At 42.9% G+C, this 110,812-nt stretch overlaps 9 protein-coding genes across 18 annotated transcripts; 7 read left to right on the top strand and 2 right to left on the bottom strand.

Annotated features, from left to right (window-relative positions):
- The first annotated feature begins 2,057 nt into the window (after window positions 1-2,057).
- LOC131701786 (uncharacterized) lies at window positions 2,058-12,897 on the top strand. The gene is made up of 8 exons (XM_059001709.1): window positions 2,058-2,081; window positions 3,295-3,421; window positions 3,970-4,098; window positions 11,590-11,703; window positions 11,812-12,018; window positions 12,357-12,521; window positions 12,677-12,756; window positions 12,850-12,897. Exons 1-8 carry the CDS (start codon window positions 2,058-2,060, stop codon window positions 12,895-12,897), a joined length of 894 nt encoding a protein of 297 aa, XP_058857692.1.
- Window positions 12,898-25,417: 12,520 nt separating this feature from the next.
- On the top strand, window positions 25,418-27,163 carry LOC131701776 (uncharacterized). Its single transcript, XM_059001666.1, has 2 exons — window positions 25,418-25,470; window positions 26,446-27,163. Exons 1-2 carry the CDS (start codon window positions 25,422-25,424, stop codon window positions 27,150-27,152), a joined length of 756 nt encoding a protein of 251 aa, XP_058857649.1. The 5' UTR covers window positions 25,418-25,421; the 3' UTR covers window positions 27,153-27,163.
- An 878-nt stretch (window positions 27,164-28,041) lies between these two features.
- LOC117430514 (caspase-1-like) lies at window positions 28,042-38,047 on the bottom strand. The gene is made up of 9 exons (XM_059001502.1): window positions 37,796-38,047; window positions 34,865-35,137; window positions 34,147-34,185; window positions 33,925-34,037; window positions 31,654-31,830; window positions 31,111-31,345; window positions 29,441-29,572; window positions 28,954-29,063; window positions 28,042-28,470 (listed from the first exon to the last, which is right to left on the bottom strand). The coding sequence occupies exons 1-9, from the start codon at window positions 37,800-37,802 to the stop codon at window positions 28,378-28,380; spliced, it is 1,179 nt and encodes a 392-aa protein (XP_058857485.1). The 5' UTR covers window positions 37,803-38,047; the 3' UTR covers window positions 28,042-28,377.
- Window positions 35,275-46,007, top strand: LOC131701741 (caspase-1-like). 2 transcript variants are annotated; one of them, XM_059001503.1, is made up of 3 exons: window positions 35,275-35,423; window positions 44,122-44,392; window positions 45,745-46,007. In XM_059001503.1, the coding sequence occupies exons 1-2, from the start codon at window positions 35,288-35,290 to the stop codon at window positions 44,382-44,384; spliced, it is 399 nt and encodes a 132-aa protein (XP_058857486.1). In that variant the 5' UTR covers window positions 35,275-35,287; the 3' UTR covers window positions 44,385-44,392; window positions 45,745-46,007. The 2 variants fall into 2 exon arrangements, with proteins under 2 accessions (XP_058857486.1, XP_058857487.1); XM_059001504.1 differs by lacking the exon at window positions 35,275-35,423 and adding an exon at window positions 42,564-42,890.
- Window positions 46,008-46,829: 822 nt separating this feature from the next.
- LOC117430288 (BTB/POZ domain-containing protein KCTD7) lies at window positions 46,830-56,342 on the top strand. Of its 2 annotated transcripts, XR_004548547.3 has the most exons (5): window positions 46,830-47,543; window positions 53,181-53,350; window positions 53,930-54,108; window positions 54,335-55,535; window positions 55,573-56,342. XR_004548547.3 is itself a non-coding variant. In XM_034050173.3 (4 exons), the coding sequence occupies exons 1-4, from the start codon at window positions 47,388-47,390 to the stop codon at window positions 54,709-54,711; spliced, it is 882 nt and encodes a 293-aa protein (XP_033906064.1). In that variant the 5' UTR covers window positions 46,830-47,387; the 3' UTR covers window positions 54,712-56,341. The 2 variants fall into 2 exon arrangements, 1 of the variants encoding a protein (XP_033906064.1); XM_034050173.3 differs by having other exon boundaries at window positions 54,335-56,341.
- Window positions 56,343-57,827: 1,485 nt separating this feature from the next.
- Window positions 57,828-75,125, top strand: LOC117430287 (rab5 GDP/GTP exchange factor-like). Of its 5 annotated transcripts, none has more exons than XM_034050169.3 (11): window positions 57,828-58,074; window positions 63,986-64,168; window positions 64,582-64,751; window positions 65,699-65,818; window positions 68,606-68,626; window positions 69,239-69,405; window positions 69,486-69,570; window positions 70,644-70,776; window positions 71,555-71,646; window positions 72,102-72,358; window positions 73,009-75,125. In XM_034050169.3, the coding sequence occupies exons 1-11, from the start codon at window positions 58,070-58,072 to the stop codon at window positions 73,372-73,374; spliced, it is 1,599 nt and encodes a 532-aa protein (XP_033906060.1). In that variant the 5' UTR covers window positions 57,828-58,069; the 3' UTR covers window positions 73,375-75,125. The 5 variants fall into 5 exon arrangements, with proteins under 5 accessions (XP_033906060.1, XP_033906061.1, XP_033906062.1 ...); XM_059001426.1 differs by lacking the exon at window positions 57,828-58,074 and adding an exon at window positions 58,696-58,860; XM_034050170.3 differs by lacking the exon at window positions 68,606-68,626 and having other exon boundaries at window positions 57,829-58,074.
- A 21-nt stretch (window positions 75,126-75,146) lies between these two features.
- Window positions 75,147-78,469, bottom strand: LOC117430280 (uncharacterized). Its single transcript, XM_034050156.3, has 2 exons — window positions 78,052-78,469; window positions 75,147-77,143 (listed from the first exon to the last, which is right to left on the bottom strand). Exon 2 carries the CDS (start codon window positions 77,067-77,069, stop codon window positions 75,744-75,746), a length of 1,326 nt encoding a protein of 441 aa, XP_033906047.2. The 5' UTR covers window positions 77,070-77,143; window positions 78,052-78,469; the 3' UTR covers window positions 75,147-75,743.
- A 103-nt stretch (window positions 78,470-78,572) lies between these two features.
- On the top strand, window positions 78,573-87,429 carry LOC117430278 (uncharacterized). 2 transcript variants are annotated; one of them, XM_059001425.1, is made up of 8 exons: window positions 78,573-78,693; window positions 79,555-79,590; window positions 80,717-81,010; window positions 82,018-82,284; window positions 83,287-83,322; window positions 83,510-83,803; window positions 83,942-84,208; window positions 85,745-87,429. In XM_059001425.1, the coding sequence occupies exons 1-8, from the start codon at window positions 78,666-78,668 to the stop codon at window positions 86,791-86,793; spliced, it is 2,271 nt and encodes a 756-aa protein (XP_058857408.1). In that variant the 5' UTR covers window positions 78,573-78,665; the 3' UTR covers window positions 86,794-87,429. The 2 variants fall into 2 exon arrangements, with proteins under 2 accessions (XP_058857408.1, XP_033906043.3); XM_034050152.3 differs by having other exon boundaries at window positions 83,287-83,403.
- A 2,308-nt stretch (window positions 87,430-89,737) lies between these two features.
- On the top strand, window positions 89,738-110,568 carry LOC117430275 (E3 ubiquitin-protein ligase TRIM37-like). Of its 3 annotated transcripts, none has more exons than XM_059001423.1 (27): window positions 89,738-90,049; window positions 91,403-91,497; window positions 92,234-92,335; window positions 93,406-93,446; window positions 94,919-95,035; window positions 95,553-95,640; window positions 96,659-96,781; window positions 97,257-97,380; window positions 97,897-97,964; window positions 98,380-98,445; window positions 99,023-99,147; window positions 101,062-101,112; window positions 101,395-101,476; window positions 101,822-101,898; window positions 102,615-102,794; window positions 103,057-103,171; window positions 103,645-103,839; window positions 103,941-104,077; window positions 105,267-105,349; window positions 105,483-105,674; window positions 106,057-106,341; window positions 106,522-106,686; window positions 107,118-107,304; window positions 107,568-107,677; window positions 108,102-108,248; window positions 108,392-108,446; window positions 108,882-110,568. In XM_059001423.1, exons 2-27 carry the CDS (start codon window positions 91,477-91,479, stop codon window positions 108,883-108,885), a joined length of 2,940 nt encoding a protein of 979 aa, XP_058857406.1. In that variant the 5' UTR covers window positions 89,738-90,049; window positions 91,403-91,476; the 3' UTR covers window positions 108,886-110,568. The 3 variants fall into 3 exon arrangements, with proteins under 3 accessions (XP_058857406.1, XP_058857405.1, XP_058857407.1); XM_059001422.1 differs by having other exon boundaries at window positions 106,516-106,686; XM_059001424.1 differs by lacking the exon at window positions 98,380-98,445 and having other exon boundaries at window positions 106,516-106,686.
- Window positions 110,569-110,812: the final 244 nt, after the last annotated feature.

The following is a 110,812-nucleotide window of genomic DNA, read 5'->3' as shown; positions in this document are numbered from 1 at the left end:
GATATGAGAAATTCTCATTTATCACAAACTACCCCATGCGCTATGTTTTATAATCCCTGGTGAGAATGTTTTATTCCCAGCAAGAGAAAACAGCCACTATGCGAGGTACGGTTGGAATTCCTTTAGGTACGGATGGAATTCCTTTAGGTACGGTTGGAATTCCTTTAGGTACGGTTGGAATTCCTTTAGGTACGGTTGGAATTCCTTTAGGTACGGTTGGAATTCCTTTAGGTTTGACAGCTCGCGCTGTTGCTAGTGTTAATGAGCGTGTGATACAGGAAATATCAACTGGATGAGCCCAATAAAATTGCTCGCCAGTTTGTGTATATATATATATATATATATATATATATATATATATATATATATATATATATATGGGCTGCAGTGCATTACTAGAAAATATTTCATGGGGTCTAGTCGAGGAGGAGTGAAGGGGCGCAGGCTAGGGGTGCTGGGGGTAACATAACAGCGACCAAATGCATGGCTTCCACCACATACAGATGGTTAGTTAGGTTAACTGGTTCATATTACATATGATGTAAGATGTCGTCCCGACCAAAAACTAACAAAAACAGAGGTTGTAATTTATTAGGAGTTCCATTAATCGCCACAGGGAGGCAGCATTGCTTAGGAATTACAAAGAGCATTTGTTGTTTCGTTATTTATTTCTGTGCCCGTTTTTAAAATGATGGTACGTGTTATTCGCCGCGGAGGGCTGACATGAATCTCCAGTCTGCTCGTCGGAGACCCGCGGTGCGGTGCGTGATTTTCCACAGGGTGTCACGCGGACGCCGTCGCCTACACTGAGCGCGCGTCAACGAGGGCATTGAGCAAATCAGAGAACAGCTTCAATGCACGCGGTCCAGCAGCGCGAAGCAGCGTCCGAAACGACGGAGGACGCAACATGTCGGTGAAAAAACACCCAGAGCTTTATGACAAACATCATCGCATTTGAAAATCAATATATGGGAGCCCATTTCGAGGGAACTGGATAAGACTGGTATGTATGATTTATTGCCATATGTGTCGAAATACCGTCAGAAAAGACACATAGTTTTTCTACATTCTTTAGAAAATAGGTGGAGGCGAGTTTGTAACGAAGTGTGCACGTGGTGGATTGAGGTAACGGTTATTAATTATTTAAATATAGAAGGGGATTGTAAAACAATGTTATAAGCTAAAACACTTGTCAGGCGAGAGAAGTATCCAGCGTGTTTAATTACCGACTGAAATTCAAGTAAATGGTGGCATTGGGATTATTAATGCCGTTTGAGCGATAACACCCCTACAGAAAGTGGATTTGTTGCACTTGACTAGAGTTCTGCCTTAATTTGCATATTGCTCGACATCATATTTTTAATTAACTCAATTTAGTTTTGTTAGCAGCATTATTACAAGATGAGCTAGAATAGGCGATTATGGGATTATAATAATGATGTACATAGCTGCGTCGTCATAAACTTTCCCGCTTAATTTAGCAAGGAATGACAGGTATGGAACCTTCAAGTTAAACTTGTGTCCATGGTTACCACATTTTTAAATTTATACCCGAATAATTCCTGAGTTCATTTTGGACATACAGATCAACTCAACTTGAAGACGACTTATTATTTTCAACAGAAAATATTTTTAAAAGTATGTTTTTATTTTAACAACTTAAAAAAAGAAATATATATATACACACATCAGGTAACTTTAAATTTTGTATTTGTTACTGGTAGGCCTAAAAACATTATTTTTACTTATTTATTATACTTGTTATATTTCTAAACTTCTTGTAGTTTTAAAGTACGTTAATTAAATAAAATATTAGAATTGAAGAACATTCATTGATCACGTTTTTGTTTATATTTTAAAAAAACAAACAAAAAAACGGTTGAATGGTATTTCAGATTCCAACAATCGCTAATTTAAATCTGCCTGTATTCGAGTATCAGTTAAATCAGAACAATGTTTTGTCCTTAGCCCCGCATCAAAGCTTACATTTTTCAGTTATAATTATTATTATTATTTTTTTTACTTTCAATTAAGTCGACTACGAAGAAGTTGTGTCAATGTATACGGGGAAAACCGACAAGGTAAGGCGTGTTGTTATTATTATTATTATTATTATTATTATTATTATTATTATTATTATTATTATTATTTACCATTACAGACGTAAAATTTTAGATGTAAGATTTTAGTAGTTAGGCTCCCTTATTTATATAAACCTTGTTTCCACTAACCTGCAGCACCGTGCTGCATTGTTCTGTCACTGTTATGAAAGCGTGCTATATTGTTCCCATGATGTTTGTAAAAACCCGTACCGTGCCCTGGCGTGTCAGCACCGTGCCGTGCAAGCATCCTTTCGTTCCTGATACTGACACGGCACGGTAGCTGCCCTGAGCCAGCGGGGTGCCAGCGAGAATGTGTAACGAAACGGAAAACATGTCGGTAAACAAACAAAGAACTCCGTGGGAGGATTTTAAAATTCAAATGTTGATAAAACACATGTTGAGAAAATAACATCCAAAGCAACTGAATACTGCCGCGAGGAACATGTGTCACTTTATCGCATTTCGAAACGCATTTTGACCATTCACAAGGCTTATATTGAAATGGAAGAGATAGAGGGAAAGTTACGGATTTGCAGCAGCTGAAAACCAGCGATTATGTTTGGATTTGCTTGTTTTAATAGCAGAAAAGTTTGCTATCATCACACAGTACTGCCTATGAGACTGATGCCTTCTATGTAAATAGTTCATTGATATTTTTATTCTGCTTTCGGTCATTTTTTTGTTCATGAAGTTCAATAGTTAAATCATACACTTTCTGTAATCAAGATCAATAATTAAATTACATTTAAACAAAACGCAATTGTCAAAGAGTGTTTATGCAAAACCAATTTGAATTTACAATATTACTTTATATAACTTAATATTGTTCTGAGTGATAATGTAAATCTTCTATAACAGGCTTTACCTTGTCTTATGATTTCTTCGACTGGTGTATGAGTATCATAAATATTATCCATATAACAGAAAATAGGTTCACTTTTTTATAATGGCGATTATAAATGACTTTTTGAATAGTTATGTTCCGTGACACTTTATTAGGGCAACGTTCATCTTCCTGTGGTCCATCCCCTGTACCTTATCTAAAGGCAAATAAAAACCATTTTAAAAAGTCATCATTGCTTATTATAATTCTAAAGCTTTTTTAAAATAACTTGAAACATACTTACGAGGGAACCCCAAGCAATGTGCTGTATTTGTAATGATGGGAGGGTTTTCTTTGTTGTTTCTCCAGAGACGACAGCGTGGGCTGGTGCCTTGCTACTGGGAGAAGCAGCCAGGAGGCTGTCTGAAGGTCCACTGTGCTTTCCACCACAGCAAGCCTCGCTCCATCAATGAGCTTCACCTGCCAGCCTCTCGGGGTCAGTCCCATTCATCTACCTGTCTGTCGATACGGCTTTATTTATTCAGTCTTTAACCAGGTGAAAAAAAAAACTGAGACCGAGGCCTCTTTTACAAGAGTGTCCTGGCAAGATGACCAGAAACAGACAGCAGTAATTTCACATCCCTAAAAACAACATCGCTCCAAAAGACTCATACATTCAATCTGAGATCAGAAATATTTACAGTTTGATATTTCTTGGAACTGACATTTAATCTTCGTCACTATTCTTCGTTTAGCTGATACATTTATTTATCTGATGCGTGATCATATCCTGGATACACTTGTCCAGACTATTCCATGCCATAAGGGCGCTGTAGCTAAATGCTGGTCGGCCAACCCAGGACCTTCTCCAAAGCACTTGATAAATAAGTGCAAGACTAGATCGTAAACTATACTTGGTTATATTTGCCGGTAGCAACAAAGCTAACCTACATTTACACTATACTTTTTTAAAATAAGCAGGGTAAAATATTTGAACAACCGGTCTAGGGTGTCATTTTGTGGGTTTTTTACCTTAATTTTCAGAGATCTTGTGTGATGCACTGAAGAGGAAGAGTGTGTTTGAAAGATTGGGGAAGAGAACATCGCCCCCCAGGGTAGATGCTGAGACTGCAGCAGTGGATGACTTTGTGTCATTTATGCGTGCTGCATCAGGTATGTATTGGCAATAATACGCTTAGGGCTTGAATCGATGTTTGTATTTTACATTTTTTTTCTTTTAAAACACCTGTTTTATATTCATAAAAAAAACTATGAATGACATACACTCCATATTGTGTTCCATTATATTAACTAATTAGGAATGTCTTACAAAATAAGCACATCACTCTCATTTTTTGTGAATCTGGAGAATATCTTGGATATAACTCTCATGGGTTAGTAGCCCAATTCTTAATAAATATGCACAGGTCTGATTTTAACCTTTGTTTGAAACAGATGTCTGATAAGGTTTAAATGAAGCAGTGTTCGCGCTAGGCCACGCCATTGCGCCAATGCCCCGCTGAAATAAAAAATGTCCCGCTGAAATTCTCTTAACGCGCCTGTGTGTCCCCCTTCCCAGACCAGACGCAATACCAATACGCAGTAAATTAATGCATTTTGTATTACCATGACATGTCTGATGACAGGCTGATCGTGTTTACACTTGCGTTTTCATAATTAAACTCCCGTGCCATTATTCTCCAGTCCAGTAGAATGCGCTCACATCCTCCCTGGTTACAGTCAGTTTCACAGTAAAGCCTGGACAACATCATCAGGCTTGTTAACGGCATGGCCCGGCGCAAATATAATCTTGTACCCCTGTTACACCCGACCATTACTTCTGGAAGAATAAGTAATCGGCTTCGGCAGTGACTGTTATAGTTGTGCTTAAAATACTGTGTGCAGAAGATTTGTGAAATGAAAATGCATCATTAACTAAAAAAAAAAAAAAAAAAAAAAAAAAGTAGCCCATCACAGAATAGTCCAATGTCATTTCTGAGTGATTGAGGCTAGCACGGAGGCTTTGTTGATTTTAATTAATTAATATTTAAAATAAAATGATGATGTTCCCAACAACTAGAAACCTGTTTGAGGGACTATTTTTTATCCAAAAGTAAATATAATATATATTTTTTCTGTTATAATAGTGTGACTTTTATAATTGTATCTATCACACACTCCAAGGCTTGTATGTTTTGTTCTATCATGTTATTGTACAGACATTTTTTTCTGTTTTATTATGACTCTATCTCCGATGGGGGTACGCGGTGGACTACATTTTTTGGAAAGGGGTATGCAGTTTAAAAAGATTGAAAACCCCTGTTCTAATGTGATTTGGTACAATGAATGTCCTCTACTCAGGGATACACCAGCATCACTGTGACACATTTCCCAATATTTTCCCCAAAAGTGACAGTGAGTATTGTAGAGACACCTTGGTTGTATCTACAGCTTTACAGTTTTATTTTTTGTTCTTCAGAAACAAAAGGTCCGTAAACTCTGTTGGCATATTTAAAACAAACAAAAATAAGAAATGGCGGTTGGTTCTGAATCAAACGTATTGACCCCCTGTGACAGAGATCGAATGAGTCTTAGTGTTAGATCTCCCTCTCGACCTGTGAGAGCACGGTATACGAGGAACAGAGTACCCTTAATGAAATGGCACGACAATTTATTCCGTAGGGTAGATGGAAGTCGGTCAGTTCGGAAGGGGGCGGAGCCATGGCACCCGAGCTCAGTGACCCAGACGGTAAGCGGCGTGGCATCCGAGGACTGGAGGAGCGGATGCGCTCGTTAACCTCGGGGTCATGGGCGAGGGTATAAATAGGGGGCATGGCTTGAGTGATCTGTTCCTTTGCATATGGTTAAAACATATAACCGAGAAGGAGCCCGAAACGTGAACGCGACCGTGAGTGTTTTGTGTCTGTGTCCTAACACTGTGTGTCTTGTGTGTTATTGTCTCACTAAGATTACTGAGCACGATCCGGAGCTGCAGCCGCAGGCCAGCGAAAACCCGGACTTCACCACTCACCTGTCTCACTTTCGGAACTGTCTCTGTGTTTGCACCTTTTAACACTTGTATCACGCACTGTCTTTGTGTACGTGTTTAGTGTGGGTGTCGGAACGGGACTTTGGGGTTGCGGGTCAAACCCGTAGGATTACAATTAGAAGTGATACACGCCGCTGTATCACTTCCAGCACTATTATTATTTACAGGTTTTGCCTTGAGGCTCTGGACATTTATTAAATTAAATAAACACCCTTGCACCTGTACCAACGTCTGTCCGTGTGATTATTCTGCACTGCACTCACCTGCACGTCATTACCACTTTGCCACACGTGGTGTCAGAAGTGGGATGGACTACGCCACACTGTCGGCGCTGCTGGAGCAGCTGGACAGCAGACGGGAGGGGGAGGAAAGACGGAGAGAGGAGAGGTACACCGCGCTGATCGAGAGGGTCGGGCTGGCAATACCTCCCACAGCATCAGCGGAGCGCGGCTTCATAGCGCCCAAAGCCAGGACGCATAAAATGACGGCGGATGATGATCCAGAGGCATACCTGGTGGCATTTGAGCGGCTGGCTACCACCGCGTCATGGCCCCGACAGTTCTGGGCAAGCCAGCTGGGACCCTGCCTGATTGGGGAAGCGCAGGCAGCATACCAGGCAATGGGGGATGACGACGCCGCTCAATATGACCTGGTAAAGCTGGCTATTCTCCGCCGTCTGAATATTACGCAGGAAACGCACCGAGTGAGGTTCAGGGAGTACAGGAGGTCCCCGAACGTACGCCCCAGGGTGGTCGCGCAGAAGCTCTGTGACCACATGATACACTGGCTCACCCCGGCGCTAAAAACAACTGCCCAGATGGGGGAGGCCATCGTTATTGAGCAGTTTTGTCATGTGGTCGGCGCCGAGACCCAAGGATGGATACGGCGCCACAACCCCGACACCCTGGAACAGGCAGTCAAGCTCGCTGAGGACTTCGAGGACTCCCTGGTATCCGCCCAGACCGGGCTACTCACCCCACCTCAACGGAGCGGCCGAGCCCCACCTCCTCTCTCTGCTCCATCAGCCCCACCACCAGGACCGGTTCAACGACCTCCAAGAGCACCAACCCCAATGGGCGACCTTGCCTCCTCTTCATGGAGACCAAGGTTGGCCCCCAGCGGGGGTAGAGGTGCTGCCCCTGCCCCGTTGCCATACCAGCAGCGGGACAGACCATTTAATACTGTGCCCTCCTTTCCCCCTACCTGTTTTAGGTGCCGCCAGCCGGGACATCAGGCTAGGTCATGCCCATCTGCGATGGAGTGTGACGTGGCCGTCTGTAATCTGGCATCTGAAGCGGGTAAGCGAGGGAAAAATGGTCGGGAGGGGCCTTGTATTGTTAAGGTGATTTTTGGAAATGTGAAGACCCATGCATTAGTGGACACAGGGTGTGGTCAGACCTTAATTAGAGCATCTCTCTTGGGCGGTATGGTGTGGCAGCCACAAGGTCAGGTGGCGATCTCCTGTATCCATGGAGACACGGCAACATACCCCACAGTAAAAGCATATTTATCGGTCGGTCCGATGAAACGTTCCCTGGTAGTTGGGGTAGCGGAAAGGTTACCACATCCCATTATTCTGGGTTGGGACTGGCCCAACTATAAAGATTTATTGAAATTAAGGGCAGTCCCGGCCATACACGCAAATGTGGCAGAAAAAGTAGAAGGGGAAATAATTGGTAATGTTTTTCCCTTTCAAGCGGAAATGTTCTCTTCCCTGTTCCGGCCGAAAAAAACAAACAAAGAGAGAAGGCTGCGGAAATGGGAGGGAGCGTTAATGAGACAAGGCTGGGGGCTGGTGGGAGCCTGTTATAACGGTGAAAAACGTCAGTCAAAGGGGGTCGGAACGCAGTGTGACCGAGAGGGCGAGGTTACTGGGCCATCAAGGGCAGATGTTACTCCCGCCCCGCTCAATATACCGGACATGTGGCACTCGAATGTGAACCTAGTGTGGGAGCAGGACAATGACCCATCACTGGTGCACATTCGGGGACAGGTCCGGTCCATTGAAGGTAAGGATGTTGAAGGCGCTGGGGCACTAGTATTTCCACACTTCATTATCAAGGGGCAATTACTATATAGGGTAAACCTGGCCGCGGGCACAGGACATCCTGTAACACAATTATTGGTTCCCCCGTCTTGTCGGCTGGAGGTCATGAGGCTGGCGCATGATATCCCTTTTGCGGGGCACCTCGGAGTTGACAAGACAAGGGAACGGATATTGGCTCGATTCTTTTGGCCAGGTGTTTATAAAGAAGTGTCGAAATATGTAGCCACATGCCCAGACTGCCAGAGAGTAGCGCCGGGTCGAGTGCGCCCCGCCCCTTTGGTCCCACTGCCGATTATTTCCACCCCCTTTGAACGCATCGCAGTGGACATAGTCGGCCCTTTGCTACCTTCTGACTCCGGGTATACGCATATATTAGTGGTGGTAGATTACGCAACGCGATACCCAGAGGCAGTTCCATTGAGGTCCACTAGTGCTGCTGCGATAGCCAAAGAACTAGTGCAGATTATGGCAAGAGTAGGGATCCCCAACGAGATATTGACTGATCATGGAACTAATTTCTTGTCAAACACGCTACAGCAGGTATATAAATTACTAAAAATACGTCCCATCAGAACGTCGGTTTACCATCCACAGACGGACGGTTTGGTGGAACGTTTTAATCAGACTCTAAAGGCGATGCTGAGACGATTTGTGAATCAGGAGCAAAAACATTGGGCATCGCTTCTCCCCTACCTCCTTTTTGCAGTGAGAGAGGTGCCGCAGAGTTCGACAGGGTTCTCCCCCTTCGAGCTCTTGTACGGCCGACAGCCTCGCGGCATCCTCGATCTGTTGAGAGAGGGGTGGGAGGAGCACAAAGGCTCGTCCAAAAATGTAGTGCAGCATGTGCTCCTACTGAGAGATCGCCTAGATTTGGTCGGTCGTTTGGCCCAAGACAATCTCAGATCGGCTCAGCATCGACAACAGCAGCATTACAATCAAAATGCATTAATCCGAACCTTTCGACCTGGAGACAAGGTAATGCTGCTACTTCCCTCAGCGGAATCCAAACTATGTGCTAAATGGCAAGGGCCATATGAGGTGATTCGGGCTATAGGAAAGGTGAATTACGAAATTAAACAGCCCGATCGCCGTAACAAAAAAGAAATTTATCACATAAATTTATTAAAGCCCTGGCAGGCAAGAGAGGTGTTATTTATAGCCCCAGGCAATATAGAGGATGATTTAGGGCCCGAGCTAGAACCCTCTAGCACAAAGAACATTTCGATGGGGGAACAGTTACTTCCTGATCAGCAACGTGAACTACGTAGGTTAATTGAGGAATTTAGCGATGTTTTTTCTAACACGCCCGGTAGAACTAACCTCGCTGAATATGACATTATCTCTCCCCCAGGTGTCACAGTGCGAGAGAGACCTTACCGGGTCCCGGAAAGTCGACGGAGTGGCGTTCGCAAAGAGGTATGGGACATGCTCGAACTTGGGGTGATTGAGCCTTCCAGGAGCGAGTGGTGCAGTCCAATTGTGATAGTGGCCAAAAAGGACGGCACCAACTGCTTCTGCGTTGATTTCCGCAAGGTAAACGCTATTGCCAAGTTTGATGCGTATCCCATGCCTCGGGTCGACGAACTCCTAGATAGACTGGGGACGGCGAGGTTCATCTCCACTCTGGATCTGACGAAAGGATATTGGCAGATCCCGTTAACTCGTAGGTCTAGAGAGAAAACCGCATTTTCAACACCAGAGGGGCTGTTTCATTTTACAACCATGCCGTTTGGGTTACATGGTGCGCCTGCTGCCTTCCAGAGACTGATGGACCAGGTTTTACACCCACATCGTGAATATGCGGCAGCGTATATTGATGATGTGGTCATTTACAGCTCCACCTGGCGAGAGCATTTGGCTAGGCTCACAGCCGTCCTTCAGTCTCTAAGGGCAGCCCGGCTGACAGCTAACTTGCGAAAATGTGCGTTTGCCAAAAGAGAAACACAATATTTGGGATTTGTAATGGGGAATGGCAGGGTGAAACCCGTTGTCTCCAAGGTCCAGGCCTTGGTAGACGCGGCAATCCCCAAAACCAAGGCTCAGGTGCGGTCGCTACTGGGGTTAGCCGGTTATTACCGCCGCTTTATCCCCGAGTATGCCACAGTGGTTAATCCCTTAGTTGACCTCACCAAAAAGAGCGCACCAAATTTAATTAAATGGTCAGAAGAATGTCAGGGGGCGTTTAATACTGTTAAGCAGAGACTTTGCCAGGCCCCTGCTCTCATCACTCCAGACTTCACTAAGAGATTCATCCTCCACACCGATGCTTCGGATGTCGGTTTGGGTGCAGTCCTGTCTCAAATGGTAGGCGGAGTAGAACACCCTGTTCTGTACATAAGTAAAAAAATGCTCCCTCGGGAGCGCAACTACTCCGTCGTCGAAAAAGAGTGTTTGGCCATGAAATGGGCTACTCACTCTTTAAGATACTACCTGCTGGGACACTCATTTGATCTTGTCACTGACCACGCCCCACTCAAGTGGTTAAGCACAATGAAGGACAGCAATGCCCGGATAACTCGGTGGTATCTGGCATTGCAGCCCTTCATGTACCATATGGTACACCGTGCAGGGAAAGACCACCAAAATGCGGATTATTTTTCCCGGGAGTGGGGAGTAATGGGAAAGGTAGGTTTAGCCGAGTGTTCCTTCGGCTCCACTCTGAGCGGTGGGATATGTGACAGAGATCGAATGAGTCTTAGTGTTAGATCTCCCTCTCGACCTGTGAGAGCACGGTATACGAGGAACAGAGTACCCTTAATGAAATGGCACGACAATTTATTCCGTAGGGTAGATGGAAGTCGGTCAGTTCGGAAGGGGGCGGAGCCATGGCACCCGAGCTCAGTGACCCAGACGGTAAGCGGCGTGGCATCCGAGGACTGGAGGAGCGGATGCGCTCGTTAACCTCGGGGTCATGGGCGAGGGTATAAATAGGGGGCATGGCTTGAGTGATCTGTTCCTTTGCATATGGTTAAAACATATAACCGAGAAGGAGCCCGAAACGTGAACGCGACCGTGAGTGTTTTGTGTCTGTGTCCTAACACTGTGTGTCTTGTGTGTTATTGTCTCACTAAGATTACTGAGCACGATCCGGAGCTGCAGCCGCAGGCCAGCGAAAACCCGGACTTCACCACTCACCTGTCTCACTTTCGGAACTGTCTCTGTGTTTGCACCTTTTAACACTTGTATCACGCACTGTCTTTGTGTACGTGTTTAGTGTGGGTGTCGGAACGGGACTTTGGGGTTGCGGGTCAAACCCGTAGGATTACAATTAGAAGTGATACACGCCGCTGTATCACTTCCAGCACTATTATTATTTACAGGTTTTGCCTTGAGGCTCTGGACATTTATTAAATTAAATAAACACCCTTGCACCTGTACCAACGTCTGTCCGTGTGATTATTCTGCACTGCACTCACCTGCACGTCATTACCACTTTGCCACACCCCCTCACTGAAGAAAATGCCCCCCTAAAATTTCGAGAGGGGGCCACATTGACCCTCTGTCTGTAAGTCCTGGAGCAAACACTGATGAAGTGACTGTAGCATTTACTGTGTGGTTTTGTGTACAGGAAACCTCTCTCATCTACCCAAGAGGAAAGGACCAGAGAATGGGAGAGCCACCAAGCCAAAGCAGCTTTCCAAAGCGGTGGAAGGTTTTCTGTCTTGGATCCGAACCCCGTCAGGTATTTATTGGAAACAGCATATAACAGAACATGCTGTTTTGTTGGATATAAATGCTTAAGTTACATAGTTTAGTTCTGTATTGAGTAATACTCTCCTCCCTCTGCTAGATGGAAGTATAGAACTTGCCCAACAGACTTGTGTTGAGTGGCTGTGGGAATGGGAGCGGAAAGGCAGTAAGACCGGGGCTGTCCTTCCAGCAGACAGGGCCAGAGACACAGAGGAAGCTGCGCACAGCTCTGGAGATGAGAAGACACAGGCAGACTGTAGAGAGACTGAGACCCTCTGCAGCCAGAACCCCTCACCTGAGAACGCAGGTGAGCAGCCTGCTGATAGCACTACTGAAGGATCTTCTGGGATATGTAGTTTCTGAGTGCGAGGCTCTGCTGGAAACCCTGTACTGCTGTGAGATCAGTGTCCTTGTAGGTCATCCCAGTGTGGCTCATTGCAAGAACTTTTTATTGTTTCATTTAACTTGAAACTTACAAAAAGCAAAATGACACTAAGTAGATATGATATTAAATGCATACATTTTGGTGGATTGGTCTGGTGCAGTAGAATAGCATTGTTTGAAAGGTCCTCTATTAAGAGACCTGCTTATTACTTTCACATTATACTCCTATAAATCATTTTCTTAATCTCCCAAAACTCTTAGTTGGTAGATCTAAAAGGGTTCTGAAGAGGAAGCTGCCCTTTGCAGAATATGGGGAGTCTACTGGTGAACCCCCATTGAAGGTGAGGGTGAGGAACGATTACACCATCGTTCCATCAGACAGCAGCGCCCGGAACCCACCTTGCACCAGTGAAGAGGAGCCTGAGGGTATGCAGCTTTGATTTAATTGAAAAGGGTCTTGAATGGGATCATTTTCCCTTTTAATCCTGTTGCATTACCCTGGCATATCTGACCACAGCATTACTAGCAATGGCAGCACTGTGCATTGTAAATGATGCATCATCCTATTCTCTTTTTAACAGCCCGTAAAGAACCAAGCAGTAGAAAGCGCAGAATGACAGAAGCCTTGGACAATGAACCACCAAAAAAGAGACGCATTCTGGTAACAGATTGAACTCATGCGTAGGAAATTTGTTTTAAATGTGAAAAATAAAATCGTTGGAATTCTCTTTGCTAAATGCAGTTCTCTCTTTAGGACTCGATGGCTTGCAGCTACTATGAGTGCTATTGCTGGAACTTGTGAAGAGGTAAATCCTCATTTCTTTTAACAAAGGTCTGGCCTGACTGTGTAAGGTATGGCTCTTTGGTATAGACAGCTGGTCAGGGAATTTCAGAGAAGACATGTTTTTGATGCTCCTATGAATTAATCCTAAGGAGCTGACTGTAACAATCTAAAAGCAGTGTTCGTTCTTTGTGTAACAGTCTTTCCAGATTCGACTATACTGCATTCCTTCTAATTGCAGAGGGAAGTTCCCAGTGATACAGGCTCTGTAGGTGGACAATGATGAAAAGGAAGTCTTCAGCATTGGGGACTCCAGGTCAACGAAACAATGATCCATTTAAAGGAATGCTAAGCATGGTTTTGAAATGCACTTACTACTTTTTAACACTGTCAGTATTATATCTGGTCTGCCTTTTTTCTTTTGGTTATTTGATTGTATTTTATATTTCAGCTTGGAACATTGTAGATACAAATTCAGTAGTTCAAATTAAACGCGCCCCTGTGGCCTTCAACATGTCTTCTCTCTAAGCACAGCAGGTCCACCAGATTTTAACTATTAACCTGCCCCCCAAAACAATCTAGTGGATCTTTCTAGAGCCCTGTGTTTATCGCAAATACGAAATAACACGAAATACAAATGTAACACAAAATAAAATGAAAAATCATTATAAAGTAAACAGAGTGACATTTGTAAAATTAGGAGGTTTATACAAAAATACTTTAAATACATGCAATCGTAGTTGTTCAAGGCTCAGCCGTTACTGTAGATGCGTTCTGAAGGGAAACGGAAGCTCTGTCTAGCACTTGCACAGATGTATAATTTGGACCACTTCGGAATTCAAATTGTGATGGTAGAGAAGAGACGTTTGTTTCTAAAATGCCTAAACCGCGCGTAACAATTAAACAACGCTGCAAAGAATTTGAGCATGACGGTGACAAAATAATAATATGCAGATTGGAATGGGAGTTGAAAGATAGCGTTGAGTGGATAAAAATATGTTGTGAACGTGCCAGTGCTGAGGGAAGTGAAAATACATGTTTTTTTGTTGTGGTACATGACACTTCGCTTCAGTGTGAAAGATGCAGTTATGAATAATTGCCGGCTCTGTAGATATTGCTACCTTGTTGCTTGGGCTCAGGTGCCAGAATGCCAGCTTATCCAAGACTGTGATTTCTTGTCTCATGTACCCTGTGGTTTCCGCTGACTGTGAACATATCTTATCCAAATTATTCACCGATTGTAAGAAACAGACGACAAACCGTGAAAAAAGAAAACGGCGAGTTCTGTTGGTTGCGTTTAATTAATTTGAATATTTGTGCTAGATTGAAGCGCCTTATGAATACATGTGTAAAATATCAGAATATTCTTTCAGTAACCTGCTTTTTGAGTTGATGCTGAATTCTACAACATTCTGAAATAAGCCATTTTTTTGTGTGTTGCTGTAATATCCTTCATGCTGATTTGATTTCCATTGTGCAGTAATAAAAGTATTTTTATTTTATCATTTTGTATTTTTATAGAGGGCATGGGCAGTATTTACTGTAAACTTAAAAATAGTACGTTCCCGTTACTGCCTCTAATGAGAAATGATGGGAACTAAATAATTTTTCTGTGCGGATAATATTTGTTTAAAATGTATGTAGTTAAAACATGATGTATACTTTGTTTTTGAGTTATTTTATCAATGTGTATATTAAAAAAACAAAATAAAACAATTTTTAGCGAGTAAAACGAAAAATTATAAAAAATAAAAAATAATTTCACAGGGCTTTTAGATATTTCCTATAACCACTGGGGGCAGTGTTGCAGGGGGACGGGTTCATGGTTACATTCTGATGGACAGTTGTACTTGGAGAGAAGAAATCTATGAGAGCCCTGGAAAGAGAACAGACCTCTTAACTTTATATGTGTCACCAGCTTTTACCAAGTTGCTTTTTAAAGTCAAACCAGAAGTAAGTACAGTCGGCGCCGCCTTTATCGGGATCCTGATAATGGGGATTGCTGCTTAAATGGGATACAGCCCTGGGAGACGGTTCACCCTAGTGCTATTTATGTCGTTTAATTGAGACGTCACTTTGTTTAATTGGGATACAGTATTTTCAAATGATGAACGGAGATCGCTTTTCAGAGTAGTACAGAGTAGTGAGTCTGTGATTATGCTGTGACTTGCGTAATTGTGTAAACCACTGTTTTTTCTTCTCGCCTGTCATCATGGCTGAGACGAGAAAACGAGTTGATTTGCCTCTGGCTCAGAAGTTTGAACTGTTGAAGGAGCTGCTGGAGTCTCCTGTGGTTTCTCAGGCTGCTGTGGCAAAGAAATTTGACTTGTCAACATTGCAGGTGTCTCGCCTCATGAAAGGTAAAGATGAAATCCTGAAGCAGTTTGAAAACAACGTCAATCCAAACCCGAAAATGACCGAGAGCGGGCAAGGACGAGGAGGTCGGCAACACACTCTTGTGGTTTAGACAGAAAGAAGTCAAGGAGTTCGAATGTCTGGCCCCGTGCTGACGCAGAAGGCTGAGATTTGGTGGCTGCTGAAGGAACAGACTTCATGCCCTCTGATGGTTGGCTTTCTCGATGGAAGGCTTGTCACAATATAGTGTTCAAGAAAGAGAAAGGTGAGCACCAAGATGCTTCCCTGGACTGGAAGCATACAAATCTGCCTCAAATTCTCAATTACATCTTCAACGAGTCTGGTTTGTATTTTCTGGGCTTTCTTGAAAAGGGTCATTGCCTTAAAGGAGAGGAGCTAGGTGGCGGCAAGAAAGCCAAGGAAAGAATTGCTGCACTGCTCTGTGCGACCATGTAAGGCTCTGCGAAAGTGACCTCTGTTAATCACTGACGAGCACAAACAACCGCGCTGCTTCCCGAAGGTTCTGAACCGACTTCCAACTCAAAGAAGGCATGGATGACTGGCCAGCTATTTCAGCAGTGGTTGCACAACTATATGCCTCTTGGTTGGCAACTGCTCGGCGCATCCCTCAGACATCTGTTTAAGAAGCATTGACCTCAAGTTTCTGTCACCCAACACCACCAGCGTATTGCAGCCGATGGGCATGGGGGTGATGAAAAACTGGAAGGCGCATTACAAGAGCCGGCTCAACCATCGCATCGGCACTGCTCTTGATGCAGCTCCTGAGAAGAAAGCCAAGGATGTTTCCAAGAGCATCACACTGCTAGATGCGCTCTACCTGGCAAACGAATCTTGGGATGCAGTCAGTTCACAGATGCTCCTGAACTGCTTTCACAAGGGTGGCTTCTGCATGGACGAGGCAGCAGATGTGTCTCATGGGGACGATTCACTTGCAGATGTTCCAGTTCCTGAAAACTGGACGTCTGAAGAATTTGTTGACATCGACAAAAACGTTGAAATTGCTGGCAAACTTGGCGATGCTGAACTTTTGGAGGCTGCAAATGACAGCAAGCATGTCAGTTGAAATGGCAGGGTGAGATTCTGATTCTGACAATGACAGTGCACCGTCACCTCTCACCTAAGCCCAGAAGTTGCAAACAGTTGACCACCTTAGACAAATCGTGCAGGAAAATGGAATGCAAACTGTGCTGCCCCCTCTGAGGATGGGGGAAGACAAAGTTCAGTCATTTACATACACTGCATTCATACTGTAATGTGTTCTGATTTCATTCTTTATCTAAAAAAACACTTCTCTCGTGCATGTTGTAAATGGTGAATTGAAGTGTGACTAAGGTCCTTATAAATGCCTCTTGTTTAATTGGGACAGCTGCTTATTCAGAACATTTTTACTTCTCCCGAGGTGTCCCGATTAAGCAGTGCCGACTGTACAATTAGGAACAAGAATTACTTTTAAAATCATCTTTTATGTAATTATTTTGTGCCTCTGGAAATTTCCAATTCCACAATTTCATTCACCATACAAATACAAAAGTGGACTTCATAATGCAAACAGTTTTGTTTCTTTCCACATATACTACAGTAGAGTTTGAATGAATCCATCACATGAGGTTTTCTTTGGCTTTAATAAATCTGAGTAGAAATACATTGGGTTTAAATCCATTGGTTAGCAATCCTTTCAGTTGAATATGTACAGTTTGCTGTGTTAACCATCCTTAGCTGCACGATGCATTTCAACAATAATGGTGATATAAGGAAATCTACGGGCACCAAAACGTATTCTGTCAGTTAGCAATGCTCCTGTTGGGTTTTAATGTTAGGTTAACTGGCTGGGATTGTATTGTTACACTGCTCCTTACTGTGGTATGCAAGTCTAAGATTCAGACCTTACTGCAGTTGTGAATAATGTTTGGTCTGTTTTTCCATATACAATAAACTGGAATGTATTATACATATATATATAGGGGGAAAATAAAACTCAAATCTTGGTTAACTGGACATTAATCTATTCTAAATAACCACTAGCTAGAAAAAGAGCAGGAAATACATATTGATACAGATTTGTAGGCGTGTTTCGTGCCTGTAGCTGATTTCTCAATCGGTTGTATTTCATATATATATACACACAGTGTAATGTAATTATAAGGTAGCCTCATCACTTGGTAAGCTGTAACAAGAGGTTTTAAAGTATTGTATGTTATTTTATATCTATTGAGGAAACAGTTTTTACTACTTTAATTTTTCAACATATCATTCTTTACTAATCAGTGTTTCCATGTCCTGTACTGAGCTGTGTAAAGTTAGTTGAAGAGACTATTTATTATTGTTACTGTAAACACTGAATGTAGATGATAAAAACAAGGATAGAACTCTTTAATTTGTAGTAGATATTTTTTATGGGTTATAACCTAGAACAGAAAATGATTAACAAAAACCACTGGCTCCCGAGTGGTGCATCCAATAAAGGTGTTTCATGTGGAGTGCAGGATGTGCCCTATAGCCTGGTTCGAGTCCAGGTTATGCCATTGCCGATCATGGCCGGGAGTTCCCAGGGGGCAGCTCACAATTGGCGGTGCGCTGCCCCGGTATGGAGGGTTCAGGTCGGCAGGGTAATCCTCGGTTCACTGCGCACCAGCGACTCCTGTGGCCGATAGAGTTGCCTGCGTGTCTGCTGTAGAAGCCATTCAGATCTGTATTGTCCTCCGGCACTATGGGTCTGGTGGCTTCGCTGTAGACCTGCAGCGCAAAAGAAAGACAGCTTGGCAGGACACGTTTCGGAGGACACGTGTGTCTGCCGCCGTTTCCAGAGTCAGTGCGGGAGTTGCAGTGATGAACCGGGATAAAAATAATTGGGCATTCCAAATTGTGGAGAAAACCAGGGGAAGAAAACCATTGGTGACAACTAAATTTTATTTTAAAAAAATATATATAAAAACCACTGAAATCCAGGAACTAGTTCCCACAGACTTCGATCCTTGTATAGGGCCGTGCTGGTGTCACTTCCTTCCTTTAAAAACACCTCATCATGGTCATGTGACTGTTCAGCCACACAGCAGTAGTCTATGATTTTTTCGCTGAAGTCTGATTATATGTATCGTATAATAACCATTAGCGGAAACATTTGTTTTATCTTCCGGCCATATCTCAAACATTTGAGATCCAGACCTATATATATGGGATTGTGTAAAGCGCCCAAATCAATAACTTTCTGGTTTCTGGGTGACAGTGACCAAACACAATACCTGTCTTCAAATGTTACACATGCAGATTCTATGATTTAAATCCCATTATATACATAAGCTCTATTATGTATATTGCATAATAAAAAACCCAATCTCTGTCCATTTCTCAAACATTTGAGATACACACTGTATTAGTAATGGCTATATAACCGCCGGTAATCTTGTCCATATGAATTGAAATGACTGCGATATTGCATCACGTGATGTGTGTTCGTTTCAGAAAACACACCAAGCACTTTGTGATGCTGCCTTTTAAATTTGTATGCAGCTGTATACTGTGACTCTCGCTAGTTGACGAAATAATGTAATAAAATGTATTTTAAGGATGAATATTCGTTACGTTTGGTATTTGCAGTAATCGATTCATTTCGGAGCTGATTTAAAAATCTTTCACCACACAGTGGTATGACGTGCTTAATTTTATTTAATAAGGCTGCCACATTATGTAACTTCTGGTTTCCAGGTGATAGAGACCAAACGCATATAAATACTGCTTCGTATCTGATAGACAGCTCTATTATAATTCTCTTTACAAAGTCCTAAATATAGTAATAGCTGTAACTACAGCTGTTCGTTTCATGATCCAGGATTAAAGATTTAGATCACATACCAGATGCTCTATTGCCTTTAGCAGATCTGTACTAAGTATTCTAATACTGTTGAGCAAACAAAGTTACACCAGGATTGATGTTCATGCAAAACTTTTGCATTCGGCCTGATAAGCAAGACGTCGAAAGACACGAAACTTAAATTGCAATGCGTATTCCGGATGCTGTTTGTAATTGACTGATTTGTTTTTTAAATCTCTCTTCCATTTTCTAACAATGGAGAGATCGCACCCAAGCAGAACTTCGTCTCCTTACTGATGGAGGAGTGATGGAAGTGATGCAAGCACACCGTATATAAGGAGGGTTACACCCAATAGCGCTATACGATCCAGCTGTACACTGAAGTCTAAAATCATATCTAACTTTTATAGTGTAGGATATTATAGATTACTTATTGATTTACACATTGGTAAGCTAATGTAATGTAATACAGGTTCAGTTTTCAATGTAAACTTTATTTATTTTTGTATTTATATTAGAATTTAAACAGTTTCTTCAATTTGTAAATGATAGTTAATAAAATAATTGAGCTCTCATTATTGTGATTCTTTGTCTCATTTGAAGTGGGAAGCAGTGCATTCTTAAGCACATGGGTTACTCGTATTTTAAAGTGAAATACATTGTTCCAGTTTACACAATGCCAGATTGAAGATATGCTCAGAACCAGTTCACAGTAATCAGTAGGGTTTTATCACAATGGTGACCCCCTCTAGCCATTATTATGTTCTTCTGATGTACTGGTTGAGTGTTTGACCTCAAGATAACAGGATATATTATCCCAAATGTATAATAAAATGTATGAGCATCTCCAATAGCATGGTAAGTTTAAGCTTCTGTAGAGATTTTCCCACCCTCATGTGAAATGATATTGGAAATCCATGGGTATACAACACCTCCTATGTGAACCAATTGGGTGTAATGGGTGAAATGGATGGACGCAATGCACAGAAAACATGTGCTCCATCACATAATGCCAGTGGGGCTGCAGGAGCTCCGGACACCTGAGCCCAGCGCAGGGATCAGGAGCTTCCTACTGCATACGGCTGCCCCAGAGCGCCAGCAGAATATCTGGAGGGTTACAGGTCTGCGGCTCAATGAAAGCTCTTCTGAGGGTGTATTGTAAACCATGGACCTCATGCAATTCACTGACTGTTCTGCCAGCATTTTACACGGGGAGTAAGCAAATCTATAGGAAAACGTACCATTGCCCTAACTGTATATTGCACTTTGTCTTGTATGATTTTTTTTTTTTCACTTTTTGTACCAATTTCTGAATAAAATAAATACTTGATCCATCTTGAAATGTTTTGTATTCTCTGAGTTATCAGCTAGTCCTAAGAAGTCCTAATTTACAACTAGCATGGCATTGCTTTCCTGTTTAAGAAATAGAAATGCAGCACTCTAGACTCGCTAATCTGAACCCTGGTAGTCCAGAGTAACCTATTAGACTATCATCTGACATATTAAATAAAAACACAGATCTCGTTTAATGCACTGTTACCACTGTTGTGGTAATCCAATGTATAAAACCTTTTTTAAAATATTTCAGGAAAGTAACATTAAAAAACGTATAGTATTTTTTTTTTTTTTTTTTACCACATTGCCAATGACATACCTAGTCTGTCCTAAAAACACTGAATTATCTCTGCCAGGGTTTGAGGCTCATAACCAGATTTGGTGCTCAGATGATCGTCTGAATGTGTGATGCATGTCGCCGCAAATTTCAAAGGTATTGTTGCAGAGCACTGCAAATGTCTGCTACAGTGTGATGTATATTATTTGTTTATTTAGCAGACGCCTTTATCCAAGGTGATTTACAGAGACTAGGGTGTGTGAACTATGCATCAGCTGCAGAGTCACTTACAATTACGTCTCACCCGAAAGTCGGAGCACAAGGAGGTTAAGTGATTTGCTCAGGGTCACACAATGAGTCAGTGGCTGAGGTGGGATTTGAACCGGGGACAGCCTGGTTATAAATCCTTTTCTTTAACCACGGGACCACACAGTCTCCTGTACAATAAGATCTGTACAATAATAAAAAGATGATTACAAGAAAAGGTGCTGTACCGTGGTTTTGTTTGTTTGATTGACGTTATTTAATCAGCGATGTCACCACAAAATCAAGACACCACACTTCTCCATAGCTGTCTCCCTGGAGTTCTGGTATTAAAACGCAGTAAGTCCCATAGTTCACCCCTAAGTCTCTGTAAGTCGCTTTGGATAAAAGCGTCTGCTAAACGACTAAATAATAATTTCAGTTACTTCTTGTATAAAGAGAATAGCATGCCCTACTGATCTTAATATTAAAAAATAATATTTGTTGTTTATGCTTCTGTTCTAATTTAGTTGTTTTTCCATGTCAAGCCCAGTAGGGTGTGCTATACTCTCCAAATCACTTCATATTGCTCCTGTCCCCTGCCTTTTTTCTTCCTGTATTTCTTCTTTTGTGTTTTTGTCAATTCTTTGATAATAGATTGAGATGGGTGAAGTATTTTTGCAGAGTTGATTTTTTCAGATAAAATGTTCTATAAAAATGACCTTTTAATGCTGAGATTAAGAGTAACTGTTTACCACCAGTGCTTCCAGTAGACCCTCACCTTGGTTGTAGCCTAACCTCTACTCACATTGTTAATAGAGGATTTGTATATGCAATACTGCAGAAGAACAACAGAGGGCACCAAATGACAGCCAGACATAGAAAACACCCTACAGATACTGCTGTGTGATAGATCCATTGAGATTCCACATGCCTTTGAATCCCCAACCTAAACTTTTGGGGCATAGTGCCCCAGTGGTAGCTAGGGGGTGCTGTTTCACTCTGACACCAAATGCCTCAGCCTCTAAAGACACTATGTAACACAATTTTTGTTCCTGGGTAGTAAGTGTTATTTCCTAATTGCTTATGCCTCAAAAGTATAGAAAATGGCTATTATTCCCCACAGACTTTGCTTTTGTGACCAGGACAGTGATATTTTGAAATTTACCTATTTCCAATGAGAAAACTGGCGAATTTGTGTCTTTTCGTTCACATAAAGTCAGAAAAAAACAACATATGAATCCAAATTAACATGTATTTATACTAAAGTAATACAAAAATGACTACAAAAGATTTAGAAGTGAGTAGTTTTTCGAGATTTACGATTATACTGTAAATCACTTTCACGAATCAGCCCCCAAATGTAGTCTCCCATTATGTTCTCGTTATACTGTCCATGGTAGCGGCGTTCAAAGTCCAGTATATCCTGGTGGAAGCGCTCGTCTTGCTCCTCCGAGTACGCTCCCATGTTCTCCTTGAATTTATCAAGATGAGCATCAAGGATATGGACTTTGAGGGACATCCTACAGCCCATTGTGCCGTAGTTCTTCACCAGAGTCTCAACCAGCTCCACATAGTTTTCGGCCTTGTGATTGCCCAGGAAGCCCCGAACCACTGCGACAAAGCTGTTCCAAGCCGCTTTCTCCTTACTAGTGAGCTTCTTGGGGAATTCATTGCACTCCAGGATCTTCTTTATCTGTGGTCCGACGAAGACACTGGCTTTGACCTTTGCCTCAGACAGCTTAGGGAAGAAGTCTTGAAGGTACTTGAAGGCTGCCGACTCCTTATCTAGAGCTCTGACAAATTGTTTCATAAGGCCCAATTTGATGTGCAGTGGTGGCATCAGCACCTTCCGGGGGTCCACCAGTGGCTCCCACTTGACATTGTTCCTCCCCACAGAGAACTCGGTCCGCTGTGGCCAGTTCCGCCTGTGGTAGTGCGCCTTGGTGTCCCTGCTGTCCCAATGGCAAAAATAGCAGGGAAACTTGGTAAAACCGCCTTGGAGACCCATCAGGAATGCCACCATTTTGAAGTCTCCTATGACCTTGATGCCATCTCAGAAAAATGCAGATATGTATCCACTTAGGCAGCTGGAACTAAACTGAACTGGTGGGCTTAAGGCCCCTGTATTTATACTACTATTTATATTACTGGAAAGTTCTAGAAAGTTACTCCAAGTTTACTCAGCACTGAATCTATCTGGAATGTTCTGGAAAATAGGTAAATTTCAAAATATCACTGTCCTGGTCACAAAAGCAAAGTTTGTGGGGAATAATAGCCATTTTCTATACTTTTGAGGCATAAGCAATTAGGAAATAACACTTACTACCCAGGAACAAAAAAAAAAAAAAAAATTGTTACACGATGAGATTAATTCTCAAACTGAATGCAGTAGGGATTCAAGGAAATGCATGCACATGGATTAGGGAGTGGTTAACATGTAGAAAACAGAAAGTACTGATTAGAGGAGAAACCTCAAAATGGAGCGAGGTAACCAGTGGTGTACCACAGGGATCAGTATTAGGTCCTCTGCTATTCCTAATCTACATTAATGATTTAGATTCTGGTATAGTAAAAAAACTTGTTAAATTTGCAGACTACACAAAAATAGGAGGAGGAGTGGCAAACACTGTTGCAGCAGCAAAGGTCATTCAAAATGATCTAGACAGCATTCAGAACTGGGCAGACACATGGCAAATGACATTTAATAGAGAAAAGTGTAAGGTACTGCATGCAGGCAATAAAAATGTGCATTATAAATATCATATGGGAGATACTGAAACTGAAGAAGGAATCTATTAAAAAGACTTAGGCGTTTATGTTGACTCAGAAATGTCTTCATCTAGACAATGTGGGGAAGCTATAAAAAAGGCCAACAAGATGTAAGGGTCCCTGTGTTTTCAGTTAAAGGAAACTCCTTGGTAGGCTTGGAAATGTGCCACGAGTACACAGAGTACAGGAAGGAGGGTCATAAATGATGTCATTACAAGGGGGTGTTTTGGAAACTACAAAACTAAATTGAATGTACTGTCTGGGGCTCAGTTCTGAATCACTGTAGCCTGGAGTAATACGACTGTCCATTCAAATCATTCTATTCTGAGCTATACAAATAAACATGTATTTAACATCAATAATATTGTTTATCAGTTAGATTTCCCCTACATGAGTTTTACAACTGCAGAATCCAAGCATCACTGAAGAAGGTACTAAAATTAATGTCATGACACACATGAAGACAATGGTAATCAAAAATACAGGCAACAGGAAAACCTTCCAGGGCAGTGGTGTACGTGGTTTATAAACGAGGGGTTTTTAAAATGTTTGCACATTCTTTGACACTTTTGCTAACTGAAATGTGATGGAATATAACCATAAAACAGGGGCAGTCATAATTCAGTCACAAAGAACCCCTTTTACCTTTAGATTCATGATATTACCTTCACTCGTTTGCCACAGTTGTTCAATAGAAATTGATATAAAAATGGCACGTTGCAATGACCAAAGATGCTACACATGTGGATTGGTAATGGAAAACGGCTTCCCTTCATAGGAGCGCTGACGTTATACAGTTATACACACTCTGGCCGTTGGGATTTAGATCAAAGTAATAATGGACTTCACTGAAATTCACAGATGTTAAAGACAGTGACGTCTTTACGGTGTTCTTATTTGAATATTTTTGGAATATACACTCCTAATGCTTCATCACGTTAGCTTTTGGAATCTTCAACAGCAGGTGAAACGTAGCTTAATGCGCATTATGACGTTTACATAACAAGTTGGCAATTTAAAAATAATCACATCGCGAGTTTGTAACTGTCATTCGAGACAACAACTGTCATTGTTTCCAGTAGAAGAACCAAACTCAAGAAACTCGCAGGGAAAAAAAAGTGAGTAACATGATTAAAATGTTAACACACTTCGGTTCTGTTAGCTGGCCCTCCAGTTTCAATTGTGAGCACTTTCCTCAGAATATGTATGCCACAAACCTACCGTATTTCTTGCTACAAACCTGCCAATGCAAACGAAGAGAGATGGACTGACAGGCTGTAAATGCAATCTCAGTGCAGCACACTTCTCTTAGAAAACCGTGGGCGCTTTTAATCACATGGTGTGCTTTTACATTCAGACACGATTCCTGGCATTTAACGACAGCCAGATAAAGTATTCAGAAACGAACAAACGAACGATTAGTTTATTTAGTTAAACTAAAAATGGTAAGAAAACGCTGGGGATTAGAATGTTGCATTATTTAAAAGAGGCCTACATTATATTGCACTATTCCAAATGTTGTTTAGATTCAATTATCCTACATAGAGTATTTTATAGATATTTTAAAGACACGATGAATGCAATATTATAGGTTCATATATTTCATATTATACGTGGGGTACTTGCCTTGGCTGTGCTGTTTTACACATAACTGAATGACATTTGACACTTGCAAATTGCTGTTTTGCGTTTGATTTTGAAATGCCATGTTTCTTTTTCATTAGATCTGCAGATATGAAGGGGCTCTCCATCCTGCTGGGATTCCAGATGCTGCTGTTCACAGGTATGACAATCACAAGTGAAATATATTGGAATGTGGGGTCTTAGGAGAGAGGCTCTTCCTGTTGGAAATTCAAGCAGACTTACACAAACTGCAATAACACAACATGAGTCAAAGGTTCCCAAGAGTAAATACCTGGACTTCTGCATCTACCCATTTCCACACATCCATAGACTCCATCTGCCACCATACACATAACACAACCTGTCAACACACAGGCTTTGTTCCTGTTTAATTGATTTTTTAAATAATCAATCACTGCTAATTGTCTCATTATTGCTAAGTCTGTGTTCCTTTTGTACATGTTGGCAGTTTTTAAAATTCTCATCTGAACAGATTTGGTCATTCATAAGTTGTTGGTTTTTGTTTTTTGCTTTAAAATGTACATTTTAAGTTTGCTTAATTACCAAGGCGCTACAATAAATGTTCTTACCTGTTAAAGCTTCGAATGATCTAGCGATGGATATCGTTCTTGTACTCCGACCGACAGAATTGATCTTTTTAATTTTTTTCAGATCTCTTTTATTCATTCAAATCCAACAACAGACTGACTGGGCGATAGCACTGTTCCAAACTGAGCTTTTATTCACTGTGTGAATCATTATACCATGTTAAGTTTCCTATCTATGTATCTATTTTATAATGCATATATTTTCAAACTCCGAACTGTTTTAAAATTTCTAAAAATTAAATTAAAACATTGTGATGAAGGGGCTACAAACAGAATACTGCATGTGAAGTTCTAAAAGCTTTTCCTCCTGAGTGTATGCTGTAGAATGCACTCCATGAAGTGCTGTTTACACTCATGAAGACAACCACCACTCATTCTGCCATAGAACAAGAGTACATTGATGTTCAGACCTGTTATAACTTCACTCAACTCTGATCGTCCCAGGATTCCTCATCCTTTGTGTTCTAAAAGTATATAGCTCATGCTTGAACATCATTTTATCATTCATTTCATATTTTCTTTTGTAGCGATGCTGGTTTCAGCTGTTGAGATGAAGGATCGTATAGAGAGAGGTGTTGAGGACTATTATGAGAGGATGAGAAGAAGCAGTGAAATGGAGATGATGGGAGACGTTAACGAGGAGAGGAGAGCTTTAGATGATGATGATGATGATGATTATAAAGGGATGGAGGCCAGCGAGCGCAGAAAAGATGAAAAGATAAAGAGAGCAGTCGGTCACGTTGCTACAGACAGGATTGATCAAGCTGCTGAGGCCAGCGTTGATGAGAATATGAGCAGCGACAGTGAAGATATTTCAGATGATGAGAGGATGAATAAAGTCAAGATGAAAGAGACAATGAAGCCTTCTGTTGAAAACAGTCCAGACGATGAAGACAATCTGTATCGAGCCAGTGCTGAAGGTTCAAAAAGAAAGATAAGAGCTCATGAGGATTCTGATAACAATAGGGTGAATATCGCTGGTGGGGCCAATTTTAAAGATAGGTTGATAAGAGCCATTGAAAAGAAGCAAAAAGTACATCATAACAAAGCCAATGGTTGCAAGATGAAAAAACATCAGAAGAAAACAGCTGACAACACCAAAGAGGAAGAAAAGACGAAGACAGCAGCTGCTGAGAGTGTCGCGTATGAGAGGATGAAGAGAGCCGTCGATGATTTGATTAACAAAGCTGCTGACAATGAAGATGAGGAAAGAATGAGAAGAGCCTGGCGATGATGGTACCCAGGTGACAGCGCTCAGTGTATTTCAAGATGACGTTCTGCTATAACTTAGCATTTTATATTTAAGCAAATCGCTGTTAATTAATAAAACTTTGAAAGTAGAATTGTTTGTTTATTTGTTATGATAAGAATGTAAAATTAGGCTAGTTCCCTGTCAGGAATAGGCCTTTTTTCCCCCACGATTGGTTATGTTCAATAATCCTAGCATACAGAGAGATCGTACTGTATATTTTATGCATGATGTGTCGGGCGCAGGTCAAGCCCTGGACAACGGATTGCTGGTTTGCTGTAACACGACTCGTGCTTCTTAGTTCATGAAAATGAATTGAGGTTGCTGAAATGTACAAATGAGAGATACACCTTTGTACGGTTTCACTTTATGAAAAAAAAAACTTCAACCAAATTTATGGCAGGCTGTTGGGGCAAGCTTCACAACTAATAGTCCTTTTTGTATGAAGCTTTGGTTTTACAATACAATATCCAGAGGAGCATTAAATACAGGTCTGGTGCTACGGAGGTGCTGCAGATTTGAAGGTATGTTGTTGAATCTGTGCATTACGGATGGAGTCTCAGCCTGCAAGTCTGGTGGAAAAACATAGCTCCAGAAAATCCAATGAGAATTCTGTTAGTGCTGTTGTGTGGCACGTTTTGTTTTGCTGGTATATTTTGGATCTCTACAGGATTGAGGGTACTATTTTATGTATTGAGACCACTGGGGCTCTTTTTATAAGTACATAGTTTTAAAGTGTGCATTTGGTTTGCTCCAGAAAATGACTTCATATACTTATTAAATTAATATTTAATATTTTCAATTCTAGTTATGGGAACGCAATGTCTATGCAAAGTTTGAGGACATTATGGCAAACATAAAATACAGCCTTAGTTATGCAAAGAAGCCTCATAAAGACCTCCATTCTGATGCTCTGAAGAACCTGTGTTCTTGAATGATCGAGTTTTAGCACAGTTTCGTGAATGGTTCTAAAGATTTATCTAAATATGTAAGGGCCCATTGATTGTACTGTTTAAGTGATTTTAAAATACATATAAAAGAAACTGAAATCTCTGTAAATGAAATTAGGTCATGACAGTTTAAAAATCCCCTTACATTTTATTTTCAGATTTTAAAAAAATGGAAGGGAATACTGTTAAAAAAAAATGTGTCAGAGCCACATGTATACTTTTTAAGAGACAGAGCAGGTGGTAGAGCATGTTCTGCATTGTCAGTTCCCTGGAAAGAGGTAGAATTTCTTCAGAAGGGTGGTTCTCTCTCGTGTGGGCATTTGCAGTTGAAAATCCTGGAAAGTTCTTTGAACCTAAAAAATAAATAATTATAATTGAGTGTACAGTATATCTTAAAATACAAATATAAATAAACCAAAACATATCTGCATACATGACATCAAATAAATACATTTAATAAAAGATAATAATTAAAGTTTCCTGACAATTACAGTAAGGGTCATTCTAGCTCAAGTAGACCAACATGAGTTACTTTTCTGTCAATTCAGTATATTTTACTGCAAAGCCCCTGAACCATTGTTATATCCTACAAATGGAAGAAACAGAATTTGGTCCACTTGATCAATGCAAGAGTGACACAAGTGCAACTCACTCCATACCTCCAGACTCCAGACCTCTCTCCAAAACTGATGCATGATTAGGCAAATTGGTTTGAAACTATATGATCAGATATTCCACCCTATAACCACAACAAAACATGCACACAATAGCATTGTGATTTTTCTTTTTCACAACCAACAAAACCAATGTTCAGGTTTCATATGCAACAGACGGACCTTAATGAAAAGCTCCTCAATGTGGTCCCGACAGGCGTTCTTGCAGAAAGTCTCCACCAACCGCTGGATAAAGATTGTACCTTTAACCGGATGTCTCATTGATTTAGTGTCTGAAAATAAAGCCATTGGCATGTTAAATGTTACACTGTAACACTGTGGAAGCATGCTATATGCCACTGGGGGAATTGGAACACACATTGTATATTTTGGCATACCAATGACAGTAATAAAATATCCCATTAGTATTTTTTCAATAGTAACTTCTCTAAAAGAATACTGCTATCCACCCATTTCTTTAAATGTTTTTATCTGTTATCAGTGACAACAATGCATGCGCTACCTAATGCTGATGCAGTCCCTTTTCTGATGCAGTGTAAATAGCGAACATGGTTGGCCATGGAAAATCACTGTTATAGCATGACCATACAGCAGTAAACCTGAGCTGCACTAAACATTCCAGGCTGCCTCTGTAGGTCCGGTCTCCCACCTGGAGTGCTGGAACAGAAACAAATGAAGTCTTTCTCCTTGTGCTCCTTCCTCCGGCAATCATCTTCCAATGAGTCTTGTATGGGCTCAGGGGCCACTATGGAGTCACTAACCCAAGCATGGCCATCCCCTCCTGCAAATACAGAGCGAGAGAGCAGGGGTTAGCTTAACAAACAATTATTCCTGAATAAAAAATATCAAAATCTTTATGCAGGATAATAGTATTTAGGATGTAGTTCATGTTTGGAAGATATTAAATGTAGAGTATTGGGTGCTTTTCAACACAAGCGAACACCCACCCCACGAGAATAGAGTGGCTGCTTTAAGATCGCTACACCTCACAACAACACACACCCTGTCGTGCCTTATAGCAGAAGTATACAGCTATGGACAAAAGTCTTGCATCATCAAAAATAAATAATTGTATATGAACATAATTTAGATTTATTATTTATCATGTAATCAGAGAAGCTACGAAACTGTATTGCAAAAGTCTACTGGAAGCCATAATAGTAGTACAGTATTTAATGTTAGATTTTGAAATGTCACTCTTTTTGTCAGTTTTTCGTTAAGTTTATGGAAAACTACAAAGTGGTATGTAATTCAATATGGTAACGTAACATTATTCAGCAGGTTTCATTCGAATTTATGAAGCAACGTGTTAATTCCATAGGTTGATGAAAAACCTTTGGCCATAGCTGTACAGTATACAACTGGCCAAATATATAAATATCTCAGTGTAAAAGGTAAGAACACATCATCACACAGGAAGATTGGTTTTGGGCAGTTGCAGAGATCTTGATTGAGGCTGGTTAAACAAAACGGTATGGAGCTGGTTTGGAGCTAGTTAAACAAAGCGGTATGGAGCTGGTTTGGAGCCCAGTACTGGGGCTGGTTAAACAAAGCGCTATGGAGCTGGTTTGGGGCTGGTTAAACAAAGTGGTATGGAGCTGGTTTGGAGCCCGGTATTGGGGCTAGTTAAACAAAGCGGTATGGAGCTGGTTTGGAGCTGGTTAAACAAAGCGTTATGGAGCTGGTTTGGAGCCCGGTATTGGGGCTGGTTAAACAAAGCGATATAGAGTTGGTTTGGGGCTGGTTAAACAAAGTGGTATAGAGTTGGTTTGGGGCTGGTTAAACAAAGTGGTATGGAGCTGGTTTGGAGCCCGGTATTGGGGCTAGTTAAACAAAGCGGTATGGAGCTGGTTTGGAGCTGGTTAAACAAAGCGGTATGGAGCTGGTTTGGAGCCCGGTATTGGGGCTGGTTAAACAAAGCGATATAGAGTTGGTTTGGGGCTGGTTAAACAAAGTGGTATGGAGCTGGTTTGGAGCCCGGTATTGGGGCTAGTTAAACAAAGCGGTATGGAGCTGGTTTGGAGCCCGGTATTGGGGCTGGTTAAACAAAGCGGTATAGAGCTGGTTTGGAGCCCGGTATTGGGGCTGGTTAAACAAAGCGCTATGGAGCTGGTTTGGAGCCCGGTATTGGGGCTGGTTAAACAAAGCGCTATGGAGCTGGTTTGGGGCTAGTTAAACAAAGCGGTATGGAGCTGGTTTGGAGCTGGTTAAACAAAGCGGTATGGAGCTGGTTTGGGGCTGGTTAAACAAAGCGGTATGGAGCTGGTTTGGAGCTGGTTAAACAAAGCGGTATGGAGCTGGTTTGGAGCCCGGTCTTACCTCCTCTACAGGCCTGGATGATGATCACTTTGGGTTTGCCCCTCAGCCCAGCACAGTTCTTGGTGTTGAAGATGTCGAAGATTTTGTCGGTCTTGAGAATGTCTGTCTTCTCGTCTTGGCTGAGTTTCCCGCAGATCCCGTCCCGAACCCCATGGGACATGAGCACCACAAAGGTGCTGTCCGACTTGGTGTGCTCCTCTCGCTGAGAGAAGTGTCTGAGGGTCGACTCCATCTCCTACAAGCACACAGACAGGACCTAGTCACCAACGCTGTGATCTCACTGACACCTCAACTCACTGCTCTGCATAGGGACTGGGGCTTCTTACAGATGTGCTAACCAAGCCTTTAAATAACATCTGCTTTGAGTCTTGAAATATGAACCTTGCTGAGTTACAACTTGAAATAAACTAGAGACTAACATGCACTGCTGGATGTTAGATTATCATAACCTTGGACACGTCAGTCATTATTTGAACAGTGCCTGCATTCAGATCCTCCATCAGTTACATTGACTGAGTGCACGCTAAAGGCGGACGGTGGTACCTGTGCAGACTGGTCGTTGTGCAGCTCCACACTGTAGCCCAGCTCTTCCAGCAGCTTCTTCATCTGCTCCTGGTCCTGCTGCGCCCCGTTCCTCTTCAGCTCTGCCTTCTCAAACTCAATGTTGTTGATAATCAGAGCCAGGCGCTGCCTGCTAGCCTTGTCCTGTATCTTGTAAATCTGATGAAACAACAACAGAATGGGTCAGAAGAGCCATCCTCCAGCTGTAGTTTATTAACTGTTAACAAACAAACTTTTGGGTTAGGTTTAAGGTTAATAAAAACCTGATTTAATTTGCTAAACATTACTGCAGTAACAATTTGAACCGATTTTAAGCATATGATCGACTGGGTACTGATCATCCATAGGGCTCTGGTGTTTGATTGATAGCTGTGACAGGCTGGCTGCAGGGAGGAACTCAGACCAGAGAGATAAACACACAGACAGACGGTGGTGATGAGAAGCTGAGTGCAAATGGTAGCACTCAGCGTTTATTAACAAAGTAAAACAGGACACGGCACACGTCGCCAAAATAAAGAGACGAACAAAACGGACCAAACAGACAAAACACGGTGAGCTTCTTTTAACGATTATTACTATGATTCTCTTTACCTCCGTCTCCAATCCCGTTCTCCACTCACCGAACACACCCAACCCCGAGTGAAAGAAACGTGCATCTATATATACTGTTGTGCCGGGATTCAATTACTAATTAATTATTCACTTGAATCCCAGCACGTGAATTAATTACGTGCAACCTCGTGCTCACATATTAAATACTTTAAATGCACGTGAAGTGATGTGCAATCCCGTGCCTAAATACAATTACATTTTAAATCACACGTGAAACACAGACCCGTTTATATCCCGTGTACCAACTACAATACACCAACATTAACAAAGCACACGCAACATACAACACAGAAACGCACACAGGGGCGGAGCACATTGCCACAATCGCCCATAGGGCTCTGGTGTTTGATTGATCATCCATAGGGCTCTGGTGTTTGATTGATCATCCATAGGGCTCTGGTGTTTGCAGTTTTAGCTGGCCTATTATATATTATTAACTAACAGTTAACAGAAAATAAATTATGTACATTAACATGTTTATTAGCTGTTTATTAACAGTTAATAAACAAAAAAACAGCCCTTAAAATACAGCCATACATAGATATATAGAGATATATATCATGTGACAAACTGACCCTCTTCTTGGTTTGGACTTGTCATAATATTCCACGGGGACAACACATTGGACAGCGCCTGTATCTTTAATTCAGTCCACAGTTCAATACTCATAATCCTATGTCTGTTCCAAAAGTCCATTACCAGTAATCGGGAACTCACACAAATCCAGGTTTCAGAACCCAAACAGGTAAATCGTACACAAGCAACAGTTCATACACAGGTTTCCCTAACATGATTTAACATTTTCCACAGTCCTCTCCTGCTTGTCTTGGAGTGTGTAAGCTACCTCTTATAAAGGGCTGTTAATTATTATTTGCAGGTGTGCTGGGTCGCGCCCTGGAGCACCTGCAAAGGGTTATGGGACATGTAGTCTGCTATGGCGACCATTTTGTGCCTTGTAGGCCTTTTTTCATGTCCACCATTTTGTATCGGACATAGCCCAACCAAAATCCCAGCCCTGACACAGCGTCCATTCAGGAGTTTACCCTGCGCTCTGTCACAATATATAGAACAGTTTTTAACAACAGACTTTGAACCATTCCTGGAATAACACAGGTGTTACTCATAGAGTCCCAGTGAAAGTAATTAAGAAAGGATTCTGCCCGGTGTAAAGTCCACTATGTCCATGATTATTTCAAGCAAAAATACTTCCATTTTCATCTAATTAGTGACTGATCAATAAAGCCATAGATTTCACAGCAGTGTCAGAGGGCATCCATGAAAGCGGGTCCCCGATCCTTTCAACTTTCCTCAAGCTACAGGTTATTTCAGCGATTAGTAACTAGGCACACAACCTTTTATAGTTTTGTGGACATGGCCCAGTGTGGACAGTGCTGTACCGAACCAGCCTCCGTCTGCTGAGTGTGAGACAAGGCCCAGTGTGGACAGTGCTGTACATACCGAATCAGCCTCCGTCTGCTGGGTGTGAGACAGGGCCCAGTGTGGACAGTGCTGTACATACCGAATCAGCCTCCGTCTGCTGGGTGTGAGACAGGGCCCAGTGTGGACAGTGCTGTACATACCGAATCAGCCTCCGTCTGCTGGGTGTGAGACAGGGCCCAGTGTGGACAGTGCTGTACATACCGAATCAGCCTCCGTCTGCTGGGTGTGAGTGACAAACTCTGCAGTGGAGGGTATCACCCAAGGCACTGGCCCGGCCGGGCGGCTCTCTTGCTGGGGAACGCTCGGCTGCTGAGCTGCAAGGTTAGAAACCCTCATTAGAACTGGAGGCTTTCCATGAGGACTCCTTGTTTTCTTAACTGTAATGTGTTTTTATTTAGGTTTGGAAAGATGGGATACTCCTACCTTTGAAATCAGCGGCAGGTTGCGTGATATTTGAAGGTGCTGTTTAAAAAGAAAGAAGACAATACAACACATTAGTAAAAGTTACCATGGTCATTTTACACTAATACTGTGCTTGTACAGCGCTGTGTCCTAGTTCAACACAGTTTACCATACAGTAGTTTTATGTTTTTCACACCTTACTTTCACTTCCTCTAATTAGGCTAATAGTAAAGACTGAAACAGCTTTCATTTTAAAACATGATATCTGGTGCTATACTAGATCGAAGAAATGTGTTTGCAAGCCATGCTTTCAGATAATGTGGCACTTCCTTGGTAATTTCACCTGGAGAGTAAAATGATCCCCACCCCTTCACTGGCTTCTTTCCTTTCATTAACCAATCAGCAGCTTCCTCTGTTGACTGCTGTGCTTGTGCCAGTAGCATGAGGAGACAATGCTGAGGTGAAATGACCTAGGAAGTGCAAGTGTAACACATTTCTTGAGAGCAAGGCATGGCAACTGAGAACTTTCTTTAACACAGTGTAGTACAAGATGTTTTCAAATGAAAATACACGCTTGCTATAACACGTGTTTCTTTCAAAACTCCACATCTGAGACATATATAGCTAACGTCCAGTCCAGATAAGATGGATGGAATTATTGTGCTGTGTTAGCTACACTCTCTGAAAGCTTTGTGATTATGGTCCTACTGTAGGAGTGAGGATGATTCTTGTTAGCCACCTGGTTGTGAGTCAAGCTGGAGTGTGTGGTAGAGGCTGGGGTCCCTCTCTTTGATTCTGGAGATGAACTTCTCGCTGGCTGCAGCCCCCTTCTTCCTCACCATGTCGATCAGGCAGCGGGCTTTGTCCTTGGTGCGGGTCTGCCCCTCCTTCACGTCCTCCACCTCGCCATCGTTCAGCACCTTCACATGCTGCATGTCATCCAGCAGGTCTTGGATTATTGCAACGTTCACACCCTCAATGAACTTAGTCCGAACCTCAAACAGCCTCTTATCTGAAAACAGTATCATAAGAAATTCATCCATCAAACAAACAGATCCAAACCCTGGAGTTAATTAATAACTAGACTGGGGTACTTTTGAGAACAAAGTCTCCCCAGGGACAATGAGAGGGGCTCTCGTCACAGACTGAAGGACTTGTAAACATGAGGGGGATAAGCATGCTGTACTTTCTAATAAAACAGATACTCTTAACAAACACATCCATAAAAGAGTTTGTTATCAACATACCTGCCAGAATGACCTCAGAGAGACTCACCCAACACCATATGAGCTGCACAGGTGAGTGGAGCGCTTTCACAACTATCACAAAGAGCTGACTGCAGCTCTTTGGGTCAGCTGGTAACACTATTGTTTGTATGTCACTGTATCTTTAATATGATAACTGCACATCACACTTAAAGTGTTTCCTTTTTATTGAACAGTGACAAATCTGAACTTTTATTTACAGAATCCTAATACAGCTATGTAAAGGGGAAGACGTAGTGTTTTGGTCTACAGTATAACATCAATAGTCTCAAAGGGGTAGGTAGGTCTATGCTTAAATACTCACTGTATAATATATAAGAAATGTCAAGGTGATAGGCTAACTATATTAATGGCAAAGCTGTAATGTTTATTAGTTTTTTTTTCTGCTTTTGCAGTTCAGTAGTATACAAAATTGGAGGACTTCTAAACTTTACCTTTGTAACTTATTTACATCATTTTTGACACTCGCTGCACATTTTATTGTTGGTTTGTGAACTGCATATGTGAAAACATGGTCATTGATTTTTTTTTTAAGAGCTTAACTCGTTAGAATGTATACTCGCTAAACTAGCAAGCGAGTAAAAAAAAATATGGAAAATCATCTAGCGAGTATATGTCTTGCAAAAAACCTGAAAACGTAGCGACACATGCAAATTAGGCTATGGCATCACAAAACGTCACTTTGACGAAAAGCATTTTTTCGCCCTTATATGTCGCTACTATTGTTGTAGCAATTTTACTGAGTAACTTATAAACTCGCTCGATAAATGCATGGACTTCTGAGGAACAGGAAGCTTGTGTTTTCTTTTGTTCTTACAGTACTGTACTTCCTTTCGTTCATTTGCTCTGAAATATATATATATATATATATATGTAAAGTTTTTCGTATTGTATACTCGCACTGACATCAGGTATTCAAATGACAATTTTAATGAATGAAGAGGAGAACATTGTTTGTTTTATTTATTTTTCATTATACATTAATTGAAAATATATATTGTAAAGAAATGCCAGTTTAATGTGTGTACATTCATGTTTTTCTTTTTTTTTCCTTAAAATGTATACCATGCAAAGGAGATTAACAGTTTGGTCAAAAACGTTAAATGTCATTAGTTGGAAATTAACCAAAACTTAGTAACACTTTCCATGGGACGAATCTGTTTGTTTTGAATGTATTCAAGTTTTCATTTTTTGTGTCAGAGATGGAATAGAAACAAAGACACAAGTGTACTTGTTTTAAGTGGCACAGTTTTTCTGTGTACATTTGTACGCTTTGTCAGTCGCATCATTACCTTGCTTACAATCTCATTGTCGCAGTTCTCGCTCTCAGACTGTATATTATAGTATATGCTAGTATATATGTAATGTCTGTCACCTGTTTTGTATTGTCTTGATAATTTTAATTAATCAAGTAAATTAGTTGCTTGTTAGGAGGGGAAATAAAGGTATAGGAGAAATGGGAGGAGAAGGTTGCGATGCGAAACGGGAGCGCTGAGTTAAGCGCCGCTCAAGAAAGAAAGAAAGAAAGAAAGAAAGAAAGAAAGAAAGAAAGAAAGAAAGCAAGCAAGCAAGCAAGCAAGCCTACAAGGGTTTTGCAAGTGTGTGGATTTATTATTGAGTGTTTATTTTTGTTGTTGGTTTGTTACTGCACATTGAGTTTTATGAGGTTCTTTTGAGTGTGTGAGTTTGATTTGATGTCTTGTAGTTTGATTATTATTAAGCACTTTAGTTTGGAGTTCCTTTATTTAATTATTTGTTAAACCCTTCTAGGTGTGCTCACATTTATTGTGCGCATTTAACCTCCCCGTTCTACTAAAGCTTTGATTTCACAATGTCACTTTATACTGCTGCTACTGTTTGTAATTACTGAGAGATATTTAATTAAATATTTTAATTCGACTAGTAAATAAATATCATTGTTTTTTATTTCTTGTGTAAAATTGGTATTCTTTGAGCTCCCCGGTTTCTCCGTTCTTTGATTGCTAATATCCAGACCTCACTAGACAACAAAGGTGGTGGCAGCGGTTGCGATACCCGAACGACCTCGCCTGTAGACAGGGAGTGAGCGTTACATATATTATAGTATTAATATGTCACATACATTTTAAAATGTTTGTAATTATACTCCCTTATAAATGTACACCTCGTTCTATTAAAGTACTAGTCGTATGGTAATATTTGTAAGCCTTGTTCAACCTAACATTACGTTATATAATATGTATTATATTGCTTTAAAATGTGCTGACTTCTAGCCCGCTAACTTCTAATGAGCCCCCCCCCTTAAAAACTAGTTCAAGAGCTCTGCCCTACTCACGAAAAACACACCGCAACGATTCCAGTCCGGTGCGCTACACTTATATTTTTGAATTGCACATTTAATACAGCTATGAATAAGTTTGGCTTACCTGCCATGTTTTATTCCCAAACAGAACAAACCTGAAACCAAAATGAAAACGAAGGTAAAATTTGCAGGAAAAGATGCCGCTTTTAAAGCGTAAAACCTAATAACATCAATAATTCCGGTTCAGCAATGTCAACTCTGTGACAGATGTAGGGTTGTGTCGAGGATGCTATCGACAGTATTCTCAGAGACCACCTCGTTCTTCTGGTGACTTCTATGGCATCTGTCTGTTCAGTCCAATGTCCTTTTAACAGACAAAAGTAAACTTTTTTTTCCCGGAAAAAATTTGCATTTCTGAAATATCATTGGACAACACCTCTAAAGCGCGGATGTTAGTTTCACTTTTATAGTTAATACATTTGTATCTGTGCGGGTATCTGTTACACAATATTTGTCTACGTGGATACCGAGGACGAGTGGGTGTTTTTAAATTTTATTGTATACGTTGTGTATCGAGTTTATTTTTGTAACATGCTGTTCATCCTGTGCAGACTATTATTATTATTATTATTATTATTATTATTATTATTATTTATTTCTTAGCAGACGCCCTTATCCAGGGCGACTTACAATCGTAAGCAAAAACATTTCAAGCGTTACAATACAAGTAATACAATAAGAGCAAGAACTATTTTGTGGATAGGCACTTGTTTCATTGGAAGGAATGCAGCGAACCCCAAATCACTTTCAATTTGAAAGTTAATCCGTTGTTTGTGGGTTTCCTGGGTCTTTAATGTTGAAATTAACTTGTACTTCTTTTACTAATAGAAAAATAATCAGGACTCGGGTTAAAATTCTAAAACATTCTTTATTACACTGCAGTTTCAAATTCTTCTTCCCTCAGTCATCTTTCTTATTCCTGGTTAGAATCGGCCTCTCTTGCTGCTGTACATACAAGAGACAATAGAAATATTTACAAAGAGAATGTGATATCATCATGTCCTCAGGAAAGCTGCACTGCTCCATGTTGTAGTTTTTCTAGACTACAGTATGATTACTGTGCGTTTGCAATGATCTCCCCCTGATTTACCATGCATATCTGTTCTTAACTATGCTTTAATACAGATCGCTCTGCTCTGCCTTCATCTGGGGAGAGCGATGCTACACAGTGTTTATGAGCTGGCCAAGGCTATCGGGTGCAACAAAGCAGTGACAATACAGGTGTGCAGAGCAGGTACTGGTCATAGGAAGTTAAGTGTGGAACATATTTTGCTGGAGCAGTTATCTGATCCATTTAAAATGGGCTAGACTCCCTTTTTCTTTCTTGAAGTGATCTCAATTCAGCACAGCACTGGGAACTGTGGTGGTGTGTATTTGCTGTACCTGCTTCCTTGATGATTTCAATGAATCTCCCAATGTTTTCGTTAAAGCTGTCATCTATAAATTTGTAGTACTTCCGACTTCCCATATGCATCTGAAACCAGTCTTGGGGTGTGAACTCTTCCATCTTCAAAAAAAATTCTCTTATTGGAGAGTGCTGCAAATTCAATCTCTGTTGAGCAACACATAAAAAAAGTTTAGCTTCAGCATCTTAAACTGTAGAACAACTAGAAACCATGTAACCTCTACAGTACATAGGCCTGGGTTAAATGGAGAATGCATGGTTTATAAATGAGTCCATGTATGTACCTGCCCCCTCCTTCTGAATGAATGTGCAGTGGCACCTCACACAGGAACCCTTTCTTACCACGGCTGTGTGGGACACCACTACTGAACTCATCTTGTAGGATGAGGGATATATTTGTGGTCCCTAATTAGCCCAAGTAATCTCAAGCCAGAACTCCTATGAATAAGCAGCTCATCTAGATTCATCTCATGAACAGAAGTACTAAAAAGAATCATATCTTCAGACAAACGCTTTGACATAAGCACACCCCCAGTAGGGGATAAAGGCAAAACAAGATTGTTTTTACCTCTTTTACACCACTGGCTTTCTTCATAGGCCTTGGAGAAACATACTATGACAGCCCACGCGTTTGTTATTGTTTTGGATATTTCTTGTGTCAGATCCTGAATTGTAATTCATCATCAATCCAGACTTGAATCCCTCTGGTCTGTAAACAGTGTTAAACAATGAGAAAGCATTCAGACAACAAAGAACAGTCACTGAAAATACACTGCAGGGTCATTCATCGTTTTTGTCTAACACTTTGTTACTAGTGCTCTGCACCTTCTCTTTCGTGCTGCACAAAGGTACTGCAAGTGTAGAAATGCAGGTGCTACTGGCTTCTCTTGATTTCATCAAACGTTTCACTACCTCGAATCTTTTCGTTCTACCTGGTTTCAGCCATTTTAAGATTTCTGCTCTCTGTCAAGACTTTAAAACATGTATTTCGATTTCACATCTGTACTGTGATCTATGGACTTGGAGAGATTACAGGGGCATGTGAACCGCACCTGGATTACAAACTCCCTTCAGTCTGTTAGTTTGATTGTTTCCATTGTTACAACAATGTATCGATTTTATGAGGATGTTTAAAAACACTCTTTGCATTTCAAAGCACTCCTCCTTTGTGTGAAATGTAACTTGTAGGAGAGTAGGGAGGAAACTCGCCTTCAGCTCCTCTGCAATCCTCTTCACCATAGCTCTCTGTTTGTGGCAGTAGCTGATCATCAGAGGTCCTACAGAGTTAAAACTGACATTAAAATCACAAGTCTGATTCTTGCATAGTGAAGAACTAACCTTGATTTGATCTCATTGCAGTTTAAACCACTTGATCTAAATACCAGAACACAGGCAGTGCAATAGCTTATGCATATGGGTTGTATCTCCAATTTGAAGTAAAAAAACACAAATCAAAGCACACAGCTATCGCCAAAAGTTTTGCATAATCTAGAATGATAGGATTGAGACATAATACAAAAAAAACTATATGAACATAATCTTTTATTTAACATCATGTAATCCAAGAAACTACATCATGAGATCTACCGGAAGCCATCCTAGTAGTACAGTATTTCATGTTAGATTTTGGAATGTCACATTTGTCAGTTTAAGTATATGGAAAAACTACGAAGCGGTATGTAATTCAATAAGTTAACGTAACATTATTCAGCGGGTTTCATTCGACTTTATGACGCAAAATGAGTTATTTCTATAGGGTGATGCAAAACCTGTGGCCAGGGCTGTAACTTGGCAAGGAGAACTATCGGATTGCTAGTTAACCATTTCTAAAGTGTTATTAGGAGCAAATATTAGTATTACTGCCGTTCCGAGTGTAATATACTAAAATGCAGTACAACTGCAAAATGAATGTCTAAAATACTGCTCTATTAACACCGTTATAGATAAAAATCATCAACATGGTGTCCTAAAATATATTGTGTACAAGATATGTATAGATTAAAGTAGAGGACACACAACATCTAGCAACACACACACAGTACAGTCCCTTTACCCTTTGGGGATCTGCTGGCACTGTCTGGTGCTGCTTGATTAGGGGCCGCTGTAAACAAATTCAAACTTTAAAAGTCATGAACACAAACAAAAGGTTGTCATTTAGAGCTATCAGTAACATGAACAAGAGATTCACAGACAGACTTCTACCCTCGGATTGTGATGCAAACAATAACTTGTGTGAAAGAATGTGCTTTACAATCAGACAAGCCACCCTGTTTATAATTTGCATTACGTTCATGAGTGAAACAATCTAAAAGCAAATAAATGCGTTGCGTGGACTTTACCTTGCAGGGTTGAGATTTTCGCTATGCTGGTTCAAATTCCTGGTTTATTTAAAAAAAAAAAAAAAAAAGTGTGATTTAACAAACGGGAAAGTCTTAAAGCAACAGCTTTGGGTGAGTAACTGTCAAAGACGATTCCTATCTGCTTTCTTTAGGCCTACTTCAGAGGCAAGGTCTGAGTTCACTTCAAATAACATTTCAATGAACTGATTTGATTTCAGCTCTGAGATTTCTATAAATTCCAGCAACTTTCTGGTTTGTTGATGTACAGGCCTTTCAGCCAGCACAGTTGCTCGTACTTCTCGTTGGTAGTGTGGATTATCGAGTATTTGGTTAAGTGTGACTTCATCCATAATGCCAATCAGCTTTTGTCTGGCAGCTGAAATTGAAAAAAAAAGTTGAGTAAAAGATGCGTGACCCATGGACAGGTGGGTGTACCATTGTCTGAGATTTTGATAATGGGTTTGAATGAAACTGTCAACGACGCCTAGAAGTTTCAATATCTCAATTTTATTTACAGTAAATAACTTTTTTTTTTTTTTTAGGTTAAGTGAATAAATATTTTTTTGGTACAAACTTCACGTGTAAGTTATTAATCGGAAGCGTACTTGACATCAAATAACATACGATTTTAGCATAAACTACATTTTAATGGTGTTGCTATACACTATTTTATTTATCCCGTGCCAAATAAACCACTCATCTCTGCTCTAATAGCCTGTATTGGTAAATGTATTTGTATTTTAAGCAATATAACGGATCATTCTCAATTGTGTTTACCACCAGCTGAAGAAAGTACTTTATTTATTTTACACGATACCATTTTTCTAACAAACTGCTACACCACGTTGTTTTGAGCAAATTGTAGATCTTAATAATATAATTTATACTGTGGTATATATTGTGCAACTTTAGGGTTATTTTAAAGTTTTTAAAAATCTTTTAAATACATAAAATTGCTATGCTTTTCAGCTTTTTGGTGTAGTAAAATATGAAATGCGAAAGTTTAAATCATTGTGTGAAAGGAAGTGTTTGACAGCGCCTGGATACACAATCATTACTCCACAGAAGCACATCGGCTCGGTGCGATTCTAGGGAAAAACTTTGAAGTTCAGCGTAAAACCACATTTACTCGCCTTTCAAGGCTTCCATTTCTTATTCTAGTATACCGTAAAAAGAAAGAAAATGAAAGCAATCTGTATCTATTTCCCGGCTTTCTTTATTCGATTCTGTCTCTTCCTTTTGCACCTAAACTGATTTTTCCTTCCGGAAAGTGATGTTTTATTACTTTCACTTTGGTTCGGGCGGTTCGTTTAGTAAGGAGGTGTACAGAAAGATTAATCACATTAACGGCTGATTTTACTCACCCAGTTGTCGTTTGCAGTTGAGTTACATTGGATACAACACGAAGATGGCAGGTAAGGTTTACTTGTTATAAACTAAGTATACAATATTTTTTCACTAACTTCATACCGTAGAAGTGAAGTTTCACTAAGTCCTCTGCCTACATTTATTGTTTGTGGGGGAAAAAAATGGCTGTCTGCTGTTTCACTGTCTTTTGTGTTATTACAGTATATACATCAGGTTTTCCATGCCTACCTGTGTATTACCGGGCTTTACTGCACTTTGCTAAGTTTGTCGCTTCCAGTGATGCATCATAAACAATTTCAAGATGCCAGAACCATTTCTTAAGGGCTATTCTACCATATGTTGATCATGTGCATGATTATTACTGAAACTGATAGTTTCTTATGCTTTCAATTATAATTTTTTCCAGTGTTGTTTTGCACAAAAGTAAATGTTTGTTGAATAGCAAATAGAATCTAAAGGTTACTCTCGAAGTTTATTTAAATCAGGAATTGCACAGAACATGTAAGACATTAATTGAGAAAGCCCCACATATAGGATGCTGTGTGGTCCAGTGGTTAAAGAAAAGGGCTTTTAACCAGGAGGTCCCAGGTTCAAATCCCACCTCAGCCACTGACTCACTGTGTGACCCTGAGCAAGTCACTTAACCTCCTTGTGCTCCGTCTTTCGGGTGAGACGGAATTGTAAGTGACTCTGCAGCTGATGCATAGTTCACACACCCTAGTCTCTGTAAGTCGCCTTGGATAAAGGCGTCTGCTAAATAAACAAATACAAATGGAACAGCGCCTCCTGTGGCTGAGGCGTAGTAGTGATTTTATTCCAGCTTTAGTGGCAGTCTCCTCTAGACAAAGCTGCGGGTTTGACGTGTCGTGGTCCCTCCACCAGCCCGCTGCACTCTGGCAGTGTTTGCTTGAGGGAAGCCCAGGACTGAGTGGCAGGCAGGGGGTGTTCAGTCAGGATTGAGGCGCTCTCCAGGTTGTAGAGCTGTGAAGGGAAGCTCCTTGCTGAAATCATTTCTGCGGAGGGGTTTCCTCCATTTGTGGTTGATGATGATATCAAATGCCTAGTTTAATTGACGTAACTGGGTGAAAGCAACGCCCATGATCCACTTGAGCTGGAGTGACCCAGCTCTCGTTCCCTTCACTTTGTGGTAGCTCTGCATGGAGTAGTCCACTCATGCTGGCCTCACACTAGGTAGCTCTGTGTGGAGTAGTCCACTCATGCTGGCCTCACACTGATGGCAGGGCTCACGTTCTCTTTGATTTGTCTGCTCCGTTTCAGACCAGACTCTGCGGGGGCTGCGCACCGGGCTGGTGGAGAGTTTAAACAAGGCGGTGGTGACTGACTTGCTGGATGACCTGCAGGAGAGGAAGATCTTTAACACAGGGGAGGTAGAGGAGGTGCAGGAGGGCCAGCGCACCACCAAGGAGAAAGCACGCAGCCTCCTGGACATGGTGCTGAGGAAGGGACCCAGGGCCTGTGAGGGCTTCATTGAGTGTCTGAGACAGAGGGACCAGGAGCTCTGCAGCAAACTGCAGCTGTGACACTGCAGGTAACCTTCCACACTGCAGGTAACCTTCCACACTGCAGCAGCACTGCAGCTGTGACACTGCAGGTAACCTTCCACACTGCAGCAGCACTGCAGGTAACCTTCCACACTGCAGGTAACCTTCCACACTGCAGCAGTACTGCAGCTGTGACACTGCAGGTAACCTTCCACACTGCAGCTGTGACACTGCAGGTAACCTTCCACACTGCAGGTAACCTTCCACACTGCAGCAGCACTGCAGCTGTGACACTGCAGGTAACCTTCCACACTGCAGCAGCACTGCAGCTGTGACACTGCAGGTAACCTTCCACACTGCAGCAGCACTGCAGCTGTGACACTGCAGGTAACCTTCCACACTGCAGGTAACCTTCCACACTGCAGCAGTACTGCAGCTGTGACACTGCAGGTAACCTTCCACACTGCAGCAGCACTGCAGCTGTGACACTGCAGGTAACCTTCCACACTGCAGCAGCACTGCAGCTGTGACACTGCAGGTAACCTTCCACACTGCAGGTAACCTTCCACACTGCAGCAGTACTGCAGCTGTGACACTGCAGGTAACCTTCCACACTGCAGCAGTACTGCAGCTGTGACACTGCAGGTAACCTTCCACACTGCAGGTAACCTTCCACACTGCAGCAGTACTGCAGCTGTGACACTGCAGGTAACCTTCCACACTGCAGCAGTACTGCAGCTGTGACACTGCAGGTAACCTTCCACACTGCTTTCAGTAGTGTTTATAGATACAGTACTGTGCAGATTTATTACAACACACCATTGATTCTGTAGTTTTGTTGTGCATATGAAATCAAACCACTGGACCTGAAAATCTTGGAAAATTGTCAAAATAGACAAATTAGTGATTGTCTGATTTAATTGATGACGAATAGGCCACACATGCAATTCATTTAAAATAGTAAGAGAAAAGGAACACATCACCACAAATGATAAAATGCAGGAGACTTTTTAGAAGTTGTTTTAAGATGCCTAATTAAAGAACAAAGTGGTCTAACATTTTCACACAATTTTCTAACAATTGTCACCCCCAGAGGTTTTCATGCAGGTAGGTATATAAAGGATAGAAATGGCACATTTTTAGGTGTTCCAATGCATTTGCACACTGCTGTTTTTAATGCAGTCTCTTCAGATTTACTGGGTCCATTTTGTTATGAGAAGTTATTCCACACACTGTCTGTGTAATGTAGAACACTTCTGATTGGCTTGGCTATAGGAGGTAATACCTCGGGGTCCAGTGTACAGCAAAGCATGGTAAACTCCATTGTAAAGGATGAAGATAAAATGATCTTTGTCGGTGTCTTTCTTGTTTTAACACATTGTTTAATTTTGCCCCACAGGTGTAAGAATGGAAATAAGACCCTCGCCTTTCAGTCAAAGGAAGTGCCCCCAGTGGTATTCCTCTCTGGAAACTGATCTCTCAGGAACTTCATAGCCACACTGTGCTTCATCTGGTCCTCTCAGGAACCTCATAGCCACACTGTGCTTCATCTGGTCCTCTCAGGAACCTCATAGCCACACTGTTTCATATTGTCAAAAGTATGTTCCATTGTAATGTGCAGCTTTTCATTCACACCTAATTTTTAATAAAGTCTTAAATGTATTCTATGGTTGTTGAATCACCATGTACTGTATCCATTTTGAATGTATGTGTATGGTATATTGAAGTGGGCTACACAAAGGCAATAATATACAAATAGAAGATGATGGGTCTCTTGCAGTAGTAGTGGTTGATGAGGTGCTTGTCACACACCCCAATGCACTGATGCCCGCGTGGCCAGGTCGCTGACAATGCAGTGCAGCAGGTCGTACACGTCTGCCACGGCCTCCCAGGGTCCGAAGGACACGTCCACCTCGCAGTGGTGCTCGAACAGCTTGGCCTCGCTCTCGCTGCGCTCGAAGCGCAGGGAGTTGAAGAGCGGACGCTCGTAGGGCGTCACCGGCATCTCCTCCTTGTACACGCAGATCTTCAGCTTGGCGAAGCGGGCCTTCCGCTGAATGGCGCGCAGCTTGGCGATCTCCAGGATGCGCTCCAAGTTCTCTGAGGGAGGGGGAGCAAGGGAGAGAATGAGAACAGCACAAGAACAAACCGCTAGAGCAAAGATAACTCAAGAAACATGAATTAGTTATCTTAGGGTTATCCATCATATATGTAGTGATGTGGACTACTGTCTGCTGGGGGCTGTTGAGAGCCCTTTCACAGCCTAGGCACTGAGACACCTTTACACGATGGATAGCCTACAAATGGGTCAATGAAGAAACTGGATAAATATGGAAACACTTCTTCAGTCCATATATATATCTATCTTGCCTGATATGACCAAAACTGACATGCAACAGGGAGATGCAGCTTGTATATAACCCAGAACAGAAGTCGGGTTTCATTTGCATAGAATCAATCCCCAGTTGGTTTAAACATTAAAGTGTTTGCTAAATGTTGCAGGTGTTTCCAATTAAATTGTCTTACTATAGGACTAAAAGCATGACCTTAAAAAAAACAAGATTGCATCTATGTGGACACCACAAATATCTTCACTGCAAATACAGGTTGAGTTTTTTTATGCACTCTGTAAATGAATAGTCAACCAGATGCACAGACCTGCAGGCAGTGGGCAGTATACATACAGCACGCACATGCATCACAGGACAGAGCAGGATCAGAGATAATTATATTTGAAAACAGCATCATAATACTGTATTAAGAAGTGACCGTTTGAAAAGATGCCAAGTCCCACCCATATGTTAGTGTCAGTATTTTGTGTATCCCGCAGGAGCTAACGGGGAACCCATTTGCCAACACAATCGGATTCTGTATTCTCATAATCAGCCATCGCTATTTATATTGCGTGCAGGGCGGAGGAGGCGAGCCTCGCGATGCAGCTCGGTCGCTTTTTTACACTCGGCGCTGTCCTGTCCCTTCTACAGGAGAATATTATTTGGAAAGGATAGGAGGCTTCAAAACGCTCAGCGACTGCTCTGAGTTATGGTGGTATTTTCGGGCAACAAAGAGACTGCAACCCCAAACGATGCAATGTCGAGCTCGGATTCAGCAGAAGATGATTTCAGAAAACCAGCTCTTCCCATCTCTAATCTCAATCTGGGGAAGGCGATTCATACTTTAAACGCCCTGCAGCAAGAGGTAAAGATGGCAGGGCACCATCTGTTATAATGTACCGCTGTGTATGCTCGTTTGCGCTGTATTTTGGATTGTAATGTGTTTTTTTTCTCTTGTTCGTTGGCTCCCCTGGGCGTTTGCAATACGCTGTCAGTATCTCTGCGCTTTGTTGTTATGATTCAGTTTTCCCACGTCTCCTGCTTTAGCTTTACCGATTTGTCTCCATGGGCAACCAGCAGGTTATCCAGGCTCGCTCTGTCTTCCTCCCTTTCCTTTAATCTGATTGGCTGTTATTGCAATGAGGCGTACAGTCCCCGGTCCTAATTGGCTGTCATTACATCGTGTAACAATTTTTTTTTTTTTGGTTCCTGGGTAGTAAGTGTTATTTCCTAACTGCTTATGCCTCAAAAGTATAGAAAATGGCTATTATTCCCCACAAACTTTGCTTTTGTGACCAGGACAGTGATATTTTGAAATTTACCTATTTTCCAGAACATTCCAGATAGATTCAGTGCTGAGTAAACTTGGAGTAACGAGTAACTTAAGAACATAAGAACATAAGAAAGTTTACAAACGAGAGGAGGCCATTCAGCCCATCTTGCTCGTTTGGTTGTTAGTAGCTTATTGATCCCAGAATCTCATCAAGCAGCGTCTTGAAGGATCCCAGGGTGTCAGCTTCAACAACATTACTGGGGAGTTGGTTCCAGACCCTCACAATTCTCTGTGTAAAAAAGTGCCTCCTATTTTCTGTTTTGAATGCCCCTTTATCTAATCTCCATTTATGACCCCTGGTCCTTTTTTCTTTTTTCAAGTCAAAGAAGTCCCCCGGGTTGACATTGTCTATACCTTTTAGGATTTTGAATGTTTGAATCAGATCGCCGCGTAGTCTTCTTTGTTCAAGACTGAATAGATTCAATTCTTTTAGCCTGTCTGCATACGACATGCCTTTTAAACCCGGGATAATTCTGGTTGCTCTTCTTTGCACTCTTTCTACAGCAGCAATATCCTTTTTGTAACGAGGTGACCAGAACTGAACACAATATTCTAGGTGAGGTCTTACTAATGCATTGTAGAGTTTTAACATTACTTCCCTTGATTTAAATTCAACACCTCACAATATATCCGAGCATCTTGTTAGCCTTTTTTATAGCTTCCCCACATTGTCTAGATGAAGACATTTCTGAGTCAACATAAACTCCTAGGTCTTTTTCATAGTTCCCTTCTTCAATTTCACTATCTCCCATATGATATTTATAATGCACATTTTTATTGCCCGCATGCAATACTTTACACTTTTCTCTATTAAATTTCATTTGCCATGTGTCTGCCCAATTTTGAATGCTGTCTAGATCATTTTGAATGACCTTTGCTGCTTCAACAGTGTTTGCCACTCCTCCTATTTTTGTGTCGTCTGCAAATTTAACGAGTTTGCTTACTATACCAGAGTCTAAATCATTAATGTAGATTAGGAATAGCAGAGGACCTAATACTGATCCCTGTGGTACACCACTGGTTACCTCGCTCCATTTTGAGGTTTCTCCTCTAATCAGTACTTTCTGTTTTCTACATGATAACCACTCCCTAATCCATGTGCATGCATTTCCTTGAATCCCTACTGCGTTCAGTTTGAGAATTAATCTTTTATGCGGGACTTTGTCAAAAGCTTTCTGGAAATCTAAATAGACCATGTCGTATGTTTTGCAGTTATCCATTTTCAATGTTGCATCCTCAAAAAAGTCAAGTAGGTTAGTTAGACTTGATCTCCCTTTCCTAAAACCATGCTGGCTGTCTCCCAGGATATTGTTACCAATAGGTAATTTTCCATTTTGAATCTTATTATAGTTTCTATAAGTTTACATATAATAGAAGTCAAGCTTACTGGTCTGTAGTTACCTGGTTCGGTTTTGTCTCCCTTTTTGTGGATTGGTATTACGTTTGTTATTTTCCAGTCTGTCGGTACAACCCCTGTGTCAAGAGACTGTTGCATGATCTTGGTTAGCGGTTTGTAAATAACTTCTTTCATTTCTTTGAGTACTATTGGGAGGATCTCATCTGGCCCAGGGGATTTGTTTATTTTAAGATTTTCTAGTCCCTTTAACACTTCTGCCTCTGTTATGCTAAAGTTATTTAAAACTGGATAGGAACAGGTCGACATGTGGGGCATGTTGTCCGTGTCCTCCTTTGTAAAAACCTGTGAAAAGTAATCATTTAATATATTTGCTATTTTTTTTTTCTTCATCTATGATTTTGCCATTTGTGTCTCTTAGACATTTAACCTCCTCTTTGAATGTTCTCTTGCTGTTGTAATATTGGAAAAACATTTTGGAATTGGTTTTAGCCCCCTTTGGAATTGGTTTTAGCCCCTAGAACTTGCCAGTCCGACGTTTGGAAGGGTCCACCATGCAGATGTAGCAGTAGCCCCTTAACTTCTAGAACTTTCTAGAACTTTCCAGTAATATAAATAGTAGTATAAATACAGGGGCCTTAAGCCCACCAGTTCAGTTTAGTTTTAGCTGCCTAAGTGGATACATATCTGCATTTTTCTGAGATGGCATCAAGAGGCTGCAAGCATCCGGCAGACGCATTTTGCTATGTCTGCGGCCAATTTATCAAGACAAGAGCGAAAAAGTACTCAGTGGAAGCATCTGCTAAGATGTGTGAGGCCTACAAGGCATATTTCGGCATACCTGTCGGGGATCAAGACAAACCCTGGGCACCTCATTTAACCTGCGAGCACTGCAAAAAAACTCTGGAAGGTAAGATGGACAATTGTTGCTCGGAATTTTATGTTATAAAATTTGTTAATTTTTAAAATTGTAAAAGTTTTCAATTTTAAAATGTTTTACAATTTTCAATGTTATTGAAAAAATATATCATATTTGAAAAATGTTGCGAGAATCTCTTACACATTAGTCATGGGTGAAATAAATGTATTTTTGTAGGATGGTACAGAGGGGAAAAGAGAGCCATGAAGTTCGCTATCCCAAGAATTTTGCGGGAACCCACTGACCACTCAAGCAACTGCTACATCTGCATGGTGGACCCTTCCAAACGTTGGACTGGCAAGAATGCACCTGCTATCACGTATCCGGACCTTCCTTCATCCATCGCCCCGGTGCCACACTGCCATGAGCTCCCCGTACCCACTCCTCCGGAGAGAGAGCAGCCGTCTTTAGAAGAGAGCTGCAAGTCAGAGAGCGAGGAAGACGTTGTAGATCCAGATGACAATTTCAGAGGTGGAGCTGAGGAGAGAAACCCATACTACCCCAACCAAAAAGACCTCAACGACTTGATTAGAGATCTTGGTCTCACCAAGTCCAATGCCGAGCTTTTGACGTCTAGGCTCAAGCAGTGGAACTTGTTGGATGAAAGTGTGCAAGTCGCAGATCAGAGGAAGCGTCACCAACCTTTTTCCAGCTTCTTCACCCGTCAAGATGGGCTCTGCTTCTGCCCCAATGTGACCAGTCTGTTCAAGGCAATCGGAATCGCCTGTAACCAGAATGAGTGGCGCCTCTTCATTGACAGCTCATCCAGGAGCCTCAAAGCCGTGCTGCTCCATAATGGTAACAAGTACCCGTCTCTTCCCCTGGCTCACTCGGTGCACCTCAAAGAGGATTACAACGGCATCAAGACCTTGCTGGACGCCTTGAAGTATGATGAGTGCGGCTGGGAGGTCATAGGAGACTTCAAAATGGTGGCATTCCTGATGGGTCTCCAAGGCGGTTTTACCAAGTTTCCCTGCTATCTTTGCCTTTGGGACAGCAGGGACACCAAGGCGCACTACCACAGGCGGGACTGGCCACAGCGGACCGAGTTCTCTGTGGGGAGGAACAACGTCAAGTGGGAGCCACTGGTGGACCCCCGGAAGGTGCTGATGCCACCACTGCACATCAAATTGGGCCTTATGAAACAATTTGTCAGAGCTCTAGATAAGGAGTCGGCAGCCTTCAAGTACCTTCAAGACTTCTTCCCTAAGCTGTCTGAGGCAAAGGTCAAAGCCAGTGTCTTTGTCGGACCACAGATAAAGAAGATCCTGGAGTGCAATGAATTCCCCAAGAAGCTCACTAGTAAGGAGAAAGCGGCTTGGAACAGCTTTGTCGCAGTGGTTCGGGGCTTCCTGGGCAATCAAAAGGCCGAAAACTATGTGGAGCTGGTTGAGACTCTGGTGAAGAACTACGGCACAATGGGCTGTAGGATGTCCTCAAAGTCCATATCCTTGATGCTCATCTTGATAAATTCAAGGAGAACATGGAAGCGTACTCGGAGGAGCAAGGCAAGCGCTTCCACCAGGATATACTGGACTTTGAACGCCGCTACCAAGGGCAGTATAATGAGAACATGATGGGAGACTACATTTGGGGGCTAATTTGTGAAAGTGATTTACAGTATAATCGTAAATCTCGAAAAACTACCCACTTCTAAATCTTTTGTAGTCATTTTTGTATTACTTTAGTATAAATACATGTTAATTTGGATTTATATGTTTTTTTCTGACTTTATGTGAACGAAAAGACACAAATTCGCCCGTTTTTCTCATTGGAAATAGGTCAATTTCAAAATATCACTGTCCTGGTCACAAAAGCAAAGTTTGTGGCGAATAATAGCCATTTTCTATACTTTTGAGGCATAAGCAATTAGGAAATAACACTTACTACCCAGGAACAAAAATTGTGTTACATAGTGTTATACATGGCAGAGAAACAGCTGGCTTTGTGTGGGATTGACCTCCTTAAACTAGTCCAGGCTCGACCCCGCTAGCAGGTCGCTGTGCCGGGCGGCAGTGTGGCTCTACCAGGGCAGCCGGCGACGTTGTTTAGTGGGCACGAATAGTGGTGGAAAGATATTATTATGAGTTAAAATATAGGGGTATCGACAAACATTTAACAAAGAGAAGGATACTTTTTATTGGACTAACTAAACAATAATTAATCACAAGCCTGTCAAAAATGATTTATCTGACCTAACTTATTAAAATTACATAAAAGAAAAAAAAAAAAAAAAGAAAACAACATTGGTTAATTTAAAATTATATAATAGGCAACCTGAATTCACAACCCATCCATGTCTGGTGTAGATACAGTTATGTTGATAATGACAAGTTTCTGACAGGCTTGTATGTGTGGAAGGCCATCCGGGTCAAAAACGTGTTATTTATGCATTATGCAGTTATGCATACCTAATACATGTATTGATTTGGACCACTCAGAATACATAAAATACTACATGTTTTAAATAAATGTGAATTAACTATGCATGTTCTACTTAGTGGCTGGTCATTTACAGTAGTACCTACCTGGTCATTTTACAGACATGCGGCCCAATTACAGGAGTATCCAATCATTGTCGGGATAATATATTTTTAATTTCAGACATGAAATAATCCTTTTAAAAAATCAGGTTCCATGTCTATCCATCTTTCACTAGACTTTACCCAATGCCAAGTCCATACCGCCATGAATTGGGCAGGAATGGCAGCTGTAAGGTGACTTTTAATTGGATAATTTATTACACATACTATTTTAAATTCATTGGTTCTCATTTCATTTTCAGCGATCTGATTGGCCAAATTAGTACGTGTAATAATTAAAATTACAACACGTACCAAAGTCAGATTAGAATGTGTTTTTTTTGACCAGGGTGGTCTTCCATATGTTTCCGCAGTTCCCTGAAGTGATCCCCCTGAACGTGGGAGGGACGTTCTTCACCACGCGGCTGTCCACGCTGCGCCGGTACGAGGACACCATGCTGGCTGCCATGTTCAGCGGGCGGCACCGCATCCCGTGTGACGCAGAGGGGAGGTTCTTCATTGACCGCGATGGTGCCTACTTCGGGTGAGCGCCCGTGTTTCAAACTGGAGATACACCACCGCGTTGCCTGTGCGCTTCTGTCATATCATCGCACGCAAGGAATAGAAAGCGGCTTTTTTGGCGGTCGTACTGTATCATACTAACAGCTCATTTACCTCTGACTCAGTTTTCATTGGACTGTTCATTTCCCTTTCTAATTCTGTACACTTCTCCGCATGCTCTTCATATACGTCATGATCACCCTCTTACTCTGATTTTGAATTTACAGCTGTGGCAGGGGATGTATGGTTCTGTTACTGACCAACATTGATTTGGATAATCTAATAAGCAACAGGTCTTAATATTTAATGATATCTTTATGTGCCTGCAGCATCTCAAAATCAGATAATGTACAATAAACGGAATGTATAGTTCACATCTATACTTTGTGTTAGTGTGACACAGCGCAGTGTTGAGGTGCTGGTATTTTGGGGGTTGTGTTAGTGTGACACAGTGCAGTGTTGAGGTGCTGGTATTTTGGGGGTTGTGTTAGTGTGACACAGTGCAGTGTTGAGGTGCTGGTACGCTGTAGGTTGTGAACTTACTGGTTTGCATGTCGGACAGGGACATCCTGAATTTCCTGCGTGCCGGGGAGCTGCCTGCGCGGGAGCGGGTCCGAGCGGTGCATCGGGAGGCGCAGTATTACTCCATCGGGCCGCTGCTGGCGAGCCTGGAGGAGGTCCAGCCCCTCACCGGGGAGAAGGTGCGGCAGGCCTTCCTCGACCTCATGCCCTATTACAAAGGTAGGGACCGGTCTGGACTGAAGAAGTGTTTCCATATTTATCCAGTTTCTTCATTGACCCATTTGTAGGCTATCCATCGTGTAAGGGTGCAGACAGTAGTCTACATCACTACATATATAATGATTTATAACCCTAAGATAACTAATTCATGTTTCTTGAGTTATCTTTGCTCTAGCGGTTTGTTCTTGTGCTGTTCTCATTCTCTCCCTTGCTCCCCCTCCCTCAGAGAACTTGGAGCGCATCCTGGAGATCGCCAAGCTGCGCGCCATTCAGAGGAAGGCCCGCTTCGCCAAGCTGAAGATCTGCGTGTACAAGGAGGAGATGCCGGTGACGCCCTACGAGCGTCCGCTCTTCAACTCCCTGCGCTTCGAGCGCAGCGAGAGCGAGGCCAAGCTGTTCGAGCACCACTGCGAGGTGGACGTGTCCTTCGGACCCTGGGAGGCCGTGGCAGACGTGTACGACCTGCTGCACTGCATTGTCAGCGACCTGGCCACCCGGGGCATCAATGCTGACCACCAGTGCATCGGGGTGTGTGACAAGCACCTCATCAACCACTACTACTGCAAGAGACCCATCTACGAGTTCAAGATCACCTGGTGGTGACCCTCCTCCCAGGCTCCGCCCATGCTCACGCCTCGGCGGGTTTCATTGGTTGAGATGGCCTCTGCAAGGCAGGGCAGGATGAGGTGTAGTGGAATGTTCGCGAGTCGGTCGTTCTGATTGGCGAAGGAGAGATTCCATGATTGTTTTAGAACGATTTGTCATTTGCTGAGGATACTGTGATGCACTTGTGTAGTGGGTTTGTTGTCTGGTGTCAGAAAGCTGCCTCTGCCAAATTGTATCTCCCGTCAGTGTTTGTCCGCTGCTAATTTGTGTCTCCTTGCAAATTAGTGTTAAAATATCAGCTAGGCTTTGCCTCAGTTCTTCAATCGCTTCTTTAGTAATTCTTAACAAAATCAGATCACTGAAATGGGGCAAGGGCATACAAATGATTATGGTTTGCTTAAAACAATATTTTTGGCAGTGTAAATTTAGCATTACACCCAGTATAGATGGCAATTACATATGAGAGCCATAAGTGAAGCTGCCACATACAGGTACAACTATAAAGAAATTCAAGTAGACAAACATTTCAGCATGAGCCAAAATGAGTCGTCTATTTCAGCTGGTAGAGGAAGAAAATGACCACTGCACCACCCATGTGTCTTTCTGGCTGATAAGCCAAGCATTCCCACAAATCACATGACCAAAGTCTATAGCTGTTCCCATGCAGAACAGCTTAACGATGTTGACTTATAAGCCACTGTACAAGCAAAGCAAAGATATCCCGGCATAATATTGTGGCACAATCGTCTTAAATTTAAAAACGTGGACTCACTGGCCAGGAGAAGGATTCTGGAACCAGCTTTGAGACGCTCTGTCTACAAGTCTACGCACCGCAATGGACCTCCCAGACACTGGGAGGTCCATTGCGGATAATGTTTACATTATTTATTTATTAATTTTTTTAATCATTCATCCGTTTTTTTTGGATGAACTCTCATGCTCAGAGAGTCGACGATAAAACCGAAATGGAGACAAACTGGAGAGAAGAGAACCTGTGTGAAATGGACGAGGGGATGAAACATTAATGAAACAAGAATGAATTGCAGATGCAAACTTGTTTTGCATTTGATAGTTTGCCCAGACTTCTTTTTTTAAGTCAGGAAACAGTTTTGTTTACATCAAAACTATAATAATGTGAAAATGCTTGTGAGAATGTTGTTGATAAAGTAAGAAGTATTTTTAGGGTTTTGTCTAGAGGCAAATACTGCAGAGAATGGAATTCCTTGGAAATCCCGGAATTCGCAGTCTTCCACAGATTCACCATGTTCTGCAGCTACATCGTCATCATCATTATCATAAACAGACTGCTAAAGTGATCTGAAATATATAACTGAGTGGTTCGGTTCTAGTTTGGTTACATGAACAGATGTTTTGTCTCCTTCAAATAGTCTGAGTTTATTAAAGACTGGAGTTAAGGCTTTGAAAATGTGTCCCAATAAGAAGTCTCATGTCATGTGATGTTTTTGTTTGACAGTTTCTAAGGATTTTGCTGACAAAGATTCTTGCTATATTAAATCTGCAGCTATCTACTGAAAAGGGCAGCATTTGTTTGCATTTTTCCCACTCCACTGCCCTCAATATACCCCCCAGCATCATTCAAACCCTACAGCACTGTGCCCCTTTGATGTAGAAATGACCACATAAAACAAATACAGTAATCCGTCGCGTATCCGCCCGTCACATATCCCCCCTGACCGTTTGTCCACCATGATCAAGCTCTTCAGCAACGTTACTTTATTATTGAACAGAGAAGATTAGTTCAGCGATTGGAGATCCCACCAAAGTTTTCGTACACTGTAAGTGCTCCGTGCGCTGCCATTGCTGGTAGTGTCACGTGAGCTGTTCAGTGTGTCGATATGTAAATAAATCCTGTTCGCCTGCGGGGGGCGTATCAACTTCAACCTCTGTCTCGGTCTCCACCTGTCACTCAGAAGTGAATGCACACACCCACACGGCAGACAGCTACCCTGTCACAAGCATTAATACCCTGTATCTTTCTAAACAAGGGGTTTATGGGTGCTCCCTAACAAAAGCTAAATCTCAAAACAATTTAATTGTTTAAATATAGTAATTGTTACAGCTGTGTGTAATGGTATTTAAAACAGGATTCATTAATTAACTTTTTACATATCCGCCCTTACTCTGGTCCGACCGCAGACGGATACGCGACAGACAACTGCACCACAAACATGAAACATTTTACCAGGTTTAGTATCATTTTGTATGTTCTCCCTTCAACAACTAAATTAGACACTGGAGTAAAAGGTTTGGAAATAGGACCTGTGTGTGAGTCTGATCAAGTTAGGGGGCCCACAAATCAAACCAGTGCTCCCTGTCATTAACAAGTGGTGTAGAAGGAGGTGAGTTAGCATACTGGTAGTGAAAATACTGTATGCTGTTGCTAGAAGCAGGGTGCCTGGGTGAAGATGGTACATTAGGTCAACAATCAGTGGATATCATAGTTTACCTGTGCATTTTATATCTGGACTGAACCAAACCTTTTCAAGTGTGTCTGTTCAAGTCTGCACCAGCTTTACATCATCTAAGAGCAGACAGAACTAATATTTCAATAATACTTCTCTAGTAAAGGTAGGCACTGGTTGAAAATCCTGAGAAATACCCGGGTTGCCTTTCTGTTCATTTCAAGCACGCATCTGGCAACTTGCTGTGGAATGAATTGCATTATTTGAATATGCACCCTACCCTATGAGGACCACCGTTGTGTAGTCTGGGGGTCTCTCAATGCCTGGGGAATAAGACGGCGGGAGTTTTGTGACAAATACGTCACAAACTGTTCCTTTGTTTATGTACGGCACTGCAAAATGTCTCCCCCAACTAGTAGATTGACGAACTATTGTACTTCATAAAATACTTGCTGCAGTGTATTACACAAAACAAATGTTATGTAATAAATAAATCTGACATGACTCGCATTAGCTGGATACATGGCTAGCCAGATCGGTGGCTTATTATATAATCTACTACCCCTTCATTCCCCAAACGTGACAATACAATACCATCATCATATAAAGGCGTGGGTTCGTAATTAGCACGGACCAGCTATAGTTATTTCCAGGCATGGTACTGTAGGAACGCGCCTGTCACTCACGCTACCCGTTGGTGGCGCGCACGTACCACACATTCCAATGCAGCGAGAGCGCGCCGCCTTTCTTTTCCATTGAACGTAGGAGCGCGCGGAGGCTGCGTAGGCTACGTTCAGAGGAGGAGTCGGAAGGAAGAAAGACAGAGAAATAAACACGACGGAGGTTACCAGTACCTGAGTTAACCGTCTATAGCGAGACGAAACAGGTTGTAGATTTTAAACCAAGGCAAGGGAGGTGACGGAACACGATTCATGACGTAAGTATCCGATATAAAAACATCAGTCCATCTTGAAACTGTAATGGTCGTGTAATATGGTGTCTGAAAATGAACTACCATACGTGAAATCATATCGTTTAATGTCGCTGTCATGCAGCCGCTGTGTTTACATCCACAGGGTAAACATGTACACAGTTACTGTGTTGTGTACTGTAATGGATTTTCGAAAGAATTACGGGGTTTGTCGTAAACACCCGCGTTATTATATTACAATGTCGATGACTGCGATTTTGACAAGACCCTCTTATTTGAATAACACACAATGTATATAAACAAATAAACATCATTGAATATGGATTATTATAATGGCGCTGGTAGCCTTCATAATGCCACCGATCTGGCTAGCCATGTATCCAGCTAATTGTGTAATACTATTAATACGAACAAAGTTCAAATCGCTAACTCTCTCTCTCTCTCTCTCTCTCTCTCTCTCTCTCTCTCTCTCTCTCTCTCTCTCTCTCTCTCTATATATATATATATATATATATATATATATATATATATATATATATAATATAATATATATGGCAATGTGTGAATAACGAAAAGTTATTATCATACGTTTGCTAGTAATAGTTTATCAAGAGCAGTGATAAACTGTATTTTATGAAGTATGATCTGGCAGCAGTGTGGAGTAGTGGTTAGGGCTCTGGACTCTTGACCAGAGGGTCGTGGGTTCAATCCCAGGTGGGGACTCTGTTGCTGTACCCTTGAGCAACGTACTTTACCTAGATTGCTCCAGTAAAAACCCAGCTGTATAAATGGGTAAGTGTATGTAAAAGTAATGTGATATCTTGTAACAATTGTAAGTCGCCCTGGGTAAAGGTGTCTGCTAAGAAATAAATAATAGTAATAATAGAAACCCGATCGACTCGCTATAGTATTTAAGGATTGTCAGTAACTTCAGTTGCTGCAGTGAGAAGTGTTTTGTTCAGTGCTTTCTGTCCTAGACGGTTTGTGCTGATAACACCTTATTTAGTTTACTGTAAGCGTGGTGTTATTGTGGGTTTAGTGTCTAGGCTTGGTAGTATTTATTTTGATGTCCCAGATGTATTGTGCATCAGGTCATTTGACTGCAGTAAGAACGTCATGTATGAATTGGTAACCCAGTCTTCTACAGACTCCAGAGATATTGAACACTGTCACTGGAACTGCTGGTTATATTTAGATGAACGTGTGCCTGGCCGTCTAAGTGACCTTCAGTGTCGTTATATTGACGCCTGTAATCTGATGTACATCCGTGCGTAGCTTTTCTTTCAGCTCAGTCTTTTCTGTATGGTTGACACTGGCAGTTCATTGTGTTGTGTAATGTGTGTGTCCCTGGATCAGTACCTGTGTGAATGCAGTGATCGCTGCACTGGAGAAGCCTATAGTTAGACCCCACTTAGAATACTACTGTGTGCAGTTTTGGTCACCTACGTACAAAAAATCCATCATTGCACTGGAGAAGGTACAGAGAAGGGCAGCTAGGCTGAAGAGAAGGACAGCTAGTCTTGAAGAGCCGAATGTTCTTATGTTTTTCTGTCCTGGAGAGAAACTTTGTTCCTTCAGCTTGCCTCATACTGTGAGGAATAATTGCTTTAATAGCACGACATGCCTAGATCGTTACAGTAACTTGTATGACATAACAAGCATGAATCCATTCTGCAGAGTGCAGTGCAACACCCTCGACTGTGTAGCGTGCCTGTCCACATCCTTTCTATCGAGTGTAACAGGGTGTACACACAGGTCAGCACTCTGTTTATTGCAGTTTAATCAAATGTGTGTCAAACATGTGCTGATCTTTCACCGAGACCATATTAATACAACAGTGATAAATTAAATCATGTTTTAAAAAAAACAAAACAAATTAACAGGATATTCTGCCTGCCCGTACTTATTATTTCTTACTACACACATTTATTTATTTATTTATTTATTTATTTTTTAGAACTGTGCAAAATTTGCACTGGATCATAATTTAGCCTATGTTTAAATACAAACCAATGTCACTGCAGAATGATATCTAAATATGTGATACACTGTGTGTACTGTAGCTGAGTGTAGCATGCTGTAACACTCTCATTCTGTACCTGGCTTGGGCAGCTCCAGGTATTTTCCTACCTGTACACCAGTGACCCTGTGCTTGCCTCCCAGTGTATGTGACTGTTTATTTGCCCAGGGAGCAGTCATTTTGCTTGGACCTGGTAGCAGTGTTCAGTGTACAGTGCTGTGCTTTACAATACACTTTTACAAAGTGGAATGCACAGATTCACTTGGGCCCGGGGAATGCAGTAGTATTGTGTTGCATTGCTGGTTCACCTCACAGAGTTGAGCAGTTCAATGTAGAGTGTACTGGAGGCCAGCTGTTGTAACCCGGATTAAGCAGAATGAGGGAGTCTCTGAGTCCTCAGTACAGAGACATAATGAGGTCAGTATGCTGAAATATTGATGCTGAGTGGATCTGCTTCCTAATAGAAGTGTTTTGTTTCACTCTGGGGGCTGTTTCTCAGAAAGATTAGCAAGCACTTTTCCCCAAAGCAAACCTTTCGCTCCCAAGGAGCGCAGGCCTTTCTGTACAGTATGGCTTTTCAAACTCCCATTGCAGCCTCTAGTGTAAGACTACACTTTGTTACAAAACGCCCCTTGTGGCCTAATTGTAACTCTCTTTACATTAAAAGTCTGTATAAATGAATTAGAACTAATCCAAAAAAAAATGTGTCGATTGAAAATCATTACACAGTAATTAAGCTGCATTAAGTCGATAGCCAGAAAAAGAGGTAATTATTTCCAGCGTCTTTTGAAGAAGAACATTTTGGCAACACAGCAGATGATGGTCAAGACAAAGGAGTTGGATTCACGTTTGAGAAAAGCACTCGTAGCAAAACTACAACAAAGGAAAAGGCTACAGAACAGCATCAAAGAAATATGGAATACTAGATATGATGACTGAAACAGAAAATGAAAGTGAATCTATAAACCAAGAAGAATGCATTCTGTAACTGTGAGGCAAAGAAAGCATAAATGTATATTACAGGATCAATATAACATGAATGATTCTGAAATAATAAGTTGACATTCTTCAAAGTCTCTGCCGTGCCAGATATCTGCAGCCAGTCTTGCTAGCAGTTTCTTTTCTACCTAGCAGCCTTATCTGAAAAAGGCCTCTAACAACATTGAATGAAATCAGGAAGCTTTGTAACGCAGCTGTTTATCAGATCCCTACCTACATCAGCATCCCCTCCCTACATCAGCTCCCTCCCTACATCAGCTCCCTCCCTACATCAGCTCCCCTGCCTACATCAGCATCCCTTCCCTACATCAGCTCCCTCCCTACATCAGCTCCCCTGCCTACATCAGCATCCCCTCCCTACATCAGCATCCCTTCCCTACATCAGCATCCCTTCCCTACATCAGCTCCCCTCCCTACATCAGCATCCCTCCCTACATCAGCATCCCTCCCTACATCAGATCTCTACCTGTACAGCAGGCTCTGTCCTGTTTGGGGCTTCATGTTGGCAGTAGTCTTGGCACTAGCACTGCTGCTAAATCAATGCTAATGGAGAGTCTGGAGTGCTGCAGTCATTAATGCACCAAGCCTGTGACCTCTGGAGGCCTGGGTTTGAATCTGCTTCAGTGAACCCAGTTTGCCTCATTGGCCTCTCCAAGTTATCCAGAAGGGAGGCGCAGTTCAGGGTCAGGGTTACTTCTAGTGGGTGTTTGTATAGATCGCGTGTCATCATTGTTGTCTGTTTGTTTAGTGCTGTTTTGTGTCCAGGTATAGAGACACACCTGGCTGTTTTTACAGCAGCATAACTACCATCTGGATTATTAAAACAAACAGAATAAAATGCCTAAGGAGCCCCATTTGTTTTTCAAAGCTGTACAGTGCAGAGAAATGTTCCATAATGTTTTGCTCAGTATGGCATCTACTGCATTTAGTAGCTGTTTTATTTTAACCTTTAACACTGGTTATATATAGTACTGTGCAAAAGTTTTAGGCAGGTGTGAAAAAATGCTGTAAAGTAAGAATGCTTTCAAAAATAGACATGTTAATAGATTATATTTATCAATTAACAAAATGCAAAGTGAGTGAACAGAAGAAAAATCTACATCAAATCAATATTTGGTGTGACCACCCTTTGCCTTCAAAACAGCATCAATTCTTCTAGGTACACCTGCACACAGTTTTTGAAGGAACTCGGCAGGTAGGTTGGCCCAAACATCTTGGAGAACTAACCACAGTTCTGTGGATTTAGGCAGCCTCAGTTGCTTCTCTCTCTTCATGTAATCCCAGACAGACTCGATGATATTGAGATCAGGGCTCTGTGGGGGCCATACCATCACTTCCAGGATTCCTTGTTCTTCTTTACGCTGAAGATAGTTCTTAATGACTTTCGCTGTATGTTTGGAGTCGTTGTCATGCTGCAGAATAAATTTGGGGCCAATCAGATGCCTCCCTGATGGTATTGCATGATGGATAATTATCTGCCTGTACTTCTCAGCATTGAGGAGACCATTAATTCTGACCAAATCCACAACTCCATTTGCAGAAATGCAGCCCCAAACTTGCAAGGAACCTTCACCATGCTTCACTGTTGCCTGCAGACACTCATTCTCCAGCCCTTCGACGAACAAACTGCCTTCTGCTACAGCCAAATATTTCAAATTTTGACTCATCAGTCCAGATCACCTGCTGCCATTTTTCTGCACCCCAGTTCCTGTGTTTTCGTGCATAGTTGAGTCGCTTGGCCTTGTTTCCACATCAGAGGTATGGCTTTTTGGCCGCAAGTCTTCCATGAAGGCCACTTCTGACCAGACTTCTCCGGACAGTAGATGGGTGTACCAGGGTCCCACTGTTTTCTGCCAATTCTGAGCTGATGGCACTGCTGGACATCTTCCGATTGCAAAGGGAAGTAAGCATGATGTGTCTTTCATCTGCTGCAGTAAGTTTCCTTGGCCGACCACTGCGTCTACGGTCCTCAACGTTGCCCGTTTCTTTGTGCTTCTTCAAAAGAGCTTGGACAGCACATCTGGAAACCCCTGTCTGCCTTGAAATTTCTGCCTGGGAGAGACCTTGCTGATGCAGTATAACCACCTTGTGTCTTGTTGCTGTGCTCAGTCTTGCCATGGTGTATGACTTTTGACAGTAAACTGTCTTCAGCAACCTCACCTTGTTAGCTGAGTATGGCTGTTCCTCACCCAGTTTTATTCCTCCTACACAGCTGTTTCTGTTTCAGTTATTGATTGTGTTTCAACCTACATATTGAATTGATGATCATTAGCACCTGTTTGGTATAATTGTTTAATTATACACCTGACTATATGCCTACAAAATACCTGACTTTGTGCAAGTGTACCTAGAAGAATTGATGCTGTTTTGAAGGCAAAGGGTGGTCACACCAAATATTATTATTTGTTTATTTAGCAGACGCCTTTATCCAAGGCGACTTACAGAGACTGGGGTGTGTGAACTATGCATCAGCTGCAGAGTCACTTACAATTACGTCTCACCCGAAAGACGGAGCACAAGGAGGTTAAGTGACTTGCTCAGGGTCACACAAGGAGTCAGTGGCTGAGGTGGGATTTGAACCGGGGAACCTCCTGGTTACAAGCCCTTTTCTTTAACCACTGGACCACACAGCCTCCTAAATATGGATTTGATTTAGATTTTTCTTCTGTTCACTCACTTTGCATTTAGTTAATTGATAAATATAATCTATTAACATGTCTATTTTTGAAAGCATTCTTACTTTACAGCATTTTTTCACACCTGCCTAAAACTTTTGCACAGTACTGTATATTGTGCTGAAAATCAAGCTTGAAGTTCTCCAGTTCATAGGAGTGGCTGGGGGAAAAAAAAAGTATTTTTTAAATTTTTTTTAAAAACCTTTTTATTGTCTGTCTTCAGCAAGATGAGTCAGAAATCGGAGCGCAGAGGGATCCGCGTTGACCAATCAGAGCTGCTGTGTACAAAAGGATGCGGTTACTACGGCAACCCCGCCTGGCAAGGCTTCTGCTCCAAGTGCTGGCGTGAGGAGTACCATCACGTCCGTCAGAAACAGATCAAGGAGGACTGGGCGCTGGCAGAGAGGTAACCCATCTACCCCGAAACAGAAACACTCGGGTTAGCTGGAAAGGAGTGTGAATCTCTGCTGTACAAGCTGTCTCCTTCCAAATGTTAGCTTGATTAATATTATTACCCTTTTATTGTGCTGAGAAATTGATGTCAATTTGTTTCAGTTTGAACTTCAACACATGAAATGATTACATACCAGGAAGCGACACATCTGTCTATTCCAAACTGAAGTATAAAAACATGCACCCTCATTCTCCCTCCATCCCTCGCCCCCTCCCCACCCTGCCTGCCTCCCTCTCCCTCTCCCCACCCTGCCTGCCTCCCTCTCCCCCTCCCTCCCTCCTTCTCCCCATCCCCACCCTGCCTCCCTCCCTCCCTTTCTCCCTCCCACCATGCCTCCCTTGCCTCCCTCTCCCCCTCTCTCTCAGGCTGCAGAGGGAGGAGGAGGCAGCCTATGCCAGCAGTCAGGGAGCGCAGTCCCAGCCTTCCCTCACACCCTTCTCTAAATTCGAGGAGAAGAAGAGCAACGAGAAGACCCGCAAAGTCACCACCGTCAAGAAATTCTTCAGCCCCTCGTCCCGGATTGGATCCAAGAAAGGTACTAGCAGGGATTCGGGGGGGGGGGGGGTGCAGAGGTGCGGGGGGTCCTACTCGATCACGTGGCTTGCTTGCTTTATTTATTATTATTTTCATTTTAATTTTAATTTATTTTATTAGTTATCATCCACACCTATCCAGATATTTCACATGTAACTCGCTAGGGGAGCTGCTGATGCTGCTGCCCCTCCATATCCCACCATTCCATCTACTTCACTCACACACACCCACCCCGACACACACCCTGCCCGCCACCCCTCACTAGCACTCAGCAGAGAGCCCGTCTTTCCATTTTGAGCAGATCTCTTTGTGACCCATTCTAGATCCGATCGGATTAGTTTTTCCATAAGTGTAAGTGTGTGACACGGATCTGAGCTCCACCTGGGTAACAGATCCCATCATGAACTGCATTACTGGAAGGGCTGATTTCACAGACCCTGATTAGCACTATTCCTGATCTACCTTATGTTACCCAAGGTGAGTGTAAATCAGGGCCTGTGAATCTAGCCATATGCGTAATGTTCGTAAAGAGCCTTTCCCCCGGTGCTAAACTGTAAATCACCCATGAGGTTCAATTTAAGATTTCCCACCACCTCCAGTTGTTTTTGCTAGTTCTGTAACCAGACTTTTTTTTTTTTTTTTCCTGGCAAATTTGCTCAAATATCTTGAAAAAAGCCTGTCGCATCACTAGCACCAACCAAAATACTAACTTCCCATTCTCAGAAATAAATGTGTGGTGAGACAGAATAATGAACATTCATTCAATTCTTTTCTTGTCATTTTCTTTTTTTTTTTTTACCTCCCTTTCCTTTCTCTCTGTTCCCGTCAAACTTTTTTTTTTTTTTATCCACAATCGCATCTCCCACTTCGCTTCCCGTCCCCCCCTCCTCGGTTCTTATTTCTTCACCCCTCCCCTGCCTGCCCTGCTTGCTCCCGGGTTTGTTCCAGCGGCCCCGGAGACAGCTGGGAAGTGTGTCCCGAGTGGGAGGGAACGCCATGCCGACACCCTCCTCAGGGACTTGAGGGAGATTTTTACCCCACCCTGGGACCTGGCTTCCCCTACTGAAGGTAATGGTGTGCGCTCAGGCTGCTAGGAGGCAGAGGCACCAGCCTGGCTCCACCTCCGTGTCCCCATACAACCCAGGCTTTAGAAACAAGAACTGGACGCTTCTTTCCTACACCTCGTTTCCATGCCCCCCTCACCCCGGGTTGAGACCCCTTAAATGTTCATTCAGCCGACCCGCATTGGCTGCCCATCCGAGCTGCCCCTGATTTTTTTCGGACCCTTTCCCTAAACGGGATGGGTGGAAGTACATTACAACACTGACCTTTAATGTTCTTGTATCGTTTTTTTAGTAACAAAAATGGTTCAGATTATTGTAAACAAATGAATGCAACCTTAGCCGCAAGGCTTGCTGGGAAAGAACCGCCAACATCCATCGAATTGCACTCGACTCCGGTCGACTAGCAACGGGGGTTCAGGAGAAATGCGGGAGAACCCGGAGCAGCTCGGATTGGCCGTCAATCCATGCTCACGGAAATGAGGTACTAGTTAACTGTGCTGGAAAAATCCACCATCGCAGCATCTAGAACTACTCAAACTATGAAAATAATTGCAGACAGACATGCGTCTACTACCTTAGATACAGTACTAAAACTACTTCAAGATAAAGAATATATAGATTTATTTGTTTCAACTAATAGTGGGACAAATAATCAAATATTCTAATAGTCAAACAAACACAGCTTGAAATGTATTCGTTGGCAAAATTGACCATGTTCATATTCGTTCATATAAGAGAATTTATAAATGACATTTATAAATGTCAAAGAGACGCCATGCAAAGAAAGCACATACATAAGTGAAGTCTGAAATAAATCCTGCACATCCCACTGTACAGAACAGTGTTTCTCTCCTTTCTTTAAAAGACATCGTGAAAGACACACACTTCAAATAGTGTACAGTGTGTATTTACAGCCAGGACTTCAAAATGTGACCCCACTGTGTGAGCTCAGCTTTCAACACCATGAGGTGTCTGTTTCCCTTTGAATGTTAGAGCTTGAAAACTACTCATCCAATTGCTATGGCTCCCGACGGCATTACACTTTTTAGTTCAGTCTTGTTTTTCCCCCCGGTCTTTAATACAGTGTTTTGAGTTCTATAGGGATTGGTAAGGGTATCCAAATCTAGGTCTGTGTCTTCAGAGCCACAATCTAATGAGATTTAAATACACAGTCATTTGGTGCAATAAGTTACTGTACATCCTGAATGTACACCTGTCTTGAGGAATGACTACTTTTTCTTAAAGCTTTTATTACAAGGTCCTGTGTGTGTAGGTCAGGGTGAGCGGTTTTTACACAGGGCTAGCCCCTGTAATGTCTTAGTTGTATCCTTGATAGAAGATATTCCAGGTCAATTTGATCCATTCCATGCAATAAGGATTATTAGCCCCAGAGTTATCTCCCAGGACTCTGCTGTGCAATAGGACTCAATCTACCTATTTAAATACAAAGCAGGGTTCAGGCGAGGGGACTTGTGTGCCTGAAACTAAAGCATTCATTGAAGAATGGTACTATATTGTAAATCACCTCCCTAGATGTAGTACGTGGGCAATATGCCCACAGTGGAGAACCAGGCTACTGGAGTGCATAGCAGACTATGGAAGAATGTATTTATAGCACCAGGAGCCGCTTTTTCAAAACTTTTAATTGAGATCAAGATGAACTGGATTTTGTAATCCTATATTTTGTGATCGAGATTACTTTTTTCAGAGAATGTCACTGCTGGATTACATTTATCGAGTTTTTTTAATAGTGTTTATTTTTATTCATATATATATATATATAAAGAGGCCTTATTTATGATCTAACTTAATCTAATTAATAAGATGTTTTAATGTTAGTGCACATAACGCATGCAAATAATGGTTATTTTATAAATTGACTAAAAAATAAAACTTTTGAAAAAAGGATATGCGTTTTTAGACATCTTCATCGTCTTCCTCGTCGGTCGGGAGTCCAGCATCGCTCAGACGAGCTTTAAGGAGGCGTATGTGAAGGTGTATGCGTATGCTTTTTTATTAAAGCTATACCACTAAATACATTTTTTCCCTTTTGCTTACATGGATACAAAACTTAAATAAATATGTAAATATTATAAATAACTCTATTTGGACATATAGCATGTGTTTGCTATAACAATTCAAACAAAATACAGATGTCCTATGATCATTTAAAAAATAAATCCACCTCCGCAGTAGGATCACAATAATCCTGGTATTTTGGATCAAAGTGATCCTGATCTCCTCTTTTAAATTCTGAAAAACCCAATTGCATTATTTAATCGTGATTAAAAGTGCGATCGGATTACCAAAACGAAATCCGGATCACAGTAATCCCAATCGCATTTCGATGTTTTGAAAAACCCAGTTGCACAATATAATCCAGATCAAACGCAGAAATCCGATTAACAAAGTTTTGAAAAACTGGCCCCGGGATAGAACCCTTGAGAGATCTCATTTACAAGGGGGTCCTGGCCAGCAAGAATGCAGTAAGCAGGCACTTTTCATATTCAGGGGACGAGGTGGGGGTGCCGGTGACCCAAAGGTAGAGGCTCCAAGACGTGCTGCTCAGAGCCCACAGCCTGGGTTGATCTGTTTGCTGTGGTGCTGAGTTGCCATTGTTTGCAGTGCCAGTGCGGAGTGGTGGTTAAGTGGGGAGATTTTTTCTGTTGTGGTTTTGTTTTGCATGCCTGATTCATGCTGTTTTTATTCTCCATGCCATTCTGTTGATTTATTTGCATTGTTGTTTTTTTTTATTTCACCCCTAACCCTCCATCCACCCCTATGCTGCCAGCCCTGGCTGCCAGACTGAGAGGTGGGTGCTGATTGTCCCCCTTCCCTTCTCTGTACTGCAGCGTCACCCTGCAGAGTGAACCCTGCCTGCAGTCTCCCAGGGCTGTATGGTCTGTGTTCTTGTAATTGTCTCTGTGTGTGCGTGGCTGTCTATTTCTGTACCACCGGGCTGTATTCAAAATGCTCCAAGACCTGGAGCAAAATCATTACAATCATACAATCTTACATTACCGCAGTTGTGGATCCAGACAAAAATACATAGATCACCCATTAAATTACCTTGTGCCATCCAATCACCAATCCAGCACATCACAGTCATTGTAGCATTAGCATGTGTTCGAGCTGACCTTCATTTATTGCTGAATATCCCTATCCATTTCTGTAGAGACTGCAGCAATCCACCCTGTTAACTACCCTCCTCTGCTAGAAAGTTTATAGACAGCAATGTTACAGCTGGGATTTTATCTTCTTACAAACACACTGCTGGAGTTGCATTAAACGTTTTCAATAAAATGTCACAAAACAGTCTGGAAGCTAGTCTTTTGGTACAAACTGCACTTTGTCCTGAATCTGGCTCCATGTCCAGCGTTGCTTTGCTGTTCAGAGTGCGCTGACGGTGCCCTTTGTCCCTCAGAGAGCCATGAGACGAAGGCCCCCAGCCCGTCAATCAGCAGACAGGCCAGCATCGAGACAGACCAGGTCTCCCGGGACTTCATCGACTTCCTGAAGAGCCTGCACAAGCCGGGCCGCGAGATCCACAAGCAGTGCCGGGCCTTCATCGAGACCATGGCCACCAAGGAGGTAACGGCATGCAAAACACAAGAGAGCCCCTTCTCCACTGTGCTGTTATTACAAGACCCTGTGTTTCTGTCTCTTCTCAGGACCACCAGAGCGTGGAGGAGCTGTCCGAGTGTGTGCAGGACTTCTACCAGAACATGTCAGACAGGCTGCTGACACACTTCAAAGGTAAAACCAGCCCCAGACCTGCCTGCTAATCCTGCTTGACCGAATACTTGACACTTTAAAATAGGATTGAAAACACACAGCATCCATAATATGTATCCATCACAGTCCACTCCTTTTAAAATCCCCCTCCTGTTGTGTCTTGTGTGTGCTATTGTAGGAGCTCTCCTCGCAGTCTAGTTTTCCATGCTCAGGTGCATTTCTACTTCAACCCACAATTAACCCTTTGCAGTCCATTTATTAAGTGCGTGTCAGGCACGTCAGGTCTAATTTATTTTCACACGCGCAGTTAATTTTAGACACGCTGTTTAAAAGTATTTTTTTCCACAGTCAAACGGGTTTAAATGGCCCTGCATATCAACAAAGCACTCACTAGGCATCTCCAGCCCTGCCCCACCCTTTCGTTCGCTATCGCTTTCACCTATGTAAGAAATAAATAATAATAAAAATAATAGTCGTACATACCGATCAATCATCTCCGGATCACTCATTTTATCACCAAACTCCTCAATATTGCGATCAGTGTCATTATTTTATTACTATGACATCTGAAAAAAGCTCTGCAAATGTCCATTATAGTCTCTGTGCGCTGACGCACTCAGCCAGCTTATTTACTATGACCGCCCCGTTATCTGATACCAGGGCCATGTATGACTAATCATGAGATACGCCTTTTTTTTTTTTTCGACTTGTCTCGGCTCCTGTCGCTACCACTCGGCAATTGAATGGTTTTCTCGGCTTTTTCCGGAGAAAAAACGACTAGAAACCCGTTTTTTGCGTTGCTATAATGATGTCGGACCCAGTCCGACAAAGGACCTGAGAGGAATAATTGCAATGTCGGACCCAGTCCGACAATGGACCGCAAAGGGTTAAAAGCACTTTATTTTTTATGTTTTAGTGGACATACCATTCCTCTGATCCTCTTTTGAGTCCTGCCTGCTGACTCAACCTAAGAAGGACAGTTGATTTGAAATGTGCTGTTTGCTGTCTGTGGGACGGAGTGGCGTGTGTTTCTCAGGAGTCCTGTCTCTGTGGCGTGTCTGCTTTTGTGTGACGCTCTGTGCTGTCTGTGCCAGGCTCCTCCGAGCGGGTGGAGAGGGTGATGGACCAGGTGGAGAAGTACATCATGACCCGCCTCTACAAGAACGTCTTCTGCCCTGAGATCACGGACGATGAGAAGAAAGACCTGGCTGTGCAGAAACGCATCAGGTACCGAGACATTCCTGCATCATTGCACCATCACACTGTATATCAGAATACAAACTGGATGTATCACAAGGGTCTGCATTCCTCACCATCATTGCACCATCACACTGTATATCAGAATACAAACGGGATGTATCACAAGGGTCTGCATTCCTCACCATCATTGCACCATCACACTGTATATCAGAATACAAACGGGATGTATCGCAAACCATCTTCAGTAAGGAAAAACACACCCACTACAGTTAAACCAGAGATAAGAGCTTGCTATCTTACAGAGCTATTGGATTATAACTAAATACGATGTGCTGTTGGTATGAATGTTCCACCAAATCAGCCATTCAAACGACAAACCTTGTATGTAGACAAGGGTTTTGGCTAGCGCCTTCAACAGTGAAGTACTCTACATCAGTCTGCTCTATAACAAGATCATTTTTATCATTGCATGGCATTGCATGTCATACAAAGTATTGGATTATATCTCTAACATGGAGCACTGTACCATGATGTGTATCCTGGTGTGACGTGGGAATTGTGTATCACCTTAAACTAGTCAAGAATGTCAGGGTTTTATATAGGGCATGTCTTAATCCAAACTCTGTGCCGTCACTCAGTGCTGAATATCAGTTACTGATGTAGAAACACATCAGCTTGGAATACAAGGATCTGGCTTGCTGACACACCTTCGTATTTCGTTCCATTGGGGTTTGTGTTGCACATTTGAAGGCGGGGGTATCTGCATGCATTGCTGTAGTAAAGTGCTGTGTCTGTGCTGTTGCAGGGCTCTGCACTGGGTCACTATTCAGATGCTGTGCGTCCCGGTCGATGAAGAGATCCCTGAAGTGTCTGACATGGTGGTGAAGGCCATCACAGGTAGTGAACGTGCTGATTTTGTTGTTGTGGCTGAAGCCAATACAGCACCAGAGTGGGACAACGTGAAGGGCAGCCTGGTGTCCCTTATTGTTTCACTGTTCATGTTTGCGTGCCTCACTTTTGATTGGATTTTGTCTGATGGAAGTAGTCTTCCTGTGGTGTCTGGACCCCATCTGATCCTGTGTCCTGAAACACTGTAAAAGAAGACAGGAGTTCAAGTATAAAAACAATAAGGCACTGTGGGAATGCTGGCATGCTAAAAAAGGTTTTAAAGCCTAAGTGTGTGTGTGTGTGTATGTATTGTTTCAAAATTGCACCTGTGAGCCCTACATAACGAATGGAAGGAATGGTGTATGGAATTGTTTCATGAACGAGACCCCTGTTTTAAAGCAGTGAGTGAGCCCTGATGAAGGGTTAGATCTGGGCTGGCACTCACTGCTGTGGCTCTCTTGCAGATATAATCGAGATGGATTCGAAGCGTGTCCCCAGGGACAAGCTGGCCTGCATCACCAAGTGCAGCAAGGACATCTTCAACGCCATCAAGATCACGAGGAACGAGCCCGCCTCGGCCGACGACTTCCTGCCCACCCTCATCTACATCGTGCTGAAGGCCAACCCCCCGCGGCTGCAGTCCAACATCCAGTACATCACCCGCTTCTGCAACCCCAGCCGCCTCATGACAGGAGAGGACGGGTACTACTTTACCAACCTGGTGAGTCTGACTGCAGCCACAGCTTCCTACTGCTACCAACAGCCTCCCTACTGCCCCCTACTGCCCCCTACAGCTACCAACAGCCTCCCTACTGCCCCCTACTGCCCCCTACAGCTACCAACAGCCTCCCTACTGCCCCCTACTGCCCCCTACAGCTACCAACAGCCTCCCTACTGCCCCCTACTGCCCCCTACAGCTACCAACAGCCTCCCTACTGCCCCCTACTGCCCCCTACAGCTACCAACAGCCTCCCTACTACCCCCTACAGCTACCAACAGCCTCCCTACTGCCCTCTACAGCTACCAACTGCCCCCTACTGTCCTCTACGGCTACCAACAGCCTCCCTACTGCCCCCTACAGCTACCAACAGCCTCCCTACTGCCCCCTACAGCTACCAACAGCCTCCCTTCTGCCCCCTACAGCGCATCAGTCAGAAAAGTATTTGCTGTATTTATTTTTAAGAGAAACAAAATTTGTATATTTACACTATTCTTTCAGAAAGGAGAACTACATATTACACGGCAATGGGTACATCTCACGTAAATCCGTGATAACAGTGAAAAGAATCTAGCCTCATTATCCTCTGCAGTGTGAACACGACTGTGTACTGTACCTGTCTCCCTGACTCCCCTCCCTCCCACTCCCTGCAGTGCTGTGCCGTGGCCTTCATCGAGAAGCTGGATGCCCAGTCGCTGAACCTCAGCCCGGAGGATTTCGAGCGCTACATGACTGGCCAGGCGTCTCCGTGCAGGCAGGACCCTGAGGGCCTGAGCCAGGTGTACCAGAGCCTGGAGCTGCTGAGCGGGCTGGGGGAGCGTCAGGAGAGGGTGCTGGATGGGGCGCGGAGGCTGGAGAGCGACCTCATCGACTGGCAGGACGGCGTGGCCCGGGAGGTGCAGGACATCCTGGATAAATACCCCTTGGAGATCCGGCCGCCCGCCTCCGCCATCGACTCCGATAACGTGGAGAACGACCGCCTGCCGCCCCCTCTGCTGCCACAGGTCTTCGCTGGCTAGCCCCGCCCCCCTCCGCCTCCCTGAGTCAAGCACAGCCAAGCCAGGGCCTTCTCTGTACAACTCCCAGTCTTACTAAACGCTGTGAAGCCCCAGTCACTGTGACACTTCAGAATAGGCATGAGCTTGCTTCATACTAAAATAGCAGTCAAAAGCCTGTTACAATTACAATCTGCAGAATATTTTGGTATGAATCAGAATTTTATCTGAGTGGGCTATGTGAATTATAACTTTGTAGCTCCGAATTAATATATGAATTCCAGGCGACACAGAACCGTGCATAGCGCAATGCACAGATCATGATACATATCAAGATGTATGTTCTGTATGATTCAGTATTGTTTCTGCTTAGATCATTATTTTCAGCGCTTACAAACAATCCCAGAAAATATTGCTTCTGAAGAGTTTGATTTCCTGAAGCATATTGGCGTTGCGCTGTGCACTGACTCCCATGTTGTATGTGAAGCATGAGGCCGGTGCAACACTGATATGCTTCCCCGCCTCACTTCAGAAAATCAGACTTGAAACGTATCTCTGAAGAGCAGTAGGTTGACTTGTCTTTTAAGATCCATGTGTTTGCAGGAGAGATCTGTCCTCTTGTACGGTAGTTCAGTCTCTTCTCTTTCAAGGGTTGTATATACAGCAAGGCAGGCAAACACACTAAACACTACAGGCTCCCGGCTCTAGAATCTGCTAAACATTGTATTTAGTGTCATATAACTAAAGTGTCACAGATCAGTACCATCCATGCATTTAAAACTCTTAATGAACTCCTAACTGCAGCACTAAAAAGATCAATGTATGGAGACTTGTTTGAATGACAAGTCAATGCCTTGTAATACCAGTGCCAGCATATAGCCGTACCAGCGCACGTTTCTCCTCACCTCTCAAACATTCACAGGAATTCACTTTCAATATAGAAAACCTGTCCCGTCTTGACAGCTATCGATACGACTTCAGATCACTGTTTGAAAAGGGTGAAGGGTGAACCGAACTCTTTCTCAATCCAGGTTTGTGATTCAACCAGAACCACCTGTAAATATTTTAAATCTGCAATGCTTTCCAGGGCACACAAACCAATAGTTGGCTAAGCTGCGTACCCCATAATGATCAAAAAGGATCTGGTTTAAATAAAAAAATGAAATAGACTGTTCGTATACCCTGATAGTGAGACTGAGAAGCTCCCTGCTCTCTTGAATTTTCACTCCAGCGGCGCTGAATACACTGAGAAATAGCGTGGCTGTGTTTGCCAAGTGAGAGCGAACCCCTGGTGGTACTTCCGTAGATAGTTCATTGCAATACTTTCAAGCACTGAAAGGCAGACATTCAGAGCCCCTTGTGAGGTTGGTGCTGCTCGTTTAACTCTGAGGTACTTGAGATCCACACTAATCTCACTAAAGTGTGAAGGGTCTCGCTGCTCACAATGTACAAGTGTATATTTCAGTCCTTTATCGGCGTATCTTTTAAACCTTAACATGGCTGTACTATTTATGATGTAAATGTTCCATTGATAATTTTTAAACATCCTTTAACTTTCAGGTGAAACTGCATGAAACTAAGGGTTTGAATTGATCAGTCAGTGCTGTGCTCTAAACTGGCTTATCCCACAGGGTACAGGCTGATCAAGCAGACCTGTTTCTTCTAGTTATACCAATGATGTAAATGTAACTTATACATTGTCAAGTGGTGTTTTTATAGTGTTTGAAATGTGTTTTATTTAATTGCAATAAAAACCCACAACTTCCAAATGTTGACACAGTGAACTGTTTTATTTTTATTACAGTGACCTAACCTAATTTAAGCAGGTCAAGATACATATATATATATTTTTGTTTTTAAATCCTGATGTAGAATTGAACCAAGGTGGATATTTCAGTACTGGGTTATGAATCTGAGCTAGTAAAGCTGCGGAGCTGCTGTGTCCTACAATCTCATTCAAATCGTCAATTTACTAACTTGTGTCACAGTTTAGCTGCACTTTCACTTTATCATAAAGAACACTTTGTTGACAGGCAAGTTTGTTTACATGCCCCAGGTGTAGTTTGCGGTGTAGGGGCACCAGCATTCCGTGAGACAAACGAGTTCCAGCAGGATTTGCTGCCCTTTTTTCTTTTGCCCTCTAATAGATCAGGATCGTAGCAGTGCCTACCATCTCTGTTCTGATCACCCAAAAATAAATGAGCAGGTAGCGGTTTGACATGATAAGATCTGTGCAAAGTGTATTTTAGAACATCTGAAGTAGCAATTATTGTATAGTTTTGTAGTATAGATGTTCTTGGTCCCATGCTGGTCGTGGTGGTTACTGCATCAGCTTGGAAGCAGACTCTGCCCTGGGGGAGCCTCCCACTGGCCTCAGCCTCTTCCTGCTCAATCTATGCCCATACCCCTCTGCCTAGTTGCAGAGAGACATACTGGCAGAAGCATATTATTCCACTCTCCTGGTGCCCAGGGCCCATGTCCGGGGGCTGGGGGAAGGGGAAGTGCCTTTTCGTCACACAGCAGGCGTATCCTGAGGAGAAGTAGAGCAGGGCTGTGTGGAAGTGCTCCTCCCACCCTCCCGCAGGGCTGCCTGGGCGCTGGAAGGTCTTGCGGAAAGTCTCCCTGCAGCCCTCCAGGGACAGGTAGATGAAGTGCAGCTTGGTTCTCGACTCGCAGCCCACCAGGAGCTTCTCCCGAGTCAGAATCACGTTGGCCTGTCCGGCTCGCAGACGCATCTCTCTTAGCTTTTCTTTCCCTTTGCTTTTAGCCCAGCAGGCTGTGATCTGAATCAGGGCTGGGATCATCATTAACCCAACGACCATCAGACACAGCCCGACTGGCAACCGAGCAAGGAGGGAGTTGGCTGAAGGATTATAATGGGTTAGGACTCCAGCTGACGTCAATACTCCTAACACTATCGAGGAGGAGAGGAGCAGTGCCAATACAATGCAAAGCACCACTCGCACACAGAGATACCTGACGCAGAACCTGGAAGTGGGGACACTGTTGATCACACTCACAGCCTTCCTGTAAGCTTCAGGTTCTTCCAGGACCAATCGGAGCTGATCGGGGACCATTATGGTGCTGAACATCCCCGCTTTCCAGTTTGGTAGGTCCTCCCCTTCCACAGCTTGCTGGGTGAGTAGGACTTTCCCATTGTAGACAGAGGGGGGCTGGAAGAGCACCACGGTGGAGCTGCTCAGTAGACGGTTGGGGGTGCAGAGGACCTTGAGGACCTTGCTGAAGAAGTCGGGGTCCCCTGCCTCCAGATAGGTGAGGTGGCTGAGGTGCAGGGGCACAGTGCAGGGCTCCAGCAGCACGGGCAGCACAGGCTTGTGCTCGATGCAGTCTCTGAAGAGGGACAGGTTGGCTTCCAGGAGGCACCAGCGGCTCTGCAGGAAGTCCTTGCTGAGGACCAGCAGCACCTTCTGGCTGGCCTGGATGCAGTCGGCCATGTTCTCCAGCACGGTCCTCCCGGGTATAAAGTCCCTCTCGTGATAGCAGGTCAGCAGGCCGGACCGGGCTGACTCCAGCCTGTCGATGAAGCCGTGGGCCCAGCTGCAGTCTACACTGCTGTAGCTGATGAACACGTGGTAGAGCTCACCCTCTTTTAGACAAGGAGCCACAAGGTCAGCCACAGCACTGTCTCCTGAATCGCTCGGATCGGGTTTATCGGAGTATTTGTGCAGAAGATGCTCGGTTTGGTCATCAGAAGCCATCTCTGTTCTTGATGCTCCAAACTGCCCCCTTTGGAGCGTCACACAGAACTATGAACTGATCCCTTGCCAGCCAACTGAAAAACATAGAAAATAAACGTGTCTCCATTAAATGTCTGAACTTTAGGGGTACTTAAAATCCATCCCCATTGTGTTACCACTATAATATCAGTGTTATTTCACTTAAAAAACCCCAGCAGACCCATTAGCCTCCCACAGCATTACTACTGCACAGCCTTGCTATCTTGAGGCTGCATCAACAAACCAGCCTCCACAATCCCAACAGACGAACTGGTACAGGAGCCGTTCAGGACCTGTTCTGTACGTTAGGGACTTGAGGTATCGATGTGCTGGCGTGCAGTGGTCAGAACTATAACATGATGGCATGTTGCAGATGTTGCAGTTCTATCTAGCTTTTGAGATTCTGTTCTATAAAAAGAGGAACTGTGTGAAAGAGCCAGTGTATATTTATATAGAACTCAGCCCACTCAGAACCCCCTCACTATCCAAATACAAGTAAAAGGATTTGAGTCCCCAGTGCAGCGGTATTATCCTATTTCTTCCAATGCAGGCGGGCTGAGTGTGGAACTCTTTCATCTGGTTTTGCCAAGACGGATACCACCTTGAAGATTGTAACAGATTGGGCAGTGTTTGATCACTAAGGAGGAAGTCAGAATGACACATTTAACACAGTCCTGCATTCTGATACCTCTGAGATGATGGAACTGAAGGACACTGCATGACGTCATAAACGGGGATAGACCATATCAAAGCCTATATGTCAGTGTCTCTTGTCTTCCATCACTGATAACGTAGGTGACAAAACAGTGGCAAACCAATGCATAAAATACATCTTTTGCTGTGACAGTTTATAAATATTTATATTTCAGACTTACACATTTCTATAGCTTACACGATTTGACCCTTTGTAACTACACGTGTAACTGCAATGCAATTGCAATGTTTTGAAATAATCATAGCCTACCTGCCTCCGTTGCGTCCAAATGAAAAGGCTGCTCTTGTGAAGCCTGCATGAGCGCTCATGGGCTTGGTCAGGAAATGAAAGTCTGATGCCGCAACATCGTTTTTAGTTCCTTAAAGTTCAAAATAAAGAATCAAACCGCTAGATCAGTATCTGTTCCTCAAAACATGAACCATACAGCTTTGCAACACATGTTTCTATATTAAAGAAGGTTGTTACAAAATGGATCCATTGAAAACATCTGTTCTGTGTTATCAGTGAAACAAAAACTACTGTCGGTGCCTGCCCTGTACAATCATCCTGTTTTCATGAAACCTTTCACAAAACGCCACTGAAGATCATATGGTATATGTGATCCAATGCAAATTAACAGTACAGGATTCAACGTCAGAAACTGTACTGAACGGACTGAGCTGTGTTTAGACGGTTGAGTTAACAAACAGAAAAACAAAATCTGGCTCCAATAATCGAAACTGAAACTACAATGCTCATCACCCACCACTACCCAACTGTTCATTGCGCAATAAACGAAAGCCTAGTATCAGTCGTGTTGCGCAGCGAGCTCACTGCGATTTAACGGGTGTTTGTATCGAAGAAGTTTACCGTGCAGTTAAAAAATGAGACGTGAACTCTTCTTGGTAATCTGTAAGTACCGTTTTGCATTATAAATATGGAGCGTCATCTATGGAAAACACAAGTTTCTGGAAATAAAACTGCCTTCATTATTTGCAGCTAATTGTTTAAATTGCGGTGCACATTAAACGGGTGCAGCAAAACAGCGAAACTACACAGGAGTACTGTAGCCTTGCATACAAAACATACGCTACACCGGAGTGGAATTATTATTATCGCACAGATGTGTATAAGAGTTATTGATTATATATCAAGTAGAATGTGTCTCTGCCATCCACTTTCATAGTAGAAGCCATACTAAACAGACTGTTTTAAATTAAAAAACAGGACCTTAAAACAAAGAAAGACCAAAACACTTGCCCTGTAATAGAATAAGATAATGAGAATTAAGAATAATGTTTAGCACTGACAGCACTTCAAGAAATGTTGCAAGTTGACAAGCCTTTAATAACTAATTAAATAGTTTCATATATTCACAGAGGTATCACAGATAGGGTGAGGAGATGATGCTGAGGGCTCTGCTTTGAGATATTTTCCCTATCTCTCACCTAGTGCTCAGTCGCGTTGCAAGTGTTAGGAAGATGTCCTGCTAACTTGTGTGTGTGTGCGTGAGTGCGTGCGTGTGTTTGTGTGTGTGTGTGCGTGCGGGTGTGTGTGCGTGCGTGTGTGTGCGTGCGTGTGTGTGTGTGCGTGAGTGCGTGCGTGTGTTTGTGTGTGTGTGTGTGGGTGTGTGTGCGTGCGTGCGGGTGTGCGTGTGTGTGTGTGCGTGCGGGTGTGTGTGCGTGCGTGCGGGTGTGTGTGCGTGCGTGCGTGTGTGTGTGTGCGTGCGTGTGTGTTTGTTCCTCCCCTTATCTGTTTGTTCTTTCTTTTCAGTTATGTCTGCAGTGACCCAGTTTGGAGCTCTTGAAGGTACTATGCAATCATTTCAAAGAATACTCTCTGGAGGAATGTCAGAATATGGTTCATCACCCAGTACACAGTGTGGTGCAGGTTTGCAGAATCCTGCATTCGTATTTAATATTGCAGACCACCCAAGTGACCCGCATTTCGTGGGCCAGACCTGCAAATAGACATTAAAACCTGCACATCCGCCACAGTCATTGTACAACCCGCAAAACTGATATGTAACATCACTGTTTGGGTGATGTGAAAAAGTTTGTCATTATATATGATTGTGTGTACATTGATAGGTTCTTAATTTAAGTTGCAAATGATATCATTTTAAGTTAACCAGTGGTGTTGTTTTTCTTTCATTGAATCGAAATGTAATTTAAATAATTACTGCAAGGGCACAAATAGAGCAGATAGACACCCGTGGAATTAGGCCTGATTCTCTTTAGGTCTTGATCTTTTAAACTTTTGTAAGTTACAGATGTATAGTGAAGCTCTATTATGATCCTTAACCCCTTTATAGTGGGGTAGTTAAAATCTCATCTGTCATGCACTTCCATTCATTATAAACAGCAGGTCTCAAAGGTGCAGTTTTGAAAGAAACACATGTTATAGAAAACTTTTTAAAAACGTGATATCTGGTACGACGCTGGGGTAAAGAAGTTTCTGTTTTCAAGCCTTACTTAAAGGTATTCTCCCCTGGGGAGTTAAATTGTTGCTTTACTTTTTTAGGATGTTTGCAGTGAGAGCCAGCGCCATCTAGTGACGTGCCACTTCGGATTACGTTTCCTTTTTATTGAATCAATAATACACTGTTGTGCTCGCGATGGTGCTGACGCTTAATAATATAAAGACATTTGGGATATTCTAGCCTGCATTGCATATTTCTATGACAGGGATCTAGAACTGAAAAGCAGCTCCTAAACTCATAGTCACCTTAACACAGACTGATCAGAAATGCAAAGAAATAAACACAATATCTGAGTCATTGCAATGACAGCAATTGCAAATATCACTGAGAGGCAAAGGAACCTTGCAATGTGCATCTACTTTCCTTGAAAGTGGTTTTAGCTTACAAAAGAATCTTTCCCTAAAGTGGTGTTTGAAGCTCCTCAGTATAGACCCCCTTTTCTTTCCCTTTCAGGGCTGGCACCGCAGCCAGTGCTGACCCTGCAGGCTGGCTGGCCGGAGATATTCGTGGGGGAGAGCGTCACTCTGAGGTGTGAGATTGCGAGGCAGGCTGGGGGCTGGAGGTACAGCTGGTACCGAGATGGGATTCCTGTGCGTGAGACGTACTCTGACCGGCTGGACGGTGCCAACTACACAATAAGAGATGCTTCTCGTTACCACAGCGGAGACTACACCTGTCGAGTGGACAGTAGCTCCTCACCAGCCCACCAGTCACTGTGCAGTGACCCTGTCAAGATACTGGTTTCCAGTAAGTCAATTCATACAAATCTTCAATGGGGTAATAAAACCACTTTTTATTAACACACCAATTGCAGATTTTTTAGTCTGGGTGCGGTCCATTTATCTTGCCGCCATGCTTCCTGTGCAGCAAGGATTAGGACCCCCCCACCCCGAAGTGCTGCAGGGTTAAAGTGACTGGCTCAGGTCAACGTAGGGCTCTAATACATGCTGCACAGGAAGTGAAACTAGACTGAGGAGAGGAACATCTGATAATTGAAATGCTCCAACTTAAAATGAACTGTGGGACTCAATTTTGATTCTGTTATGTTGTTTTTATTTAACAAATAATAAAAAGTTCTGCTAACTGTGTGAAGTTATTTAATGCTCATACGGCATAAAATGCCCCCCCCCCCAAAACATTTTCATCACATTTGTTGTTTGTTTTATACAGCATATCAACGTGTAGTAAAACATGATAAAAGGTTAAAAAGCAGACACTAAGTTAAAAAGCAGGGAAGTGTGGCAAAGCACAGTAGAACCGACCATGTTAAGAGAAAAACCAGTGACAACATACCAGGGTCCACTGACAAGGGAAGATTCAACAGTGCATCATCATTGCAGGAGTCCTCATGGTGCTAACAGTGCATCGCTATTGCAGGAGTCCTCATGGTGCTGACAGTGCATCGTCATTGCAGGAGTCCTCATGGTGCTAACAGTGCATCGCCATTGCAGGAGCCCTCATGGTGTTAACAGTGCATTGCCATTGCAGGAGCCCTCATGGTGCTAACAGTGCATCGCCATTGCAGGAGTCCTCATGGTGCTAACAGAGCATCGTCATTGCAGGAGTCCTCATGGTGCTAACAGTGCATCGTCATTGCAGGAGTCCTCATGGTGCTAACAGTGCATCGTCATTGCAGGAGTCCTCATGGTTAACAGTGCATCGTCATTGCAGGAGTCCTCATGGTGCTAACAGTGCATCATCATTGCAGGAGTCCTCATGGTGCTAACAGTGCATCGTCATTGTCTGTGTTGCAGTCGGGCTGGTGATCCTGCAGGCTCCCCTGATGCCCCTCACTCGGGGAGAGGGGGTGACCTTGCAATGTCGTGTCCGGGGAAACCCCTCCCTCTCTCAGGTGCTCTTCTACAAGGATGACAAAGTGATTGCCGCTCAGGCCAGCCCCGTGCTGACCATGGCCCGCCTCACAGAGGGAGACGAGGGCAACTATTGGTGCAGATCCACCTGGGGGAGGCAGTGGAGATGGCGCTCCGCCCGCTCCCTGGAGGTCCCGCTCTCAGTCACAGGTCTGGGCTTTGGATTTATTCAGTTTCTCCTTTTATTTAATGTTTTTTTTTAAGTCTATTTTATGACCAGTGTATAATGTTCATGAGAAAGTTCTAGATTGTAGTTGCTTCTTTATCAGCAATCTAGAACAGTTTCACACTGAAGCACCTGCCAACCGAACGCCTGCTGTCAGCCCCCTTTAAAAGTGTTTCAGATCTGTTCGCCTGCAACAGGGAGATGCAGCTTTGATATAGAATGTGTGTTTATAATTCTTCAGTTGAAGTATTATTTGAGTATTACTTTGAAATATATAGCAGACCTTGATATTGAGTTGATACTGCCATGTGAAATATCTTTGAATCAGATAGTTTGTGTCAGATGGATTCCGTTCGATTCAGATGGAAATGACGTCACTTTAGGATTAGTTATACTGTTTAACTGTTGCTATTTAAGAATATATTTATATAAAAACTATCGTATAGGGTGCTGTGTAAGGTACAAGCTGATTTTCACCCACTCAAGGTCAGAGCGGCCAGTAAACCACTCGTGGGCAGCCACTCTGGCCCCTGATGAGTTTTGCAAAAAAATTGCTTATTTTCCTCAGACCAGCCCCTCTCAGACACTCCACACCGCTCCTGTTCAAACTGAACTGGACCCAGACTGGAGTAGCCAGATGACTCCAGACTCCACTGCATAATTAAGCTTTGCTAATGAGCAAGGAAAGGGTATTTCATTAGTTATTAACCCTTTACTAACTAATGAAATAGCTTCATAGCTGGAAATATTCATAGAGGTATCACAGATAGGGTGAGGAGAGGGTGAGGAGATGATGCTGAGGGCTCTGCTTTGATATATTTTCCCTATCTCTCACCAAGTGCTCAGTCGCGTTACAAGTGTTAGGAAGATGTCCTGCTTGTGTGTGTGTGTGTGTGCGTGCGGGTGTGTGTGCGTGCGTACGTGTGTGTGTGTGCGTGCGTGTGTGTGTTTGTTCCTCCCCTTATCTGTTTGTTCTTTCTTTTCAGTTATGTCTGCAGTGACCCAGTTTGGAGCTCTTGAAGGTACTATGCAATCATTTCAAAGAATACTCTCTGGAGGAATGTCAGAATATGGTTCATCACCCAGTACACAGTGTGGTGCAGGTTTGCATCTACTTTCCTTGAAAGTGGTTTTAGCTTACAAAAGAATCTTTCCCTAAAGTGGTGTTTGAAGCTCCTCAATATAGACCCCCTTTTCTTTCCCTTTCAGGGCTGGCACCGCAGCCAGTGCTGACCCTGCAGGCTGGCTGGCCGGAGATATTCGTGGGGGAGAGCGTCACTCTGAGGTGTGAGATTGCGAGGCAGGCTGGGGGCTGGAGGTACAGCTGGTACCGAGATGGGATTCCTGTGCGTGAGACGTACTCTGACCGGCTGGACGGTGCCAACTACACAATAAGAGATGCTTCTCGTTACCACAGCGGAGACTACACCTGTCGAGTGGACAGGAGCTCCTCACCAGCCCGCCAGTCACTGTGCAGTGACCCTGTCAAGATACTGGTTTCCAGTAAGTCAATTCATACAAATCTTCAATGGGGTAATAAAACCACTTTTTATTAACACACCAATTGCAGATTTTTTAGTGCATCGTCATTGCAGGAGTCCTCATGGAGCTAACAGTGCATCGTCATTGTCTGTGTTGCAGCCGGGCTGGTGATCCTGCAGGCTCCCCTGATGCCCCTCACTCGGGGAGAGGGGGTGACCTTGCAATGTCGTGTCCGGGGAAACCCCTCCCTCTCTCAGGTGCTCTTCTACAAGGATGACAAAGTGATTGCCGCTCAGGCCAGCCCCGTGCTGACCATGGCCCGCCTCACAGAGGGAGACGAGGGCAGCTATTGGTGCAGAGCGACCTGGGGGAGGCAGTGGAGATGGCGCTCCGCCCGCTCCCTGGAGGTCCCGCTCTCAGTCACAGGTCTGGGCTTCGGATTTATTCAGTTTCTCCTTTTATTGAATGTTTTTTTCTATTTTTTTCTATTTTATGACCATTGTATAATGTTCATGAGAATGTTCTAGATTGAAGTTGCTTCTTTATCAGCAATCTAGAACAGTTTCACACTGAAGCACCTGCCAACCGAACGCCTGCTCTCAGCCCCCTTTAAAAGTGTTTCAGATCTGTTCGCTTGCAACAGGGAGAAGCAGCTTTGATATAGAATGTGTGTTTATAATTCTTCAGTTAAAGTATTATTTGAGTATTACTTTGAAATATACAGCAGACCTTGATATTGAGTTGATACTGCCATGTGAAATATCTTTGGATCAGATAGTTTGTGTCAGATGGATTCCGTTCGATTCAGATGGAAATGACGTCACTTTAGGATTAGTTATACTGTTTAACTGTTGCTATTTAAGAATATATTTATATAAAAACTATCGTATAGGGTGCTGTGTAAGGTACAAGCTGATTTTCACCCACTCAAGGTCAGAGTGGCCAGTAAACCACTCGTGGGCAGCCACTCTGGCCCCTGATGGAGTGGATATATATATATATATATATATATATATATATATATATATATATATATACAGTTGTAGTCAAAAGTTTACATAATTTCTCAAAAACAAAGAATTCTGTAGGCTTTTGTGGACGAGGAAAAAAAGGAATATTTATTTCAGCAATTTTTTTTGCAAAACTCCAGAAATGCCAATTAAAAAGTATTCATACCCTTTTGATGCGATGAGAGTATTGTCCACAAGGTGCTATATTTTCATATAATAATGCAGAACCTAATTCTAGAAAAGTCTAGAAAATGCTGGATTGTAGGTGAACATTCTTCGAGATTATAAAAGGGTTAGGCATAGGATGTTTGCTGTCATTACCAATAAGTCAATATGGGAAAAAGTAAAGAGCTATATGAAGACCTTAGGCAGAAAATGATTTATTGTCATAAAGCTGGAGAAGGATACAAGAAGATTTCCAAGCATTTGAGTATCCCAATTTCAACTATTGTTTCTATTATCAAGAAGTACAAGACTCATGGTACTGTCACAACGCTCCCTCGGTCTGGAAGAAAGAAGGTTCTTTCACCAAGAACAAGTAGAAGAATTGTGAGGAAGGTTAATAACAATCCGAGCGATCACACCCTGCTGCTTCCTTAAACAAACTCCCCCAGAGCTGTCTCCAAGCTGCTCCTTTACACCATGGGGTCAGGCCTGATTGACCGTCAGTAACTCTTTTCTGTTCCAGCTTCTTTTCAGGGATGGAATTTTTTGTAAACTTTCTAAAAACACGCACACACTGAATACAAACTTGCATGTGCAGAGCCTCAGCCCTGCCACAGCGTCGGTATTTGTAAGGGTGTTGTTTTTGCATGAAAAGGAATGTAGATGAATTGTGCGTGAGAGGCTGACAGTGCAGAATTCTAGACATGAGTTTTCTGATTGCTGCTCTGTTACCTGTCTTTGTTCTCAGACAGTTCTGCAGATAAACTGACTCCTCACTTGTTCACAGATCCTGTAGAGGAGGACTATGAGAGCGGCTACAGACCTGGACCTACTGACTTCTCTACTGCACACTCTATTCACACTGACCACTCCCTCCCAGACTCCCCCAGTCTCTCTCACCCCTCTCTCCCGGATACCTCTATTCACACTGACCACTCCCTCCCAGATTCCCCCAGTCTCTCTCACCACTCACTCCCCGATACCTCTAATCCTACTGCCCACTCCCTCCCAGACTCCCCCAGTCTCTCTCACCCCTCTCTCCCTGATACCTCTAATCCTACTGCCCACTCCCTCCCAGACTCCCCCAGTCTCTCTCACCCCTCTCTCCCTGATACCTCTAATCCTACTGCCCGCTCCCTCCCAAACTCCCCCAGTCTCTCTCACCCCTCTCTCCCTGATACCTCTAATCCTACTGCCCACTCCCTCCCAGACTCCCCCAGTCTCTCTCACCCCTCTCTCCCGGATACCTCTAATCCTACTGCCCACTCCCTCCCAGACTCCCCCAGTCTCTCTCACCCCTCTCTCCCGGATACCTCTAATCCTACTGCCCGCTCCCTCCCAGACTCCCCCAGTCTCTCTCACCCCTCTCTCCCTGATACCTCTAATCCTACTGCCCACTCCCTCCCAGACTCCCCCAGTCTCTCTCACCCCTCTCTCCCTGATACCTCTAATCCTACTGCCCACTCCCTTCCAGACTCCCCCAGTCTCTCTCACCCCTCTCTCCCGGATACCTCTATTCACACTGACTACTCCCTCCCAGACTCCCCCAGTTTCTCTCACCCCTCTCTCCCGGATACCTCTATTCACACTGACCACTCCCTCCCAGACTCCCCCAGTCTCTCTCACCCCTCTCTCCCGGATACCTCTATTCACACTGACCACTCTATCTCAGTCACTGCAGATCCAATCACTTCTAATCACTCACACCTCTCTCTCCTTAACACTGTCAGCCCCTCAGACCAGCCCCTCTCAGATACTCCACACCCGACCGCTCCTGTTCAAACTGAACTGGACACAGACTGGAGTAGCCAGATGACTTCGGACTCCACTGTATAAACAAGCTTTGCTAATGAGCAAGGAAAGGGTTGGGGCATCTTCATTATTTCTCATATATCTTTTTTTTATTACATTAGTATCATTACGTCATTCTCTCAAGTGCATGCTTGTTTTGCTGTTCAGACATTTGCGTTTATTCTGCACATTAAAAACTCCTTTGTGTCAGGTGGGAGCTCTTTAGCTGTAACACAGGAAGGAATAGACTAGGAGGAGGACACAAAGTCCTGTCATCAGACCCACAGTGCTGTGCCTGGATACAAGGGCTTCATCCGAGTCATAGAGGAAAGAGCAGCAGCAAGACAATAAGGGGCTTCAGAGATTGTTGATATATGTATGCCTATTTTTATTTCAATTTCAACTTAGGAGACTGAAACTATGTATTAAGTTATCCCAGGGTAGTCTCTCTATAATGTTACTTAAGCCTGAAAGAGTTAAAGCCTTGAACAATTTAAACCTACCAGTGACAATAGCCATTTTTTTCTTTTTTTGAATGTCCTTGTTGTTATAGTCTATATCCAGCAGATGGCAGTCTAGTGTACTTAATTAAGAGAAGGGGCATGAATCCAGAGATTGGTTGTTCAAAAATATATTTGTAATCATTTTATAATGTTTATTAATAAAGCTTTTAATCATTTACCTCTTGAACCAAGAATAAACTCATTCAGTGCATTTCAAGTTTATTGCATTTAGGAACGACCATTATATTGTAACCCTAAAATCCATTTTAATAAAGGCATGTATATGTAAAGGATTTCTCATGTGCAGTTTAAGGAAGTCAATGTTTCAAAATAGCATCATGTTCTCAGAAATCAGTGCTCATTGGAAAATCAAGTGGGGGAATTTCTCCTGTAGAGTTTTAGCGGCCCCTGCTGGTCACGAGGCTGGCCCCGAGCCTCCAGGGTTCAGGACTCGGGTCGCATCCCTAGATTAGGACTGGCGGTGCGTGAATGGAGGCTTGACAACAGGAACACACGCTGATGTTCAGTCCTTCTGAATGTGTCATTCAAATCGGGGAGAGAAATGGGTAAAATAGACACTCGAAATTTAAAAGTAAAGAAAATCAATTCTCATTTGTGCTACATAAATTACAATCAAGAATATAAAAATAATACAAATGTAAACAGTAGAAGAAGGTACCTGGATCAACACTGTATAGAAGCAAGGCACGTGTCTGAAGAACAGCATTGTGGGTGCAGTTTGTAGATTGACCTCATTCTGACCCCAGCCTCCTTTCAGATTCACACTGACGGTCTTGATTACACTATCCTGCCCTATACTCTCTGGTTCACTGATTTCTGTATTTTTATCTTGTCAGTTCCCCCTGGTGTTTTACCCTCTGCAGTGTCCCAGTATGTATAGATACAGAACAGACAGGGATATGGACTAAGCATTAGAACGACCAGCCACACCAGTGCAGGGCCACCATGGGCTGCTAGCTTCAATGTGATCGCACTGCAAGGCGTACTGTAAGGAAACTCGATTTTGTATGTGTTCCTGTGTGAAGCAGTGCACACAACAAAGATTTAAATAGAATATAACAAGTTTCCTTTTTGATTCCAAAAATCAAAAGTCTTTTACAGACACAATAACGAGGGCACTAAATTATGAGCAGAAATGGAGCAGTAATTAGTTACCTAATCTCTGGGAGGGCATCGGACACAGCGCTGGTGTGTGTTCATGGAGGATCTTGAATGCTTCTCAAATGCCTGTCTTATATATCTTACCTAAACCTTGTTTTTGCTTGCTTAGCTTCTCTTTGTGTCAGCAGTGGTCCAGCCAAGGCCAGTCAAGTTCCCACCCCACTCAGTCCCCTGTTGGTCTTGCAGCTGTGCTGACACAGTATATCATGGTATTGTTTAACCCTTCATTATCCTCACACTACCAAGCCCATCATGACTGAAACTGACTTACAACAGAGAGATGAAAAAAAATATATTTTTTGAGTCCCCAGAAATGGGGACAGGATATTCCTGAAAAAGACTTTCCTCTCAGTGGAATGATCCTGTATAGAGATATTCAATTATCACACATTCATCAGAGGTTTAATTCACAGCTTCATTCATTAAGGGTTTCCAGATCTCATCAAAGCAATTCACTGTCTCTCTCAGCCTCTCTCTCCCGAGGCGTTCTGTATTTAGAATGTGGGGCACTTTCCACTGAAGGAGATTTCCAGTTTTTCAGTTAGCTTGTTAAACAAGCGATAGAGATGGGAGGGTTTGGGCAGTCCCAGAAATGAGTTTTTTTTCTTTCTTATTTTATATTCCTGTGTCCAGGCTGGAGGTCGTGGCTTTCAGTCCACCAGCACTCTCATACAGGCAATATACAATAAAACGTGATTATCCAAACCTCAGTATGAATAATACCTCTGTTATCAGGAGCCTACAGTGACCAGTCTCGCAGTGCAACTCTTTATTGCCATTGAGACAATGCACTTACCAACTCTCTATCACTGATCAATACAGCACAGTACAGCATACTCTATAACAGTGTTACTGTGGTTAGAGTTCCAGACTGGTCAGGTCATGTTAACAATATTACAGTGCTAACAGCCTTATATTCTGAACACCCCACATCCAGTTAGTTTAGGTGATGGATTTTGCTGTATTACAGAATAAGATTTTACTGTATATTTGGCCTAGGTCTATTCCATTGTAGAAAAAAAAAAACTAAAATAAATATTTCCATGCCTACTTATGAAGGTTATGTTTTTCAAAAGAGAATAAGCATTGGTACATCTCACAAGCTGCCCACATAATAACATTACAGTGGTCAATGCAAAGAACGACGCTGCAGGGAGACGAGAGCTCCCTCAGCATGGAGGCACTCGTCTCTCCTGGTAACGCAGCACTTGCAATCGGATTGGTCAATTTCGAAGTGATGTCCCGCCTCTACTCAATTGCCTTTATTCACCATTGGTTAATAATAAATAAGCGCCTTCTCGTAAACCTCGCGAGAGACTTGTTTAGGGACGGTCTCCCTTGGTGACAAGCGGCTGAAACTTGTAGGATAATCAGAGAGAAGGGAAGTATGGAGGGGCGGATGAAGGCGTAAATACAGTAGACTTTTGTATCAAACTCCCTATTTACGCGTTAACGCGCCTCTGTTTACCTGAGGGACGGAGCCTTACATCGATCTGTGAGCGGCGGGTTGCTGTAGTCGGCTGCTCCGCCCTTACCTCTGCAGAACTGCGTCTACCCACCCGGGTGTCTGCAGCAGACCTCCATAGAAAAACACTGAAGAGGCGCTGCGGTTTGACGTGAGTATGGCTTCATTGATTTAGTTCGTTTAGCACCAGGTGTATTGTTTATTCTGTTTGAACGTACAGTAACCGCCACATGGTAATACTGCATATGAGAACCCAGCATGAGAAGTCATGGGGATGCCAGTATGTTTAGAATAAACCAGTAAACTACTACCCCGCAGGCACAATATAGCAACCCATCAAAATGAAAGGCGATGCTGTGGGAATGCACATGTGCCCTGCATGTAAACTGTGCTCATCGATCTTCTCCCTCCGCCTTCACGTTTTATGTTCAAATTTAATGCAAGTGCTTTTTAATTTTTTTCTAGGGAGAGTATTTTATCGCTGTTCTTTACATTAGTTTTTGAGTGGACATGGTTTCCAACAAAGCAATAAATGACATTCTTTGCCATTCTTTGATTTGGGGACTGTGAGGCAGGCCAGTGTCCCGCAGTGTTGAGTGGGACTCGGTAACAGAGGATCAGAGAGACACACTCTGTGTACACCCCCAGATTATAATGCACTCCATAGCTTGTGCAAAACAACGTCCTAATACATTCTATCAGATCTGATTTATAGATTCATGAAAACAAAATTAGAAAGATTTACCCCCACACTCTGATCATCTTAATGCCCTGTGCTAGAGATTTCCTTGGCAAGTTTCATCACATCAGATATATGTAAAAATATAAGTGTGGCATATAGACAGCCTGTATATACCCAGAGACTACAATACACACAATAACCTGAATGTCTTTAGCAAGTTTCATCACAGCAGTGGAAGCGGTTCTGAACTGTGTGACCTGCGTCCAGACATCTGGACAGGGACATCACCTCCACTGTATCCCCTGGCTGGGGAGAATTATTACTACAAATTCTCAAAAGCACTCTGGGATGCCCCTTCCAGCAGCTGGTTTTTATCTGCATTACTGTTCCCAAGATTACATGCTCCCATATTCATATCCTGATTGCCCTGGATTTTATGAAGAAATGTCTATAAAAGTTTAGACATGAATTACCCTATATGGACACACAATAGTGTTTATTGATGTGCTTATTTTTATAGACACTGGCATTACATAATCTTTTCAAACACATACCTCATTACAATGTGAATACAGCGTTTATTAACTCTTTAGGGCCAGCCTTTTTTAGTTTTAAATTATTTATTTATAGTTGAATCTCCTACAATCAACCCAAAACAAAGCACCAGTGAAAGGGGCTATTGCATAGCAACACTTTTTTGTATGGCGTTTAGTTAGGTCTTTTTGTTTTGTTTTTGGAACTTGAAGGTACCAGTTTCAGTGATTTTTCTTTTAGAAGCCCATTCTTTATTAGTGCATTGATGCTCTTTCTGTTTCCTTGCAGGACTGGCCTCACTGCTGGTCTGATAGCACTGTCTGGATTACAAGGGATTTCCCAGGATCTTGAAACTGTCTGAAATGGATGAACAAAGCGTTGAGGTAGGGCAGATCCTGCTCTTCTCTACTGTCACCTTTTTGTTTCCTACAGCTGCAGGTCTCTGTGCATGAGGAGTTTCATCTTGGTGGTTATGTCCAATCCTCTCTAGGGGTGTTTCTCCCAGGACTCTTGATCACTGACTGCTATAGGCACATGTGCATGCCTGGAGAGATTAGCAGAGGAGATATCTATTCCTGTATCCCAGCCCTGAGTGTTAAAACAAACTAACTGAAAAAGAGCGCAGTGTTTATGCATTTCTGGTAAATACATAAAGTGCAATTCCCATTGAGATGTGCCATAGGGTTTTTCTAGACAGGTGGTACACTACCATTTACAATTACTACTATTACTTTTTTAAATATATAGCTTCAGAATGTTGCATGCTTTTATTTAGCCAAGGCTGACATCATTCTTATCCTCGACAGCCTTCTTCTAAGTATTATGAGGGTTTACATTTCTTTTCTCTTCTCTCTTTTTTCTGTCATGTTTAAATTTGGTTTTCTTGGGACTTCTGTGTTCATCTTAGTTTTGTTTTATATAGATATCCTTTTTCATCATTATGGGAACAGAGTGAAAAGTGTCTTGGCAAAGTGTTTATACCCGATGTTAGTGGTTAGTGATTTTAGGTTGACTTTTGATCAATGCACAAGGATCAGTTCATGCTGTTCTAAATATGTGCTCAAACTGTGATCTCCCATTTCATCTCGGAGTGTGACTGCTGTTTTTCTCCTGCTCCAGAGTATAGCGGAAGTCTTCCGGTGTTTCATCTGCATGGAAAAGCTGAGAGATGCACGGCTATGCCCTCACTGCTCCAAACTCTGCTGCTTTAGTTGCATTCGGGTAAGTACCAGGGTTTGCCATGAAGCATGCACTCGTGTCTATGTGGAATGTGTCTGAAAAGCTAAGCTGTGCTTCACTCCAGTTAATGAGCACACCTCAGAATACTGCCAACAGCCACCCAGGTCTGAGGCTGCTGGAAAGCAGCAATCGCAGCAGTCTGCTCTCCTATATCGAGTAGAGGAATCGAGGCTGGCACCTTCACTCGAAGGCAGCGGTTCGGTATTAAATAGCCAGGCTTGCTTTTTTTTTTTTTTTTGCGTACTGGCTGTATTACAATACTTGCATGCCAGCACCTAACCTGCCTTCCTGCCAAGTGAATACTGCGAGGCTGGCCTGTGGAGTGTAAATTACCTTGCTGTGTAGTGTCGGCATATAAGAAATAGGTAGGCTAAGTTTAAGAGTTGCTGTTTCAAATGACGATGTATAACCATCCTCCGATCACTAAAAGCATTGCAGTTTATTGGCAAAATCAGATTCTTTTTGTTCTTACTTTGTTGAGTTAGTAGATTTGTAGAGTGTTTGATAAAAGTGAAAGTGGCTGTTTGGTGTGTGCTTAAGATCATGCTTTGTGTTAATTGACACAAGGTTTCTAAAGTAAACGTAGAATGTTTAATGTCCAATATAAAGGTATTGATTTATTTTTATTAATTTAATATACAGGTATTCTTTTTTCTTGAATGGTTCAAACAGTGCTGATTCCTACAGGTAGTTAACAAAACCGATTGAAACATGGCAGCCTTAATAGGACAGTTGCTGACCACCTGATTTTTCAAACGCAGTTTCAATAGTAAAATAATAAACATAAGTAAATAAAGTGGCTTTTATAGCAGTTTATTTTAAACCTATGGTTACAAATGCTGGCTGTTTCTAAATATTCCCACGGTAACCAGGCACGGGTACTTATTACTTGTTAGTCTGTTTAATCAGTCAATTAATGAGCATACCCGAGAGGCCTGTGTTATAAGACAGTCCTATGGATTAGTAAAACATGTGTTCTTTTAGTGTGTATTCCATTTATATCTTTGCTTTACTAATGATGCCATTGTTTAATTTTTTTTTCCACTCAACAGCGCTGGCTGACAGAGCAGAGAGCACAATGCCCGCATTGTCGGTAAGAGGTTTGCAGTATGCAGTGAATTTCTACATCACTGGCTTCTAACGGCATATTAGAGACTGGGGTTTAGCAGATAAGCTTCACTATTGAAGGATACTGCAGGAGGCAAGAGCCTTAAGGTCTTTTCACACCAAGCGCGTCGTGTCAAAGTGTCAGTTTCCTGCGAATTTTGATGCCATCAAGTTGTTTTCATACCAAAGGCGTCGATCAATCTGAAGCCCTGTCACTGAACTAATTTTCCTTAAAGTACAGAATTATATTTGTCTTAGCACTAAGTACTGTAATATAAATAGTATCTCATGAAAACTACTTAATGAAGCTCTGTGTCTTTTACAGAAAAATAAAAATGGGACTGTTATGAATGTTTAGTGAACATACATTTGGTTTTGAGTGGTGTCTTTGCCGCACTGTGTGTAAAGCAGTCTTTCTTTCTTTACTGCACGTCTTCACTGTTGACAGTGAAGTGCCTCCCCATGTGACACAGACATACACGCACAGCAATGATGACTGTTCTTCTATAATGAGTTATAACCCTGTTTGAACACTTGCTTTCTGTCTGCTAATCGGCTGTTGAAACTCCCGGTTGTGATCTTCATATACATGCAGCGCATGCTCATTCATTTTTTAAACAAAGTGGGTTTGGATCTTCAAAAAATATTAATTGGTACTTGCATTTTATTTCTTAAACCTTCTTTTCACTTTTTCCAAAATTAAACCGTGCTAAACACAATACTTGAGACTGCCGTTGAACATCTTTATTTCCTGCAAGCGGCAGAGGTTTATCTGTTTTCTAGGTTCTTTTTTCTGATCTTTCTGCTCCCTGTTTCTTGGACACTGTAGAGGTGTCTGCACAGAGAAATAGGAACGCTGTGTATTTCAGATGCCGGTGTGAAAGCCTCCATAAGATGTACAGCGTTCTAAATAATTGTTACGCTGACGCTTTGACGTGATGCGCTTGGTGTGAAAGGACCTTTAGAATGGCTATTTAGGTTATTCCAGAATAAGTGTAATTGGTAATTGAATAGACCAGAGTTCAATACAGTTATAAAAGTGAATTAAGAACTCTAGAGACAAGGCAAACTGTGAAATCCAGCCTGAGAGTGAACCTACAGTAAGCTGCAATAGCAAAGATGTAGGTCACAGTTACCTACTTTTTACAAAGTGCCCAAAGGCTAAACTAACCACTTCTGGTTTGGATAAAACTTATTTGTCATACTTTTCTACATGCACGGAGGTCATCTGGTAGCAAAAATATATTTTTGTAATGTTTACTATTTTTTTTCAAAATAAATTCAGTGAGCTATTTAGAATTTGGACTTTAGTCAAATATTTAAATGAGAGTAAATAAGTCTTAAAGATGTGTATAACTCTGAACCTCAGATCCTCGTGCAAGACACAGTAATGCTTAGTGCTGGAGCTGTAGTGATCCTGGGTGTGCAGAATTGGCAATGTGATGCCTCTGTCTCTAGGGCACCCCTCCAGCTGCGGGAGCTGGTCAACTGCCGCTGGGCTGAGGAAGTGACCCAGCAACTTGACACACTGCAGCTGTGCAACCTCTCCAAACACGAGGAGAACGACAAGGACAAGTAAGTGCATCCTCCTCTCACTCACATCTTCACTGACCAGGAGCACTTCATGATCGCACCCAACCTTTCTCTTTCTCCCCCTGCTAACCGCTCTTAAACCTTGTATTCTCCCCCTACTCTCCGCTTCTCTCTCCACTCAGGGGCTTGTTTTACCATCTTTAGGTTATCCCTGAACAGCACAGCAAGCCCCTGTGCAGCGGTGGTGAGAGATATTGGGGTGTTGTGGCTTTTTATTTTTATATTTGACTTTAAACATGAATCTAACTGAATGGCTAGTTTCTTTGTCAGAAATGTAGTCAAGCAGATAAATGTGTCGTCTTCATTGTTTTAACCCAGATGAAGGCGTTGTCAGACTTTTGTCTTTTTGTTTATGGATTTTTGTTTAATATAACAAACCATTTCATAGAAAATAAGAAACAAAGTGTCAAAGCAATAGAAGGGTTCTGTCTGGATTGCTTCCTCCTTGCTGTAGAGGGGTGGGCCCGAGTTCGGTTCTGATAGAATGTTTTTGCTGCAGGTGTGAGAATCATCACGAGAAGCTCAGTGTGTTCTGTTGGACCTGCAAGAAGTGTATCTGCCACCAGTGTGCTCTGTGGGGAGGGATGGTAAGTGTCCTGTGGGCTTCGGACACAGGAACTCTTTGAGCACCGTTCCAGACTCTGTGCCCACACTGCGCAGAAGTAACGATTTCTGGATTGTGATTGGATGGACTAATCAGTGCTATGTGTTTTAACCCTCTGCAGTCCATGTATTAAGTGCGTGTCAGGTGCGTCCGGTCCAATTTATTTTCACACGCGCAGTTAATTTTAGACGCGCTGTTTAAAAGTATTTTTTTTCCACAGTCAAACGGGTTTAAAAGGCCCTGCATGTCAACAAAGCACTCACTAGGCATCTCCAGCCCCGCCCCACCCTTTCGTTCTCTATTGCTTTCACATATGCTAAGAAATAAATAATAATAATAGTCGTACGTACCGATCAATCATCTCCTGATCACTCGTTTTATCACCAAACTCCTCAATAATGAGATCCAAGTCATTGTTTTATTACTATAACATCTCAAAAAAGCTCTGCAAATGTCTGTGATATTCTGCGCTGATTCAGTAACAGCCAGCTTGTTTCCTTATAGCCGCCCCTATCTGATCCCAGGGGCAAGTATGACTAATCATGAGATACGCCCTTTTTCTTTTTTTTTTTTTTTTTTTTTTTCGGCGCGTCTCGGCTCCTGTCGCTCCCACTCGGCCATTGAATGGTTTTCTCGGCTTTTTCCGGAGAAAAAACGACTAGAAACCTGTTTTTTGCGTTTTTTTTATTATGTCGGACAGGGTCCGACATTGGACCGGATAGGAATAATTGCAATGTCGGACCAGGTCCGACATACAACCTCAAAGGGTTAAGGAACCAGTTGCCTATATATCATACAATAAGTTATTCCTCATACTGTGAATGCAAGTCATAGTATGTCCTTCCTCCTTGTGTTATAATTGCAGGCTATATCTTGGGAACTGCTCGTTGAATAATGATTACCACAAATTCAGGAGGTTCTTGGCACTAGTTCGTAGAGACCTGCTGTCACTTTGCCACCCTGCTTTGCTCTCCTTGATCCTCTTCCCCTCTTTGTTTCAGCATGGCGGACACACCTTCAAACCCCTTGCGGAGATCTACGAGCAGCACGTCACCAAGGTCAACGAGGAGGTGGCCAAGCTGCGGCGCCGGCTCATGGAGCTCATCAGCTTGGTGCAGGAAGTGGTGAGACCCACACGTTCTTTTAGATGCATCTTCCACGATTGTGGTTCACATCCCCAGTTTATGGATTCAAAAAGACTTGGGGGTGGGGGAGTTAATGTGTACAACAAAGAGAGCAGCAAGGTACCAAAACTACCAAGAAGCAGGGTTAAAGGATTTGAAATGGGCTGAGAACATCTCCTGTTTAAGCAAAAGTAAATGTTAAAACTGCTGCTGTTGGCCAGTAGAGGGCACTAATACCTTAAAATTTCAGTAAAGATGCTGGGAAATAATAGATTTAACATTTTCAGCTCGGTGCTATATCTTAACATCCCAAAAAACATGTAGGGCAGCATTCATCTACTTTCGTCACTGCACTTTGTCATGCACTTACGAAATAACTGGGGGCTTTTTAAAAGCAACATTAGCTGGGGGTACTGTGTGTAATTTTAGCCCTGCTGTGCCTCCCTTACACTGTGCTCTGCCTGTGTGTCTTAAGGAGCGCAACGTGGAGGCTGTGCGCGGGGCAAAGGATGAGCGCGTGAGGGAGATCCGGAACGCTGTGGAGATGATGATCGCTCGGCTCGACAACCAGCTGAAGAACAAGCTCATCACTCTCATGGGTACATAGAGGCGGGGAGGGGGCGCTTGTGAAGCAAGTCCTCCCCAAGCTGCATGCCTGCTGTTGCATTAAGTACTACATTAAACCTGTGAGTGGTGTTGATAATGGGGTGTGCACTGCTGGGCTCAGGAGGAAGCAGCAGACAGCCCCATGCTGTGATGCTGGATTGCAATGGCTCTAATTTTGGGACATTTTGTTACTTTTTCGGCAGTAAGTCTATTGCAGGATTACAGGAGTCAGAAGAAGTTGTGTGGCTCTTTGCTGTCCATTCCAGGTATAATGTTTCCTCAAGGGATGATCTTTGATACATTTAAAGAACATGCAGGAAATTGCAAGACTTCACAGCCACAAAATAAGATTATGGTTATCCACTTAATTATTAGTAATGAGGAAGCTGGACTGGAGACTTGTTGTCTCAGATTTTTGTACCCACATGTTTGATCAGTCCTTCTGAAAACTGATCCAAGATCATCTCTCTAATTCTGTGCTGTAACATTGTGTCTCTGTTCCACCACAGGGCAGAAGACGTCCCTGACCCAGGAAACTGAGCTGCTGGAGTCGCTGCTACAGGAAGTGGAGCATCAGGTACAGCACACTGGGGAGGGGGAGGGTTGTCACAGCCATCACAAAAGTCATTGCTGTTCCTTCAAACCCTCCTAAGTTAACTGAGTGTCAAACAGCGCAACAGGATGTGGGACTTTGTTTCTGGAATTTTTGTAGCTTTTTGATCCTTTACCGGTATAAACTCATAGGACAGTTTGTCCTGGCGCAAATGGAGAATTAGACTGTTGTATAGAAATTAGGGCAACTGACTTGGGAAATCGTAGCGAAGCAGCAAATGAAATATAAAGGGTATTAATGGAAGTGGAGTTTGCCAAAAATATTGAGTCCGGAATAATTCTTGGGCCAAAGCCCCAAGTGGCCTAACTCCTTTACAAGTGAAATATTTTGGTATTCTGTGTCCATCCCACACGCACAAAAACGTGTTATTTTTTTTCAGGATTATCTGCGTTGTCCTTTGGTTTGCGACGGGAACTGTTTAAAGAATTTGTGTGGAAGGATCGATGTGAGTGACATTATAAAAGCAGATGAATATGCACTTCATTTGGAGTCTTGTGTGGAGTAATCTGATGTTTTATGGAGAGGCTGAGAATTTTCCAAGGGGTATCCTCTGTGTTCCAGAAGGCTACTGTAAAACTTAGCCTTACAATGTTCGGTGACTTCATCTGTGCAGTTTTATTTTCATCTTCGTGGGGAAAGGACATGAGATTGTGCTCACTGGACACTCGTTTACCCAAACCAAGTACATACTGCACCAAACAGGAAAAGGCAAAACTATATGCTGTACGATCTTCTATCCAAAGCTCCAGATTCTCAGTACAATGTGTGTGTAGCCTGAATCTGCGATCAAGTTCAGTCCACCTCAAAACACTCGTATGAAATTATTTCAGGGTAACGAGCACCCCCCCCCCCACTGTGCAACCGGACACTCGCTTGGGATTGGAATATGCCTGCAGGAGGTGTGATGTGGGTTTCCCATTTCATGTGTTGGATAGAAATCCTGGGCTGCAGGAAAGCTTCAAGCTTTCCAGGTGTAACAGCAAAGAGTGACAGCGTTGTGTGTCCTTGCCTGTCTCCCACAGCTCCGGTCCTGCAGTAAGAGTGAGCTGATCTCCAAGAGTCCTGAGATCCTCCTGATGTTCCAGCAGGTGCACCGCAAGCCCATGGCCTCCTTCGTCACGACTCCTGTGCCCCCAGACTTCACCAGGTATGAAATCGCAGGCTTCGTCACGGGCTGGGTATACAGCATCCTGCAGAAGTGACATTGGAGTGGTGCAACCCTCATTGAGAGGGTGCCCTGGAGATCCTGTATGTTAATAAACCCATATTCCTTCCAGAATGAAGGTCCTCTTCCCAGTACTGAACAGCAGATGTATTGTCAAAGAGTAATTCTGCAATGAAACTACCTCCAAGATTTGTTGGGTTGCATAATTTAGACGTTATTAGTCTCCAAGCATTGTTGTCAAGATAACATTAACCAGAATGCTGCTTTTTGACAGACACTGAACAGCTTTTGACACATGGCATTCTTTTAACTTGGCCAGCAATGCTGCAGTGGGACATATGTTTGTGTATCCATGTAGATGTGGTGCTGGCTAAAGGTAAGCAGGTTGAGGTGATCCTGTTGTGTGGGAAGCCAGACTGTAGATAGTGTTATGGATATTGTATTCGTACTTGTGTTCATAGTATACTTGCATCCCACACAGTTGTCCTCCATGAAGGGTACTTCTGCTGCTGTTTCAACTACTAGTATCTCATGCCGACTTCTCGGTTACATTATACCCCCAGAGACACTTTGTTATTTTGCTCAAACATCCATTTCTAGTCGAATTTTTATTTTTCATCTATATGTTCTTGGTCTTATTGAGAAATTTTAGCAACGTGTGTTTACAGCTCTGGAGCTTCCTGTCATGTTGAATTTGAGTCAAAAGCATGAAAGGAAACAGTGTTACACAAACTAATGTGTTATATCAAAGATATTCCTGTCCTTCTGCAGCCCGCAACGGCTCACGACCATAGACCAGAGTGTGTTTGTCTTGGAACCTTGTTATGAATGAAAGCTCTGGGGATTCGGTATGCAAGCCCTGCCACACAGCTGTCTGTTGTGTCACGTAGATCTCCAGACACTGCCCAGAGCTCTGTGTGTTACTGCACTATAAACAGCGTCTGTGCCACCAGGGCTATTCAGTTTAACGCCAGTCTGCTGCGGAATCTAAAAAGAAGGTAATTACAGGCTTTCCCACAAATGCATGCATCATGCCAGTCTTCTGTCATGTATTAAGTAGCAAATGATCCTCCGTTTGAACAGATCAGCAGCCTGCTTGATTGATGGTATATCATGTATTTTGTTCTTTATACACTGACTGGTTGAAATCCTTTGTCCCATTTTTCTGATTTCTCTTTTTAGTGTCTTATTCAGACAGTGCACTTCCACATGTCTGACAAGTAGTTTTAGATTTTGTATGAAGTGACAGATGTGCCACCCGGAACATTGTTTCTGTGGAAGCTGCACCCAGAGGTTTTGTTTGGCAAGTAAAGAAACAACAACAACAAACAGACAGAAGCATGAGACAAGTTAGACATAATGAGCCAGACAGGGAATAATTAGAGCAGTACAAACCTGTTACTATCCAGGCACAGTCAACAGGAATAAGAGAGAAGACTTGACAAGCAACGCACCCAGCTGTACAAATTTCACCCATACAGAGTGTGAGCTGTACAGTGCAGGAGGGTGCCCTCCGTTTTAATGGGCTTGACCTCCTGCTTTGGCTTCCAAGCCTAGCGTTTTAAGGTTCTTTATTGCAGAATTGCTGCGGTTTGTGTATGGCAGTGGTATGGAGAGTTAAAGGTAATATCCTAAAGAAGGAATTGATTGATTTAAGAAGGGCTTTTTTTTTTCCTAAAAACGTCAAACATAAAATGCTTCATAGTGCAGTCTGTTGCATTATTTGTGCTAATTATACAATGTCTTTGATCAGGGTATGAATGCAGTTCCTTTCCCCCACCCTCTCAAAGCATTGTCACAGATCCGGATTCGTACTAATCTTGGACTGCCAAATCTGTGAATCCACATTTTTAAAGACTGAAAGTTTTATTTTTTGTTTCTCTGCTTCCTCTTCAGTGAATTGGTTCCAGGCTATGACTCGAGCACTTTTGTTTTGGCAAATTTCAGGTGAGATTTGTGTTTATTTATTATTTATTTGTTTGTCTTTCTTGTGGAAGACAAACAAAACAATTGTGTATTGCATGCGTTTCTGCTCCCTTAGGGGGCTAGCGCTTAAGAACATCTATTTTTTCTGTCATGGACATTTTATTTCAACACATTTTTTCACATACAATGAATGCTTTAATTGAACTGAATGTAACTACTCCCTTATGAAAGTAACTGAATTTACAGAAAGACTGCTAACCTTCAGATCTCTTGTAGTGATCTCATTTTATCTTTCTGAGCTAGTACACTGAGGCAGAGGGCTGACCCAGTCTACAGCCCACCGCTGCAGATATCCGGGCTCTGCTGGAGACTAAAGGTTTATCCAGTAAGTTTTCAATCTCTAAATCTGGCTTGGTTTCATGTGTTGGTACACTTCCCTCTACTCCATGTGAAATGAAGGTACCACTTATCTTAAATTGCACAGTCACACCACTAATCGTTGCTTGTGAAATGGTTGCTTGCTACCCTCCAATTTACAGACGTTTTTTTTGATTGATTTCAGAACTTTCCTAAAAGATTCTTGCACAAGGTTATGAAAGGAAAAATACTTAATAACCATATTGCTGCAAAATTGGTATAATAGGACTTGCCTTGCCAGAAATTCAACTGCATTCTTAAATGTCAAAGTGATCCTCTGTATGGCTGACCTTTTCATTTCCTCCTCTAATAGGACGGGAATGGAGTGGTGCGAGGGAACTACCTCTCGGTCTTCCTGGAACTGTCGGCTGGGCTTCCTGAGACTTCAAAGTATGCATGATGCGCGTAGGGTGACTCCTGTCTGACTGTGTAGGCTGTATTGAATCTGAAGTACTAAAGGCTGGGTTATAAAATGACATTACAATGAAGAGAGAGACTGCTAGTTAAATTATTATTATTATTATTATTATTATTATTATTATTATTATTTATTAGCAGACACACTTATCCAGGGCGATTTACAATTGTTACAAGATATCACATTATTTCACATTATACGTTATACAGATATCACATTATTTTTTACATACAATTACCCATTTATACAGTTGGGTTTTTACTGGAGCAATCTAGGTAAAGTACCTTGCTCAAGGATATAGCAGCAGTGTCCACCACCTGGGATTGAACCCACGACCCTCTGGTCAAGGATCCAGAGCCCTAACCACTACTCCACACTGCTGCCCCTGGAAGTCAAGGAGTTTCTTTTATTATTCCTGCGTATAGTCCCACTGTTGAACAGTCAGGGATGAAATTGCAGTACACTTTGTCACAGAGAGGCTGTATTTATGTACTTTGTAGCGAGTGGAAGAAGAAGAAAATGACCTGCTTTGGCTACACAAGTTTATCTGTGCCTTCACAAACCGTCGTTTCTCACTTGAAGACTTGCATAGGCAAACGCACACTATCGTTCATGTACCTGTGGAATGGTGTTGTATGTGTGGACCAGTGTCGGCTCTGAGTCACGGCTTTCTTTTGTTCTTTTGAAGGTACGAGTATCGAGTGGAGATGGTGCACCAGGCCTCCAGCGACCCGACTAAAAACATAATCCGGGAGTTTGCCTCGGACTTCGAGGTGGGAGAGTGCTGGGGCTACAACCGCTTCTTCAGACTGGACCTGCTGGCCAGCGAGGGATACCTGAACATGCAGTCGGACACCCTCGTCCTCAGGTAGGCAGCGAGTACTCTGTGTGGTTTCGATAGAAACCGTATTAAAAGTCCCATTTGAATGCAGTGTTTTGCACTGCATTGGTTTGTGCTTATGTGTGATTCTGGTGCCTAGGCTACAGCCAGGGTCTTCTCAGCACGAATAAGTGTTCTACCTGAACTGATGACCAGTGCTAAGTTACAAGAACTGGAGCAGGTCCCAGGTCATTTCTCTATTGGGTATCTGAATGCATTCCATGTAAATTGAACTGTGTGCCCCTGTCAGGTACCAGGTGCGGTCACCCACCTTCTTCCAGAAATGCCGAGATCAATACTGGTACATCAGCCAGCTGGAGGCAGCGCAGACCAGCTACATCCAGCAGATCAACAACCTCAAGGAGGTGGGTACAGAGTGAGAATATTCACTTTAACTGTACTGCATTTTAGAAGAGCTCCACTACTAGTTTTATAGGTTGATGCTACATTTTATTGTTCATTTAGCTTTATAAGTAATCCTACTGTAAATCCAAGTGGCCTCCCCTGTCTTGTCATTTTGCTTCAGCGGTCGTTTTCTCAGAAGTCTTGTTCTTGCCTTGTCCTCTTCCCTGAACATGTGATTATCCCTTATTATATTAGGTGGAATATTGCTGCCATTTACTTGTGTTGCGATGTCAAAAGCAGAAGTGGCACTTAATGTATCTGACACTTTTTTGATAAACCGAGCCTTCAAGCAAGGAATAACCAAAGCACTTGTCAAATGCTACCTATATCCTTGAAGATAAGTCTCCCTAGTTGGTATAACAACTTCATCTCCTCATACACTCTATAGGCACTAATAAATAGTAAGTTGCTAAGGGCAGTGGTTTTGTTGCAGAGGCTGGCGATCGAGCTGTTTCGCAGGCAAAAGTCCCGTAGTTCCTCCCCGTCTGACCGCAGATCGGGCCACTCGGCCTCTGAGAGAGACCCCCAGCCTGGGAAGGGAGGGGTGACTGATGGGGCTGCCCAGGCTGGAGCGGGAGAAGGGAAGGAGGAGGAGGAAGAGGAGAAGACACGACAAGATGACTCCAACGTGAGTAACTCTGTCTGTGTGTGTGTGTGTGTGTGTGTGTGTGTGTGTGTGTCACTGCATTGCTGACTGTTTAGACCTGTGTAACACTGCGTCCCCCACAGGAGCTGTCGGACGGGGACCTTGAGGTTGACTGTCTTACGGGGGATGAGGAGGTGAATCCTCTGGACGGGAGCAGCACTTCAGGGAGCTCCACTGCCACCAGTAACACTGAGGAGAATGACATTGACGAGGAGACCATGTGAGTCACACCCTCCTAATTAGAGCCTTGCTACCCGACAATAAGTGTCAGGGTCGGGTTGGGAGTAGTTTGTATGTTATGGTTTGGGCTCGGGTCGGGTTAGTGTTATCAGTGAGTGGATTGTAGCGTTTTTAATTGAGTGCAAGTACTTCCTAAAACTCACTTCCTGCTTCATGCACCATAGGTTCTTTGAGAAATTACCTCTCTTAATATCATCTCACAAACCTTCTTATTCGTTTTGTGCAGCTTGTCTAATGCTGCGTCGCCAGGCTTTACAAACTAACCACAGGATATAATTAATTTCCAACGCAACGAACAACCAATAATCATCTCAGCTGATAAACTGACATTTTGTGCAGCCTGTCATAAGCTGCGTGGGCGGTCTTAACGGGATACAGTTCAGTTGCAAAACACCGACGTCACCAAATTCTAACACAGTCAGTCATACAAATGCACACAAAAAAACCACTAAGTGCAACGCCTAATTGATAGCTCTCACAATTCATGCCTTTTTTTAGATAATGACACAAGCTGTTTCGTTCCAGTTAATGATACAAAACGTATTTGTCCTGTAGTAAACTACATGCATTTGTTTAAATGTAAAGAACGACTAAATGCTCAGCATTAAAACACTGCTCTTTAATTCACTGTTAGTTTTCTTTCTTTCTCGCACTGGTAATGTGTTGTCAGGCAAATGTGAAACCCGCTTTATATCATGAATTATGCCTGCATGGCAATCATGATATAAAGTTGGTTCATCTGTATATAGGCTGATGGAGTGAAAAAAAAGATTACTGTGGTAACATCAAACTAATATATATATATATATATATATATATATATATATATATATATATAATATATATATTATTATTATTATTTTTTTTTTTTTTTTCTGCTCGCATCCCGATTTAAAGGAACAACCCTGGACTGTAAATGCAAGATATTTTTGAAAGTGTTGTGCAGCAGTCAAATTAAACACCCAGCTGGATGCTAGAGATTGTGTTTCCTGGGGACAGTCAATGTCATCATGCCTTGGAGGAGGGTTGTGGAGGTTCATCACTTTTTTTCTTTTTTTTTTTTGACCAATGATCTTAATTTTTCTATACTAATCTCCCACTTTTCCATTAAGTGATTGGGGTGGCGTGTTGCTTAGTAATGAAGTAATGTTTTCATTGTTGTGTTGCAGGTCTGGAGAGAATGATGTGGAGTACAGTGGCAACTTGGATCTTGAAGAGGGGGAACTGCTGGAGGATGTGGTCGGAGCAGCAGGTGAAGCATAGAAATGGGCTGGGTGTGGCTGTGGGAGTGATCTGTAAAGCATAGAAATGGGCTGGTCTTGCTGTGAGAGCAATCTGTGCAGAGTGGGATGTGTTGGTGACGCCCCCTTCTTTGCTTTCCCCAGGTGGCTCCACGAACCCCAGCCTGCGCTCTCTGAGACGGGGAGGGGCAGGCCTGGCCTCAGCCACCAGCAGCAGCCTGCTGGAGATCGACCCGGTCATCCTCATCCAACTGCTGGACCTCAAGGACCGGAGCAGCGTGGAGTCTCTGTGGGGCCTGCAGCCCAGGCCACCCTCCTCCCTGCTGCACACCACAGGTATCCGTCACACCTCTCTGTCCCATTCTAACAAATAATACTCTCCCTAATGCACAGCCACACACATTTGTATTGCATTCTTTTTTTTTCTCCCAAACCTGTCCATTAATTTGTGTCAAAAAATGGGGACCCTTATGTTCACCAAACTTATTTGGTTTACGTTTTGGATTGTATGTGGCTAATATCTGATAAGCTGTCTGTTTTTATACAAATATTTTTAGCCTTTCAGGTACTGTGTGCTAGTTCTGTGATTGAGGACCCTCTGTGTGTCCTGTGCTGGTTTTTAAAAAGCCCCAAGGTGCTTTACAAACTAGACGTGCCCTATCCCAACACAGTACTTCTGTTGTGTCCTCTCTGTGACTGCGTCCCCGTCTCCCTGCAGCGGCAGCGCACTGTCGCAAAGAGCGCGAGCGGCGGCCTCAGGCAGTGCGTCGGTCAGCCCCAGACTCCGGGGTCCTGATCCGGCTGAAGGCCCAGATGGCAGAGGTGCGCAGTAAGATGTCGGATGTGAAGAGCCAGCTGGAGGCGCGAGGGGAGCCCAGAGCTGGGGCCTCCGGGAGTCTGGTAGAGCAGGGGCCTCCCACAGACACTGAAGCACCCTGTAGGAAACTGAGCGACCTGGAGCTGCTGGGCAAGGGGGCTGCTGCCAACAGACATAGCAGGAGTGGTGAGTTCAGTCTTGATATTTAGGGAGAGAGATCCTTTAATAGTTATTGAAAGATCCAGTATTTCCCTTAAAACCCCAATGTTTCCCTTATGAAGAGGATGGGCAAGCCCCCAGTGTCTGAGCTGAGTGAGGTATCCCTTTAATAATACAATTGTAACCGTGCTGTTTGTCCAGGTACAGGTAGGAAGGCAGCGTCCCCGAAGCTGGAGTGCGCTGGAGTGGCAGGCAGCCTGTTTCTGCGCAGGGCTGTGGACAGTGTAGACAAGGAGGCACGGGGGAAGGGGGACTGTGTCCCTGCCATTGAGGGAAGAGCCCGCCCAGGGGACTGCCTGGCTGTCTCCGAAGGCAAGTTACCCTCTCCCGTCTTCTGATAAACAGACTGGCACTGCTAAAGATTAATCACTTCTCTCTCTTTATCATGTATAATGCTGATAGGACATAGTCTGGGCTGTATTATTTTTACAGCACATCATGTTCTAAAAACAGCTGTTTCACAGTTAAGCATAATTTATTAACGGAAACAATTGTGTCGTCATGTTAAAAATGGATCATAATTCTCTGCAGTTATTATACAACAAACTTCACAGAAATCTGTGATCGCTGAAAGAAATGCAGCTTTAGACATCGTTATTAGAAGATAAAGAAAGGTGCAACATAAAGGAGGGCTGAAGGCTCTGTTACAGTGATGGCTACTGATAGGAGAGCTGGGGACTCTGTATTAGTATGATGTGTGGGAGTGTTTCTTGGAGACTGACCTTGCGTTCACTGTCCTGTAGGTCCCTTGAAGCCCCGTAGCGCACACAGCTCCCCGCCGTCGCTGGGGAGTGGGAGCTCTTCTGATAAACCCTGCTGCTCCAAACACGAGGACCAGGCCTACGGAGCCGCCGACACTGACCTATTCAGGATCTCCAGCCTCAATGGGATCGTCTCTCTGGACAAGGGCCGCAGGGCCGCTACGACCGGGTAAGGAGAGGGTCGCAACAAGCTGCCTCACTCGCAAGTCTCTCTAGCCTTTCATCTCCCGGAGTCCTGGGCTTAGTATTAGTTTGATCTCAACCCTCCCATTGCATGTCTCACAAATCAGCATATTTAAATGTTTGTTTGGGAGGGAGAGTGTAAACAGCAATGCACACCCTGGGGTACTTGTGACGGTATAAATGCAGTCTGTGCCCCAGCTGTGGTTGAATTCAGGCATTGACTCGTTCATCTGCTTGTGTTCCCTCCAGGTCTGGGCTCCTGACAGATGGGACTCGGGACTGTGACGCCGAGGGAAGCAGTGAGATCCGGGAGTCGCTGCTAGCTCTGTCGGAAGGGACATCATCAAGACAGGAAGAAGGTAAAGATTGTCAGAGTTGTTCCTAGTTGCTTTATTTACAAAGCTGTCTTGTAAATACTGATTTGCAGTTTGTCGACCTGTGGACAAATCTGTAGCCCAGTCTGCAAATGTTTTAATGGAAAAATTGAATAACCATTTAGTGGGTTCTTTGGTTTTTGTTACATTAATTTAATAGCATAAACTAATTTTATGTGGGCTTATTCCAAAATACTTGGACATCCCAGGAAAAAGAGGTTGCAATAATCTAAATTATTGGGGGGACACAAAGGGTAGGAAGAGCCTTGATCCCAGTTCGTGCACCGTCTCCAGGAAGACTGCCACTAAGTTTTTCTCCTCCTCCTCCTCCCTGATTTCAGCGGCTGTAATAAGCGAGTTCTTGTTGAGGTGGTGATTTACAGCACACTGTGTTATTGTGCTTGGACAGGGCAGTTGTGCCAGAAGCAAGTGATCCACCTCCTGCCGGGGATGAGCAGTGACAGTGAGATCGAGTGCGACAGTGAGAATGAGGAGGAGGAGAGCTGCGACCTGGAGGCTGGGGAATGCAGCTATGACAATCGCTTGTCTGTCACAGGTAAGTGTTAACCCTGCCTGTGAGCCACACGCTGCGCTTCTCCAGATCTCCTGCTTGGTCAGTGACCCTGGTACACACTGCACCTCGCGAATGCTAGCTAGCTAGTAGTAATCTTTTCTCTTTTTGTTTCCTTGTTTTTCAAGGGGACCAGTTGAGCGCTGAAGATCTGAGTTTTACTGCGGGGGACACGACAGAAAGGTGATTTCTTATTCTTTTTAGTTTTTCTTTCTTTCACTGAAACACTTTCAGAAAGGTTGTCGCTTTGTAGGCTATATGTTTGCAGCTGAGCCCAATAGGTTGTTATGTAAAGAGCAAATAGCTGATCCGCACCATAGACTGTATATGTGGGACGTGCACTGTGGGAACTGAATATAGCACACTTTATTTCCTGATCTCTTTCAACACTGCAGACCTGTGCACAGGTCCAAGAAAAATGACTCCACTCAAAACACAAGACTGCTTGAGTGGTCTTTCTGTAGTGCTGAAAGAGTTAGCATGAAAACAGGACAGTGCACTAGCATGAGGCTGTTTCTAGTGTAATTATCCACAGCTGCTCTATCAACATCTTGTCTTCAGAGACAATGCAATGAGTGTGTGTCTTTAGCTAATCCTTGGGTGTTTTGTTGTTGACAGATAAGTGACCTTGAGAGAGTGGTGTGAGAGCTTGACCAGGAACGAGACCCAGGAGCTGCTTTAAGTAACCCCCCCGCCCCGCCCCTCCAAAATCGCTGACTCCCCCCTCACAGCACTGACTGGCCAGCCTGGGAAAGGGTTCTTATTTTGTACTTTCATTCCCTAGACAATTTGAGGATATGTTTTATTTTTCAAAGGAACAGAACATGGAATAATAGTAGTATGAGCTGCTGTGTGGATTGCTGACTGTCGAGTATTCAGTGTGATGGATGTTTTAAGCTCTGCTGACTGAATAAGCTGCTTTTGTGCTTACTTGGTTATTTTTTGTGTATGTAAGTCTGTCTGTCTTTTTTTTGTATTTTTGTTTTGAATATAGAGATTTAATTTATTGAACAGGTACTTACAACACTACCTTTTTGAACCACAATAAACTTTGTTTGCAGAAAGTAAGAAGTGTATATATATCCAGGGACCCTCTGCTTCTTGTTACAGTAGTTTTGTGTGCTTTAACCCTGCTCCTGATTTGCAAGAGTCAGGCTCCAAATCCTCAAACTTGCAAATCAACCCACAATGACTTCCTAGAACTAGGCTGGCAATTCAATAGACTGACTTTATCCACTGGCCTACAGTATCCGTTTTATTCTCCAGCAAACCATGGTGAGTCAGGCCAGCTGGAGAGTTCTGGAGCGACAGTTGTCACATCTGTTACGTGGGATGCAAAGAGTGTTGTACAGGGTCATTCCAGGAGCTCCAGCAGAGAAGCGCAATGCCATTTCTGTTTTTGAGGACTGCTTTGATCCACACGGGGTTTGCATCTATAAGTGATCAGCCTCCTTTACTTCGGGGGCACCTGAGTTTTCAGGTATGCCTACTCCTTTTGTATCTTCTTTTGGGAGCAAGAACTCCTCCCCCATTCTCTGCACATCTAACGCATTGTGTACATGTGTGCATTCCTATCTGTATGCGAGTTATAGCCTCCACTGTTTTCCTTTAAGTGCCTTTTTTTGTGTAGTTCTGTCGGTGGATTGACATCACATAGGAGAGTGAGCGAGATATGTACCGGAATCGTTGAACAGGCATTTTAATTGTCTGAGAGTATATAACGGAGAATTAACAAAAACACACGCATTCCAAATTAACTGACCAATCACCTATACTGTAAACACATTCATTTTGTTTAGTTCTTGCTGAAGAACATGAACAGTGAAGGAATGGCAGTTTTGTTCAGTACTGTTGTGTAAAATGAACGTGTTGTGTGTGTGTGTATATATAGTACTATGGTCCTATGAATCAGAGATGCACTCAACCTCCACTCCACGCTATTGGATGTTCAGTGAGGCTGTGCCTCTCTTTCTTTTTTCTTTTCTACTGTTCCAGCAAATGCATGGCTGCTTGTTCAACTCTAAAGCTGTGGGAGCTGCAATCTCTTGTGATGCTGAGCTGTACATGTGCCCTAAATATGTATTTGGACTCCTGTGCAGGGCCAGGTATTCCCATTCTGTACCTGTATAATTGTATCGGACACGGTGAAGCAATTGTATCCATTCCTATGTTTGTTTTGTATATGTGAGCAACTGTCAGTGTTTTAGATTTAAAATGCTGTGTCAGAATGTTGTCAAAGTTGCACTTTTAGTAATAACTAACAGAGTAATAAATGAACAAATGAATTAAAATGTTTATCTCACAATGGTCTTCCGGAAATGTATCTGTAATGTTGTATTTTCTGAAACTGTTTCTTAATAGCTATAAATCTGTAATAGTGTTTTAAGTTCTTAATTTTAGTTAGGGGGATTTTGATGTCCATCATTGCATCGTTTATAAACTGACCATGTCTTAAATACATTTTCTACTGCTGTTGTGACGGCCTGGTAAGAAATGGCTTGGAAAGGAATGAGTTTGATGAACTGGCAGTCTGTCAGTTGTTGCTCTTA

This window comes from Acipenser ruthenus, chromosome 26 (genome assembly GCF_902713425.1).
Source record: "Acipenser ruthenus chromosome 26, fAciRut3.2 maternal haplotype, whole genome shotgun sequence".
Taxonomy (NCBI): Eukaryota; Metazoa; Chordata; class Actinopteri; order Acipenseriformes; family Acipenseridae; genus Acipenser; species Acipenser ruthenus.
The sequence above is the reverse complement of the archived record's forward strand: the minus strand, read 5'-3'. Positions and strand labels throughout refer to the sequence as shown.

Bases quoted from the DNA above. Each gene is read 5' to 3' on its own strand.
- LOC117430288 (XM_034050173.3), top strand. From the start codon at position 47,388: ATGGTGGTATTTTCGGGCAACAAAGAGACTGCAACCCCAAACGATGCA. The intron at 47,544-53,180 runs GTAAAGATGGCA...ATGTTTCCGCAG, and splicing joins TAAACGCCCTGCAGCAAGAG to TTCCCTGAAGTGATCCCCCT. The intron at 53,351-53,929 runs GTGAGCGCCCGT...CATGTCGGACAG, and splicing joins CGCGATGGTGCCTACTTCGG to GGACATCCTGAATTTCCTGC.
- LOC131701741 (XM_059001503.1), top strand. From the start codon at position 35,288: ATGAGGGGGATAAGCATGCTGTACTTTCTAATAAAACAGATACTCTTA. The intron at 35,424-44,121 runs GTGAGTGGAGCG...GCTCCGTTTCAG, and splicing joins ACACCATATGAGCTGCACAG to ACCAGACTCTGCGGGGGCTG.
- LOC117430287 (XM_034050169.3), top strand. The intron at 64,752-65,698 runs GTACTAGCAGGG...GGTTTGTTCCAG, and splicing joins CCGGATTGGATCCAAGAAAG to CGGCCCCGGAGACAGCTGGG. The intron at 72,359-73,008 runs GTGAGTCTGACT...CACTCCCTGCAG, and splicing joins GGTACTACTTTACCAACCTG to TGCTGTGCCGTGGCCTTCAT.
- LOC117430275 (XM_059001422.1), top strand. From the start codon at position 91,477: ATGGATGAACAAAGCGTTGAG. The intron at 99,148-101,061 runs GTATGAAATCGC...CTTCCTCTTCAG, and splicing joins GTGCCCCCAGACTTCACCAG to TGAATTGGTTCCAGGCTATG. The intron at 102,795-103,056 runs GTAGGCAGCGAG...TGCCCCTGTCAG, and splicing joins TCGGACACCCTCGTCCTCAG to GTACCAGGTGCGGTCACCCA.
- LOC117430514 (XM_059001502.1), bottom strand. The intron at 34,038-34,146 runs GTAGGAGTATCC...CTAACCTTGCAG, and splicing joins ACCTGCCGCTGATTTCAAAG to CTCAGCAGCCGAGCGTTCCC. The intron at 29,064-29,440 runs GTGGGAGACCGG...CTTTATTTTCAG, and splicing joins TTTCTGTTCCAGCACTCCAG to ACACTAAATCAATGAGACAT.
- LOC117430280 (XM_034050156.3), bottom strand. From the start codon at position 77,069: ATGGCTTCTGATGACCAAACCGAGCATCTTCTGCACAAATACTCCGAT.
- LOC131701776 (XM_059001666.1), top strand. From the start codon at position 25,422: ATGAAGGGGCTCTCCATCCTGCTGGGATTCCAGATGCTGCTGTTCACA. The intron at 25,471-26,445 runs GTATGACAATCA...TTTCTTTTGTAG, and splicing joins CCAGATGCTGCTGTTCACAG to CGATGCTGGTTTCAGCTGTT.
- LOC131701786 (XM_059001709.1), top strand. From the start codon at position 2,058: ATGTATACGGGGAAAACCGACAAG. The intron at 2,082-3,294 runs GTAAGGCGTGTT...TTGTTTCTCCAG, and splicing joins ATACGGGGAAAACCGACAAG to AGACGACAGCGTGGGCTGGT. The intron at 12,019-12,356 runs GTGAGCAGCCTG...CAAAACTCTTAG, and splicing joins CCCCTCACCTGAGAACGCAG to TTGGTAGATCTAAAAGGGTT.
- LOC117430278 (XM_034050152.3), top strand. From the start codon at position 78,666: ATGAGACGTGAACTCTTCTTGGTAATCT. The intron at 78,694-79,554 runs GTAAGTACCGTT...CTTTCTTTTCAG, and splicing joins TGAACTCTTCTTGGTAATCT to TTATGTCTGCAGTGACCCAG. The intron at 83,804-83,941 runs GTAAGTCAATTC...TCTGTGTTGCAG, and splicing joins TGTCAAGATACTGGTTTCCA to CCGGGCTGGTGATCCTGCAG.